General features: G+C 40.9%; 2 protein-coding genes across 5 annotated transcripts; one reads left to right on the forward strand and one right to left on the reverse strand.

Moving 5' to 3' along the window:
* Window positions 1-277: 277 nt before the first annotated feature.
* MEGF9 (multiple EGF like domains 9) lies at window positions 278-90,074 on the reverse strand. The gene is made up of 6 exons (XM_042964854.1): window positions 89,317-90,074; window positions 44,261-44,462; window positions 17,211-17,350; window positions 7,609-7,752; window positions 6,849-7,118; window positions 278-5,058 (listed from the first exon to the last, which is right to left on the reverse strand). Exons 1-6 carry the CDS (start codon window positions 89,912-89,914, stop codon window positions 4,607-4,609), a joined length of 1,806 nt encoding a protein of 601 aa, XP_042820788.1. The 5' UTR covers window positions 89,915-90,074; the 3' UTR covers window positions 278-4,606.
* Window positions 90,075-103,046: 12,972 nt separating this feature from the next.
* LOC122233029 lies at window positions 103,047-110,687 on the forward strand. 4 transcript variants are annotated; one of them, XM_042964027.1, is made up of 2 exons: window positions 103,047-103,721; window positions 110,464-110,687. In XM_042964027.1, the coding sequence occupies exons 1-2, from the start codon at window positions 103,290-103,292 to the stop codon at window positions 110,482-110,484; spliced, it is 453 nt and encodes a 150-aa protein (XP_042819961.1). In that variant the 5' UTR covers window positions 103,047-103,289; the 3' UTR covers window positions 110,485-110,687. The 4 variants fall into 4 exon arrangements, with proteins under 4 accessions (XP_042819961.1, XP_042819958.1, XP_042819959.1 ...); XM_042964024.1 differs by lacking the exon at window positions 110,464-110,687 and adding an exon at window positions 105,530-107,550; XM_042964025.1 differs by lacking the exon at window positions 110,464-110,687 and adding an exon at window positions 104,847-105,405.
* The last annotated feature ends 1,354 nt before the right edge of the window (window positions 110,688-112,041 follow it).

Here is a 112,041-nt window from a genome sequence, read left to right on the forward strand (position 1 = left end):
GGGTAGAGGCAAAAGTACAAATAAGAATATCTGTTAATATATGCTTTCCCCCCCCTCAGGTTGTTTTGTTTTGTTCCAAGAGGGGGAATCTCGTGGCATGTTTGTTCCTAAGTGGAAAACATGATTTAAAGGAACTTAAAACAAAAAGCATAGTAAATCAACAAAGGGTTCAAAGATTTTCATGAAGTGGTTTGAAAATAGATGCTCTGTGACATATATTAAAAGACTTCCAACAACACTGACCACACACACAAAAAAGGAAAACAACAAATCTACAATAGGTACAAATTATATACATTTATTTTTTTAATAATTTTAAATAACACTCTTGTATAAATTCTTTCATATATTCAAATCATACACAAATTTAGAAATGCATCATGAAGCCTAGTACAGCATCTGTAGGAGACACGTTTTTAGAATTTGTGTTAGAATTTTAGTGACACACATAGGAGTTTAATGTTTTAGGAACATCCCCTAATAGCCCGGGCTAAGATGTAACCTATGGCAGAGTGCAAGTGCCTAGCATTAAAACTCAGCTGTGAATCACTGGGCTTTGGGCTAAGTTGGCTCAGAAGCCCTGGGCTCATGTGCTCACCACCGTCACAACTCTTGCCTGTGTGTAAGTTACGAGTAACAGGGGTTCCCAACTGCCTTTGAAAAAGCATCATTCAACCACTGCCATTTTAACGATCCATAACCTTCAGTCCATTTGACGTGATCTGATGTCTTCGGATGAATCGGTGTGTTCTTCCTGCTTTTTCCCTCGGCATGGTCACTGGCTCAGGGTTAAAGAGGAAAATTGTGCTAACCTTTCATCACTCCCCCACACACGCCAAACTCATGTTAGTTCCCAAGCCCCATGCCGTCAAGATCACAACGGACCAAAAGTCTTTGTGGATGAGGCCAGAAATGCTTTCCTTGCTCTAACAGGTTACACTGGGTTGCTCTGTACTTCTCTCAACTTTTTATCAGAGAGATTTCTTTCCTTGAGATGTGCAGATTCAACTCCTACCCACACACTTCAAAGCATAAGAACCAGGGAATGTTCATTACAAGTGGTGTTATGTTTACCATAAGTCCTACAAAAAATATAGGACCGTGGTGAATGATCTGATAACCCCGTCCCGACTGAAGCTCTTAGGAAGACATTCTATTGCTTTAGTTCTCTGCCTCCAAAACAGCACGAGAAGGGCTAAACGTCCGGAAGGCACTCTCTGACCAAAATGAACTAGTGGGATCATGAGTATTGCTTTAATGATCCGTTTTCTGGGGAATGTTAGGGCTAGAGAGTAGCCATATAATTTGACACCTCTACAAATCCTCTCCCCCAAAATCTCTCTCCTCCCACGTCACATCTGCTCTGTTCTCTCTTAAAATGCAGGTTATTCCGAAGAGTGGTAACACATTAAATCCATAGGACCTTAGTATAAATGAGCGTTCGTTTCTGTCACCATTTTTCTCTATCACTGGAGAAATTCCATTCATAAGAGATATCTAGGAGCTAGCCAGTGCAGGGAGGGAGGGGACAATAAGGGAGGACAGACATATTTTACAACACTACCTAGGATTTCTGTCAGAAATACGTCAGGGCTTATGAACATGAATGAATGAAGACAAAATGATCACTTAATAGCAGTATCTGTCATTTACCAGTAAGGGTCACATTAGTCTTAATCAAAAATAAACACATTTCTAACACTTATTCAAAAGGTCTTCCAATATGATCTTTCTAGAAGACCGACGGGATCCTGGTGTGAAACGTCATAGCTCAGGGAGACCCTGCCTTCAGAGGAACGAACGTGTGCAATGCATTCCATAGTAGTTTCCTAGTCTGATTTTGCCGGTAGATCACTTCATGATTGATTTATATTCTAGAGCAAAATTATTTCCGCCAGCAAAAAGCAGGGGACGCTAAAGAATATTACTTAAAACCAGTTTTAAGACCTCAATTTTTTTTTCCACTCGGAAAAATTGAGAACCTGACGTAGGAGCTGTCAGTAATTCCTTAGCGATTAATGTTCCTTGTGATTCAATGTTTGCAATGCCTTTCAGGCTCTCTTTCAAGCAACCTCTCTATGGCCAGAATCTGGACTATTTGGCTTTGGCTCTCAGACCCCGACCAACACTCACGCTTGCTCTACTGGGGTAACTTCTGTGTAACCAGTGCTTATTTCCCACCACGCTCAACCCCTCACCTTGAGGGGTGCAGTCTGGGAGACAGGCCCCCTTCCTTGGAACTGTGCAGTGCTCAGTCTGCCCGTGCGTTAGTGGGGGCTGCTGGGGAAAACACATTTCCCTCCCTGCTCACGAGGGTCAGTTCTCTTTGAGGAAGCACAAAAACCGGTAGATTTGTTTTCTTGTTGCCAACACTGGCCGCAGGCAGTCATTCTCCAGGGTCCTTTCCACAAAGCCCTTCCCAGCGGTATGGCCCTGGACTGTACCTTGTACTCACGAAGTTGGAAACATTCACAGACGGGACAGTCCCTCCCAGCCTCTCTGTCCATGGCTAGCAGTTTCTACATTGGCCTAGATTTGGAAGAATATATATGTGCTTCAGAGTCAGGAGGCCTGATTCCAAGCCTGATAATGACATATTGTGCAGCCTTGAGTGAGACATTTAACCTCATCTGTAAAATGGGGACAACAACTACTTCCTCAAGGGGCTAGGGTGAGGAACGGAGGACATACGTGTGGAAATGGGCTTTGCGAACTGCAAAGGCCTATAGGAATATCCACTGATTTTTAAAATACAATGCAATGTAATGTATCCTCTCCTCTCATGAGCAATGGCCAAATATTCAGAGCACCTCAGGTTACAGAACTGGACTATCTATCTGTCCATCCTCCAGAACGTCATCTCTAAAACCTGAGAAAGCTTAGGGGTCTCCTACAGAGGGATGAACAAATTCCAGGTGTTTCTCCCGGGAAGGCAGGCAAGGTTGTCAACTTGGATGTTCTAGGTCTAATCTAACAAACCTTTGCTTCTTTTCTCGCCACCTGACAGTTTGCGGTTCCTCCTAATAAATATCTATATTTGACTTCTGGCTGCTTTTCCTGGCTTGCTGCACCCACAACCTGTCGCTATCATAACAGACGAGGGCGACAGTAGGTGGCCTCGAGGGAACAACCGGGTCCAAAAGCAAGGACTAACTGTACCCACCGAACCACAGAGCTACCTCTAACGGCAAAACTGTAGCCCTGCAGGAAGATAGCAGACACCTCGCGGCCTACGGGTGACAAACTACGTTCAAATGTGGAAGGTATTTTTTCGAGTGGGGAGGAAGAATATAATAAATATTTCACAGGCATGAAAAACAGGGGATCCCAAGTGATATGATGGCTTTTCTTTTGGAACTAAAATATTTCTAATTCCTCTGGAAGACTGTCTTTTACACTTAAAAACATTTTTTTTTTTCATGAGGATGTGTTCTACATTGATCTATGTAAAATATATAGACTGGCTAATGTCTAATCAGGTGAGTACTTTAGAGAGTGCAGCCTGCATCCCAGCTTAACAATCACGGCCTTAAAAATCTATTGCTTGAATGTCTAGTAAGTCAAAGAACGTGTAACTCTACTTTGAGACCGAGAAAGGGAAAGAAAGGTTGGAAACACTCAACCTCTTACAAATTTCAACAGTGTCCAAAGAGGGACCAAAAATGACTGACGTTCACCAGAGTCCCAGCTCCAGCAATATTGCCACCTATGTCATATTTTAACCAATCCCCATATGTTCTTTTTACAACGCCATTAACTGCTGTACAAATAGTTTCTAGATGATAAAATATGACATGATTTTTTTTTTTTTTTTACAAATAGATACAAATAACAATGTTGACCAGATATGCTACATTCACTATATACACCTTACTTCTCTAGAGGCAGGAGCAGTCCTTATTTTTAGACAATTCATCATCTACACTGAGACCCTAAGGAGGACCATCAGCTTCCTGCTACCAGATGTCACCTTCCTGTTTCCTGTTTCTACCATTAGAAGCTTATCCCGTGCTTGGATCCTATCATTGAGCAAGAATTTGGGAAGGAAAAATCAAGCTTTTCTAAAGATCCTCTTGAGACTTTTCCGCCCCTATTCTGGAAACAATCGGGATTGTTTATTGTGAGACCGCCCAGACATTAAGCTTTTCTGCAGTGATGTCTTTTAGCACAGTTAAAGGAGTATCATCCCTGACCTTCCTTTAAAAAAAGGTGTTTCAGGAATGGAGATGAAGTCTTCCTGGAGTCCTCCCCCTCCACTTCCATCACCGTGTTTCCGCTGGTTTGGTGAGCACTTCCCCAGGAGTCTATTCGGAGGTCAAAGTAGATGTGGGCTGCACTGTGGGGTTCGGCCTTTCTATACTCCCATGTCGTTGGGTACAAAAATATACTTTACTACAAGTCCTTATTGACAGTGACTGCTTCGGAGCTTCATGGGGAAACTAAGAGTAATAGGCCAGTGCATTACACATTTGTACCTGAAACTTCCAGATGCACTATACGCCTCTGCTTTCTCAGCAAACTCTGCCCAGGCCTCATGTGGCCCAGGAGCCGATGCTGTCTTAGTAAGCCCTGTGCTCTACCGATCCAGGGTGACAGTTCTAGCTCCTCAGGCTTTGTAGTTATGTATGGGTGTCGTCAGGGTCAGCTGCCCGTTGGGAGCCACTTCATTGCCATCATCTTCCAACAGTCCTGACACATCTGCATTGGGAATGCTGTCGTGGTAGCTGCTGAAACTGATATTGTCTTCTTTGAGCTCGATGGTCCAAAAGGGGGCATTGAGTTTCCGGTTCTGGTACTCCCGGTACATATAGACGGCCCCCACAAATCCCATCAGCAGCACCACCACAATGATGATGACTGTCAAAATGATGATGTTAAACTGGGTCCATGAAACATCAGCTAAAGCTGACGTGCTGTTTTCAGCAGAGCTTACGGAAAAGATAGTCTGCAGGGTTGTGGGGGTAAATGTACTATTTATAACAGGGGTGGGCACTGATGTGGTCAAAGAGGCATTGGAAACCAAAATGGTAGAACCTTCAGGTGTTGGAACAATAACTTCTGAAAATAAAAACAGAGAATGAAATGTAAAAGACAAAATTATCTAGTTTTGAGAAACAATAAAAGAAATACACATGGGAGTGGAAGTTGATGTGGGATGTGGACATGAGAGTCTGCTTTAAGGTAATGCAAGTTAAAAATAATTTTTAAAGAAATATAGTGAAAAGAATCAAGGTCTAGAAAGCTAGATTATGACACCCATGGCTGTTCTCCAAAATGTATAATATTAAAATCTTGGGGAAAATCCTAATGTTGGAGCTTCCTATCCTTCTTGACTCTTGGATAGATTCATACAAATTCCTGCAAAGGCAGTAAATATCTCACTGCTGAGTCCTAAATCACTTGGTTAAAAGTGACAGGAATAAAAAGACAATCATTTGAACTAAAATAAGTACAACAAATCTGATGGCATTTCATAAGGGCAAAATTCTCCTCAAAAGAGGCAAAAACAGAGTAAGAAAAATTGTATTTCTGGCTACTTCTGAAAAACACAATTTAAGTGTCCAAAGTTGATGTCAGGCAAGATAAAAAAAAACAAAAAACAGCCTTCTTTTAATTGTATGTGTAGTAATTCTCCCGTCATGGAGATCGTGGCTATCTTATAATTAAAGTGCTAATGCGGCACAGCTCAGTAGAAATACCGCAGGCTTTGGAATCAAGTAGAACTGTGTGGCTACAGATAAGTAAGTGAATCTTTTTAACACTGAGGCTCCTCATCTGTAAAATGGGAATGATCATATCTACTTTGCGGAGTCCCTGGGGAAGGTTACATGAGCTAGAGTTACCGCACGTAATGTTCCCAGAGCTTGGCACGTCATAGGCGCTCGGTAAAATGACTGCTATTGTCATTATAATTCGTCGCCACAGCCAGACACATTAATCTACCCCCAGAAGAGGCATGTTTTATATTACACAGTGAATAATAAGAAAAATCATCACAGTCCTGTCAGCTAAGTATGGACAAAGCATGCCTGCAAATGGGAAGGAGAACCGAGAGGCAGGATCTCCAGGCTAGTGACAGGGTTCGGTCTCGGTCTTTGAGCCTTGATCACAACAGAATAAGGATATTAAGAAAATGGCAGAGGTGACGACACTTGCCACAGACCAACTGTCCATCAGCCTAGGATTCAGTATCTGCCAGATTATCAGAGAGCGGTTTCTAGGAGGGTGTGGTCTAATCACTCTGTGACCCAATGAAGCCAGAATATCCGTAACTCATCCTGAATTTCTAGTCATTAATTTTTATCTAAATCTTTACTGACTTTTCCTGCAAGAAACATTTTTTGCCATACGAACGACTTCTTCTTTTAAAAATCAAAAAGAATATAATTACTATTTCCTCCATCACACATGGGAAAACTCAGGCCCAAAGTTAGGACAGATGCTACCGTGGACTCCGGTTTCTCAGCCAGAACTTCGAACAAGATTACAGGTCCCTGCTTCCAAAGACCTTTGATGGTCACTGGAAGTGATGAGAATATAGAAGCAAAGGATAAAACACATGAGAGGACTTTTAAATTATCAACATAAAAATGAAAATAGATGAAGAGAAAATGTGGGAACCCTGCAATGCCTTTGTCGCGGGCCTCAGATTTCTGGAGTTGACTTTGGAGCATCAGGAGAGCAGCAGGAATAGAAGGAGATCCCTTTAGGCAAATACCTATCAAAATCTATTTCCAGAAAATTCCTCTCGTGGGATTGGAAGGTTTTTTTAAAGCTAAAGGTAGCTGTCCTGAAATTTTCACTGCTAGGCTTAGACACTACATTTACAACCTTAGGTGAGGTTTTACCTTTCTTGACGCAATTTCCCTCGAGGTCTCTGACATAGCCTTCCAGACAGTTCTCACACCAAAACCCAGTGGTGTTATGGAGGCAGCTGATGCATTCACCACTCTCGGGCTTGCAAACCTTTGGAGTTTTAATTGGGTCCACGTGGCCATGACATTGGCACTTGGTACAGATGCTGTCAGAATTGTAATAGCCGTTTTCACAGGTGTTGCAGTTCCGGCCTGTGTAACCGTCTTTGCACTGGACACACGTAGGCTCCAAGTCATCCAGTTCTGAGAGAGAGAGGGCAGGAACGTAACTTAGTACGGTCTTGAGCTGCAATTACAAATGCAAGACAACTGCTGTCCCCTCCCTACTATCTGCTCTCGAGCGTAAAGAGACTAAAGATCTACACCTTATTTCTTAACCCTTAATTGTCCAGCTTATTGTGAAAACGATGGGGGCCCTCCAGAGAATCTATTCAGGTAGAGGACAAAAGAAAGATGCTTACATAGGAATATGAATAATTGTAATAGCTAGGCGCTCTTACAACTTTCACATTCCTTCTTCTTTAGTCCCAACAGACAAGATAAAATAAGATTTTAACAAAAATTTCCTCCCCTCTCCCTCAAGTCTCATTTCATATTAGGTATTTGGACTTGGTTGCAAAACCCTTCCCCTACAGCACCCTACAGAACTTCATTTATCAGCACACTTCATATCAATTGATAACTGACTGCCTGATTTTTCCTCTCGAGATGAAGATTTAGAGAAAGGCCTTACTTATGATACAGCTGCCTGTAGATGTCACTGCTGAACAAGGGCAGCGAAGACATTCTTTTGTGGCGTCAGGACTCTGATAAAATCCTTCTCTGCATTCTTCACAGTGATCCCCTTTGCTATTTTCCTGGCAGTTTAAACAAGCACCTAAAAGAAGCAAATTATTTGAAGATTTATCCTGAAAGTGCAACAACTTTAAATAAATCACATCTGCAACCAAGAGACCTTAAGACTTAGCCAGAAGAACTTATCCGACAGGAATTAACAGGGTTCGGTTTCCATCCCGTCTTTTCCTACACTGGCCAGGTCTGTAAATTCTGTGTCCCCTGCTTGACTAGAAACTCTAGGGAAAGGCTGGTACATGAGTCGAGTAGCAATAAGGCCATGTTGATTGCTGACTACATACAGAAAGCAGGTCAACTATTTTTTCAAAGAAAAAATAAAATCAATCTAAAGACCTCTTTAAAAAAGAATGACTTTTCATAGTTGGGATACTGTAATTAGAAAAGTGAACTAAAACTATATGTATGAACATGCATGACACCTTAAAAATAATGTTGGTTGAAAAAAGCAATCTGCAGAATGATAGAGAACAGGTGGAGAGTACTTACCTATCTTGTAAAATTTTAAAAACTGTACTAAGCAGTTGGATACATACATAATATTGGTAGTAAAAATCGAACGTGGACTAAGAGAGCACAGTCAAATTTTATGCTCTGTTTGTCTTTATGGAGTGAAGGAGGAAAACGAGTCTAGGGGAAAAAAACCAGAGAGGGCTCCCAACCTTATTTGTAATTTCTATTTCAAATATATAACTATATATATATATTACGCAAAATACCAAAATGTTAATATTTATTAATTTTAGGTGTAGGTACATGGGTATTTGCCATATTATTTTCCATACATTTTTATATTTTAAAAACTCAAGATCAAAGGAAAGACAATGAATTAATAGGGGCATCTGACTGGCTCAGTTGGTAGAGCATGTGATTCTTGATCTTAGGGTCATGAGTTTGAGCCTCATGTTGGGTGTAGAAATCACTATAAATAAATAAATAAGAATGAATGAATGAGTGAATGAATGAATGAATAAATAAATACTTTTAAAAGCTGAGCTGACAGCACAGAGCCCGAGACGAGGCTCAAACCCACAAACCGTGAGATCATGACCTGAGGCAAAGTCAGACGCCTAACCGATTGAGCCACTCAGGTTCCCCATAAATAAATACTTTAAAAAATACACAGTTGGTTAGCAGAAAAAATCAAAAGGAAAGAGGAAAGCCAAGTTATGTGTTTTGTAATACTATTCCTTTGGTGCCCTATTAGAGAAGATGTTCTATAGACACTGAAGCAGCATAATGTCTGAAAACAGAAAATGGAAAAGTGCGATGCAATTTACTTCTCCTTTTTTTTTCCAGTTTATTTATTTATTTGGAGAGAGAGAGTGTGAGAGAGTGGGGGAAGGGGAGAGAGAAGGAGGGAGAGAGACTCCCAAGCAGGCTCCACACTGTCCACACAGAGCCCAATGTGAGACTCCAACTCATGTACCATGAGATCATGATGAAACCCAGAGTCAGCCACTTAACCAATGGAGCCACTCAGGCACCCCCACATCCCTTCTTCAGGAGGCCACATATACGCACAGGACCTCTTCGAACTGCTATTACAGGAGTGACAACATGTGACAGAAACCTAGGAAGTTTTACCCGATAAGCTAAACACAATTAAATGCTCAAGCTATTCATAAACAGTTACATTGATTTCTTTTCGTTACAAGTGAAATATTTATGAAAAAGGGGAGAGAGACTGAGGTTGCAAAATAAAATAATCTGACAACTGGGGCAAGATTTGGAAAACCAAAATAATGACAAAGGTATTAACCCACATGGCACATCTCAATTCTTAAGTGATTATGGGACGATTCCCCCAAACTTCATGAACTGACGGGGAAAGACAGCTTCAAAAATTTATTATCTGAACACTGAACTTTGAACTAAATCAAATTTGCATGGAAATGTCACTTTTAATCATATAATTTTTTTAAATATTTTATTTTTAAGCGATCTACTAACTCATCACAGGGCTTGAACCCACAGCCTCATGGTCAAAAGTCACATGCTCTACCAACTGAGCCAGCCAGATGTCCCTAATCATATAATTTTTTTAAGGCCCATTAGTGTTAATGATGCTTATCACACATATAACAAAGTAGGAGTATATCCTCATACAGTGATAAACATGTTGGGTACTGACTTCTTTCCAGATCTTATATCCTGATCCCTCTTTAGCTATGTATCTTTGTGACAATAAAAATAGCTGAAAAAAATACATATGAAGAAACTGCAGATTTTGGCCCTACAAATAAGATCATCTTAAATGTCAAAGTGTTCTGCAAGTTGGAAAAGTCAAAACCTGCATCATGTGTAATATCTGGCCATATGCTCTCCCCCTATTAAAAATGTGCAATGGAAATACTTTCTGATAAAGTCCTGAACTTTAAAAATGCCTCAAAAAAGTTAATAATTCTGTAACAGAATATGGATGTTTGGGGCAAGATGTGTTCCAATAACATGCCATTTGCACATGACTAATGTGGCAAGAAAAGGTCACAGTGCTATTCTTTTTTCTTTCTTTTTTTTTTTTTTTAACATTTATTTATTTTTGAGAGACAGAGTGTGAACGGGGGAGGGGCAGAGAGAGAGGGAGACACAGAATCCAAAGCAGGCTTCAGGCTTTGAGCTGTCAGCACAGAGCCCGACACAGGGCTCGAACCCACGGACCGTGAGATCATGACCTGAGCTGAAGTTGGATGTTTAAATTACTGTGCCACCCAGGTGCCCCCACAGTGCTACTCTTATTAAAAAATGGTAAATATATACACTATTAATACTTTGCTTCTACAATGCTACTGGACCTACATGCTTAGTGTTTTGGGGCCTTTGACCATTTTAGATAAGGTCTCAAGCCTTTGTGTTTATCACAATATAATTGCATTCTCTTACACCCTTTATATTAGAATACAAATTTATTTAATCATACAATTCATAACAATTAAAATTTTTTTCTGGAAAAATTTATTTCTATTTGTTTTATGCCATACCCTGCAATAAGTCAATGAGGAAAAAAATAACCTTATGTGGCAAATATGTTGTCTCAAAAGGAAAGATGAAAATAAGTATAATAACAAGACTCATTACACTGCTTCAAAAATAGCATGTACCTGGAACAGTGCTACAGAGAAAGAAAATTAATAAATTAAGTACAGACAGACATAGACACAACAGAATGCTAACAAGAGCTATGGGGGCAAGGGCAATAGTCCTTTTGGGTCTTTCTCCTTTGATTTTCATGTGTCTCTGGTATGCATGTATCCCTTTTATTTTTACTGTCTTGATGTTTTTCTTTAAAAAAAAAAAGTTTGTGTATTTATTTTGAGAGAGAGAGAGAGAACACACATGTGCACGAGCCAGGAAGGAGCAGAAAGATAGAGAGGGAGAGAGAGAATCCCAAGCAGGCTCCACGCTATCAGCACAGAGCCGTATGTGAGGCTCAATCCCATGAACCATGAGATCATGACCTGAGCTGAAATCAAGAGTCGGATGCTTAATGGAGCCACCCAGGAGCCCCTTGTCTTTATTTTTTCCTGACTACAAAATTAACACATTATAAACTATATCACATGTGTATTATAAAAATATTTCAAGAACCCAAGCAAGTTTAAAACATTCCACGAGAAGCTTGGAAGAAATTCTTTTATCATAAATAACCATAAATATCATAACCTTCCAAATCCATATCCAGGAGGTACTGATAGTATGAATTTGCTTTTCTAACAGCTTATAACTCCTCTCTGGGAGGCAACAGAGCATAAGAAAACTGGAGCAGTATTTAGTGTCAGACCTGAGTTCCACTCCCAGCTGAACCTCTTCCCAGTTGTGTAACCCTCCATAAAGAGCTTCTCTGAACATCACTTTTCTAAGCTGTAAAATGGGGTAATTCTTGAGCTAATGATTTCATGTAATGTGAATATTACAAAGGGCAAAAAACCATTCCATAAGACAAACGTTTTCTCTTTATGCTTCAGTTTCCTCATCTATAAATTAAGAAAGCTGCACTAGATGAAATCTAAATTCCCTTTAAAATCTAAAAGCTAAGGATCTTTCTTTTAGGATAAATGATATATGAAAAATAAGCTGAAGTTTAACTTTGCTTATTATACTCTGCCTGGAACCTCCCAAAATACAACAATTCTGCCTTAAAATTCACATTCTCTTTGCTGAAAGATGGCCAAAGGAGTGGATTACCATTGAAAAAAAAGAAAAGAAAAGAAAAAAGAAAAGGGAATGAGAGTTTCCTGAAGATGATCTCATGCTCGCTGGCTAGGCAGCAAACAAATCTGGTAAGGGTAACCAAGAAAACAACCAGTCAAAGAAAAGAATGTGGGGCTCCTTTCCAATGAAATTCAGTGACAATGCTTTGAAAACATAAATCGCCACCTGTAAAAAGCTTTGTCCTTATTTATTTTACCATTTCGTAGTTTATATACAAACGTGTCAGAAGTACGGTAATGTGCTTTGTTGTGGGAAGAAATGCCTGATCCTCTCTATAGACAGAAGGTCCACTTCCAACCTGTCCAGAAGAAAGAAGGCCAAGCCCAAGTGAACAAGGGAGACTGACAGAAGTTAAGGTCAGAGAGAAAGGCAGAGGTCCAAAAATGTACAGTCATGTCAGCCCTAGAAAGAAGTTTGAATTTTATTCCAAGAGGGAGGGGAAGCCATTCGAGGATTCAAGCAGGGGGATGGCATGGATCTGGTCTTACATTTTAAAAAGATCACTCCGGTTGTTATGTGGTGGGGTGAGGATCTGGGGTGAGAGGGCAAGAGAGAAGGCAGAGAGATAAGATGAGATCAGAGAATGTCACGGTAGTTCAGAGAGATGACGGGGCCTTGCACAAGGATGACAATAACAAAGGTCAGAAACAGTTGTCAGGTCCATGGTGTATTCTGAATGCTGGGCTGATAGACCTTGCTGACGGATTTGATGTTTGCTGCAAGGAAAAGAAAGGAACCAAATATGACCCCCAGGCTTTTGGAGTGAGCAACCGGCTGAATGGTGTCAAATGAAGCACACTAGGGGTAAGGCAGGCTTGGCTTCCAGGGTAGAGGAAAGAGTTGTTTCGGATGTCTTAGGGTTCTGATGTCAATTAAGGCATTCCAGTGAAGATGACGAGTGTACTGTTGGATCTTTGAGTGTAAAGATCGGGGGAGAAATGTAAATCTGGTCGGTGGCACCAGGTAGATGGCATTTTAAATTAAGTCTAGAGGACTGAATGAGACCAGTCGAGGAGAGTACAAATGGAGGAGGCAAACAAGGCAAGGACTGAGCCCTGAGGCACTCCAGCCCTTTTCTTGAACAAAGGAAGATCCAGCAGAGCTGACTGAGAAAGAAAAGAAAAGAAAAGAGAAGAGAAGAGAAGAGAAGAGAAGAGAAGAGAAGAGAAGAGAAGAGAAGGAAGAGAAGAGAAGAGAAGGAAGAGAAGAGAAGGAAGAGAAGAGAGAAGAGAAGAGAAGAGAAGAGAAGAGAAGAGAAGAGAGAAGAGAAGAGAAGAGAAAAGAAAAGAAAAGAAAAGAAAAGAAAAGAAAAGAAAAGAAAAGAAAAGAAAAAGGAAAAGAAGGAACCTGTGATACCCTAAAGAGAGGACAGTTATCAAGGAGTGATGGAGTGGTCAACTCAGCCAGGCTGAGGCAAGTTGCTCACCATGAGACACTATGAATCCATGAAAGCGCCTTGAAGTCTTAAAAAGGGCACCACATGGACATAAAGTTCTAGTTTAAAAAATAATAGTCCTTCCACCTCCATTTCAATGTAAATATATGCTCAATAAAGAAAATCCAGAAAATACAGGAGAGTACAAAGAAGAAAAAAAGTCATAAGAAATCTGTCATTAAGATTTTGAATACTTTTCCTTAAAATCTTTTTTTATGTATAGGAGTTTAACTTTTGCTCTTTAAATAGTCTAAATATGTGGCTATGTCATTCATGCCCCGCTTTCTTCAGTCTCTCATGTTGTTATACACAGTTCTTTTTCTTTTTTTTTTAATGTCTATTTATTTTTGAAGGGGTGGGGGGAGGGGCAGGGAGAGAGGGAGACACAGAATCTGAAGCAGGCTCCAGACTCCAAGCTGTCAGCACACAGCCCGACGCGGGGCTCGAACCCACAAACTGCAAGATCATGACCCGAGCCGAAGTCGGACCCTTAACCACTGAGCCACCCAGGTGCCCCTGTACCATTCTTTAAAACGTTTTAATGACAACTTCATAGTTGCCTTTTATTGATTGCTTATAATGGGGCAGACACTGTATTAAAGGCTCTATAAATATATTGCACCAAATCACCACAACAACCCATTAGACTGTTACTGTTATTATCCTGCACTTCTAGGAGAAAAAACAGGCTAAGTAATTTGGCCAAGGTAAAGTCAAGATTGCACTTGCTGTGCTCTTAACCACGTATTGCCAAGACAACATAATCTGCTTCATTCCTTGTTGATAGAAATGGGGTTGTCTGATTTTTTTTGGAACATAACTACCACTTTGGTAAGCATCTTTGAACACAACATCTTTTTATTAATTTAGAATTATTTCTTCAGAATAGACTTCTGGAAACAGAATTTCTGGATCAAGGAGGTATTTTTAAGACTCTTAAACACATTGTGAAACTGTTTTCCAAAATGTTTTTCCCCAGTATATTTTATCACAAAAAGGTTACCTTAAAATCTGCTTTATCTAAATCACAAGGTATAGAAAAAGACTACAAAGGGGGAAAGTAAGGACAGTGAAAACATAGTAAGTGGCCACCAGAGGGCAGCCGTATCCCAGCGCTGTTGAAAAAAATCTTTGAGACAAAAGCAAAGACTGTATGTTAAGCTTGCAGTTTTAAACCAAGTATTTGCATCCCTTCACGTTGAATTCCACTTTTATTATATTTATAAACAGAGAAGCCATTTATTTCTCTTATTACTAACTGATTTTGGAAATCGCAATCATGGGAAGGATTTCTTTTGCCTTCAATTATCTCTAGCAAGGACAGGTTGGGATTTACTTGCCATTAAAGACAGGTATCTCATTGCTGCAAAGAAAACCAGACATGAGATCAGCAGTGTAGACTGCTTCCTTACTGTACAAGACCTGAGGAGAAATTTACATCAACTCAGTAGGATGGAGCATTCCTGTCGTTAACCAGGACTGAAATGTATCTTTCCTCTGCGTTTTTCCATTCATTTCTTCATTTACCCAACAAACACTTAGTACGTATACGTGCCAAGCTCCATGCTAGAGACTGTGTACAATGATGAACAAAACTAGGGTCGCCCCTACCATCAGGGAACTTACAGTGGAGTAAGTAAGCCATGCATGACTCATAATCACAAATAAACACATAATTATAGACTATAAATACTATGACAAAAAATACAAGTGCATATGACAGTGCATAACTGGGAGCCATCATTCAGCCTGGAGTGTCAGGAACCACTTTCTAATGTGGTAAACTACATGGAAGTTGGAAGGCCTGAAGGAACAATATGGTTTAATAAGGCAAAGGGCTAGCAGTGGGGTAGAGGTGTATTAGAAAGACCATTCTAGGCAGAGGTAAGATCACAAATGAGAACCTTGGAGAAAGGGAACACGGCTTGTTTTAGGAACAGAAGGCGGTATGACTGGATCACAGGCAGTAGAGAAAAAGAAAAGCACGAGAGAGAACCAGTAAGTAGCCAGGGACCAGATCACGTAACAGAAAAAAAAAAAAAAATAATAATGATAAAACTATTTCTGCTAAATCAGTTTGTTTCACCATGGACAGAGGACTAAAATGAAGAATAAACTTTCAAGGCGCCTGGGTGGCTCAGTCAGTTAAGTGTCCGACTTCGGCTCAGGTCATGATCTCACGGTCTGTGAGTTCAAGCCCTGTGTCGGGCTCTGTGCTGACGGCTCACAGCCTGGAGCTTGCTTCGGATTCTGTGTCTCCCTCTCTCTCTGACCCTGCCCCATTCATGCTCTGCCTCTCTCTGTCTCAAAAATAAATAAACATTAAGAAAAAAAATTTTTTTAAAGAATAAACTTTCAATACAGGTTTTTCCAGAGTACTTTCAATTTCAAATATTCTGCAACCTTACTTTCATAAAAACACTTGTACTTGTCTGGCTGGTTTGTCCTGATTTTTCTGTTGGGGAAAAAAAGGTTTCCAAGGAAACATTTCTAGTCCTTACATTTAGGAAAACTGACCATCGGAAGAGTTCGTTGTCTTTAGTTTTTAATAGTTTGCCTCAATGTGGTTTTCTTTGCTTTATACCACCTGGGGTTTGCAGAGCTTTCTGAATCTGTGGGCTGATGTCTTCTACCGGTTTGGAAAATTCTTGGCCATTATCTCTTCAAATCTTGCTTCTGCCCCAATCTCTTTCTCCTTTCTTTCTGAATCTCCAATTACATTTATGCCAGTCTTTTTAGCTGTGTCTCACATGTCTTCCTGCTCTGTTCTTTCCATTGTATTTTTTTCCTCTGGGCTTCAGTTGGATATTTTTAGCTGAGCTGTATTCAAGTCTACAAACCTTGTCTTCACCGTGAACAAACGTTTGTTAAACCCATGCTATGAGTTGTTCATTTCAGATGTTGTATTTTTCAGTTCTAGTTCAGTTTTGTTTTTTTTAAATAGATTCCAATTCTCTTGAAATTTGCCTCTTTTTACCTATTTTCTGGGTTTCCCCTTATTTTCTTAAAACATTAACTTTAGTTATTTTAAAGGCATTCTCTGCTAACTCTAACATCTGGATTATCTGTGGGTCTGCTTCCATTGTTTATTTTTTCTCTTTATTTTTGGTCACATTTTCCCTCCTCAGCATTGTCAAGTATTTTTATTATATGCCAGATACAGCATATAGAAGAGCCATAGATGACCTGTTTTCTCTGTGAGGCAGATATAACGAGGGAATCATCTCGACCCAATTAGAAATTGAGATACGTTGAAGATGGGCTGCAATCTCAGTACGAGTAAGTTCACTTATGGTTCATCACTATATCTTGGTCATAGAGTGGGTGGGTCCTCGGTGGGTACAGCCCAGGTCTCACTCCACGCACTTCAGAATCTGCCAGTGTCTTGAGAGACAGAGGTTTGTGTATGGTAATAGGGCCTCTCTTTCTAAAGGGATTTTGTCTCCACAGCACAGTAAGACTTAGAGACTTCTTAATACTTTTTGGGCCAGCCTCTTGTCTCTTGAACAATCAGCTAACGTCCTGGGAGGAAACTGGCCCAGTCTTTAGGGCTCCTCTAGTTTCCAATCCATCACACAAGTCCCAAACAACTGCCAAAAACTCTTCTTCTGTCTCTTTCCTCAAGAAGAATTTCTGCTCCTTTGCCTATGACCCGAATCAGCAAATGTCCCCTGGGAATAAAGTGGCTGGTGATCATCCCCTTACTTAGGACGAGGTCTACCCCTTCCGGAATTGTAGTTCATATTGTCTTCTTTGCTTCCCAACCAACATGATTCGTGAAATTTATGAAAAGAACAATGGACTAATTACACAACCAACTTAAGGAAAGCACGTACCTGTGAGGGCATCACAAGTGGCAGACCGATTATTACATTGGCAGGGCAAGCAGCCACTCTTACTAAAGTCATAATATCCATCTTGGCATCGATCACATGTAGAGCCGGTGACGCCCGCTTTGCACTGGCATTTCCCAGAACTGCAAATAAAAGCAAAGACAACGAGCAAAAGTAAAGTAAATCAATTTGAAAGTTTTGTTGCCCAACATCCCAGCATAGATGATCTTAACGTAGAAATATTTCAACTGGATTCTAATTACTAGAATTATTGTTTTCGTTTTTGTTTTGAATTGGAAGTTGAGCGACTTCATGGCTATAGAAATTCAGTTAACATAGTAACACTAGTCATTTGTGACAATTTAATCCTCTGCACTTAGGCAGGTTAGAATAATGATAAAGGAGTCATGGGAACATGCATCCCTAATGCTTAGAAATCTTTGTTTGGCAAGCACTGGGGCATAAAACTGGTACCACAGCTACATCTCATTCCTGGATCATTCCACAGTTCCATCGGCCTCTACCCTACCCAATATGGAGAAGGGAAGAACCACCACCTGGTCTTCATCCAGCCTAGCCTCTGGCTGAAAAACATGGAGACTACAATCTTAATGAATGCATCAGTTAATATCCATTGAGATGCTAGAAATAATGTAATTTTCTACTTTAGGTCTAGGCTATCTTAAAATCATATTTCTGATAACTAAACCGGAATTCACAATTAAGTAAACAGGATTATAATGGGGACCCCCATTGCTTTCTGGATTAAATCCATATAAAAATTCTAGATTGTCAACCCCAAAAAGAAAACTAAAATCTAAAGTAAGAAACATAGGGGTGCCTGGCTGGCTCAATTGGTAGAGCACGTGACTCTTGATCTCGGGTTTGTAGGTTTGAGCCCCACATTGGGTACAGAGGTTACTTAAAAATAAAATCTTTAAAAATAAATACGTAAAGTAAGAAAAATACCTTATTTAACAACGTGACTCTTCTTTATATGCTTATTCTGAACCTGAAACTTTTAGACTTTACCTGAGTATATTTTGGCACCAGTCACAATGGATGGGAGACAATTGAAGATAAAACTGCTTTTCAATATAATATTTTTAGAGATTCAGCTCCCAACAGTGAGCCCCCATGGGGTTATTACTTTTAGTTCAAGAGCCCAGGCTAAAATTGTTAGTACTTACACGGCTCTTACACATATCAGTTGAAGTAATCCCCTGATAATTCCCATATTCCTATTGCTATAATAAAAATAGAACTTCCAAATTTGAGAGTTCCTGGAATTCTCAGCTGAACTTTGCAGAATGGAGCTGAAGCGACTTCCAACCATGTGTATTCTACTTGTAGTATACAAACCTAAGGTGGTTTTTTTTGTTTGTTTGTTTGTTTTTGAGATATGCCTCTCTTTTTTGTCGGCATCCCCTGGGCTAAATAATGAGGCTTTCACCCTCCATCCCTAAAAAATTCTCTTGAGCAGCTAGAGTCAAAGTTTACTTCTCTCTCCTACTTACAGTTCTCTGCACTGTCCCAGGCTATGCCAAAAAGGAGTAGAAAAGCAGAAAAACAGTTCTACATGGAATATTTTTAGGGCTTTACTCAAACAAAATCAGTCCAGAAGGGAAAGGAAGCCAGGCTTATGTAAATAATGTATATTTTACATATTTCAAAGTCTTGTATCCTGAAAAGTTACCCACTGAACTCTGTATTCCTCTCCCAAAGCTGTCTAGTATATAGGTTATGCAATTGCTTGACTAACAAGTAATTTTACAAAAAACGTAAAATGGAGGCATCTAAAAGCAGGAGTCATGCTGCTGCTGAAGATGATGATAAAAATAATGAGCCATCATTTGTTGGTGGCCTATGTCAATAAACATACATATGTTCTCTAATCCTGAAAATAACCCTACTAGGTGGAAGTCATAATCCTCGTCTTACTACTGAGGGAAATCGGGGTGGGGGAGGGACTGAAGTATTGTCCACACCTAGTAAGTCAGGCTGATTTATACAAAGCTAGACTTTTCTTACTATACCATGCTACCTGCCACTCCCTAAGCCTGAATCTAAATTTGTCCAAGAAATTTGCCTGCCAAATAACTTGATACCTACTTGGGTATCAAGCTTCATTCTGCAGATTCCAGTCACCACAATTTACCATTTATTTAGGTTCTCACCCCAGTGAGCTGTTTCTGCCTTGCCCAGAATAAACTGTGGTCTTTTTCCTTACTTCCAGTAAATTTCAGGTCTTCCTCAACAGAAGCTAAGAGTTCCCACTGCTTGAAGAGAAATGGCAGCCTAGCAAAGTCCAAGGTTCCCAGAGATGCAAGCCCAAATATGTTGATGCTTAAATAAAATTTATACTGTTCATAGTGCAGAAGACCAGGCTTGATTTTAGACAAGCAACAGAAATGTACATTACCAAGCAACGTCTCTTAAGTAACTTCACAAAAAAAGAAAACAAGAGGAAAAACCCCACCGCATACACTTACACAGTCTTACCCAAGAATATCCCAAGGTACTTAAAGATCTAAAAAGTAAATCTGTATTCATCAAATATGAAGTGCAGGAATATCTTATTACTCAACAAGAAGGAACTAGTCGATTTAAGTCTCGCTCGACTGTCAGAAAATTATAAAGGAAATAATGTGCTTTCCAAAGAATTGCTAACAACAATTTATTAGCCAATTTCCAAGGCTTTTAGAAAGTTAATCAAAATATGTTTGTTCCTCATTTCTCTACATGATTAGATTATTCGGCATACGGAAGAATAAACAGTTACTCTTAATGACAGTGCTTGCCGAACTCACCAACCTACAAGAAAATGATATTATGTTGGAATACCTAATCACTTCATGATATCTCATAATCATAACATAGCCAGTGCTCTCAAAGTGGTTGCTATTCCTGTAAGTGGACTTTCCCGTCATAATTCTGCTCTGCGCACTCAAAAGACCGATTTAAGCAGTCATCTTTCTCCCTGGAGACGGTGCTCCTTAGTTGCTGATGTTAAAACAAACAAACAAAAATCCATGAGTGGCTTTATGGATCCTGATAAAGTGGTTGGCTAGTCTAGATACCATGCTTCACTTTTCCTGGGTAGATTTTAAAACAATGGGAAAGGAGCTGCTTTCTCTCTCTCTTTTTAAATATAGAAGGGAGTGGGAAAGTTTGGTTGTGAGACTGCACTAGGTGGTGCTTTCCATGTTACTCATGGCCCATCGCCAATTTCTGCATGTATAAGAATTAAATCACTCAGCAAATATAAAGCTTTCCCTGTGTGTGACTTCTTTTACAGAATAAAGCCTTTACAACACCCCCTTTCATGGTCTCCCTCTGTTAGAGGCTGTTGAATGCTTTTTGAAGCAAAGGTCAATGATATAAATGCAATGAAATCAAAGACAGGGGGAAAAAAAGTCCTGTTAACAGACCACTTATGTGTATCCAGAGATTTGAAATGAAAGGACCAAAGACTCATAGCTTCATATCTGGCAAATAAGGACACAGAACTAGATTTCGAACAGAAGTCAGAAATCTATACTTCTGAGATCAACTAACAAAGAATTTAAGATAGAATTTGCTCATCTGGTGTCGCTTTTACAGACATGAGTTAGTTACTAGTTAAGTACTAATAGAGTATGGAGAATTACATCAGAAAGACGAATATAGAATTATTTACAAAGAAAGCACAAGCATTGTGGAACTATGCTGTACAAGGTATAACTAAGTATATTCTATACATTTCTTAAATTATCCCAAACAGAATTCTCAGATTTTCTTATGGTTGTTAAGTACTTAGTTATAAAATTTATCACATTCGTAACTGTGAACAACTATTACAAGGCTTGAACACTGAGAAATGATCTCTTGCGGGGTGCTTGGCTGGCTCAGCCAGAAGAGCACACCATTCTTGATCTTGGGGTCATGACTTCTAGCTCCACTTTGGGTGTAGATTACTTAATTAAGTCAAACTTTAAAAAATTATCTAGATGAGTAAATGGAAAGTCTCCAGGATTTCCATTATTTTATAACACCATTGACTAGCACGGGAAGGGTGGACCATAAGAGGGGAAGTATCCGGGCCTATGGAAAATTCATCGCCTGAGGAGACCGAGAGCTTGGTTCATGTTCTAGCTGTGCTGGTCACTAGCTGGGACCAAGTGCATCTTCTTCCTTAGACGCAGGATTCTCATTTGCAAAATAAAGACGAGTATACCAAACTTTGTAGGGTTACCGTGGGAATGAAAGACAGCATGCCCAGGGCACTCAGCACAGTATCTGGCATATAATCGGTACTCTGGCATGAAAGCACTAGGAAGGTGATGACAGGAATTGTGGGTCTTGATTTTTTCCTGAGAATTCTAAGGAAAATGGGCTGGAGTCTCTAGACAAGGCTAAGTTATTTACTTTTAAAATTCCATTAACACGGGGCGCCTGGGTGGCTCAGTCGGTTGGGCGTCCGACTTCAGCTCAGGTCACGATCTCACGGTCCGTGAGTTCGAGCCCCGCGTCGGGCTCTGGGCTGATGGCTCGGAACCTGGAGCCTGCTTCCGATTCTGTGTCTCCCTCTCTCTCTGCCCCTCCCCTGTTCATGCTCTGTCTCTCTCTGTCTCAAAAATAAATAAATGTTAAAAAAAATTTTTTTAATTCCATTAACAAACCTGGAAAAACTGCAAGAATATAGGGTAATCGTTAGTATGGAGCAAAAAGGTGGCTATAGGAAAAGAGAGCACATTGTGAAAACCTGGGAGAAATGGTTTGGGGAAAGAAAATTTTTTTAATTGAGAAGGGAAAGGATCTGCAAAATCCTACATAAGGTGGGGCCAAAACCAGTGAGACCGGAGGAGTTTTTGTACACACTAGCTAATTGGTTTAATGTTTTTCTAAATTGTTAAATGTCTTGGCACCTTTTGTGCTGTTTATGTTCTTCCTGAGAGTTATAAAATATCAATTATATGTGCGTGGCATATCTTTAGATAACATGTGATCAATTTGGACTCAAGCAGTCACAAAATAACTAAAAAGATAACAGTTCTAATTGGGGGAAATTAATTTATTTGTGGTTTTCCACAAGCCTCGCTTTTCCTCCTTCCTTCCCCCTCAGCTCTCATGTTGGCACTCTGACATGGAAAGAACGAGAAACAGAAAAAAAATAGATGATCAGAGGTATCAATTTTCCTCTATCTTTTCTTTAATAGCTCAAAACAATTTAGTACACATAGAAGGAGACTGAAACTACTACTTAAAACATAGTATGAAAGGAACAGAAAATTGCTGATTATAAAGTCTCTCAATGTATTAAAGATATTAAAAGGAAGCTGGAGAAAGTTTTACTAACTAGAAAGTCTTTACATGGGAAAACACAGAAAATGAAAAGTTATTAGCAATTCTGAACTTCATGTTTGTGTCATGGTTTTGTAAAGGTAATAAAAAATTAGTTTCTCCTTTTGGTTATGAAAGAAACCCAGTAATTGGGCATTTTGGCAAAAAACCATATGCATTTTGTGTTCCTCTGTCTTTCTACAATCATGGAAAAGACCATTATGCAATGAGCAAAGCTCCTTTGCTGGAGAAAAAAAAAAGATAGCTTTATTGTTGAAAACATTGGGCCATTATACGAGACATTCCTTGTATTTTTGAGGGCAAATAGTCTAAAATATTCTTAGAGGAAATCCATATTCAGACAGAAATTCTTAACACTCAAAAAGGGTATTGCTTAAGTGCAAAAATATTTTCTGATAGCTGATCTTACCAGAATCAAATTTAAAAGCTTATTTGAAAAGTCAGAAATAAACCTTAATGGCAAAAAAATAGAAAGTGTAATATTTCCAGAGCCATAACTTGGAAGCCTTAACTTAATTCAACTAGTAAAGTTCTTTCTCATTGCCTTCACTTTGTTTAATGGAATAAATACAGCCATAAAATACTCAAGCCCACACAATTACTCCATTATTTGAAAGAGATTTCTGCATTTTAAAAGTCATTTTGAAAAGAGAAAAAGCATGAGGTTTCAGTATCATCTCAGTATCATCTCCTAGAAAAGAAGATGGTTCTCAAATATGTCAACATTGTATTCTTTTGTAACCATTGTAAAAGCTTTGCTCAATGAAAGGGTAATTTTTTTTGAAAAAAAAATTTTTTTTATTTCAATTCATCAGTTAACATACAGTGTAATATTAGTTTCAAGTATACAATATAGTGATTCAACACTTCCATACATCACCCTGTGCTCGTCACAACAAGTGCACTCCTTAAACCCCATCACCTATATAACTCATCTTCCCCACCCACCTCCCCTCTGGTAACCATCTCTATAGTTAAGACTCTGTTTCTTGGTTTACTGCCTGTCTCTGTCTCTCTCTCTCTCTCTCTCTCTCTCTCTCTCTCTCTCTCTCCCCCTCCCTCTCTCCCCCACCCCCTTTGTTGATTTGTTTTGTTTCTTAAATTCCTCATATGAGCAAAATTGTATGGTATTTGTCTTTCTCTGACTGACTTATTTCACTTAGCATGATACTCTCTAGCTCCATCCATGTCATTGCAAATGGCAAGATTTCATTCTTTTTTATGGCTGAGTAATATTCCATGGTGTGCCTACACCACGTCTTCCTTATCCATTAATCAATCAGTGGACACAAGGGCTCTTTCCATAATTTGGCTATTGTAGATAACACTGCTATAAATATCAGGGGGCATGTATCTCTTTGAGTTGGTATTTTTGTATTGTTTGGGTAAATACCTAAGCAATTATTGGATCATTGGGTAGTTCTATTTTTAACTTTTGTAGGGAACTCCGTATTTTTTTCTAGAGTGGCTGCACCAGTTTGCATTCCCACCAACAGTATAAGAGGTTCTCCTTTGTCCTTATCCTTGCCAACACCTACTGTTTCTTGTGTTGTTGATTTCAGCCATTCTGACAGGTGTGAGGTGATAGCTTATTGTAGTTTTGATTTGTGTTTCCCTGATGATGACTGATGTTTGAGCATCTTTTCATGTGTCTGCTGGCCATCTGTATGTCTTTGAAAAAAATGTCTAGCCATGTCTTCTGCCCATTTTTAATTGGATTATTTGTTTTTTGGGTGTTGTGTTTTAGAAGTTCTTTATATACCTTGGATACTAACCTGAAAGAGTAATTATTAATACTTGATTTGTGTACATGCTGTGTTCCAAAAATTAACTTGTAGTGCCTAGAATTTAGAACTCACGGAAATGACAGCATAAGTGGTGGCTTAGTTTCCAGACAAGCAAACAAAAACCTCTTTAACTCAAAAATACTGAGATTGACAGTGCTAAGGACCAAGTCCTTTAAACCCACGTCCTAAACTTTTGAGTTCTAAACCTGTTGGGGATGAGGTAGTCAGAGGAAATATTAACACTTACAATATTAACACACTGTGGGCTCATAAATGAAGTGCATAGCACAATACTTACATATGCATTAGTTATTTTAGTTCTTACAATAATTCTATGGCATTCATAAGTCTCAATTTTGCCACTTTCTAGCTACTTGATTATTGAGCAAGTTTTTACGTCTGAAAAATAAGAATAATAATCCCTGTTCCAAAAGATTGTGGAAATTAGTTAAAATTACATATTGAAGTGCCTTCCAAATATGAGTAGCTCTATACATGGCCAAATATTAATACTCAACATCCCTAATCAATAGAGTTTCAATGACATGAACTGACTCAATTTTCAAGGTCACACATCCAGAGGGCAATCAGAATTAGAACCCAGGTCTTCTGCCTTCTAATACCTGGCTTTTTTCTCTCTCCTTTATTTTATAGATTACCTCTGTGTATTTAATGAAAGCAAGACAGAAGGATTTAACGTGCTCATATTAATAGACTTGCAACGCTCCTGGAAAAGGTTTCTTATGTTAATCTTCTCCTGGCTCAACTGTCAGTTGTTTAAATAACTCCTCTGACGAATGGGATTTTAAAGTGATTGCCAAGGAAGTGAGACATTGCTTCTGATCTGTGTCAATCCAATTCTCTGACTTGGGAGCACTATTTTCCTACTTGCAGCTGGCACTGTTTTGCAAATGCCCCAATGCTGGCCAGTTTCCTTGCAAAGCTCCTCACCCCTAACAGCTTTATTGATAGAACCTTGCAATGCTTTTTTTTTTTTAAATTTTAATTTTTTAAAATTTACATCCAAATTAGCATATAGTGAAACAATGATTTCAGGAGTAGATTCCTTAATGCCCCTTCCCCATTTAGCCCATCCCCCCCTCCCACAACCCCTCCAGGAACCCTCAGTTTTTCTCCATATTTATGAGTCACTTAATGTTTTGTCCCCCTCCCTGTTTTTATACTATTTTTGTTTCTCTTTCCTTATGTTCATCTGTTTTGTCTCTTAAAGTCCTCATATGAGTGAAGTCAAATGATTTTTGTCTTTCTCTGACTGACGAATTTCACTTAGCCTAATACCCTCCAGTTCCATCCATGTAGTTGCAAATGGCAAGATTTCATTCTTTTTGATTGCCGAGTGATACTCCATTGTATATATATACCACATCTTCTTTATCCATTCATCCATCGATGCACATTTGGGCGCTTTCCATACTTTGGCTATTGTTGATGGTGCTGTTATAAACATGGGGGTGTGTGTGCCCCTTCGAAACAGCACACCTGTATCCCGTGGAGAAATGCCTAGTAGTGCAGTTGGGGTAGTTCTATTTTTAGTTTTTTGAGGAACCTCCATACTGTTTTCCAGAGTGGCTGCACCAGCTTGCATTGCCACCAACAATGCAAAAGAGATCCTCTTTCTCCGCATCCTTGCCAACATCTGTTGTTTGCAATGCTTTTTTAATCTTTATTTTTTAATTGTGAAATATATCATTCATTCAGAGGCAGATAAGTTTAAAGACAATAGAATGTAAGAAAGAACACCAAACTTAACAATTTCATATCCACTAGACAAGACATTTGAAGCTCCCCCTTCAACTTCATTCCCTTCTCTTGCCCCAGAAGCAGCTAAGTGTTTTAGTCAGTTCAGCTCTGTTAGAGGCTTAGCATTTCTATATGTATTATTAAATAATGTATCAGATAGTTTTGCCTGCTCTTAAACCTTATATTAATAAACATCATGTATTCTTTGATTTACTTTGTCCCATACAGTATTATGGTTTATCGATTTATTGATATACATTTGTACAGCTGTAGTCACTCTTTTTTCACTGCTGTATTGTATTTCATCATATGAATATAACCCTATTGTATTCATTCTTGTAGACATTTGGGTTGTTTTCATTAGGTAGTATAGATAACACCTGTATATCTTCTGGTACATATGAGCATGCTTTACTCTAGAGTATATACCAAGGAATAAAATTCCTAGGTAGTAGCTTGTACAGCACCAACATACAAGGCAATGCCTGTTTTCCAAAGTGGCGGTCACAATTTGCACCCCTATTAACAATGGAATCATGGTCCCATTGCTCTGTATCCTCACCAACACTTGATATCATCAGCGTTAAAAATTTTGCCAATCTGGCAGCTCGAAATGGTATCATACTGTGGTTTTTAAATACATTCTCCAGATTAATGAGATGGAACATGTTTTCAAGTTTATTGGCCATTTGCGTTTCCTCTTCTATGAAAAGTCTGCCCAAGTATTCTTTTTTTTTTTTTATAAAAGGATAATTGACACATAACATATTAGTTTCGGGTATACAACATAATGATTTGATATTTGTATACATTGAGAAACAATCACCATCATGAGTCTAGCTACCGTCTGTCACCACACAGAGTTACAAATTTTTTCCCACCTATTTCTGACGTTAATTTGTAGATGTTCTTTATATATTCTTGACAAATCTATCCCTTGTCAGTTTAATGTGCTACAATTATCTTCTCTCAGTTTGAGGCTTGTCTAGAAGTTGTATATTTTAACAAAGTAGTTAACATATAAACACTGGAGTTAGACTACCTGGGTTCAAATCCTGGCTTTATCACTTACTAGCCATATGACCGCAAATAAATTACTTAAACTCTTTGTGCTTTAGTTTCCTCACTTGTAAAATGGAGAAAATAATAGTCTCTCTCTCACAGGTTTGTGAAGATTAATTTAGTTAGGACGTGTTGAGCAGGCAGAACAGTGTCTGCCACATAGTAAAAACTATGCAAGTATTGCCACTACACGCCTAGTGTTGTTGAGGTGCATCACTAAACTTCAGTACCTACTCAGCCACATGTGAAATATCTTTATACACATGGGGTGTTTCTGGGCTTTCATTTCTGTTCTGTTTATCTGTTTGTCTCTGAACCAACTTTTCCCCTCAAGTTTTTCATATAAATGTTTTTAAAAACAGACATGTTGGAAGGACTGTATTCTCAGCATCCGCGTATAGATTTTGCTTTTACCTAGCGCTCCCCTAATCCCTTCTCCCATCTTCCAACGCTTCAGCTATGCTCACCTTGCTGTTGTTCAGACGCGTTGTGGATGTTTCTGTATCAGACACCCTGCACCCACTGTCCGTTCTGTTAGCAATAGCCTTCACCCAGGGGACCCATGAGGCATGCTCCCTTACTTCTTTTCATTATTGATTCAAATGTTATATTCTCAACAAGGCCTTGGCTAGCCACAACATCTAAAATTACAAGATCTCTTACTATTTAATATAATATATATTTCATTTCCATTGTTTATTAAATCTCTCCCCATCTAGAATGTCAGCTCTATGAAATCAGGGGGTTTTATCTGGTTTTCTTTTTTCTCCACCGTTATATAGCCAGGGCCTAGCACAGTGCCTGGCACATGATAGACACTCAAAATTTTTCCATTTAATGATCAGGTAATCTGGCTCCAAAATCTATGTATGCTTCCCTCATTAATTCATGATGCCTTCTGAGTACAATATTTGTCTTCAATTTAGTCCATTTAATATTTTCCAAGTACCTAATCTTGATACTTTATGTTCCATTGATTGATTGGTTAATTGATTGACTGAGAGTGCGAGTGGGGGAGAGGGGCAGAAGGAGAGAGAGAGAATCCCAAGCAGGCTCCATGCTAGCACAGAGCCTGGTGTGGAGCTTGACTGCACAACCCTGAGATCATGACCTGAGCCAAAAATCAAGAGTCAGACTCAAATGACTGAGCCACTCAGGTGCCCCACTTTATGTTACATTTAAGTAAACCTCTAAGAATCCTTGAAATAGGATATTTATTTCAGGTGAGCAAAATGAGACATTTAATGACTGGTACGTGATGGGCCAGTCAACATTGTAAGACATTGATCCTGATCCCTTGGATTTGTCCTTTGAAGGACAAAAAAGAGCAGAAAGGAAAGAAATAATTTACTAGCCCTCAAAGAAAAGTCTATTTTGCTTAAGCCCAAGCCTCTTTAGCTTGTATGGTCCTCATACAAACAAAGAACAGAGACTGGAATGCCTCAAACAGCCTCCTCGTTATTAGTCCTGGTTTTCTTCTGGGTAGAAGTTGACCTCAGGTTTTTGTGGGCAACATATTGTCCACTAGATCAGTGGTTCTGATTGCTAGGCCCTATCTCAGAATTTCTGATTCAATAGGTCTGGGGTTGGACCCAAGAATTTGCACTTCTAACCAATTCCCGGGTTATGCTGATATTGGCCTGAGGACCATACCTGAAGAAGCACTGCAGTAGATTAACTGGAAAAATATCATTATACTTGTCTCACTCTACTTTTTACATTCCTAGCCCCTGACTGGTAAAGCTGCTTGATTTCCATCTCTGAGCTTACTGCTTAACTCTTAATTCGGTGTTAGTTCTGACGTAAGAAGAGGGTACTTAAGGCAATCAACCTCAGTGAATTGTCATTAAGTCCCATTCGCTACTGGTTCCTTTGACCTTAGTTCTCTATAGTTTAGATGGCTGAATTATAACTACTGTCCCTAATTTCTCAATGCTTGGCTCCTGGTCCCAGTGGTCCTATCTTCCCACTTCCCACCCCGATGACTAGGTTCACAACACTTACTTCCAGATCTCCCATATGTCAAATGCCTGTCATTTAAGCCATTTAAGCGCCAGCAAGTCAAGTGGACTCAACTTTGATATTTATAATATCCTAATTCCTGACTTTCAAATGATTCTCTATGGATGCTCTCGATACTCATGTTGCCTTCTTCTATACAATATTTAATTTCATTGTAGCCCAGCTCTGATTTACAGATTTATGTCTCTATTGGCCACTCCTTAGGTTGATGAATCATGTTCACCCATACCTACACCTACACTTACACTGAGACTCACAATGCCATATCTAATCTTGCCCATTCCATTTTAGGGTACAGTGGGGAGAGTCTTGGAGTCAGATAGACATGGGCTCAAATCTAAGCTCTACCATTTATTAATTATGCCATATTGCTTAGTAACTCAGTTTCTAAGAGCGAGACATCTAAGTTGTTCTACGAAGTCAGAGAGGTTATATGTGTAAAGCATCAAAAACAGAGGTTTAACAGATTTATCAAATGTTAGTTTCCTTCTGTTCCTCCTGCTGCCTCTCCTGGATTATGCAGCTTCCTTGGGTGAACAGTTTAGTTGAAAAAACTAATATATTTTTCTGTAAAAACTTTTCTTTCAAATATCTATAATATCTTTTACTGGGCATTTTATTCAATCATAGAACTCTTTTAAAAAACCAAATCAGGATCAGCAAATTTAATTTTATTTTTAATTTTTTGTGTGTTTATTCATTTTTGAAAGACAGAGAGAGACAGACCACAAGCAGGGGTGGGGCAGAGAGAGAGGGGGACACAGAATCCAAAGCAGGCTCCAGGCTCCAAGCTGTCAGTGCAGAGCCCAACGCGGGGCTCGAACTCACGAACGGTGAGATCATGACCTGAGCCAAAGTCGGACGCTCAACCGACTCAGCCACCCAGGCGCCCCAGGATCAGCAAATTTAAAACTTAATTAAGGAAATGGTCATAGTGTATGTGTTAGGAATTGGCAGATGAGGAGGAAGTGATTCTGTTATTGACAATATAAGCCATATTTTCATTACTGCTTCTGGCAGTGTGAGAAGAATGTCTATGTCCTTCCTGATAGTATTTAGGATAAAGCTTCTTAAACTTGATGGCATCTCAGATCTCTTTGAGAATCTATTAAATCTTATAGACCTTTTCCACAGAAAAACGTACATATCCACCATTACGTTTCATGTGCTTTTCTCCTTGTAGGTTAAGAACTTGTGACCTTGAGCATAGGGGCATATACTAGCCCAGAACTGCATGCCATGGGAGTTTAAGGTAACAGAAAGAACATGGAATAGGTGTCAGAAGATCTGGAGTTAACTGCTCTTGCTCTGGAATTTAATAGACATCCAAGCTTGGGCTTATCATGTAACCTTTCGATTATTACTTCTCATCTGTAATTTGGTAGGAAATCATCCTTAACTACTTCAACCTCACCTTACCTACAGGGTTGTTGTTAGAATCAAATGATTAAATGTACAGGCTAAGAAAATACTATTAATTGTAACTGACTTTACAGACGTTAGTTATTAACATTACCTGGAAACCTACTGAATTTATAACCACAGGAGCAAGCCCGAAATACCCAAATTGTTGAAACACACTGAATATATCATACCAGAGAATTCATCTAATATATAAAGGATGATAATAATGGAATTGATAATTTTCTAAACTAGTCCTATACACTTCAAATATTAAAATAATCACAGCTAAAGTACTTGTGTCCCTTTTCATAGGAACTTTGGAGAAACTTCAAATCAAGATCTCTCTCTGGGATTGACAAATTTAGATATTTTGAGTGGAGATCAAATCCAAGGAGAAAAAAGATGAACAGTCCCGTATTTCCCTCTACCCTCTAGGAAACATATTTCTTGCTATAAAAAAAAAAACCATCTGAGATGGAACAAGTCATGCTGATTTAATTTTCTTTCAGGGGACACAGGGGAAGACAAAGCCTTCTGTGTGGGAACAAGAGTCCTATTGTAGCCTAAGTCTACTAATACAAGGTTTAGACGCTCTTTTAAAACTTTAGAGAAAAAAGAGATATTAAAACCAGTAAAGTAGGCTATGAATTTGATTGTATATTCTAACCACAATGTCATACATCTAAAGTGGCAGCTCTTCATGCCAGCAAAGTTAATTTCCTTATCCTGATTCCTCTTCCAGACCCAAGGCTGAGAATTATCAGTAGAACCAACTACACTGTCATCAGAAAACACTAATACCATCCATATTCCCTTGACTGACTGCCCTAACAATCATGTTAATTTTTTATTTCTAAATAATATTGGATTTAAAGAAAAGTGTAAAGATAGTACAGACAGTTCTTGTATATTCGTCACCCAAATTCCCCTAAGGTTAACTTCTTATACAACTACGGTATATTCGTCAAAATTGACAATTAACGTTGCTATAGTACTATTAAATATAGACCTTATCATATTTCCCTAATTTTTACACTAATGTCCTTTTTCTGTTCCAGGATCCAATCCACGATAACACCTTACGTTTACTGGTCATGACTCTTTGGCCTCCTCCAATCTGACAGTTTCTTGGTCTTTCCTTGTCTTTTAGAACCTTGAAGCTTTTGAAGAGTACTAGTTATTTTAAAAAATGTTCCTCAATTTGGGTTTGTCTGATGTCTTGTCATAATTAGACCGAGAGTATGGGTTTTAGTGAAGACAATCGCAGAGGTAACATGACGTTCTCATTGCCTCATATGAGGGGGTACATGATACTACCACAGGACTTATTACTGATGATGTTGTCTTGATCACTCAAATGATGAGTTTTCATGCTGGGGATCTGTCTGTATGGTAGCTTAACTTAGGATGGTTATTAGGTTTATTTAGAAAATAAGCAGAGGTTCAGCCACTCAATTAAGAAACACTGGGGCCTACTAAAGGCAGGATAGTCAGACAGGTATTGGTTTGAGCCTGTTTCTGGCACTGACTGTTTTGGAGCAAATCACTCAAGTCTCAGTTTCCCCACCTGTGAAATGAGACTAATACCACTTCAGTCAGTTGTTGTTTTATCCTTACAAGTTAGTACATATAAAGCATTTAGCCTGGCACATGGCAAACATTCAATAAATGTTAATGTTGTTCCTTCTGGGGTTGACGGTGAGAGTAATAATCTAATGTTATTCGCCAGCTTGTGTGGTGTTTTCATCTGAGAGAGAAGTCAAACTTCATGTCAGAGAACCACTATATGTTTATAAGATTTTTAACCTTTTTAAGTGTAGTAAAATGTCCTATCCAAGAGATGCTTAACTAGAGATTAAATCTGTGGTTTCTTTCTTCTTTAGCAAGAGAAGTTTACAAACGCTTTGCCATTTGGGCAGGCATCGAAAGTCGTTGCGAAGCAAATTCTCTTGACCGGGTGAAGAATCACTTGTTCCAGTTTCTCTTAGCTGTGTGGTACAGAGCGAGTAGGCACCGCTGTCCTGGGGGAAAGGTTTGGCAAGACCTGTTTTATCGGGGAGGGAGGGAGATTTGGGGTTGTTAGGTGAAAGATTCTACAAAATGTCCTCCACTGGTACTCTTGGAGCTGGCTTGCGCGCTGGAATAGGGCTGCATGGATAGACTGAAGGGGCTGATTGTTGAGATCTATGACTCTGGAGCCCTAGTTTAGAGCGTCCTGAAAGAACTTGGCACTGACGCATGGGCTCATCCTCCTCAAAGACTTGTTGCTGCCTCTGCAAGGATCTGGGCCAGTAAAAGCATCACTACAGTAGTGAGCAAGCACAATCTGTCAGGCTGTTCAGGGCCAGGCTTCAGCCCAGCCTTTCTACATAGGAGTGAAAAACAGTAATGTCAGTGACCTGTTTAGAATTGCATTCCCTTGATACTCAGCATCAGAGAAGGGCTGAACCCTAGAGATATTGGAAAATGAGTAATTAATTGTTGGAGAATGGGTTGCCTCAAAAGGAAATTGGGCTGCTACTGAGGCAATATGAGTGTCAGAGTAATTAATTGGCAAAATAACAGAGGTATGCCTATATTTGCACCTTGTTTGTGGAAAAGTTTGTCAATTATATAACCACTCAACTTACCCATATCTTTTATATTCGCTACCCCTACAAACCTCTCTACAACGATTAATCGTTTTTTAGAACTCTCGAAAGGTAAAGGGCCCTTGGATTTATTTTTAGCAACACAGAAAGAACATGCATGTGGGGACCCTGCTGACACTCAGCAGCAAGGCTGCATTGGGAATAAAAATCCCCTGGGACACAGTGGGCGGCCGCAACCGCTGAAGCATATAGGAAAGCAGATTCGATCCCTGCGGCCATCAACAAAGGAAGAATGGGAACTCGGGGAGAGAGTATGGGCCTGAGAAGGAAACCTGAGACTGAGCAATTCCTTAAATTCAACTTAGAAATACAAACTACCTTTAGATTTGTGTGTATGTAGTAATGCAAGAATCACAAACACGACAGAGTATTAGGCACAGAACTCTTGCTATCATGGGGCATATCGCCATTTTTGCTATTGTCCACAATTTATTCTGTTTGATTTATTCTCTCTGATTTATTTATTCTCTCTGTTCTTACTGTTATTATCCTAATTTGGGCCCTCACTAGTTTTCATTCTGCCTCTAATCTCCCCTTACTTATATCCACCCATCCTACTACTGCAAGGACACAATGCGGATCTTTCTTCCGCTTAAAGACTACTTCATGAATAAAATCCAGATCATTTGTCTGGCCTTGAGGCCCTCCATGACCTGACCCCAGCAGGACTTGACAGATTTATCTCCTCTGCCCCCACTTCCCTTCCACCTTACATCCTATATAGGCACATCTCTGAGTCATTAATCTTGATCTTTCCTGTTCTATAATAACATCCTTTCCCACCTTGTCCACTTCTATATGCCTAATCCTTTCCTATCTTCAAAACTGAAGTCAAAAGCTATCTCTTCAATGAAATCATCTCTGATTTTTTTCAGCTATAAGTGAGATCTCCCAGATTCTTAATCCCCTTAACATTTTATCTTTTTAGTTTATGATGTCAATTTTTACTTCATATTATAATTATTTATATACTTTTTTTTTTTTTTTTGGTGTCCTTACTAAGCTGGAAGCTCCTTTGGAGTAAGACCCACTGTCTTATTAATCTTTTATTTCCCACAGGATCTATTAAAGTATCTTGCACATAATTTGTTAAATAAACACCTTGATGCCAAATACTGCATTTGTACAAACTTGATTATTTGTAGTGTTAGCACATATACATTTACATATTTGTGGAAGTCTTTCAGAAGAAGCAAAATAAATTACCATTTAATATTATCAATAACAAAACTTTAACTTTAAAATATTTCTTTAAAAAATCCCAGGGGTACCTGGATGGCTCAGTTGGTTAAGCGTCCGACTTCAGCTCACGTCACAATCTCACAGTTCATGGGTTTGAGCCCTATGTCGGGCTCTGTGCTGACAGCTCAGAGCCAGGATCCTGCTTCGGATTCTGTGTCCCCCTCTCTCTTTGCCCCTCCCCCACTCACACTCTGTCTCTCTTTCCTTCAAAAATCAATAAACATTAAAAAAAAATTTTTTTTAATCCCAAACTGGCCTAAAAGTAGGCTAATAAAATAAACAAGTAGAAGAGTCTGCAGCATGGGTTAGGAAAGTACCATGTTTGGTCAACAGCAACTATATCAATTCACTGTGACATGTTATGTTAATGTTCTCAAAGGTCATCAGTAGCTGGAAGAAAGATGTGTTGGGTTTTTTTTTAATTATTTGACTACAGCTGTTCTTCTAGTTAATAATTAGAAGACCAGGAGGGTAGAGCATGCACTGTATTGAATGGAGGACGTAAGCTAGAAGTGTGCTGAAAAACATACAGAGCTATCTAAACCGTAACAGACACACATTATTTACACTTAAACTCAATGCACTCGGTGCCTTTTTCCGAATAAGCCTCTGTCTGGCCATTTATTAACATTCAAATTTTAGTCTAATTTGTTTTACCATGAACTTACCATGATACTTGGTGTAATATGCTTAAAATATCTTCTAAGACATAAACCATTGGCACTGTGCAAACATCTACTGGAACAAATTAATTACAATAGGAAACAGGCTGAGGTCAGTTACCTGCTTTTGACTAAGATGGCTGCCTTTTAAAATTCTACCTTCAAGGAAAAAATACAGAAGTGAATTTTAAAAAGATAATTTAAACTAGAGATTGGTACAATTGCAAGAAGAATAATTAGGGTATAAAATAAAATTATTTTTAAATAAAATTAAAGCTATGAGGCATTGTTCTGTTTTCCTAAGGAATAGCATAAGAATATGCTATAAGATTTCTTGAGTTTGGTACACAATATATATGCAAGTCTCTACCAGACATCTCTATCTGAATATACCACCATCACTTCAAAATGAACATGTTTAAAACCTAACATCATCATCTCCGTCTATCTTGCTTATATACCTGTATTCTTTATCTAATTAATGGAATATCTCTTCACTCATGCACCCAACCCAGAAAGAAACATGGGAGATTCATCTCTCTCTTTCCCTTTACTCTGTACATATGAACAACCACCTAGCCCTGTATATTTTACTGTCCAAATACCTCTTACATGGGTTCCCACCTCTCCAGCACCATTGCCAATGCCAGTGCCAATGTCTTACATCAGGTCTTTAGCTCTCTTGCTTGGATTGTTACAATATCCTCCTTACTGGTCTCCTTGCCCCAGCTCACTCTCTCTATCCACCAGACTTCTGATAGAGTGATTTTTCTTTTTTTTCTCTTTGAAAGTTAATTGTTGTTAAAAAAAAAAAAAAACACATACTTTTTACATTTTACACTCACCTCTCAGAACACTTAATGGTACCAGCTAATGACGATATATAAAAAGCCCACCAGTTGCTTGAAATGGCTGCAAATTTTTACCATGTTCTGGTGTTAAAGTGGTTTGAACTCTTTGGAAAAATTGGGGTAACATTAAGTACCAAGATTTTAAATTCCCAGATTAGAAACAAGATTTTTAAGTCAGGAGGAAATTTAGTAAAAATTCAAGGCTAAAAGGAAATGTTAATAGAAAAACAAAAACAAAAATATTGTAAAAAAAAAAAAAAAAAAAAAAAAAAAAGGATGTTCCCACTCCCCCAATGGCAGAGTGATTTTTCTTAAAAGCAAATCCAATATCCCCCCTTACGGTATTCTTCAATGGATAAAGTTTGCATATTAGGCCTTTTATGGTCTGGCCCTGTTTATTTTATTCTTCATTCATTCATTCTATTCATTCATCAGCATTTACGAATCTACCTTGTGCCAGGCACTGTTCTAGGTGTTAGAGATACAACAGTAAACAGACAGACAAAAGTCTCGTCTCTTATCATTTCCTACTCTCCTGCAACCCTTCCTCTCCACTGCTAACAAGTGTTCTTGCCTTCAAGAAATAGTAAGCCACCTGCACTCTACTAAAGATCCCTTGTTCTTTCATACAAATTGCTACTCATTTTTCAAGTCGCAACCTAAACACAGCTTCGTCTCTTAAGACTTCCCTGAATCTCCTGTGCACTTTATGAATACTCATAGCTTGTTTGCATTTCTATCTTTCCACTGAGAGTAAGCTCTGTGAGCACAGGGATAATGTCTTTGGACACGTAATTGCCAGACGCAATGCCTTTATTAAATGAAGTGAGTGAAGAAAATGATACAGCTTTCCTCAATTGTTAATTTTTTCTACTAATAAATCACTTTTTCTTGATCTCCCAGAATTATAGGCAAAGTAATAAAGAGTTTACACAAGTAGCTGTTACTCCCAATTATTACACAAGAGATGATTTTCAGAGCCCCATGTGAATAGGAGCCTCTGAGGTTTGCCATCTTTTTTTTTTTTTAATTTTTCTTAATGTTTATTTATTTCTGAGACAGAGAGAGACAGCGTGAGCAGGGGAGGGACACAGAGAGAAGGAGACACAGAATCCAAAGCAGGCTCCAGGCTCTGAGCTGTCAGCACAGAGCCAACACAGGGCTTGAACCCACGGACTATGAGGTCATGACCTGAGCCAAAGTCGGACGCTCAACCGACTGAGCCACCCAGGCGCCCCTGAGGCTTGTCATCTTTTTATTTGACATTTATCTCAGCATAAGTCTACTTCATGAATAAAATTCTGCCTTCTGTCCCGGGGCATATTCTCATGATTAAAATTCAAAATAGTAAACATTTCACAATATACTCACTGTACAGAAGCAACCACAGATTTTACGTAAAAGGATATTATACCACTACAGAACTTCTCTGTTGTCTTACAGAGACAGTCTAAAATCATGCACCTTGTATACTCGCCCGCTATAAATGCATTAAAAAAAATCTCAAATCAGTATATAACTGTCTACATATAAAGCCAGCCCTAACAATATTTTAAGGGCCATATTAAGAGACCCAGGCTCTCACTAGGCAAGAGGCGTGAGACAAAAATGCTATCTGATTTCTCCATTCACTTATTAGACATATGTCCAAATATAAATCAGGAAAACATTAGAAATGCATTGCAAAAGCAAAAATGGAAAGTTGAGATATTGTAGACCAACTCCTTCCCGATTAAACAGGTTGGAACACCAATGGTGCTGTGAGGGGGCGGCCATCTGTCAGTATATAAAGGACTCTGTGTTTGCACATAAAGACGTTGCTCAACCCACATCTGGCTCCTGTGGCCAAGTTCTACCCTCACTGGGGCAACTCCCGCTGAAAGTACAGGGGCATAAGGCACAGGGAGATGAATTTTTTGAAAGCCAGCCGTTTGTTCCATGGGCGTTAGATGTATGAGAGAATCAGGATGGAAACTGTGTCCACTTTTCTACTTCTATTTATTTTTAAAAAGAGAACAGGGAGGTGGAAACAGATAAGAATTTAAGTAGGTGTTAGGAGATCAGATTTCTCATTCCATTGTATAATCTCAGGAAATTCACTTAAATTTGCACAGGGTTTTTTTTTTTTTTTTTTTCTCCTGATAGGTCTCCTTTTTTTTTTTTTATTTTTTTTTTTATTTTTACCATTTATTCATTTATGAGAGACAGAGAGCACAAGCAGGGTAGGGGCAGAGAGAGAGGGAGACACAGAACTGAAGCAGGCTCCAGGCTCTGAGCCATCAGCACAGAGCCCAACGCGGGACTTGAACTCACAAGCTGTGAGATCATGACCTGAGCTGAAGTTGGACGCTTAACCGAGTGAGCCACCCAGGCGCCCCTGACAGGTCTCCTTCTCAGTCCTCTGCCTTCCCAAATCATAACTTGGAAGCATATCTCAGTTCCCACCTCCTCTGGAAAGCCTGTGTCCTTATTACTTCAGTTTATACCTTTCCTACTGTATTCTACTTGGAAATTCAGCATATATTTATAAGCTGTTTTATACTGGATTCTAGTTTTGTACACTTCAGTCTAGCATAGATTATAGGCTTCTAGACAAGAGCAAAAGCAATAGTTTTACTCCAAAATTTTTGCCCCTCTTTGTGAGTCACCAATTCTATAATCTAATATACAATTTTTGTAATTATATAATATATCCCAAACTCCAGATCCAAGTTGCAAATATTTCAACCCCAACACTTTTACTTATTGGCTATTACCTAGTAAGTTAGGCAAAGTACCTAACTTCTGATTGTTTTTTTCCTGTGCAAGTGAGAATTATAATAATAGTGCCTGCTGTGGCAATTAAATCAACTGTTACATGCAAAGGGCTTCGGACAGTGCCTAGCATGTGTTCAATTAACTTTAACTATTATTATTATTCTAGAATACAGATTGTCCGATTTTAGGAGGCTTAATATGTTTATGAAAATGGGAGGAAATAATTTAAACTTTTTTTCTGTTAGAATGAACAATTGCTTCCTTAGCCTACCAACAAAAACAAATATTCCAACACAGGTTGGATCCTCCTCTTTTGTGACTCACCAATTCTATTCTTCATGTTTCAAAAAGAAAAAATAGATTCAATTCCTGGGAGTTACTGAGCTGAATCTATGTGCCAGTCACAATGTAAGTGGACAAACACACACACAAGTTAAGTTTCACAAAAATCCTCATGTCACATACACTAATCCTATTTTACAGATGGAAACATTGAGGCTCAGAGAGATCAGATATCTTCATCAAGGTCATACAGTAAGAGGCTAAACCAAGAATAGAATCAAAGTCACAATTTTCAGATTCCACTTCCTTTTCACTACACACACACACACATACTACTTGCCTACAATTTGCTATTTCCTTAACTCATATATAATTTATAACAGAGCAGAATACAGAGGTTTTTCCTCATAGTTCACCCATATGCTCTTGCCAAAGTACACAGTCTTGTGACTTCCCATTTCTGTTCCTCTGGTCTTATGTCAATTTAACTTCCTTTCTGGTAGTAAGAAATGTCATGTATGGCTGGATTTAGAGCCCCTGGGCCTTCCTTTTAAAGACTTCCTCTAAGTACAGGTTTTTGAATGACTTTAGTGATACACCGCTTGTTCTGACAAGTTGCCTGAAATAACACTGTTAAAAAATTTTTAAATTAAATATTGCTCTGCAGTAACCCATAGAAAAGGATTACAGATTTACCACAAAAAAACGTAATACATCTATCATTGGGGCCATGGGCAATCAAGAGATAGGGCAAGTAAAACAAATAAAGATCAGTGGGAGCACAGAGGAAGGCTTGTTGGAAAAGAGGTCAAGAAGCTGAAAGGCCAAAGCATTGTTGGGATCATCTATAGATACTGAAATCGTCCAGAATTTTGACAGATGGAGCGATAGAGACAACAGTGAGCCATGTATGAGAAATAAGGGGTAGGACCTGGTAGAGGGAACTGCAACAAGGAGGTAGAACAGCATGCCATGTTGCTATGAGCTTCGGAGGTGGGGTTTTTAGGGGAAAAAAAGGACAAAAGGAGAGCATAAGGAAGAAAGGAGAGCACTCTGAAAGTGGCAAAGGGAAGCAAGGAAGATATCTATTCGAACTCCGGGTCCAGAGATAATAGTGAGAGAGAGAAACACATCACATTTAAGGGCTATGGGGGAAGCAAGGTCCTTCCAGATGCCAATTAGAAGATGACAGTAAAGGATATGAGAAATCAGCATACTTTGTATGCAGATAATATAAAATCGCACATTACTCATTAAAAAAAAGACCTACTAAGGATAATAGAACCCATTGGTTATATATGGAAAATAGTCCATGCAGATCAAGTAATAATAATAATAAAATACGGATATCTTCCACCTCCTGTTTAGCATCAATCATCCATCACCGAAAATCATATATTCTACATGAAATGCTAACAAAGAACCTATTTTCCAATATTTCAAATGAAAATAATTATAATTCGTTACATATCAACCCCAAACTACTAACAAACTTCCTAAAGTGTAACTAAAACACAGTAAAGCACCTACATATAAGTAACAGACTCCCTTGTTAGGATGTAAAATGCTCAAAACGTCACTTCCTGACCAAAAGGAACTGGTTGCTAACAGTTGTCTTATACACAGTAACATACTGCGCGTCTCTTTGTTGACCTGAGATACACTTTACAAACCATCTACATGTGATACTGACATTCTAGCAATTATGCTTGGAATTTTTTTTTCTTTAATTTTTATTTATTTTTGAGAGACAGAGCACAAGTGGGGGAGGGGCAGAGAGCGAGAGACACACAGAAGCCAAAGCAGGCTCCAGGCTCTGCGCTGTCAGCACGGAGCCTGACACGGGTCTCGAAACCACTAGCTGTGAGATCATGACCTGAGCCGAACTCAGACGCTTAACCGATCGAGCCACCCCAGGCACCCCTATGCTTGGAATTTAACGCAAGACTTGCCACATGTCACTTTGTTTAAAATGCTGTATATGGCATTATTGAGTTACTGGGATACAAATACAAATTTTTCTTATATAACCATCAGCCAAAACACATTGAATCAAGAGAAAAGAACATGCTAGGATATTTGAGTGTTAAATACCAAGACGTTTTCTACTAAGAAAAACAATTGTGTAATTGTGGAGTCATTCTGCCTCACAGAATAAGCACTTGCTTATTACATTTGTTCAACTGGATTGAATGGTAGCTGTCGTATACAAACTTACGCAAGTTAACAATCCCCCTAAACATCAAAATTTTCATATTCAAAGTGGGAGAATAATAGTGCTCTCCTCAAGGGAGTTTTTTGAAAATTAAATGAGATAATGCACATAAAGCAGGTAGCACAGTGCCCTAGCTCACAGTACATGCTCAATAAATGGCTTCTAGTACTATTTTTATTGTCTGTCTAGAATGTGTAGATTGTAAAAATTTACACATGCATTTTCTCGTTTGATCCTTAAGACAAAACAACTATATTCAGGAGAGAAATAGGACATAGATTATTACCACTGCTTCACAAATGAAAAGACAAATGCTTTTAAAAAAGTAGTGATTTTCCCAAAGCTCCATGGTTACCCAGAAATATCTACGAGGATTGGAACCCTAAACCAGGGCTTGGCAAACTTTTTCTTAAAGAGCCAGACAGTAAATATTTTAGGCTTGTAGGCCACATGGTCTCTTTTGTAACTAGTCACTGGAGCACAAAAGCAGTCATGGATAATGTGTAGACAAATGAAGGCACCTGTGTTCCAATGACACTTTATTTACGAAAATAGGCAGCCGACTGGATTTGGTTCATGGCTGCAGTTTACAGACCCCCCTGCCCTGGATCCTGGAGTTACTAGGCCAAAGCATTTTTCCACTACTCTCTAGTTACGACCTATTTTCAGAATAGTGTTTAGCCGATGTAAGCTAATGACCTGAACTGTCAGGGGAAAATAAAACAGAAAAAATTTATAAAAGATCAATGAAAAGAGTAAGATATTACATGAATTTTAGAATTTAGAATTTTAAAATTTTCCCCTCCTCTCCAGCTTTTAAAACTCTCTCTCAATCCTCCCCTTACTTCTTTCTCCTCTAAGACAGCAGTTTGGCCTAGAAGTAAACACGGTTTTCTCTCTCCAAAGTACTCAAGAAAAAATGTATTTGCAGAATCTTATTCTAAAGGAAGCAGCAGACATGCCATTGGATATCAGAATGAACTAACTTCTCCAAATCTCATCTTTTAAAATGGGGGCGCCTGGGTGGCTCAGTCGGTTGAGCGTCCGACTTCGGCTCAGGTCACGATCTCGCGGTCTGTGAGTTCGAGCCCCGCGTCAGGCTCTGGGCTGATGGCTCAGAGCCTGGAGCCTGCTTCCAATTCTGTGTCTCCCTCTCTCTCTGCCCCTCCCCCGTTCATGCTCTGTCTCTCTCTGTCTCAAAAATAAATAAATGTTAAAAAATAAAAATAAAAAATAAAAAAAAATAAAATAAAATAAAATAAAATGGTAAGAAAGGTGAGCCTTCTGAATGTGATGTGCAGGCATGCTTTTAGCGGACCGAAGGGAACAATGATAAGCGACTGCTGTATTCTCAGCTTCAAATAACAGAATGATTACCAGCTTTCTCATTATGGAAGCAGTATGGCATGGTGATAAGAACACTCACTGGGTTTGGAATCCTAACTGGGAATGCGTCCTCTGCCACTTAGTATCCTTATGATTTAATAACCTATGTAAAGAGTTGTGAAGATTAAAACAAACAACTATTTTAAAATACTAATGGTCATAAGCATCGATTATTGTTGCATTTGAAGTTATAAACTTCTTAATCAAGTTCACGTATTTTTTTTTAAATATTTTTTATGTTTGCGTATTTTTGACAGAGTATGTGAGGGGGAAGGAGCAGGGAGGGAGACACAGAATCCGAAGCAGGCCCCAGGCTCTGAGCTGGCAGCACAGAGCCCGACGCGGGGCTCGAACCCACAGACCGCGAGATCGTGACCTGAGCCGAAGTCGGACGCTCAACCGACTGAGCCACCCAGGCGCCCCCCTTTTTTTTTTTGAAGTAGGCTCCATGCCCAGTGTGGAGCCCAACATGGAGCCTGAACTCACAACCCTGAGATCAAGACCTGAGCTAAGGTCAAGAGTCAGACACCTAACCAACTGAGCCACCGAGGAGCCCCACATCTATATTTTTAGTAGAAGTACACTATGATACAATATTGCATAATAGTACAATATGATTTATAAAGCAAGATAGCTACTCCTAGCATAAAGAAACTTTTCTGCCAAGGAGATAAAAGTTCTTTAAAAATACTCTCTCATTTAAGCCAACAATATTCCCTTGAAATTAAAACAAAACAGAATGCATTGTGTGATGTGTGCTAGGCATTTTACATACATCTATTTATTTAACCTTCACAACAACCCTGAAAAGAAACTGAGGCTCAGAGAAATGAAATAACTTGCTGAAAGCACAAAGCTCCTAAGTGGCAACAGATCCTGGATCTACACCCAAGTCAGATTGATTTTAAAGATTGTGTTCTTTTCATTACATAACACTGTCTCTTCAGTGTTTTGACTTGGGGTCCACAAAAAGCTAGGTGCCTCATACTAGGTCAAAGAATAATTACATTCAATGTCAGAGAAGGCAAATCCTCAGATTATGGGACACTGTTCTACTGTATTAAGTCACTTCCAAATAACATACTATTTTAAAGGCAATTTCCAGACAATTCTTGTTTAATCAAGTTTCATCCCCAAAACGTGCGGGCGAAACCAGTCTTTTCCCCACTAGTTAGAGAAATTCGGATATGACCGACAGTAAGCCTTAGACGTGCAAAGAAACAGCTCCAGAATTTTGATAAGAGAAAAAATAAAGAGTAAGTTTCCTGAAACTCCAATGGCATGTGAATTAACATAACAAGAATATTTCCACTGGAAATGCCAGGAAGTTATCACTTCCAGAAAGGAGACTGCTTTCTCAATGATTTTTTTCTCCCCATGAAATTTAGAGAAATTATCACAAAGCAAAATTGGTGACCCAGGGGCTTTTGAAGAACTCTATCAGTGAATTAGAGGTTTCTTAATTCTGCTATTAAATATAATTTCCAAAGTGAGGAAATAAAAGTTTATTAAATGTTTTCTAAACCTATGCCCCCCTCCCTCTTTATTTAAACCAGTCTGGTCCTGGAGAGCCAGCGCCTTTTCTTTCTCTTGATGAAATAACTTCACCTCCCCCCTCTGCTGCTTACCTGCTGCAGACTATGCTGAGGGCTCCGTGTGGACTACAGCCACACGGCAGGCAGAGCCCAGACGTGTGATTCAGGTAAAAGCTGTCCCTGCAGATGTCGCAGTGAAGCCCTTGATAATGTGGCTGGCACTCACACTGCCCTGTGGTCTGGCTGCAGCGATTCACATCCAGACTTCCCACCACAGAGCAGTTACATACATATTCTGTAAGGACAGAAGGAAAGAGACATTATTAACTAAGATGTAACGCTTTCTTAATAAAATGAACTCTAGTTTATTTTTCCGGATAAATGTTCACGACAGTTGTGTTAGGGTGGATAAAATCGATTCTAGTTCAAATTCACTTTCTATCCCGTTTAGTCTGTTTAAAATGGGAAATAAGTAAAGTAGGTAAAACTATACATCATCCCTAATTATAAAGCTAACATTCTCAGTGTCCTTGCCGGTACTCTTCATCTTCTAGCCCTTTACCTTTCACCTTTTTACCTTTTACAGTGTGTGTATTGGATTGGGGGTGGTTCCTGTATACCGCTAAGTTTTTCTGGACTGGAAACCTCCAAAGGCAGGGCCTATGCTTACCTCCATGGCACAGACAGCACATGCTGGAAATGACAACATGTTGAATAATAAATAGCCCCATTGTACAGCCGCAAAAGCCTAAGGCTCAAATGGTTAACTGTGGTAACTTACACAGGTCAGACAAAATCGTGCTACAGCTGGAATCATAAACTAATGTGTTCTTTCGAGGAAGGAATTAATAGAGAATTGAAACTTTAAGGTAAGGAAGAGGACGAACAATAAATCCTAGACAAGGAAGTTTACACAGTCGTCCTGATCAGTGGGCTAAAACCAATCACAGTTTAAATCTCTTTCCTAAGTTACAAGATTTGGAAAATAAACTTTCCTTTAGCTACATTTCAAAGAGTTCTTTGGATGAAAATATTTAGAGGTCCTTGGCTTTAGCCTTTAAATGTAGATATAGTTAAAGGTCAGCTCAAATTTGGTTTTTGCTATTGTTTACACTCATTTAATCAAGAAAGTATTTTCAACATGGCTTGACACAGTATCAACACAGGACTTTGTAAGCATGTCAAAAACAAGTAAAGTCAACTGCAGATAAAATAAAACCTTGTACACAGTTTAGGAATAGCCCCAACTCCAAAACAGCTATAAATCTAGGTTTAACGGCCCCCCCAAAAAATCTATGGTACAAATTACACTTCTGAGTAGGTAAGGCACTGTATGAAATGGCATTATATGGACAAAAATTTAGCTTGGAAAAAATATTTAATGTCATTTGCGACAATTTTTTTTAAATTTTTTTTTAACCTTTATTTATTTTTGAGACAGAAAGAGACAGAGCATGAACGGGGAAGGGGCAGAGAGAGAGGGAGACACAGAATCCGAAGCAGGCTCCAGGCTCTGAGCCATCAGCCCAGAGCCCGACGCGGGGCTCGAACTCACGGACCGCGAGATCGTGACCTGAGCCGAAGTCGGCTGCTTAACCGACTGAGCCACCCAGGCGCCCCACAACAATTTTTTTTAAATGTTTATTTTTTTGAGAGAGAGTATGCACACAAGCAGAGGAGAGGCAGAGGGAGAGGGAGAGAGAGAATCCCAAGCAGGCTGTTGGCACAATGACCAATGCGGGCTCACAAACTGAGGAACAACCTGAGCCAATTTTTGATGGTTTTTTTTTAAAGGTTTATTCAGTTTTGAGAAAGAGAGAGAGACAGAGTGTGAGCGGGGGAGGGGCAGAGAGAGAGAGAGGGAGACACAGAATCCAAAGCAGGCTCCAGGTCCCACACTGTCAGCACAGAGCCTGACATGGGGCTCAAACTCACAAACCATGAGATCATGATCTGAGCTGAAGTCAGACGCTTAACCAACTGAGCAACCCAGGCGCCCCTGATGGTTTTTAAAAAGTTACTGAATAATTGCAAATCCGGGGTCTTAAACAGAATGTTATAAAGGAGTTTGCTCCTCTAGTCTAGAAGAGGAAATTAAAATTCTCCTTTTTTTTTTTAAGAGAGAAAGAGAAAGAAAGTGCATGTGGGGGGGGGGGGTTGCAGAGAGAGGGGGACAGAGAGAATCTTAAGTAGGCTCTACACTTAGAGGAGCCCAATACAGGGCTTAATCCCACAACCTGAGATTGTGACCTGAGCTGAAATCAAGTGTCAGATGCTTAACCAACCAAGCCATCCAGGAGTCTCGGAAATTAAAATTCTTAATGTCATCACAAGCAGCTTATCCACACAAGTCAAAGCAAAGGATTCCACAGAGAAACTCCCACTTGGCCACATCCATGCCAACTCTATACCTCCCACACTTCTTCAGTTCCTAACTTTTGGGGTCACCCAACCTCCCCGCTCTTTCCATCTCTTCTACTTTGTAAATAGGTCAAATGAATCAATATACATATATTGGTAAGTGATTTACCTTAATTCAAGGGTAGTAAATTAGTTACAAATCCCAGAGAGGAATTCAAGATTTCTTTAGCCCCAAACTTAGGAAAGGTATCAGCTTCCCATCTCAGTCAACTTTCTTATTTTCACTAGGCTACACTAGAATGACAATTCTTTGCCAGACTTACTTGTTTTCACATTATTTCTAGTTTCTGGTGTGTGTGTGTGTGTGTGTGTGTGTGTGTGTGTGTGTGTGTGTGTGATTTTTGTAAATAAGGAAGCCATGTCTAGTGGTCTGAAAACCTGCCAATGACAACTTCATGGTAAGACCTTCACTCCACCAAAAATGACCAGAACGCTTAAAATAACATTTTTCTTCCAAATGTGGCACACTTTCAATATACATCTAATTCCTCCTGCTGGACCAGTTTCATCACAAGTAAAACTAACCAAATTGTGCTGGCGTGGGCAGATCTAGCTCAAGAAAAATGAACAGGTTAAGTAAAAACTCTAAGACTGAGAGTTTTATTCTACTATTTCCTTACTAATGTACTTCCACCTGAAACCCGAATCAGTGTTCCCATTCAGTGGGGTAAGGTGAGTCGTATATTTTTATAGGAACGTAATAAATCTAAAACCTTTGAGGAAAAAACTGGTTGTTTGTTTGTTTTTCATTAAAGTTGTAATGGATAAACTTCAGTACTAACCGAGTTCACTGGGTAGTTAATACTCATATGGAACCAAGTCAATGTCTTCAATATCCTCTGAACATATTCTTCTTAGTTTCATCTTTGGACCTTTGTTCATTCTGTCCCCGTTGAAATGCTCTCTCCTCTCCACATACTCAAACCTCTCCCCTCTTTCAAGAATCAGCTGAAACTTACTCCTCCATAAACTCTAATTCTATTACCCCAGTGTGAATCTGTAACAACAGCTACTACCTATAGTATGCCAGTAATTTGAAGAGGCAGTAAAGTGTAGCAGTTATGAGCACAGACGTAGAGGCAGACAGCTACAGGCTTCCATTTACAGCTCTCTCACTTACTAACCTTATGACCTTAGACAAGTTAACTAACCCCTTATGCCTCCCTTTTCTTATCTGTAAACAGGGCATAATATAGTGCCTATAACACTTAGTCCCAACACCTAAGCTGGAGGTAGTATGGAGGGCTGCAGTAAGTAATACAATAGCGAGAAGAAAGAGACAGCAGATAAAGTAACCTAGGGAGAATTCAGATGTCAGATTCCTAGGCCACAGCTCTGTTTGTTATACCCTGTGGACAAGAAAGCCTAGAATCGGGTTTATTTCTATGGCGGTTTTTGACAACGTTTAAGAAATAGAATTAGTGTCCTGACATTCAGAACTCCAAGTTGTGGGTTATCTAGGAAGAAAATAAGATGGCATCCTATGTATTCTGGGCTTCATTACTAATACGGGTGCCTACAAATACAATGACGAAAACGGAAGTGTTGAGGCTATGGTTTCAAAGAGGAAGAAAAAGAGCATTTATTGGTTCTACACCTCTTGTATTAATCACCCTAACAGTAGCGGCATACAAGGCAAATATCTCAGCGAGAGAGACTGCATTCATGCCAGGAACGGGGTTGACTTATGAAGACAAAATGCACTGTCATGTTAACGTTCCTCCCCAAAGTAACCAAAGTAAAGGAAGTGAAGAGAAGCATACCGAGTGCCAGGAAGCGTGTATATCTTTCCTGTCTGGAGCTCAGAATCTGAGGCCTTATCCCAGGGATGGACCTCAGATGAAAGGACCCGAGTTAAATGACTAGCATGAGCAATAGCAATAAAGGCAAAGCACTATGAATATCCAATAAACTGCATCAGGATAACCTGTTAGCCTGTAAGTAGAGGAAAATCTCAGACCCTTCACAGTTCCTGGCATTTGTGTGGAACCAGACAGGAGTTAATGCAGAAATAATGCAATTTAGTAGAAGGCAGGCAGTATAAAAAAGAAGAAAGGAATGTCAATTGAGAGAAGCAGTGGGAAGGACTTACAGCCAAAAACAAGAGATGAAGTGGTGACTTTTTAATGAGGTAGCATCTTAGACAGCAGAGCAGCACAAAGGAGCCGGTGACGTGACTGATGTTAAGTCACCAGTATGAATGGTAATGGCAACGAAACAGTATGAAGACGACACAAAAGCTAATCACAGACAAGTCTGGACGAAATGCCAAAATCTCATTTGGTTGCCTAAGAGTAAACATGAAGTAAATTCTCCATCATTTGAGCTGTGGGTCTCCTTTCAATGCCCTGTGGTTCTCGGGAAAGCTCTATAGAGAAATAATTAGGAAAAAAGTAACATAAATGTTAGCAGAGAGATGGCAATCTTTGGCAATATCTTTTTCTTTTTGTTTGGCTTCTGAAGAGCAATGAAATACTTTGAAGAACAATGATCTGAACCCTAAAGAAGAATAAGGAGGTAAAATCTGGTCCACACTACTTGAAACTATAAATAAAGGCCAAAGGAAGAGACAGTAAGTAGCTTGGCATTTTTCTCTGAGAACTTGAACTCACAGGATGATTTTTTAGTAAAAGTATCCAAAGTAATCATTGCATTTAAATCAAACACTGCCCTTTTTCAAACATTCCTTACCAAGGGCCAAGAGATGGACATTTTCAGCAATGGAAAATAAATATAGAGTAGCTTTGTTTAGAAGTCCCATAAACTCTCCCATCCCCTCTGTGCAAACACCTGTCCTGGTAAGAGATCATCTCCCTGAACCTACTAAAGATCTTTTCTTCTTTTTTTTTTTTAATATGAAACTTAGTGTCAAACTGGTTTCCATACAACACTCAGTGCTCCTCCCAACAGGTGCCCTCCTCAGTGCCTATCACCCACCCTCCCCCCCAACAAACCCTCAGTTTGTTCTCAGTTTTTAAGAGTCCTAAAGATCTTTTCTTATACACCTCATAGGCTTCTTTCTGCATCCAGCTTTTAACCACCTCATGTCGCTGCTCAGTAAAAATCCCCTCATATCTTCTAGAGAATTTTAATTGTGTTTTGGTATCTGCAACTCCTTTGATGGTAGATTTTAGAAAAAATATTAATTGTGATACTATGTCGCAATTAGTGTGTCCTCTCTCCGTCTCTTTTTGAAGTCCTTTCTTTTTTTTTTTTTTTTTTTTTTAAATTTTTTTTTTTTCAACGTTTTTAATTTATTTTTGGGACAGAGAGAGACAGAGCATGAACGGGGGAGGGGCAGAGAGAGAGGGAGACACAGAATCGGAAACAGGCTCCAGGCTCCGAGCCATCAGCCCAGAGCCTGACGCGGGGCTCGAACTCACAGACCGCGAGATCGTGACCTGGCTGAAGTCGGACGCTTAACCGACTGCGCCACCCAGGCGCCCCTGAAGTCCTTTCTGAGTGTCGTAATTAACTACGATGTCTGGAGACTCAAGCAATTTGGTACAATAGTGTGTTAGCCTTTTTCAGATAAAAAAGAACTATAAAAGCAGTAAATGAAAGATTTGGGTAAGAAAATGAAAAAACTGTGTCCCCAGTCAATTCATGATGTAAATGTCATAGAATAAATAAATGTTAATTGATAACAGCACTGCTGCTGAACTAAACTGATTACAAAACAAGTATTGCATTTATGCATAGATACTGGAAAATACTTGTAAATATAACTAACACAGTACTCACAGGAATCTGGTTCAGGAATATAGCCTGAAATTCTATCTATAGCCTCTTGCAAAATTGTGGGAAGACCTTTGCAAAACTCAGTTCCTGGAACCTTTTCATTCTTTCAACAATTATTTCACTCTTGCTTTCAATACCTTAGATATTGAAAAGAATTAAAAAATTATCTATTAAGAATATGAAAAACTGCTCTAGGCTATTCCAAAACTTTCCATTCTTCCCCATAGTCCAAAGACAAATAAAATGTACTATAATATTTATTTGCTGCATTTTCTGTTCACAGTTAAAGTAGCAAAAGCTAGAAGACATGTATTTAAAATGTATCAAGGCTCAGTGCTTAATCTTAGTACCAAAATTTAAAACATTAATAGAACTGAATATCATGAGTAAATTTTATTGGATGTATATTTTAAAATAAACAAAAACTTCTTTTAAAAGCAATGAGGTTTTACTAGACTACATTGTTAAATTTTTTTTTAATTTTTTTTTAACGTTTATTTATTTTTGAGACAGGGAGAGACAGCATGAACGGGGGAGGGTCAGAGAGAGAGGGAGACACAGAATCAGAAACAGGCTCCAGGCTCTGAGCTGTCAGCACAGAGCCTGATGCGGGGCTCGAACTCACAGACCGCGAGATCATGACCTGAGCCGAAGTCGGATGCTTAACTGACTGAGCCACCCAGGCGCCCATACATTGTTAAGTTTTGCAAGAAGAAACTGTGCCACAAGTAACTGATTTAGCTGGACTGTGGCACTAACATCACACGAGACCCAACTGATACTTCAAGTCTTTTTCAAAGTTAATGTTACAATTAAGATAGCAAGAATTGACTAATGCTTCAGTTGATTACTGCACAAAATGCTATGGAACATTTTAGGATTCAAAACGTTATAAGGGGTGCCTGGGTGGCTCAGGTGGCTAAAGCATCCGACTCTTGATCTCGACTCAGGTGCTGATCTCACAGTTCGTGAGGTCGAGCCCCATGACCAGCTCTGTGCTGACAGCACGGAGCCTGCTTGGGATTCTCCGTCTCCCCCTCTCTCTCTGCCCCTCCCCTGCTAGAGCACGTGTTTTCTCTCTCTCTCTTTCTCTCAAAATAAATAAATAAACTTTAAAATCGTATTTAACTAAAAGAAGTAGAATCTTTTTTTTCCCTTTGGCTCCAACTTAAGTCTTTGGTTATAATTGCTCCTGTGTACAATGAAGCAGAAGGAAAAAATAAAATACAAAGATATATAGGATTCTCATCCCTTTTTCATATACAATTATTTCTTTTCCTTTGAGACTCATCGTTAAAAACCTACTCTATTTAAACAAACACCAGGGAAATACATGCAAGTGTAACAGCTTTGAATCTACGCAGTCTATCCAACATAAAACTTCACTCTTTTCCACAAACCTAGGATAGTATCTACAAAAATAACACCTCTCCTGATTTTCAAATTGAAAAAAAAAATGGAAAAGTAATTGTCAGAATCAAGCAGGAAGACCTAATTCAAACCTCTGCTCATACATCAAAAGAATACAAAATGACAATAATATTGTCTGGACTACAGGCCTGACTTCCTAAGGGTCTGGTGTATTTCTTTCAAAATGTACTTTTTATTCGGCTCATATTCCATCTTTGTAGGTTTAGAGTAAAGGAATCTTGGAAAGGCCTCATTCTAGAGAAGAGGAATTATCAACACAGAATTTTTATTTTTATAAAAGGTCTTACCCTAGCATAACACTGATACTCAAATTACATTTCACATTTATGTTGTGCCAGGGTAGGGTCACAAATCTTTGCAAAACTGGGAAATTCAATATTAAAGTTGATGAGTTTCTTGCATTAAACCAGACTTCGCACAAACGTGGAAAGTTTTAAAGCCACTACTTTTAAAGAAAAGCTTTAAGCTTTACCTTTTAAAATAAAAATATACCCATTAAAATTCCCAGTCACAATTCACTGTCACAAAACATTTCTTCTACTTTATGGAAGACACATGAAAAAACATTGGGGGATGCGCCTGGGTGGCTCAGTAGGTTGGGCGTCTGACTTCGGCTCAGGTCGTGATTTCACGATTTATGGGTTCAAACCCCACATCGGGCTCTGTGCTGACAGCTCAGAGCCTGGAGCCTGCTTCCGATTCTATGTCTTCCTCTCTCTGCCCCTCCCCTGCTCCTGCTCGCACTCGCTCTCTCTCTCTCTCTCTCTCTCTCTCTCTCTCACACACACACACACACAAATAAATAAACATTAAAAAATATTTTTTAAAAAATTGGGTAACAACGACAGAGGTTTTGTAGAAAATTTTCTGTCTCACACTTAAGGACCATGTCGTTAGTGCTTTTCCCTGGCTCACTGCCAGTTTTCCACAATTCAAAGACAATTCATCTAATTAATGAGACAAAATGACAAGTTCTGGGAAAGGATGTAACGACCAGCTTTTACTACTAATTATAACCAGGCTGATATGACCAAGCTGATATGCAAGTTGAGCATGCATTGCATGTACATCCAATATGACACTAAAAACTTCACATGCTCACATCCTTTATCATCCCACAATCCTGTGTGGTAGGTGCCCTGAAGGAGGAGTGTGAGTCTTTACAGAAATGAATCACACAACTAACCAGTGCTGGAAAACAGATTGTAACCCAAACTGAATAACTCCAAAATTCAAGTCTTTTCGCTACAAGAAACTATTGACTATATAAACAAGTAAAAAGGAGCATCTGGCTGGCTCAGTCAGTTAAGCATCCGACTCAATTTTGGCTCAAGTCTTGATCTCACAGTTGGTGAGACTGAGCCCCACATTGGGCTCTGTGCTGTCAGCTTGGGATTCTCTCTCTCCCTCTCTCTCTGCCCATCCCCTGCACTCTATCTCTCTCTCAAAATAAACTTTTAAAAATAATAATAAAAAAATAAAAACAAGAAAAAAAAAACACTTAGAAAGACCCAGGGTATCTTAAGACCAGAATTTGCTGCTAATTAGCCAGCTCTGTGAATTTCAGTAAGTCTGGAGTTTCAGTGCCTCAATTTATAAGATGTAGATAATTCTTGCCATCTGCCTATATGAAATACTTAGGGATAAAGCTAACATAATACATGCATGATATTTATGCTAAAAACTATAAGACACTAAAGGAAAAAAAAAAAAGGCAAAAAGACCTAAATAAATAGACAGACATAGCATAACAATTAGATCTATAGATTCAGTGAACCCCAGTCAAAATCCCAGCAGGATTTTTTGGTAGGTATTCACGAGCTCACTCTAAAATAAATATTAAAAAGCAAAGAAACAAATAGCCAAAGAATAAAGTTGGAAGACTTTCAGTAACTGATTTCAAGACTTACTTTAAAGCTATAGTAATCAAGACAATGGGTTATTGGTGAAAGAACAGACACAAAGGTCAGTGGAACAATTAGCTCAGTAATAAGCCTTATAAATATCCTCAACCAATTTTTGACAAAGTGCAAAAGAAACTCAATGGGGAAAGGATAATTTTTTCAATAAATGGTGTTGGAACAGAAGTGCGTCCATAAACAAAAAACTGAACTTTGATCTAAACTCACACCTTGTTCAAAAATTGACTCAAAACAGATCGCAGCCCCAAAAGTAAAATGTAAAACTATAAGACCTCTAGAAGAAAACAGCACAAAATGTGATTGATTTTGAGCAGGCAAAGAACTTTTAGAATCAACACCAAAAGCAAGATCCATAAGAGGAAAATTTATAAATTGCACTTCATTAAAATTTAAAACTTTTGCTTTTTATAAAACTACTAAGAGAATGAAAACACGGCCACCAACTGGGAGAATATTTGCAAACCACATTTCCGTCAAAGGACTTGTATCAAGATATATAGGGGCACCTGGCTGGCTTAGTCAGTACAGCATACAAGTCCTGATCTCAGAGTTGTAGGTTCGAGTCCCATGTTGGACATAGAGATTACTTAAAAACAACATCTTTAGGGGCACCTGGGTGGCTCAGTTGGTTGAGTGTCTGACTCTTGGTTTCGGTTCAGGTCATGATCTCGTGGTTCATCAGTTCGAGCCCCACACCAGGCTCTGCACTGACAGTGCAAGGCCTACTTGGGATTCTCTCTCCCTCTCTCTCTGCCACTCCCCTACTCATGCTGTCTCTGTCTCTCTTAAATAAATAAACTTAAAAAAATAAAATAGGGGCACCTGAGTGGCTCAGTTCGTTAAAGGTCCACTTCAGCTCAGGTCATGATCTCACAGTTCATGAGTTTGAGCCCCATGTTGGGCTCTGTGCTGACTCAGAGCCTGGAGCCTGCTTCAGATTCTGTGTCTCCCTCTCTCTCTGCCCTTCCCCTGCTCACGTTCTCATTCTCTCTCTCCCTGTCTCTCTCCCTGTCTCTCTCTCTCAAAAATAAATATTGAAAATAATAATGTAGTAAAATATTTAAATAAAAAAAGAATATACAAAGAACTCTCAAAATTTAACAGTAAGAAAATGACCCAATTTAAAAACTGTCTGAAAAGACACTTCAACAAAGAAGTTGTATGTATCACGAATAAGAAATTGAAAAGATGCTCCACATCTCTTATTGGGAAAATGCAAGTTGAAACCATAATGACATGCTACTACACACTGAATAGAAGGGCTAAATTTACAAAAACTGGCAGTGCCCTGTGCTGCGAGTGGTGCTGAGCCACTAGAACTCTTACGTGTTACTAATAGGAATGCTTAGAAAACAATCTGGCAGTTTCTTATAAACTTAAGTTTATACTTACCATATGAGCCGGCAGTTCTACTCCTAGATATTTATCCAAGAGGAATGAAAACTTATGTTCCCAGGTAAGTGTAAGTGAATGTTTACAGCAGGTTTCTTCATAATAACTAAAAACTGAAATTAACCTAAATGTATGGAGTCTCCTCAAAAAGTTAAAAATAGAACTACCCTATGATCCAGCAATCACACTACTAGGTATTTACCCAAAGGATACAAAAATACTAATTTGAAGGGATACAGGCACCCCAATGTTTATAGCAGCATTATCAACAACAGCCTAAGTATTCACTGACTGATAAATGGATAAAGAAGATGTGGGGTGTGGGTGTGTGTGTGTGTGCGTGTGTGTGTGTGTGTGATGGAATATTACTGAGTCATAAAAAAGAATGAAATCTTGCCATTTGCAATGCCATGGATAGAAGCAAATTAAGTCAGTCAGAGAAAGACAAACGCTTTCACTCATGTGCAATTTAAGAAACAAAACAAATAATCATAGGAGGAGAAAAGAGAGAAGGGTAAACCAAGAAACAAACTCTTAACTACAGAGAACAAACTGATGTTTACCAGAGGGGAGGTGGATGGGGGGATGGGTTAAATGAGTGACAGGCATGAAGGAGGGCACTTGTGATGAGCACTGGATGTTGCATGTAAGTGTTGAATCACTAAATTCTACACCTGAAACTAAGAAAGAATGAAAGAACAAAAGAAAGAAAGTAAAGAACCTAAATGGTGAATGGTTAAATAAACTGTGGTCCTTTTTATGTGATAGACTAATACATTTTTGACATCAGAATCTGATTCTGATCTATTAACTTGATCTGTCTATTCTCGTATGAGTACAGTAAAAAAAAATAAAAGTTTTAACAACTGCAGCTTTATAACGTGTTTTACTCCTTTGTCCTCTACCTTTTCTTTCAGTTGATAGCCATTCACATTTCTGTTTGAACTCTACTGTCACATTTCCTCCAAAAAAGATCCTATTGTGGTTTTCCCATTAATTCCATTTATTCTAAAAGTTACCATATCAAAAATTCCTTACAATATTCAATTTTTCTGTCAGCACAGGTAAGCCTCTCCACTTATTCAGTCTTCCTCTATATCTCTCAGCCAAATTTCATAATTTAAAATATGTGTATATGAGTTTCATACATATCTTGGTGAGATTATCCTAAACTTTTTATCACGAAGGGTAGTGGCAGCAGTAGTGGTTAGTGTGATTTTCCCCCCACTATCTCTTCTAATTATTATTAACTAGAAATATTTATTAAGTTCATTTTCTGGAGATGTCCACATAGTCATTTTAATGAACTCATGATTTCTAATGGTTTTTCCCTCGGTTCTTTTGAGTAAGACTTCTCTTTTTAAGTTAAATGGAGTGAGGTCTCCCACTGAAGGTCACATCTTACCTGGCTATCGGTAGATATAATTCTGAGTTTCCTCAACCACAACAGTTTGTTGTTAAAACAGAGCAAAGCATTTCACACAAGGCTTATCTTAATCGCCAGGTCAGCCTTATTATTAATCATAATAAAAGTAATTACTACTTACTATTACCTACAACGTCTCAGCCTTTGTCAGTCACACATTTTCCCTAAATGAGCACTCAGCTTCACAACAACCTTGCAAGAACAGGGATGAATCGGGAATAGGGAATATGAAGAGGGAGACTAGAACTTAAAGAAACCAAAGAGCTGCCCAAGACCACAGAGTTACTGTAAGCGGTGAGACAGCATTCAAACCCAGGTTCCTTTTACTCCAGTGCTCTTCCTCATCTGACTTCACCACCGAGCTGTCTTCCTTTTAAAAAGGGAAGGAGAGAAGGGGAAAAAGAACAAAAATACAAATTCCACCTACGACTGTTAAATGCCACTGGGCTTAGTGTGGCTTTTTTCCCCAGTCTGTTTTCTTTGTAAGCAGGTGACATCAAGTCAAATGATTACCAAACAGTAGGGTGGGGGAAACAGCTGCTGGAGACACAAAAATAATTCTCAGCAGGAGACTTAGAACACCTTGCCTTTGCTTTTGGTCACTGAGTCTTAATTTATTGTTCAGAGCCAAAAACACACGCATGATTTAATATTCAGGACCTCTTTATTTTATTTAAATGCATTCTCATAGCTAAAATAAAATGGCTAGGGATACCTGGGTGGCTCAGTTGGTTAAGCACCCAACTCCTGATGTGGGCTCAGGACATGATCTCACGGTTTGTGGGATCGAGCCCCAGGTTAGGCTCTGAGCTGACATCACTGAGCATGCTTGGATTCTCTCTCTCCCTCTCTCTCTGCCCCTCTCCCTCCAAAATAAATAAATATTTTTAAAAATAATAATTTTTAAATAAAATAATACTGCTAATTAGTATTTCCATTATCTCTCTAAATTCTGGATGCAGACGGTACTGAACTACAAAACAGCTACCTGAACACAGGCACAAAAATTTCTTTTCGTGCCACCATTTTCCTATTTGTTTGCATTTTTCAAGGCTTTTTTTTTTTTAATGTTTATTTATTTTTGAGACAGAGAGAGACAGAGCATGAACGGGGGAGGGTCAGAGAGACAGAGGGAGACACAGAATCTGAAACAGGCTCCAGGCTCTGAGCTGCCAGCACAGAGCCCCACGCAGGGCTCGAACTCACGGACCGTGAGATCATGACCTGAGCCGAAGTCGGACGCTTAACCGACTGAGCCACCCAGGCGCCCCTTCAAGGCTTTTTAAAAAAAACTAATTTGGGGCACGCCTGGGTGGCTGAGTCAGTTAAGCGTCCAACTCTTGGTTTCAGCTCAGGTCATGATTTCACAGTTCCTGGGATGGAGCCCCACGTTGGGCTCCGTGCCGACTGCACAGAGCCTGCTTGAGATTCTCTCTCCCTCTCTCTCTTTCCCTCTCCCATTCACTCTCTCTCTCTCAAAATAAATAAATAAATATTAAAAAAATAATTTTGCTATTTAGTAAAAGTTATTACTTACCTTTTTGAAGGACATTTTATTCTTTCTGGCTATTATCAAATTTAGAATGTATTGAAAGACATGACCAAATACAGCCTACATGGCTTGAAAGAATAATGATCAAACTTTGAATTTATATGAACCTTTTTATTTACAAAACGTTCACAATATCCTTCAGTTTGAGGGGAGGTGAAGAGGAGGGGGGAACAAATACAGCAAATGAATTTGAGCAGTGTAAAATATGGCTCCAGGCTAGAGCAGAAAGAGAGCAGTCTATGAGGTCAAGGGACCTGTGTTCAAATACTGAAACCATTGTTTATGATCTTAAATCTCATGCCCTTAGGGAGCCTGGGTGGCTCAGTCAGTTAAGAGTCTGACTCTTGATATCTGCCCAGGTCAGGATCTCAAGATTCCTGAGTTTGAGCCCCACATCCAGTTCTGTGCTAACAGCAGGGAGCCTGCTTGGGATTCTCTCTCTCCTGCTCTCTCTACTCCTCCCGAGCTCAAGCTCACACTCGTGCTCTCTCTCTCAAAATAAATAAATAAACTTAAAAAAAAATTTTAATCTATGCCCTCTCTGTAAATATTTTTAAACATTTAATGTTTTTATTGTATTTTACTTTCTAAAGATATTTTTTTGAGGGGGGAGGGGCAGAGGGAGAGGGAGAGAGAGGATCTTAAGCAGACTCGCCACTCAGCACAGAGCCTGATGCATGGCTCAGCCTCATGAAGCATAAGATCATGACCTGAGCAAAAATCAAGAGCCAGATGCTTAAGCAACTAAGCCACCCAGGCTCCCCTATAAAGATTTTTTATAAAATTGGGATAATGATACCTAATTTATGAGGATTTTCTAAGAATTACAGGAGACAAGGAAAAGAAAACACCCAGGACAGGGCTTTCTCTTTCCCTACATTTTAATTATAAGCCATTTTTTAGCAAAGTACCATCCTTCGATGGTCCTACAGATTGCATAATAGCGACCATCAGATATCTCTGAATGCACTCAAATTACCCTAAACAATGTCCTTAATGCCTTAATTTTGTAGCAATAGAACAGAAAGGCTAAGAAAAAGAGGAGAGCTTCATTTTCAAGTGTTGCCGATTGCTTATGAGGTTGATATTAGATTTGCCTTAGTGTGTCTATTTACAGAGCACAGGTGAGCAACTTAAAGGCTAGAACTATTTGCTCACTGTAATACCTGGAAAATTAGTTTGGAGAAAAGGAGCGTAAAGAGAGCAAGAGAAAAGGTCAACTTGAACATACTATCCTAAGGCACCCAGTGACTTAACCCAGGAATGGTTCCTAATTTTCTTTTTCTTTTAAGTTTGTTTATTTTGAGAACAAGAGAGTGGGAGCATGGGTGTACGTGTGCACGCAAGATCAGGGGAGAGGCAGAGAGTGGGGTAGAGACAGAATCCCGAGCAGGCTCCATGCTGTCAGCGCAGAGCCCGACATGAGGTTTGAACTCACAAACTGGGAGATCATGACCTGGGCCAAAATCATGACCTGGGCCAAAACCAACTAAGCCACTCAGGCACCCCATTGTTTCTAATTTTCTTTTTCTTTTTTTTTTTTTAAATTTTTTAACATTTATTTTTTTTTTTATTTTTTTTTAACGTTTATTTATTTTTGAGACAGAGAGAGACACAGCATGAACGGGGGAGGGGCAGAGAGAGAGGGAGACACAGAATCGGAAGCAAACTCCAGGCTCTGAGCCATCAGCCCAGAGCCCGACGCGGGGCTCGAACTCGCGGACCGCGAGATCGTGACCTGAGCCGAAGTCGGATGCTCAACCGACTGAGCCACCCAGGCGCCCCAACATTTATTTATTTTTGAGACAGAGAGAGACAGAGCATGAATGGGGGAGGGTCAGAGAGAGAGGGAGACACAGAATCCGAAGAAGGCTCCAGGCCATGAGCTGTCAGCACAGAGCCCGACGCGGGGCTTGAACCCACGGACCGCGAGATCATGACCTGAGCCGAAGTCGGACGCTCAACCGACTGAGCCACCCAGGCGCCCCTCTAATTTTCAATAAAAGAAGGTTGGTCCCATATATTATAGCTTAACATTCATCCCAGCCAATATATAAGCATATTATTAAATGGATGGCTTATAGATTATTAGGAATAAATATGTATTTGATTACAAAATTATGCCATACCATCTTGGGAAAATACATGAGGTACATAGGGATGTGTAAGTAGAGGGAAAATCTACTTACTATGGTTGCAACAAAGGCTGACGGGGAGGAATAGGAGGAGAAAATACATACTAGAAAGGTATACTTGAGGACTTTATCCTATGTGGAACAATTCTCCAAACCAGTACCACCTGCTTTCAGAATCACCTGGGGAGCATAGTGAAACACTAATTTCTGGGTCCCATCCTACACCCACTGAAATCTCTGGTGGGGGTCTCAGGAATATGCATTTTTAACAAGCTTTGAAAGTGATTCTGATGTACTTAAAAAGTTTGTTATAAGCAAAAGGGAAACATGGAAAATTCTTGAGCAGAGTACTGATGTGGCCAGAGACAGGCTTCAGAAGTAAAAGCGACAAAAACACAAATAACAACAACAACAGGAATGATCTCTACTACTTATTGTTTACTTTTTTATCTACTTATTACATGCCAGGCACTGTTTTATATACTTTACACACCTGAACATTTAAAACTTTCAAGGCACCTGTCTCTAAGGTAGGTCAGGTGATACAGGGGACAAAATAAGGAAATGGAGGAACAGAGAACGGAAGGAATTTCCCCAAAGTCAGATGTCCATAGATGTCCGGCTGAGATTAGCTTACCTTTAGTAGCAATGAGAAGGGAGGACCAGAGGGGAGGAGACCAGAGGTGACAGATTTACAGATAAACAACTGTAGCGGTCTAACAGAATCTAAATTTGGGCAAGGTCACTGGTAAAGATTGCTTCTGCGAACATACAGAGACCTGTCTGTATATCATACAGAGAAATTAAATCTGTTTACTTTTTAAATAAATAAATAAATACGGCGAGGCATAAAATCTACCTGTCTGCAGTGCTAAAAGTTTAACAGAGTTGGAGTTAAGAGCCAAGTGAAATAGCTGAGCCTTGAGTTACTGCAAAGGACACTTAAAAGAAGTGCTTTTTTCTTTTGGAACTGGAAGTGGGCTATCTTACTTTGTGTGCCCTCTCTAATCCTCTTACTCCTCAAAACATGTTGACAAATTCTTCCCACTCTCCCGCCACTCTTCACTATTATCAAACACTTATACAGCATAAACATTGTTCTACACTGCAAGCTGGGAAGTTCTTTGCTTTATCATCATGACTAAGCATTCGGGTAACACTTCAAATTCAAAAATAAGGGCAGGAGAGAGGAGAAACCCCTTTTCCAACTCCACTGCTCAGTCCTGCTCTTGTACAAGCTGTTAGAATCTAATCACACCCCTCTTTACACACACACACACACACACACACACACACTCTCTCTCTCTCTCTCTCTCTCTCATAGGATGCTCAAGTAGAAATGGTCAGAAGTCACACTAAAATAGATTAGGAGGCCTCTTTTTTTTTTTTTTTTTTTTTAATGAGAATCTGGGAACACCAACATGTTAATTTTGCAAACAAAACAAAACACAACTCTCAAACTTCCCCTAATTGCCAAGACACTAATGGAAGTTAAGAATCTCAGAAGTTCTCAGGTACCAGTGGTTAATAATAAATCAAAAAAGAAATAATTTGGCTCCCTCCTCCACTCCTAAAGTAATAGTCTTGGAGAAGCAAAAGATATTAGCTAAAATATCTCAGGAAAATAGAGGCTAAGTGAAATTTACCTCCACTGTAGTGGAATTTACCTCTTCTTCCTCCTTCACATCTGATTTCAAGTGTCCCATTCACTACCTTCTGTACCTTTAAAAGCCATCACCACACTGCTGACAGGATTGTAAAACGGTGCAATCACTGTGGGAAACAGCATAGTTTCCTGTAGAAATGAAGCTACTAGACCATCCAGCAACCCCACTTCTGGATATATATCCAAAAGGACTGAAAGCAGGGCCTTGAAGAGACATTTACACACCCTTGTTTAAAGCATTATTGGTAATAGTCAAGATGCGGAAGCAACCCTAAGGCCCATTGATGGATGAATGGATTTTAAAAAATGTGGGATATGCATACAATGGAATACTATTAAGCCTTAAAAAAAGCAAGGGCATCCTGTCAAGAGCTACAACCTGGATGAACCTCCAAGTCATTATGTTAAATGAAATCAGCCGGTCACAAAAAGACAAATACTACATGATTCCATTTATATGAGGCGTCTAAAGTAGTGAAAACCAGAAAAAAACAGAAAGTAGAATGGTGCCTACCAGGGATTAGGAAGTAGAAAGGAGAGAAGAGGGAGTTCTTCTTAATCGATAGAGTTTCAAATTTGCAAAAGGAAAAAGTTCTGGAGATCTGTTTCACAACAATGTAAATATACTCTACACTACAGAAATGTACACTTAAAGATGGTTACAATGGTAAATTTTATGTGTTCTTTAATCATAATCTAAAAAATAGGTGGGGTAGAAGCTAAAAGAGCTGGGACTTAGGAATCTGATTGTCTGGTCTACTCTCTTCGTACAGGTAACTGGGGCTAAGAGAAGTAAACTTAATTTCCCATATAAACTCTGAAATCAGACAGACCAGACTGCAAACACTGGTTCTACCACTTAGCTGTGAGCAAGTACAAACGTTGGGATCATATGAAACAATGTAGCACAGGGCCTGACACGCAGTTCTTCCCTTTCAGCAATTGGGGATAGATAGTTCATTCTAAAGTCAGAGCCCCATCTGGGTTGACAATGATAAATGGAGTGACTGTTTGAAAAGAGATAGGTGAATTTTTATAAAATATTTTTTATTAAAAAATATATATGTAATTTAGATCAATTCCTAAGAAATGTTGAAATTAAGCTATCTACTGAAGTCAATTTGCTTTATTTTTTAATGTTTTCCTTCCCCCAAATCAATCTAAATTTAAGGAGAGGGTGATTACAGATGAAAGCTAAAAGAGGCTACTCCTGGAACAACCAAATCTCTCATACACTCCTGATGGAAATATAAACTTATATAAGGTCTTCACAGAGCAATGTGACAATACCCAGAAAGATGACGATGTGCTACAACCTAGCAGAGCCTGGCAACTCAGTGTGTGTCCGTGAATCTGCATCACCTGGGAACTTGTGAGAAACACAGATTCTCAGGCCCACCTCAGACTGAGTCAGAATTTACGTTTTAACAAGATACTCAGGTGATTCCTACTCACATTGAGGAGCCTTGCCCTAGGGAAATCCTCCCACGTGGGAAGAAAGAGACATGTGCAAGGTTGTCCATTGTAACATTATTTGAAGTAGGAAAGAAATACATTATTTGAAGTAACTACCAATAAGAAAATGAATATATTGCAGTATATTTATATAGTGGAAAACTATACAGCAACTCAGATGATCTAGAGTTATGTGAACCAACAAAGATAAATCTCAAAAAAACGCTGAGTGAAAAAAGCATAAGATGCCATTATGCGGGGCGCCTGCGTGGCTCAGTCGGTTGAGCATCAGACTTCGGCTCAGGTCATGATCTCACAGTTCGTGAGTTCGAGCCCCGCGTTGGGCTCTGTGCTGACAGCTCATGGCCTGGAGCCTTCTTCGGATTCTGTGTCTCCCTCTCTCTCTGCTCCTCCCCTGCTCACACTCTGTCTCTCTCTCAAAAATAAATAAAGATCTAAAAAATTTTTTAAAAGATGCCATTATGCAAAATTTAAAACACTGAAACAACACGATATTTGTGTGTGTGTGTGTGTGTGTGTGTGTGTGTGTGTGTGTTGTGTATAAATGTTCTTAAATGCACAGGACCTCATTCAGAATATGGTTATGTCTGAGTAAGGAAGGAAGAAAATGGGATAAAGGAGGAACACTTGAGGCTTTAATCATATCTAGTATTGTATTTCAAAATGAAAAAAAAATCCAAGGTGAGTATGGGAAAAAACTCAAATATTATAAAGCTGAGAGGTAGGTATTCAGGGGATGTTCACTATATTACTTTCTATACTTTTCTGGAAGCTTAATATATTTCATAATTTTTTATGAGACATGTTTTCTTCCCCTTAATTAACATTTCTCATTAATAAATATTATCTTACTCAACCTTGTAGTATAATTATATATCTATTTGTCCTAGCTAGGTTCTAGAAGAACAGGTTTTACACCTGACTTATCCCTTAATGCATCCTCACCCTTCCCCAACACACACGCATGTGCACTCACACACACACACACACACACACACACACACACACGGCTCTTGGGTTTCAGAATCCAGGTTAGGAGATGTAGAGGTCAGATGTGAGTGGGGTGATGGTTACCTAAGGCAATAAAATCAATAAATAGAATCTTTGTCTGGGGTAGCCAAAATTATGGTCTCAAAACAGGACTAAATGTAAAGTCCAAGAAATGAAACAGAGAAAACAAGTAGCATAGTACTGTAAGCAAGGCTGCATCAGGTGCATTGAAAGGGTAAAAAGGAAAAGAAATGTACATCCAAGGGCATGAATTTATTCATTCACTCAGCAAATATATATTGGCTTACTATGTGCCAGACAGGGTATTAGGTGCTGGGGATACAGCAGCAGATAAAATAGACCAAAATTCATGCCCTCATCAACCTTATATCTTAGCAGTGGGGAGACATACAAACAAGTTAAACATCTAGTATGTCAAAAAGTAATTAAATTGGGTGGCTCAGGGTGACTGGGTGGCTCAGTCAGTTAAGGGTCCACTTCAGCTCAGGTCATGATCTCGTGGGTTCGAGCCCCGCATCGGGCTCTGTGCTGACAGCTCGGAGCCTGCTTTGGATTCTGTGTCTCCCTCTCTCTCTCTGCCCCTCCCCAACTCCTGCTCTCTCTCTCTCTCTCTCTCCCTCTCTCTCTCTCAAAATTAAATAAACATTTTAAAAAAATGTTTAGAAGGTAGTTAAATGGTAAAGCAAAAATGCGATGTGGGGAAGGGAAACATGGCAGAGGTTGGGGAGAGGAGGAAGAACTGGAGGTATGTGTGTTGGGGAAATGCAATTTTAGGTAGAATGGACAAAGGAAGCATATGATAAATATATGCACTGGTTTTCCTTTCACATGTTCTTTACACATGCTTCTGGGAAAAGTTAGGAGGTTTAAAAGGGTCAAAGTAATGTTCTGTAAGTAACTGAATGAAAAAATGAATGAATGAATGAATGAATGAATGAATGAACAGGACTAAGAGATGGTAAGAAACATAAAGAACATGAAAACAGAGAACCCTAATTCTTCCCTGAGGTTGCTGGAGAGAAGATTCTTGGCAGGGCACAGGATGATTAATTCAATCATTCAACAAATTAGTATTGTACCAGAAATGAGGAACAGAATTTCCAGATGCCAGAGATACAACAAAGTAGAAGAAAGCTATGGTCCCTGACCTCATACAGCTTACAGACTTACAGCAGAGAGAAAAACAAAGGAGCAATATAGTCTGATAAGCACTAAACTGGAAATATGCACACAATGTTATGGGAAAACATGGTATATATGTTTGCACAGCGAAAAACACCTAATTAAGACTTTCCAGAGGAAGAAATCTAGACAGAGCATACTACCACAGAGACCTGAGAAAAATTCACTGCGGCATGGGTATAGGATAAGAGGCAGGAGTGGTGACAGGTGACAGGTGACAGGCTTTCACAAGGGCATGTGGGTAGCCATGGATGAATTTTACACAAGATAGAATGACATAATTCGATCTACATTTTAGAAACGTAACTTGGGCTGCAGTGTAAAGAATGGATTAGAAAAGAATAAAGGCAAACAGACCTTTTAGTAGCTGCTAAAATAATCCAGTTAGTTGATAAAGACAGCCAGAAAAACAAATGCCAAGAGCATGTGCATGTTGTTATGACCACAGGAAATTTATCATTACCTGGGCCCAAAGGTATGCTCATGTCCTAAAAACCTAGTTTTCTCCTGTAGCAAAAACAAATCATACTTGCCAATGAATTATCAATGTCTCTTACCCAGAAGGGAAGTCACAGAAAATCAAAGACCCTATTAAAACAGGCCCATAAAAATGTTATCAGGGTTGTACTTTATAACCACCTGAAATCATTATGTTCTTCCCTAAGACAGCACCTTCATTGCCCATTATGTCAATATCTGATAACAATTTTCATTCTTTCCCTTCCCCAAACAATTTTTCTACCCATTTTAAAAGTGTGTGAGACCTTGAGGTTCATGCCTGGCTGTGTAAGAGACAAGTACAGCTTTTCAGCTGAGTAAACAAAGACAGACAATGAGGGCAATGTGGCCAATGAGTCTGCCCACTCAGATATTTTCCAAAGTAGGAGTTCATGTGGGGCTCCCTCAGTTGGAAAGCCCAGGGGAATAAACATTCCAGATACATAACTGAACCAATATCAAAGCCCTGTTTCATCAGCACTATCATTTCTGCCAATTGTTGAGCGGACCTTATACAAAACTTTGGGGGGAAATTATGAGGCCCAAGGACTTAAAAATTAAAGAAGGGGAATAAAAAAGGTAGGTACACTGGGCTATTTTGTTGACACCACCAGATTTGACACATTAACACAATTTTACTCACCTACAGAGACCAGGAAAGGAAAGAGCTTTCATCAATGCCCATTTTATTTTTTTTTTAATTTTTTTTTAACATTTATTTATTTTTGAGACAGAGAGAGAGAGAGAGAGCACGAACAGGGGAGGGTCAGAGAAAGAGGGAGACACAGGATCTGAAACAGGCTCCAGGCTCTGAGCTGTCAGCACAGAGCCCGACGCGGGGCTTGAACCCACAGACCGCGAGATCATGACCTGAGCCGAAGTCGGATGCTCAACCGACTGAGCCACCCAGGCTCCCCCATCAATGCCCATTTTAATGTATATTAAAAGATTTGTGGCTGTAGTCAAAGATGGCACCACTCAAAATGAAAATTATTTGTATGTCAGGGCATATTCTAAAAGACTATGCTTTGTATCAGCTATATATCACATGTAGAACATTTGACTTAGGTGATGCAATGTTGGACGCAGCTTCTCTATCCTTTTTTCTCATTCAAAATGAGGAGTACATTCCTAACCAGGTCTGCTCAGACACCCAGGGTGCGAGTGAATGGTAGTACAGACTCTTCAGTGACCAAGCAACCAATATCCTGGAATTTGAAAAGAACTTTTTATAATGAAAAGTTCTGCTATCAATAGACCGTTTGCCTGAGCTGTTTTCATAGTTGCAACCGACCCCCTGCTGGAGACCAAATTTCCCCTCCATTTCCCCAGAAGTCACTCCCCCAGCTGAGAACTAGGGTACAACAGGGGAGGGAGGAAGTACTTTAAAATCTGAAGACAACAAAGGAGAGAAGAAATTAGGTAATCAAAGAGAAGAATGTCCTTGCTATAAAAATAATGTGGGTCATGGGCATTTATAAAGAAATATAAATAGCAAGTTTTTTGAACTCAATAAATATTTATGGAATAAGCATGGTTCAAATGACAGATTTCAGCACAAGGTGTTTGCAGTTTATATGACCACTGACACATCATTTCTTTGAGTCGGTTCACTCACGTGTAAAAACTGGACAATAATCTGTCCCCATTTCTACCCAAACAATTCAAGGAGTCCTCGTACTGTCAGTTTTCATCCTCAGTTGGGCTGTATGAATTATTTAGTGACGTCAGAAACGACAACCAAAAAAGCTACCAATTTTCATTACTTCTCCCCAAAAAATGATCAAGTCTCTACACTTAGCTGGAAAAAAAAAAAACAAAGATCTCCCTTCGATCATAAAGAAAGCCAACTATATTTGATGATATTAGGAAATTGTTCCGTTTCTTGCTGTTTAGGTATGATAACAGCATTGTGACTATTTAAGAAAGATAAGAGAACCCTTGTATTTTAGAAATACAAGCTGAAATATTCATGAATGAAATGATAAGATGTCTGGATTTTATTTTAAAATAATACAGGAGCAAAGTAAGTGGATGCAGGCATGGAGTCGACAGGACTGGCCCAGATGGTTGTCTGGGTGGGTGACAGGTATGAGAGAGGTCATTTCACTGTTCTGTTAACTTTTGTATATTTTCAAATTTTTCCATAATAAAAAAAAGTTTTAAAGTGTCTTGATGCTACTTTTACAGGCATATTTTCTTAGGTTTCTGTTTATGACAGCAAGGCCACTCATTGATCCCCTGAACAGGAGGTCAGATTTCAAGTATGCATGCCAGGCAAAATTTCTTCACTCAGATTAATCTGAATAAGGTAGGTTGATTTAAATGCATTTTAATAAAATTTCCCAAATGTTGGGAAAATAGATGAGTTGCTATTCCAAAGACGATTTTTTTTAATTTTTTTAATGTTTATTTATTTCTGAGACAGAGAGAGACAGAGCATGAGTGGGGGGAGGGGCAGAGAGAGAAGGACACAGAATCTGAAGCAGGCTCCAGGCCCTGAGCTGTCAGCACAGAGCCCGACATGCGGCTCGAACTCACAAACCACGAGATCATGACCTGAGCCGAAGCCGGACTCTCAACCAACTGAGCCACCCAGGCGCCCCTCCAAAGACGATTTTAACAACTACCAGAAGTCTTTATTCAAGTCCTTCCCTGTGCTTTCACTGCTTTAAGTGCTTTAGCAACCTTATCTCCTATAAGTACTCACGGCTCTATGAAGTGAGCTTCTATTAATTAATGTTGGGCTGGGATTTAAACCCAGATATTAAGACTTTAAAGCCTGCACTTTTAACCAACAGCAACTGGATCCTTCAAGGCTTGGCAATATTGGTTTTGGTATATTGGTAGCACTGGAAAGAATTAACAGAAGGGAAGAAAACAACTTCAGGCTCAAAAATATATATATGTTGCCTTGTCAGGAAGCAGTATATATGATGGGGAGAAAATGGAACAAATTTGGGAGTTAGGTAGATTGAACATTGAATTGTAACTATTACTGTTCATTATTGCATGACCTCGACTAAGTTAAACACTTCTCTTAGTAGAACTTTAATATTCTCACCATAACACCACCACCCAAATGGTACTTATGTGAGGTGAAGGATGTGTCAACTAACCTTACTGTGGTAAACATTTTGCAATATTTGTGTATCAGATCATAACATTGTACACCTTAAACTCACCCAATGTTATAGGTCAATTATAGCTCGACAAAGTTGGGGAAAAAATACCTCTCTTACCCTCATCCACACTTTGAAGGTATGAGGTAAGAAGGGAAGTGAAAATGTATGTAAAGAAGGCTAATACATAAGTGCCCTAAAGCCTTTGCATGCAAGCCTGTCCCTCCACCAGACTGCAGATGCCGAAGTCACTCACCAGCCCACCCTCAGCTCCTAGCACAGTGCCTGGCATACAGGAGTCACTTGGGTTTGTCCTCCCCAACACCCGCTCCCTTAAGACGCCCGGCACCAATTGTTGACTTTAATTTTAGTCCCTAATTTTAGTCATCTAAGTCTATGTGTTATGCCAACAAGCAGAATGTTTTCTTAATAAGAGAGGACAGAAAAACTAATTTGTGTCCCCTTCCTATTATTACATTATCTTATCATGTAAACCCTTTAATCCAAAACTAATGCTGGAAAAGATTTAGAGAGACAGTTGGTGGCCTCTAATGATCTATGCTGGAGATCACTTAGTCTTTTAGGAGGACACTGCGGTTTCCAGGCTGATCCAAAACACAAAAACACAAACCTTACCATGTCACCTCTTGGCTTACACTTCTTCGTTGCCTTTAGAATTAATTTCTGAGCATAACACATAAAAAACTTGTTTATTTGACGGCTGCCAACCATTCCAGCCTCGACCCTCACCGATGTCTCCTCCACCTTCACATACCCTGGCCTCCCCTAATAGAGCCACTCAGGACTGTGGTCTCTCGAATAGGCCATGCGTGTGCTTTCTTACTTACCCCTGTGCTTTTTCACACGCTGCTCCCTCTTCTGAGAGGGTCCTCCTCCTCCACCTTACTAATTCCTATTTCAGCTCAGAGAAAACTTCCTCCAGAAAGGCTTCTCTGACGATATCCTCTGCCCCCACCCCATCAAAAGTCTGGGTGAAGAGTTCCTCTTTGCTCCTGTAGTATTCGTATACCACTGTGGATGGGAGTTATCACTCTGCGCTCTGATTTTCTGTATCCTCCACCAGGGTCTCAAGGACAGGAACCAGGTGTTATGTCTCTCTAGCATTTATCTAGCCCAGCACTAGGGGCCCAGCAGGTGATTAACAATGATCTGATAAATGACTAAAAGAATCTTACTTTGTTAACATGAAAAACCCAATGTAAACTTAATTGACAAGAGCAAACTCTCTTCCCTATTACTTAAGTAAAAATGAACGCAAAGTCTTAAGCTGAGCCATCCTAGTGAAACACAGTTGAACTCCAGTTGAGCATCATGAGACAAGAAAAAAAACTCAGGTGAAAAGAGGATCTGAAATCCTTTCTAGTTAACAAAGGGGGGGGGGGGGCAGAGAGAAGGCGAGAAAAGGAGGAGGGAGAAGGAGAGAAGGAAAAACAAGAGGAAGGTACCACTGCAGATTGGTTAAGCAACAAGGAAATAGAAAGCAAAAGCTTCCTGACACTTGTGGCTTTAGTCCCTGATGAGTACTTAATCACTGATTTTAAATGTATTTCTAAATAAGGGACCTATTACATGAGATTATCAACTAAAATAAACTTAGCAAGAGAAATCCTTCCAATAAACTGTTAAAAGGCTTGAGTGGTTTTTTTTAAGTTTATTTATTTATTTTGGGGGGGGGGCACATGAGTGGGGGGAGGGGCAGAGAGAGATAGAAAGAGAGAGAATCCCAAGCAGGCTCCACACTGTCACCCCGACGAAGGGTTCCAATTCACGAACCGTGAGATCATGATCTGAGCCAAAAACAAGAGTCGAACGTTGAGCAGAATGAGCCATCCAGGTACCCCAAAAGGCTTCTTATTAACAAAAAAGATCATATACTAAGCAAAATAACTCTCTAAAACAGACTGAAGTAAACATACTTTTTCCCCCCAAACGTGTGGAGACCATTTGGAATTTTTCAACAGAAGTTTTAGGCACAAGTTAAACAATGATTAATAGACTTTTATAAAAGTAACTTACTAAGTGGAAAACTTTTGTAGCAACTCAGTATCATTTGATATTGTCTCTACATCTGAAAAACTTTCACACTGTCTGAAATGGCCCTTAGTTTTTGGATGCATGCCATTTGCCCTTAAATGATATCCTAGCTAATGTATAAAATTACATACCTGACTCATAACAGATATCTAACTTGTCTCTTCTGGAAACCAATCCACTGAGCAGATCAATTAGGCTAACAAAAAATAAGTAAATAAATAAATAAAAGTGAAATTTAAATGGACAGTCAGTATGTAAGGCTATGCTTTGGTCTTCTAGGTACAGTGCACAATTTTCTGCTAAAAATCCAAAGAATCATGTGGAAAACCAATGAGGGTGGCAAACATATATGATACGGAGAGAAAAACAATGACTACAAACCAGAAGAGAGTGAAGGTGGCAGGGGGAAAAAGGTGAGTTAAAGCTAAAACAGTGGTTGGGAGAACACAATAGAGCACATTAAACTCAATCTCCTTTTAGATTCTTACTTTGTCCTAATAGAAAGAGCTTGAAAAATAAGACAGATTTGGGTTTAAATCCCAACTAACAAGTACTTCCCAGCTATGTGAATACCGGGCAAGCAACCTCATTTCAGACACAGGTTCTCTGTTAAACAGGGTAATACTACTAATTCAGAATGGAAAGGATTAGAGGCAGTGAAGAATTAAACTGATTGAAAGTAGTGAAAGCAGGTATTCAATAATAATAATTTATTAATAATAATATATAATAATAAATCATACATATAATATAATAAATTACTATTATTCTTCTTAATTTAGCTTGAACACAAGTTCTCTTTCAGCTTGACTTAATTGTCCTTTTGTTCCCTCCAAAAAGCTAATGTCTAAAAGCCACAGAACTCTGGTCTGGAGTACCTCTCTGCTACTCCACTGCCCTTGTCCAAATCATTTCACAATTCCAAGCCTTCATTCCCTCGTTTCTTCCGAGTGAAATGCTACCTGCCCTAGGTTATTATGCTTTTTAATACAAGATACAAGACAGTATGCCCAACAGCCCTATCTTCCCAGAATAGATGCAATCTCAGAATATAACTGGTTATACAAAGGGGGATAAAAAAAGGCTTCATGTCAAGTAGGCATGGTACTTTAGGCCCTTTTTGTGGCTAGTGACTATTGTGGTAGGTCTGGGAAAGAATCCCAAATTGCCCTTTTCAGGTTATACTTCTTTTTTTTTTTTTTTTTTAACGTTTATTTATTTTTGAGACAGAGAAAGACAGAGCATGAACGGGGGAGGGGCAGAGAGAGAGGGAGACACAGAATCTGAAACGGGCTCCAGGCTCTGAGCCATCAGCCCAGAGCCCGACGCAGGGCTCGAACTCACGGACCGCGAGATCGTGACCCGGGCTGAAGTCGGACACTTGACTGACTGAGCCACCCAGGCGCCCCTCAGGTTATACTTCTAAATAGGATGAAGAGGTAACCAGAGATGAACAAGACAGTTTCTGGCTTAACATTGTATGTGGTCTAACTGGAAATTATGACAGAGTGCTTTGAGTCTGCCATTTACATTCACTGGTCTTTCTGACAGTGTCATTCCCAGAAATAAATGATTTACTATTTGGGAGTACTTGTTTATTGTATAAATATTTGCTGAGGGCCTACCACATGCTAGGAATCCATCTAGGTTCAGGGGATACAGTGGTGAAAAAGAAAAGAAAGAGAGAGAGACAAAGACAAAAATCCCTGCGCTTATGCAACCTACATCATTGTGGTGGTGGACAGGAGGGCTTCTACTTCAATTCAGTTCAGATTATTTATGGAGCACCTACTATGTGCTAAACACTATCCTAGATACATGTTAGAGACTACAGACATCAATGAGACAGCCTCTAAGCTACTTGAGGACGAGGTGTAACGGAGTCATTTACATAAACAAGTATTTAAGTATGAAGTATTTAAGTATTATTTAAAACTTAGAGCAAGCATGTTTAAAAAGTAACTGAAAGTTATGATATTTATAGTAACATTAGAATGTTTAAGGTGCAACAGTATAGCAGGCCGCACGGATGATATTTTTCAAGGACAAGTAAATTTCTCAGGTGAAAGAAAGGGATGCGACAGACAGCATCACGTTTTTGGCAGCCTAGTATCATTGTATAATTCCCCCACTGTTTTAGAATCTCTTCCTGTTTGGGGAAAGAAGCCTGGCTATCCCACCACAAAGGTTCCTAGTGCCAGATGATTCTCTTCCCTGCCCCCAACCCCTACTTGCCTGAGCAAGTGTCTGAGGCTCCAACAATCACACCCACCCCTGGCTTGGAATTACCAACTAAAGACTCAAGGGAATGAGCATGAGGTCCTCTCTCTGGCAGTAGATAAGACAGTTACAGCATGACAAGTGGCAGCAGCACTTGCTCTTGCCACACACCCAGTGCCGAGTGCTAGTGGTGCGAAGGACAGCACCCAACTCGGTGGCCGTGGCCGTGGCATATCCAGTGGACCGCTCTGTGGCACAATTGAGCATTAGCTCTAGTCCCACGTCCTAAATTGGGTTCCCCAGGGAGTCTGTGACATCTTCAATATCCTTTCAAGAAATTCCACTTCTGGGGGCGCCTGGGTGGCTCGGTCGGTTAAGCGTCCAACTTTGGCTCAGGTCATGATCTCACAGTCCGTGGGTTCGAGCCCCGCGTCGGGCTCTGTGCTGACAGCTCAGAGCCTGGAGCCTGTTTCGGATTCTGTGTCTCCCTCTCTCTGTGACCCTCCCCCGTTCATGCTCTCTCTCTGTCTCAAAAATAAATAAACGTTAAAAAAAAAAAATTAAGAAATTCCACTTCTGATTAACTCAGCAAACATTGTTTTTTTGTTGCTTATAATTAAAGCCTTTATTAAAACTGAACAGAAGGGGATTCCAGGCAGAAGGAAAAGTATACGCAAAATAACAAGAGTCAGTTAGTTAGCTTACTGATGAAGAGAGGAGGCTCTCGGGGCGCCTGGGTGGCTCAATTGGTTAAGTGTATGACTCTGGCTTCAGGTCGTGATCTCACGGTTCATGAGTTCAAGCCCCACATTGGGCTCTGCCCTGACAGTGCAGAGCCTACTTGGGTTTCTCTCTCCCCTACTCTCTGCCCCTCCCCTGCTCTCTCTCTCTCTCTCTCTCTCTCTCTCTCTCTCTCTCAAAATAAATAAGAGAGAGAGAGAGGAGGCTCTGAGGCTAGACAAATCTGAATCAATGTTTTACATTTTACTAGCTATGACACCTTGCTCACTGTATTGAAACTCTCAAAGCCTCAATTCCTGCTTAGTAAAGTGTGGATAATAGTGCATATTTCTTATTAGGTTCTTTTGAGAATTAAACAAGGCCGTGATAATTCACTTAAAGCTCTTAGTATCTGACACAGAATAAGACTTCCACAGATGATTGCTTTATTAATAATAATGATGATGATGATAAGCATGGTATTTGGGAGGAAATACAAGCAATTTGATTCTGCTGGAGTTTAAACACAAGGAGGGGGTGGTAGGAAACGAGGACAAAGACAGATTATGGAGAAGTTATAAGTCCCATTAAGAAACTTGGGCTATGGGCTGGGATCACTTATGGTGACTAAATAGGAGAAGTATACTGGAGTATAAATATCATATGAAATTAACTCGGAGAATGATATAACCAGGTTTTGCATTGTGTATGTATCTTCCACAGCGACTTGTATAGCTCAGTCTGGCCACTGTACTCACACACTGCAGGACATAATAATATACATTGCTACTATTGAGTCTTGATGTCCTACAAACGGAAGCTATTTCTTTCTAATAAATACAAACTGTCGGAAACTGTGCATATCATTTGTTAATATGCCTTGCAACCGGATCAGAAGGGGCTGGGTCGATACTTGAAATAAGAGCTTCTCCTGTGTCTGATCCAAGAGACAACTAACCTTTGGATGAGGAGGGAAGTTTATAAAATGAAGAGGAGGAACACATCCTCAGGTGACTGGCAGAACTATGAACCATATTTGCAAGTCTGAGATTCTTCTCTGACTTTTATATAATCAAGTATCACCTGCTACTTTTTACAACACATTGTTTTGCACCAGCATCTTGATCTAGAGTCCATATTAACTTAAAGATGAAAGGCTTTATTGTCAGGTCAAGAACAATCAATACTACCATTTTGCAGTGTGTGGTATTTCTTGCCAAATGCTAATAAGCATTACATTGTCTCTGTTAGCACTAATCCTTCTGGTGCTGATTAGACAGTCTCACAGCTAAGTTACTGTTCGGTTCTGCTTTACATTTATCATGGTTGCCGACCCGCTTAGTTTCATCTAATTTCCACCATTATTTCCTGTCCCCGCCCTTACTCCACACCCATATCTACCTCAGAGAAACACTATTTGATCTAATTTTGATTTTTACAGTAACTACTGAAATCAAACCTGAGTCACTGTGTAACTCAGAACGAGTGCTGAGAAGGACAATGTATGGGCTTGCTGGGTGATGCTAGGGAAAGCGACAAAAACAGAACTCAAAATGTGTTCTGTATCCACTGAATGCTTTATTTCATTTCTGCTACTCCCATCTGCTTTGGCAATGCTGCATAGTTTAGTCAAAAGAAAAAAAGAGCACAGACTTTTAAGTCAGACAGAGCTGAGTTTAAATTCTAGGTCATCACTCAAGAACCCTATTAGGTTGGCACTGTTATACTCATGTTTACAGACAAAGATACAGAAGCCCAGGGAGATTATGTGACTTGCACTGTGGATGTGCATGTTGCATTTGGCATGCTCTCAAATATATTTCAATGTGCAACCAATGTAAAATTGAGTGGTCATGTCTTCCTATAGGACCCCGTCTTATTTCACTTTACTGGGTCATTTGTGGCTAGGGCTCAATACCTACAAAAGATCCCAGAGGATCATACATCTGCCAGAACGGGACAATGGTTGTTTCAGGGATTCCCTAGAGTCCCATCGTTGCATCTGCTTTTTGAAAATAGCTTCCATTCAGCCCAGTTCCGAGCAGTACCATTACTGTTGTATCTGGCAACAGAGCACAGGATAATTCTGGCTTGACATAGGCCACTCTGACCTAGGACAGGAAGTAGCCTTTTGTTTCAGCATATTGGTCCTACCTGTACCTTAGAACCACCCGTTAGGAAAGCTTGGTCTGTGACAATGTGCAAGTCTTCCTGATTACCAATAGGTTGCCTGCCACTCTACAGACTGTGTCAGGGAAACTGGTAAATCTATTAGTCTAGAAGTGACAAAATTCTCTCTGCTGTTTTTTAAACATTGCGAATAGGGAATAAAAACAGTATTAATAATAATGATAGCTAACTTTGTTTACTACGTGCTGATTATTAAGCACTGCTAAATCAAGTTTTTTACACGCATTAGTTTAATCCTCTCTTAAGAATGCTGTATAGGGGGCGCCTGGGTGGTGCAGTCGGCTAAGCGTCCGACTTCAGCCAGGTCATGATCTCGCAGTCTGTGAGTTCGAGCCCCGCGTCAGGCTCTGGGCTGATGGCTCGGAGCCTGGAGCCTGTTTCCGATTCTGTGTCTCCCTCTCTCTCTGCCCTTCCCCCGTTCATGCTCTGTCTCTCTCTGTCCCAAAAATAGATAAAAAACGAAAAAAAAAATTTTAAAAAAGAATGCTGTATAGTTCACTAATGCTTTGACTTAAAAGTTACAGCCTTTTCTTCACAAAATTCAGAGACTAGAGATCAATTTCCTGGATGCCAGAGCCTTTTTTTTTTTTTTTCTGGAATATTCTTTAGCACAGCACCTAAGCCATTTTTGGCAATATCTGACCAGGCAGATGGGCACTTTGACTTCCTTCATCAGTGAATTGAAAATATCAAATGCCTGGCTTGGTTCCAGACTACTTTGGGCTTTCGGGGACCACTTGAACCCAAGAAAAATCACGCTTGTACTGGAAAAAAACACATGAAAAAGAGTCGCCAGTTTGGTTTTGTCAAGGAGTACCAAGTATCAAGCATCATATGGAATGTGAGATCTCTATTCAAAATAGATTCACATTCTTTTTGGTGCTATGACAAATAATTTAAATGTGATGAATTATTTCTCATTTTGAATTATTTGTCGTATACTTGACTTCAGAAGAGTACTAAACCCAACTTACGCATCTGTTTTCATAACCAATAAGTGATCTCATTTGTGAAAAATGGGGCAATGCATACAGAAATAAAATATTAAATTGAGCCAATGACATAAAGCTTTATGGTTTAGTTATTTTTTTCTGTAACTATTAGGAAGCATCTACTACAGTAACTTAGCACACAGATGGAGGTGACTTGTCTGCATATGCCAAAGGGGGGATAAACCTTTCGTGATTAACAGGATCTTCCTTTACAATTTTTAAATGTCTTTTATGAGTTTATAATAAAATATTCAAATTAAAAGAATTAAAACTCATCATTTAGATTATAAATATCATCAACACTACTACTTTCAATTTCGTTTGAAAGATGTCTCACTTTAAAATGTTAAAATATTTGAAATATATTGTTAATAGTTTAAGAATAGTATCAAAGCAATATATTCATATAGAATTATCCCAATGGCAGAGAGGGCGATAAAGTAAATATAGGTATAAAAAATTCTGTAGCTATCACTAAAATGTTAACTGTTATCTCTGGGTTCATTTTTTGTTTTACCCTTCTTTACATTTTGTAAAATGAACATATATATTTTTATAATCATAAAAAATATTAAATGAATCCCTTCTAAACAGCTCAATCAAAAGTAATATTAAGATCTACAAAAGAACAGCTTATTTATTTTATAAGTTTAATATGAGAGAGAGATTATTATATTTTCTCAAGCCTGTATGGGAAGAAAAATAATACTGAAGCATCCCAAGCTTTGGAAAATACCACTACAGTCCATTAATTACACAAATATGTTAACTACAAAATAGTATAAAAATATATTTTGTGTAAAGAAGCCACATGTAAATACCTCTGTTATTTTCTTTATTGTGTTTAGTCAAAAGCTACCTTGTTCACATTACATTATAAGCTAATATGAACCATGTAATCAGGAGAGAATACCAGAAAACAGTTTGAATTTGTAAAGTCACTGCATTTATGAAAAGCCCACAAGAATCTGTATGTGTGACTTCTCAAAAACCTTGGAAGACTGAAAGTAAGAAACAGGCTTCATTTTATAGTTAGAGAAACTAAGTCACAGAGCCATTTTTAAAAATGTGCTCAGGAACCTACAAAGTGAATAGAAAGACGACTGGAATTTAGTTCTTCTGAACTGCTATTCTCCTGATTAGCTAAACCATTCAGCCCTGCCTTTGTGGACAAGTCAAAGCAACAAACTAACTTAAAAACTAAAACCAGTTCAACAGGATAGGTTTGCAGGCAATACACCAACGATACCTAACAGCTAGATTGCTTTGTGTTTTTGGTATACTTTATAACTATTCATTAACCCACACAACATCAATGGATCATGGGGCTATATTGTTAATGCGATTCATATAGAATGAATAAGTGAAAACATACTGTAGGATTATAAGGACTATAATCTACAGCAGAAAAAAAGTCTAACACCTTCCTCTAATCAAACTTCCATCTACAAATAAATCAGGATAAACTCATTGAAATACCAAGCATCCCTTCTTTTCCTTATTATTTCCATTAATGCTTCCCAAACTATTATTACATCCCTATAAATGAGAGATGGGACAAAGAGAACCTAAAAGCTACTCAGTTCATCCACTTTCCTTCAGAGACAGCATCTAAACTTTCCCTAGAATATTTTTTAAGGATCACACCTTTAAAAACCATTTCCAAAATTAAAAGGAACTAGAGAATATGATGCTCTCCTTCAAATTAACAGAGCTACTCTTAATCTCCTGTTTGTGCTCACATACCTCAAGTAAAAGCGCTCCATTTTTAAAAATAAATAATAAAAACCTAATAAGATTCCTGGTAATATGCCAGTTTCTAGGAAGTGTCTAAGACTGAAACAAAAGTTACGAAAATCAGTTATCTAAAGAGTCCAAAATTTACTAAGTAACATTTTCCAGCCAGGTTAAAAACACTCATACTTCTTATCATTCTTCCTATGACTAGGCAGAACACAATCCTTTTCCAATTGAATAAATTTTCCCTTCCCTCAGAGCTTAGCTGTCTCCCTGGCAAGGATATCCTATAGAACAGCTGTTATATTACCAGTATAAAAGCAATCCCATCTGATCTAATTGCAAAACATATGGACAGACCGAAACCAAATTTTGGGGGCTCTGTATCTTTAAAGGAAGAAATAATCAAAGCTCTTCTATTGGTAAAAGCTGTGAGCAATACCATGATTCAAATTCTGCACAATTTAAACAAGATATATTTCACTAAACTACTTTAATTAATTTTAAGTGCATGTTTTAAAGCCCCCAAACAGAATGATATGGATAAAGAACCAGTTCTGTTTTCAGCCTCTGCTAAGATCTCAGCTAAACCTCCCCTGTAGGTCCCAAATCTTAGATAGGTCAATCCTACCCTATGATTAAGATTCATCAGACCTCAAGAATAGTTTCCTTTCTTGGGGATTGTCTTCTGTATTCTATTTTCTTCAGAACCACGACTCACTGAGACTAAGCAAATATCTCTGCTACAGATCAAAACTGCTGAGTCAATGTCAGGAATTAAAAATTAAAGTAGCCCTGGTAATATCACCTGACTTGATCTCACATAAGTAAAAGCTTACCAAGCTTATCACGGCTTTTTACTCACTTTCACATTTTATTCATTTTTTATAACTATAAAATTAGAAGTGGATATAGTGATTGACAAAAAGACTTGGAAAATTCAGAAAAACACAGAGGGTGATTCAAATGACCCATAATCCCATTACTTAGCTTTAGCCACTTCACATTTTGTATATTGCTCTCTTCCTACGTGTATTGCTACTAAACGTAACGTAAGCATTTTAATGGCCATATAATAGCTCAGAGATTACCATAATTTCTTTATCATAAAAGTTTAGACTAGAAGAATGCCTGTTTCAAAAATCTTTACTGAAAGAACAAACCCAGTATATAAACCAAATGAGAGCGGAGCTGACTGCGGAGTGGGTGGTGATGTAGGGTGAGAGGACTGGCAGGAGGGCCCAGAAGTAGACCCACTTGGTCTCCTCAGTCCCTATCCTGGCTCCCAAACACATCTGAGGGACCGCAGGTTCCCGAACAATACAGTTTAAAAACCACAAATCTAGTCTACCTCTCTCATTTTACCGATGAAATTCCTTGCCCAAGATCACAGAACTGGTGAGGGAACTGAGAAAGAACGCAGGGTCCGTTGTCTTACAGACAAATGCTCAGCTTTCCCAACGTGGCTATTCTTTCTACAAAAGTTATCAGATGTTCATTTGCCTACTGTTGTTTTTCCTTTATTAAGATAAATAGAAGGAACAAAGTTAGGAAACAAAAACTCAGTAATTGATGTAATTTGCTAGATCTCAAAGAACTCCGCTTGTCCTAAGTAAGTTCTCATGCTATCCCTGTGAGTGAAGAATGGTAAAAGAAGGAAAAAAATTCATTTCTTTTTTTTAAGTTTATTTATTTATTTTGAGAGAGAGAGAGAGAGAGAGAGAGAGCAGGGGAGGACAGAGAGAGTGAGAGAGGATCCCAAGCGGGCTCCACATTGTCAGTGCAGAGCCTGATGCAGAGTTCAATCTCACAAAATGTGAGATCATGAACTAAGCCAAAATCAAGAGTCGGACGTTTAAGCAACCGAGCCACCCAGGTGCCCCAAGAATTAATTTCTTTCTTTTTTTTTAATTTGTTTAATGTTTATTTTTGAGAGAGAGAGAAAAAGAGCACAAGTGGGAGAAGGGCACAGAGTGAGGGAGACACAGAATCCAAAACAGGCTCCAGGCTCTGAGCTGTCAGCACAGAGCCTGAGGCAGGGCTTGAACTCGGGAACAGCAAGATCATGACCTGAGCTGAAGTCAGACGCTTAATCAACTGAACCACCCAGGTTCCCCCCAAAAAATCAATTTCTAAACTAAGAGAAAAGGCCATGAGATTACATTATTTTCCTCAAGAATATACTGCAAGTATAGTGTAGCTAGCAACAACTTCTTCATTCATTCAATCATTCAATATTTATTGGGGATCTATTTTGGGCTGGACACTGTGGCCATAATTGTGAACAAGACAAACAGAAGTCCCTGACCTCATGGTCTTTATTAGCTGGATGTGGTCAAACAAGCTACTTTACCTTTCTGGATCTCAGTATTGGCCATCCGTTAAGTAAGGATAATAATATTTAACTATTACATTGTTGAAGAATTAAATGACATGATGTATGTAAAAGAAAAAAAAATCCTGAGAAGTAACTAGGCATACAATAATATGTCAGTTAATATTCTGTTCCAGCCAAAGTGTAAAATATTAGACTGGAAATGAGAAGTGAGGGTATTAAGTCTCTTTGCTACTAATACACTGATTTGAGGCAATATGCCTGAAATAGTATATTAAGATATTTCCAAACAGATTTCGACACTAGAAAAAAAGTGAATAATATATCAATCTGAAAAAAATTGAAATTTACATGAGCCTTCCCAATCAAGTTCTATAGTTCACCTGTGAACTATATTGTGAGGTCATCTCCATCACATTTACTTTTAGTGACTAGTGGGCTCTTTCTTTAACTGCCCCACAGGATGCCTAGCAAAGAAAATATAAAGCAAGCATTCGTCTTCTTCAAATGCCATTTTCCATTCTGTAATTAAGGGTAGTAAAAGATTTACATTCAACAAAGTAAACCCAAAAGACAACAGTTTGAAATACAAAATATCAAATGTGAAACCATCCAAAAACCTGTAAAAGTTTGGTCAATATTCACCAATAAAAGTACCAACAGAGGAAAGAAGTTAAGGCTTTATTCACTCATATAATACCCAGAAGCCAACAAAATATGAATGCCAAAGTCTTGGAGACTCTAAAAGTACCTTGTAACTGTGACGTACTGCATACTTGTTAATTATTAGAAGCACTCTGTTCACTATTAACTCTAATTAGATTTCTAGAGGAAATTCTGTCATTCAAAAGATCAAACATTTGTTTCTCAACCAAACTAAACCTTTTACATTGGTATGTGGCCCAAATCCACCTACCCAACAAACACAACTCATATTATTTATAATAGAAAAATAAATTTGCTACTTATTCAAAGTACCTGATTTTTTTTTTTTTGAGGCAGATAACTTCTGTTATGACAATTTTTTCTGTATTGTTCCCCACAAAAAGAATGGGAGAAAAATCTGAGCAATAAAAAAGAGGCCGGAGTGAAAACAAACAAACTTTTCTCTCATTTTTTTCATAAAGAATTAATACCATGAAACCATGTCCTGAATTATGACACTTTCTTCTCAAATGGGCTTAATAACCTAAATTAAATAGACTAAAAACAAATCTTTATGAAAAAAGTCAAAGTCACAGAGAAAGACAGTCAAGTTTTGTTCAGAGTGCAAAGTGTTCAACCCTGTGTACCCTGTTACCAGGACATCTTCAAGGACATCTTTTGTTCCTCCAGAAAGACTTCTTGGAAGAATTGGGCTTTGAGGAGGCACTGAAGGAGGACAAAGTGGTAAATTGTTAAATAGAGAGGATAATTTGATTCCTTAAAGAACATGAAAGAATGGATGGGGCTAAGAATAAAAGACAAGAGTGAGAGGGACATATAGAGGAATTCAAAATGAAAAATAAGCAAGGAGAAAAGAGGAAAGTTTTTTTTTTTTCATAATGAATAAAAAGTAATAGGAAAGATTTCTTTTGACAAGAATACTTATCTGTGAAACAGTAGCATTACCAGAAGGATTATTTTGACACAAATTTATCAAGTGTGCTTAAAAGAGATATCTACAAGGATAATTATTTTGAATAAACGTTTACTGTGATCCAAACACGTAGGTGTCCAAGTATTATCTTTTTATCACAATTTTTAAAAATCTCCCTTCAAAGTTACTAGTGTAGTTTGGGTAGCTGTTTCCAGTGAAAAACAGATAAACCAAAATGCATACTTAAAAAGAGACTAAGTGACCACAGTTGCCTGTAACCTAACCTCAACATTGGTCATAAATATTTTTATATCACATCTACAGTAAATAAATAAAAATCAAGATCAAGGCAAAAAGCATGAATTAAAGCTATTTATAACTAAAAATATCATCTAACACTGTCTTTCAGCTAAACAAGATCTTATATTTCTATTCTCTTCTGATCTATTAAGTGCCCTAGAGCAGTAATCTCTCTACCCATAATTTACCCATCAGTAAAAACAGTACTGTGATACTTTTCTTCCATTCTTTTTATAAGGGTGCCAGGATGTCTGGAAGTTAATATATACATGTTTAGAAATGCTGAGATGAAAAGTAAAACACACTTTAAGCTTATGGGTCTTTTTTCAAAAATCAAGATAAAAAGACCTAGTTAGATTATTTCAATGTGTAAATTTTCAACTAGCCAAAAGGCTTCCTGGGGTCATAATAAAGAAGATTTGAAACTAATGTTTTAGAGTTTAACTATGCTATTCCAGAAATGAATCTGACTGAGGAATTTCTACAGAGAGCTAGGCACTTAAACCAGGAATAAGATACAGTAAATTTGAGAAGTCCCTGGGCCTGGGCCTGGCCCTAAAAAGACTACAGATAAATTTCTCTATCACAAACCATATTAAAATATAATCAAAGAAAGAATAAGAACTACATTTTAAAACCACAATTGTAAACAGTTGTAAAACAGAAAATTCAAAGAGGTGAACAGCATACAATGGAGTGAAGGGAGTAGATGCCAGTAGAACAGTAGAAATTTTTTCAGATTAGTATCCAAGACCAATAATTCTTAGCAAAATGGCTTCCTTCTCTTCTATGTAAACATCTCTTTAAATGCCAATAATATGGATTCTGGAACCAGAATGACTGAGTTTGAATCTAGGTTCTGCCACAGCTAGGCCTCTGTGAGCCCCAGTTTCCTTACCTATAAGACGAGGATAATAATAGTATCTAGCCCAATTGTACCTAACTGTTGTGAAGGTGAAGTAAGTTAATGTACGTAAGGCACTCAGAACACTGTCTGGAATATAGTGTGGACTGTATGTGTTTGCAATTACTGTTACAGTGGCCCGTAAGTCCTCAAACCTGATCCCAAATCCTAGAAGATCGAAAAACCAAAATTTTTTCTGTAACTTATTTGGCAGCAATGCCTGGCCCGAACAAATGCAAGGCTTTTTACGATCTTTATTTATCCCACTCACTGTAAATATACACGCACTTTGCAGCAAATATCTTTATGTTTGATTATAGGAGGCTGCCCTAGACTTCACTGGGGTATATTTATTGACGTCCTAAAATTCAGAAAAAAAAAAAAAAATCTAAATTCTGAAACACATCCAGCACCACGAGTTTTGGATAAAAGATAGTGAACCTACATTACCTTTGGAGCGTGAACAATTTGTATGTCCCTAAAATGAATGGTATCTTCATAAATAACCACAAGCAAATAATGCTGTTAACCTAGCAGCAGAGCATCTTAAGTTGAAGAAACCATTTCCCTATACAGTTAGGAGGGCCCTGCATTCCCAAAATGTTCCTTTCAAACAAAATCCATTCATGATCCTTTATTTACATGTCATACTGGTCAGAATTTTCAAGCTCTAAATTCTAAGGCTTGCTTAAATAAAGCTTATTCTCTTAACTTAGAGCATAAATAAATTATTAAGCAAGCCTCTTTGGGGGCCATTGATGTGCCCTGAATCACATATCCCAAATCATCACAGAACTTTAGAGCTAGAAGAGACCCTTGAGAACTAAATCATTACTCCTTCCCTTCCAAACTATTTTATCATCCATAAATTCACTCTCCCCTATGAGGTAAGAATCAGCCTGCTCTAACTTGTCCTTAGACTCTGTCTATTGGAACACCCTGTAGGTGAATGTGAATAAACTGGGTGGGGCGCACTGACAGACTTGGGATCTAAAAGGATGGCTTGAATCTAACACAATAAATCTACATGTTTGCCAAATGTCTCAGTTCCTACCTTAGAAAGTAATAAGAATTTCCAAGTCCAGAATGAAGAGACACTCAACTAGTATTTGTGTGTGGTTTTTTGTTTTTTGTTTTTTGTTTTTTGTTTTTTTTTTTTGAAGGCTCAGGTATCTTAATGGACTCAATGAGTCAACAACATAATGTGGCTGCCAAAAAAGCTACTGTGATTAGGAACTAACTACATCAACAGTAGCATAGCATCCAGAAGTAAAGAAGTAACCGCCCTCTCCACTGCAAGCTAGTTAGAGCACATCTGAAGTATTATGTTCGGCTCTGGGCTCCACACTTTGGGAGAGACGCAGAAAGACTGGAAAAGTCCAGGAGAGGGGTGACCAAGATGGTGAGGGAATCCGAAACCAAGTCACACAAAGAACAGTTGAGGGAGCTGAAGTTACTTAGTCCAGACCCAGAGACAACGTGATCACTGTCCCCAAATCCCTGAAGAACTATCATGGCACCGAGAGAGCAAACTTGTCCCGCACGGCCCCACAGGGCAGAACCAGAACCAGCCGGTGTTGACCACAGAGACCAATGTTTCAGCTAACTCTTAAAAGTATTTCTTGAGATGTACTCAGGCAGTTGAGCCTCCAACTCTTGGTTTTGGCTCAGGTCGCGATCCCACGGTTGCGGGACGGAGCTCTGCATCAGCTCTGTGCTGCGCACGGAGCCTGCTCGAGATTCTCTCTCTCCACACCTCTGCGCTCTTCCTCACTCGCACATACTGTCTCTCTAAAATAATACAAATAAAAATAAAAGTTTTTAAAATGTAGAGCCATGCTAGGCGGCAGTGGCTTCTAAACTCCTATCTAGCCCTAAAGGTCCATAATTTTAAAAATCAAACGTCTGTCACCACCTCCGTCTCTTAGTGCTGATAACTACCATCCTCCGGCATCACAGCCTCTCCCTTAACCCTTCTCAGAATGTCCTACCCAGCCAACCAATCAGCCAAATGTTTTGCCAAGTCTGTGGGAGGAAAATGCCTGTTTGCTGGGCAATTAGTTTCAGTTTGCAGATCAGTGTCCTTATAAACAAAAGAGGGCCCTAATTGAGGGGCAGGCAAGAGCTCTCAGCCAGACCCCTATGAAAGAAATTCTTATTAAATCAAACAGCAGCTAGAAGACCCATCTAATCACATAATATATTATCAATAGCATTCAGTCCTCACAGGAACGTTAAAATAAAATACCCAGTACAACCAACCATCTTCCCGAATGCCAGAGAATCCAACTTTGCAAGCCAAACTAGGTCTCTCAAGATCAGTGAGAACTTTTCTCTCTGTCAAAGAGACGTGTGCCCTGTTTGAAGTAGACTAGAACCCATGCTCAGATAAAAAGGCCATACTTGATTGTAAAGCCAAAAACTACCTATCGGTCGGTAGGCCTGCAAAGCTCAGTTCAGCTGCTGAGAACAAGACACAAACAATGTAAAAAGTATGAACAATGTTAAATTTAAAACACAGAAGAAAAAAAAAAAAAGAACACTGAAAAAAAAAAAAAAAACCCAGAAGAGCTACTGAAGTTGGACATCCTTCTAAAACTTTTGTCACCCAAAGACCACTAGAGACGTAGGTATACGTAAGTCCATGGAAGTTGCTCAAGCCTTGAACAGTGCACATGGCACATATTCATCAATCCGGCTTTACTTCCTTTGAAATTGGATTCTTTGAAACTAAAGCCGAAGTGTTGGAGAATAATGCACATGATGGACTTAACAAGGAAGGACACGTTCTTGTCTGTGCTTTTTAAAGTGAATCCCAGACAACCTAAGTGAACATAAGTAGATTAGTTTAAAAAATTATATTATTCTTATGCCAAAAAATGTAACTGTTAAGAATAAGGTAGACTTTAACTATGGACATGGGGGAAAAAAAAGTCCATGATACATAGTTAAGTGAATATAGCAAGTTGCAAAACAATATGTGTAGAATTATTTTGAGTTTTTGAAAACTATTTTTAAAAACCCTCTGTGTATGGGGAAAAAAAAAAAAAACCCTTCTGTATATGTATGCTCCAAAATGCCCAGAAAAATGTCTGAAAAGAGATCAAACTGTTAACAGTAGTAACCTCTAGGGACTGACTGGAAATAGGAAACAGTAAAGGAGTGACTGTCACTTTTTTCCTTTGCAGACTTCTGGTGATTTGGATTGTTTGGAACTAAAGGTTAACTTTGTGATTTAAAAATAACGATATGAAAATAATAAAGGTAAAATAACATCGAATGCACAGACTTATTTAACTTATACACACCATTCAAAATAAGTGATCTTGCAACTACCTAAATGCTACCTAAATGGGTGCTTCAAACTCTGGAACATCTAATTCATCCTTTTTCTATAATATTTTACTACAACAACAACAACAACAACAACAACAACAAATCACCACATTACTATTAGGTCTCAACTGCTTTCTATCACACACACACACACACACACACACACACACACACACACAAATTGTAATCATAAGGCTAACTAACACACATGGTGCTTACTCTGCACCAGGAACTGTTCTAAGCACCATAAATGTATTAACGTAGTTAATCGTCACAGCAATCCTATGAAGTAGGTACGATTATTATCTTCACTTCCCAGTTGAAGAGAGGTTAAATGACCTGCCCAAGATTACACGGCTAATGAGGGGCAGAGCGAGGATTCAAACCTGCGAATGGACTCCAGAGTCCACACTCGCAACCACTATGCTTCCTGTCTCTCAGCAATATGTCAATCTCTCTATACCAAAGCCAAAAAAGGGTACAGTCAAAATCCAGCCAGTTCATATACTCCTTCAAGCTAGAAGAGATGCAAACTTAGCTTTTTATGGTTGAATAATCTGCATTCCTACGGATGTCAATGCCAAGCTCCAACCCAAAATTCAAGACTGTATTAAGACTCGTAATCATGTGGGAAAATTCTCTACAAATTCGTTTATAGTCCAAAGTCCATACCTGACTCTACAGTAAATCGCTGAGCCTAAGAATTAGGTCAGAGATCCATTAATGTAAGTACAGCTTGGCAAATAGTTTGGACAAATCCCCACCCTGACTCAGGCAAAGGAATTCAGAAGCTCTTGTCTAATGTCTTGACAAGGCAGGTCTTATTTGTTTAGTCCCAGCCCACTTCGGATTCAAAGGAGACAAGAATAGGAGTTGTCTCTAACTTTGCTTGGAGACTTCAACCAGCAGGAAGAAGAGCCTATTTTCTCTGTGGACTCAAACAGATACTGGCTTTTATCAGCATCTTCCAAACTGAACATTCTAACTTCAGGCGGGGGGTGGGGGTGGGGGGTGGGGGAGAGGCAATGGGCATCTCTGTTTAAATCGTGTATTTGTGCAAACATATTGACCTTGTAATTGAGGAAGAAAAAATGGTGCAAGGAAGGGATTTAACCTAATTTATGGGCATGCTCAACCTAGATGCACACCTGTCCCAAATGACCTACTGAATCCAGTCATTTGCAGGGAACACATGGATTACACTGCCTTTTTTTTTTTTCTTCTTCTTCTTTTTTGGCCTCGAGTGGTCTGTCCTACCGTTGTAAACAAAATCCTTAGTATCTCTTCCACCTGCCACATGCACATCATACATATATATATATACACACACACACAAGGAGAAATGAGCAAGGAAACGGAAGCTCTGGAAGGAATCCCTTACACTCAGTTTTCGACCCGTTGGTTGAAGGAGGTACCGTGCTGGCTTTCAAACTTCCCGAAATAACCCCGGCGGAGAGGCAGGGCGAGCGAACCGAACCCAAAAGTTTGCGCCCATTCGGGGGTCTCCGACAGAGGCCAGGAAGCCCCGTTTGGAAGGGAGATGCGATGCCTTCCGCACCGCAGCCGCCCCCCTCCCTGGGAAGCACAGCCCAGGGGGGGACAAAAGACTTTCCAGATTGGGGAGGGGGGGGGGCGGGCGAGCTGGAGCTCGGACCTCCCCCCCTCCGGGAGTCGAGATCTGGGGAAACTTTGGGGCGAGGGACGGTCAATCGCGGGCACCCAGCCCAACCCTGGAGGCCCCGGGGCTGGGAGCCGGGTGGGCAGCCGCGGGGCTGGGTGCAGCCGGCGAGGGGCGCGGGGACTCACCTGGGGGAGGGGGAGAGGGCGCCTCGGTGGCAGGTGGGGTGGGCGGGACGCCGCTGCCGCCGGGGAGCACGGGGGTCGGGGTGAGCGGAGTGGTGGGCGCCGGAATGGTGGTCGCTACAGGGGTGGTCGGCGCCGGGCCAGTGCTCGTCGAGAGGGTGGTCGGCTCGGGTCCGGTGGTCGCGCGAGGGGCGGTCGGCGTACGGTCCACCGCCGGGGGGGCGGTGGGCGAGGGGCTGAGCGGCGCCTGGAAGGTGGTCGCGGCGGGTCCGGCCGTCGCCCGAGGAGGGGTGGTCTCCGGGGACTGGGCTGAGGAGGACGCAGCCAGTGGCCGGTGGACAGTAGTGCGCGGCGCTCCGGTCCGCGGGGCCTGGGCCGTGGGAGGCGTCGCCTTAGAGAAAGGGCGACTGGGCTCGCCCCCTAGCCCCGGGCCCGGCGACGCGTCCACCTGCCCCGCGGCCCCGCCGCCACCGGTGACATTCCCCGCCGGGGTTGTCGAGGCGGCGGCGGCGGCGGCGGCGGCGGCGGCGGCGCAGCACAACAGGGCGACGGCGCCCAGGCTCGGCAGGCTCCTCATGGCGCGCTCGGCTCCTCCATTCATTCATTCAGTCATTCAGTCGGTCGGTCAGTCATCTTCTCCTCCCTGCGCTCGGACCAGGGAAGCCGCCGCAGCCGCCACCGCCACCGGGCGCACCATCGCCACCTCCCTCTGACAGGCGGCCGGCCCCGCGGGCGGGCCCCAGCGCGGAGGGAGCGACCGGGCCGAGCGCGGACAGCCCGCCCTCTCCGATTGGCAGCCTCGCCCGGCCAATGGGCGGTCACGCTGGCCCACGTGACACACCCGCTTCCCGGCCTCTTTGTAGCCCCGCGGGCCAATCAGATGGCGTCGAGGGGAGGGGGCGGAGTTAAGGCGGGAGGAGGGTGGTACGAGCCCCGCTCCAGCCCTTCGGGCTCGCGGCAGCCCCGGCTTTGTCTGCCCAAGGAGCGGGGCGCGGGCCGCGGGCATCGGGCGCCGCGGAGCAGACAAAGGACGCGCCCCGCGCGGCAGACGCCGGGCCAAGTCGTCTGCTCCACTGGGCGGCGAGAGCGACCCGGGGCGGGGAATCCGCTCTCGGGAGCTTCCCCGCCCTCTTGAACAATGGGGCGCCGGCGACGCACCCGGGCTCGGGTGGAGACAGGGCTGGAACCCCCGCCGTGGGCGAGGGCGACAGCAGCGACGACGTAGAGCTCAGCATTGCTTGTGCTGCCCGAGATAAGCCTGGTCTCGACCCCGCGAGGTCTGCGGTGCCATTCCCATTTCAGGGATGGGGAAACTGAGGCCCATGCTGAGAGTTCCACTGACCCAAGACCCACGCCCCGATCAGACACCTGCTGCGGGCCGGACGCTGTGCCAGGCAGGACGGGGTGGGGTGGGGTACTAGAGACTCATCCGGAGCCGAAGGTACAAGCTTCCTGCGTAGGGGAGACAGACTCACGTGCACACTTTAACCTAACCCCACCCCCCCACCCCGGGAGAGAATGGGCTCCGACCCGACTGAACCTCAGCGTCCTGTTTCCTGCTGAGTGGTTTTGCGGCCTGAGCGCAGTTTTTCTCACCTCTAAAATGGGCATGATAGACACGTAACACCCCCACACCACCTGTCACGGAGACGAGAATTAAGTAACGTACTGAAAAGGGCTTAACCTAGTCCCCGGCCCGCAGTAAACCCTCATTAATGCTAACTAATCTCCGCGTGCTGTGTTCGGACAAGCCCCACGCCACAGCCCTGATGTGTCCCCTAGCCGCCTGCCTACTGCAGGGATTGGGGTGCGGCTGCTAGCCGAGCTTGGCCCTGGGTGACACCGAACCCCCTATAAAGCTGGAACTCCGACGCGCAGCCTCGCACCATCTGCCCAGGATCCAGAGCTTGCTCAGGCGATGCAGCTTCTGGGGAGAGCCAGGCGGGGCGGGTTTGTCATCTGACAGGACTTAATCCCAACCCCGACGCCAACCCATTCCTGGCCTCTCCTACGTGATGCTTGCCTTTGTGCATGCTTTTCCATTAGTCACTGGCCTCCAACCAGAAAGGCGGGATGAGATTTGTATGTGAACTTGGGTATATGTTAATTTAAAAATGCATTTATTCACCTGCATGAGTAGTAGGTGGGGAGAGGATATGTATGTGCTTGTGGATGAGAGCGTAAACATCTTTGTGAGTCTTTGTGTACAAAGATTTCATGGATTTGTGTGAGCGTATGGGGGCTAGTGTCTATTTCTGTGTATTATGTATTTTAAGTATCTGCACATGTGCTGATGTATGTGTTATGTATGTTTTCTATAGGGTTTGTTTCTTTTTATGTGTATATGGGTGTGTGTTGGTAGGTCTGCCTATGTAAGTAAGAGTGGGGGCAAAATGAGAGGGGGGTGCGTAGGTGTTCTGGTTTCAGACCAGTATTTAGCAAGTGCAAATCAGGATTCTGTTTTTACTTCTCTTGCGGAAGGAGGTAGACAGGTCAGCCCCTTCCCCATATTCTCTTGCTGATTCTTTCTGCTTTTCAAACCCCAATCAAAACACCATATCCTCTGAGAGATTTCCTTGGATCTCTGAGGAGGAATTAAACTCCCCCTTCCCATTTGCCAACTGCCCTTTGTTTATTCATTGGTTATAGTCCTAATCTATCAATCTAAACTCCCCCCTGCCTCCTCCTAAAGGGATTAAGGATGGCTTTCAGAAATATATACAACAGGGTAAATTGAACTGCCCACCTGGTTTTTTTACTTCTCACAGGCATGCATCAGCCATAATACTAGAACTTAGAATTTATGTGTCTGTCTCTCCCATTAGGCTGTTCTCTGTGTTCTTAGTGCCTAGCAGGGGTAATATGTGTAAGCACTAATCCATGCTGATAGAATTGTATTAAATTGAAAAGAGATCCTGTGGTGCCATGGAAAGAGCTTGTATCTTGAGAGTCAGACAGATCTGGCTCATGACTGCCAGCTCTGTGACCTTGGAAGAAACCTTTTACCTCTCTGGGCCTCAGTGTTCTCATCTATAGTGTGGGATCAATAAATTCTGTCTCACTTAGAGGAGCTAAGGATTGAAGAGAACGTTTCCCCTGAGCCTGGTATACAGAAGGCACTCGATCTGTGTAGTTCATTTTTCATTTACACCTGAGCTAACTTTGAGCCTTGTTGGCTTAAGGACCACAAAAAAAAAAAAAAAAAAAAAAAAAAAAAAAAAAAAACCCTCTGTGTCATAACTTCCCCATTAGGTGACATGGCCTGACAGTTGCCTTACCACCTATCTGCAAGATATAGCTGGAAAATGCTGGTTTGGCCCTAAGATGTGCTAGATCAGAGATTCTCTGGCAGTAGGGGAGAAAAGCTGATACAGCTTCTTTGCCTGGAGAATCACAACGACAAGAAATCCTTACCAATGTGCTCTAGGCCAGCACTTGGCCTCATACAAGGATATGCCCAGGCTTCTAAGATGGGCTAATTACCCTGTAACGTGTATAGAAAATGTTGAACTATTTTGAAAGGTAATTTAAGTGTATTCATTTTGGTTCGTTCAGTATTTAATCCTTTAAATTTTTTGCTCTGCCTTTATCTCTAAACAACAAGATAACTTTTTTTTTTATTTCTTAGGAATAATATTTTATGTTTAAAAACCAGAAACACCTTAAGAATCCAATGTGAGACAGAAGCGTTATTATGAACGTTCCGTTTAATCATATAAAGTCATTGTCAGGGTTGCTATGAAGAAAGCATAGTAAATATTAATAATAGATCATTGAGCTCTTACCGTGTGCTAGATATTACACTAAAGGCTATGCATGAAATATTTTGTTTAATCTTAAAAAAAAAAAAGGAAGTAGGCACTATTATTATTCTTATTTTATAGATAAGGAAACTAGGGCACAGAGAGGTTAAGTAACTTGCCCAAGGTCACTAAGTAAGTGATAGAGCTAGAAATCAAACTGAGGTTGGCTGGCTCTAGTAGTTCCCTTAACAACTATGCTGTAAAGGGAAAATGCTTATGATACAGTGTTAAAAAGAAACTGGGAAAAATTCTAGCTGTGACTCTGTGTGCAACAATGTTGACTGGCACTTTTCCTGTTGCTCCAGGACTGTGGCTAAGACCCAGGGCTGTCAACCCACCCCTGACACGTAGGGCCACTAGACTTAATGAGGGGGGCCACAGAACAGCAGGGGTCAGAGAGGACCTTGTCAGAGCAGATGAGCAGCCCGAACTTTCTCCTGTAGGCAGGAGATTCCTCTTTGTATGCTCAGTACCTAGCATGACGTCATATACACAGAAGTAGCTCAAGAATTGTTTGTTGAGCCAAATGGAGTCTTACAAGTGACAGACACTGTTCTAGGAGTTTGGCATTCATAACATATTTATTCCCCAAAGGTAGGGCTGTCCCGGTACTTGAAAGAACAGGAAATTGAGCCTCTGAGTCGTTAAGGGATTTGCCCAAGGTCTGCTCAGCTCCAAAGCCCTGGCTCTACTTGAGACTCCAAAATCCATTAATGTGGCCACTATGTGTTGCACACAGTAGGGAGTCAATGAACACATACTGAAAAAAAAAAAAAAAAAAAAGAAAAAGGAGACACACACACCAAATCTTATTCTCCTGCGAGAGAGAATTTAAGAAAAGAGAAGCTTTGGGAGTACGAATAGAAGAGAAAGCATAATAATATAATAGATGTGGCTCAGCAAAATAACCTCATCTCCCAGATTCCAATAAAACAGGAAAACTTTCCCCTTTCTGGTTTCATTGAAACAGTAATGCTGACATGGACGATTTCTAATCCTGCTGGAGCCTGGCCTCCTATCAGATGTGGCTTAAATGCAAGATTTGGCATCATCTGCAGGCAACTTTAGGATTATTGGGGCCACTATCAACAAGCCTGCCCAGCAAAGGACAGTTAACAGAGAGCTCACAGAGAGGGAAGTACAAATGGCTAAAAAACATGAAACGCTATATATTCAACTTAAGGATCAAAGATTTGCCCATTGAAACAATGAGTTACCTTTTTTTTTTTTTTTTATACCTGATTTGGCAAGAATGTTTAAAAACTGGTGATACTTGCTGATGAGGCAGTGCCTCGATCTGTTGATAGGAATGTAAAGTGATAGAACTTTTCCAGGAAATCCTAAAAACGTCTGCCCTCTTTGGCTAATTATTTCCACGTTTAAGAATATATTCAAGGGATATAAACATCCAGATGTAACTAAAGATTTACGTACCTGAATGTTCATCAAAATGTTATCGATAATAGTGAAAATTAGAAAAATCTAAACAGGTTACAGTTAGCGATAGGTTAAGTACTTTGTGCTATATGACCTCCCTGTGTTGGGCCACTATACATCTATAAAAATGATGTTCATGAAGGCAATTCTTACAATATAAAGCAGTGGAAAAAATAGGTTGCCAGTACACATCTCATAGAATGGCCAAAATCTGGACACTGACAACACCAAATGCTGGTGAGGGTGTGGGGCAACAGGAACTCTCACTCACTGTTGGTGGGAATGCAAAATGGCCCGGCCACTTTGGAAGACAGTTTGGTGGTTTCTTACAAAACTAAAAATATTCTTACATACGATCCAACAATTGTGCTCCTTGGTATTTACCCAAAGGAACTGAGAGCATATGTCCAGACAAAAACCTGCCCACAGATCTTTATAGCAGCCTTGTTCATAATCGCCAAAACTTGGGAGCAGCCACAATATCCTCCAGTCGGTGAATGTACATCCAGACAACAGAATAGTATTCAGCGCTAGAAAAACAATGAGTTATCCAGCCATGAACAGATATGAAGGAAACTGAAATGCATATTACTGAGTGAAAGAAACAAATCTGAGAGGACGACATACTGTATGATCCCAGCTATATGACATTCTGGAAAAGGCACAATTGTGGAGACAATTATATATTATAATGAAGGATACGTGTTCATTACACATTTGTCCCAACCCATAAAATGTTAATACCAGAATGAACCACAATGTAAACTATGGACTTAGGGTGACTATGATGTGTCAGTGTAGGTTTGTTAATTGTAACAAACGTACCACTCCGGTGGGGGATGTTGACAGTAGGGGAGGCTGTGCATATGTTGGGGCAGAGGGTATATGGGAAACTTCTGTATCTTTCTCTCAATTTTGCTGCGAACCTAAAACTGCTCTAAAAATACAGTCTTATTGGGCGCCTGGGTGGCGCAGTCGGTTAAGCGTCCGACTTCAGCCAGGTCACGATCTCGCGGTCCGTGAGTTCGAGCCCCGCGTCAGGCTCTGGGCTGATGGCCTGATGGCTCGGAGCCTGGAGCCTGTTTCCGATTCTGTGTCTCCCTCTCTCTCTGCCCCTCCCCCGTTCATGCTCTGTCTCTCTCTGTCCCAAAAATAAATAAAAAACGTTGAAAAAAAAATTAAAAAAAAATACAGTCTTATTTAAAAAAAAAAAGGTGACTATACTAGGATCCCAATTACATAAAAGAATATATGCATAAAATAAATGACCAAAAGGAAATACACCAATATAGAAATAATCTTTGTCTCTGAATGATTGCTTTGCTAGTGTCTAAAGCTTTTCACCTCATGCTTTTTTGCATTGTCCACATTTTTTATTTACAACGAGCACATGTTACTTCAATCAGGAATAGCCAGCAATAGAATTCATTTGGATCTGGGGATATACCCACCAAGCACATCATTGATCTGCCTCCATGGTATCCCTTAGGATAGTAAGAGGGAGAAAGTCCTAAGTCATAAACTCACAGTAACTGCAAAGCACCTTCTCCAAACAATGAATTTAAATTTTGAAATCCTACTTCAAAGCCCTTCCAGAAGATGCTAAAAATAAGCTCAGAAAAGCATTTGCTGCAGTTCTTGGAGATCTATTGAAGGACGTCATTCAGAGTGGGCACCAAGTCAAACCCTCGCTCGTCATCAGTGTTGGCTGTAGAGCAAAGAATGTGAACCATTTCGGGGAGGAATGGGGCCAAAGCTTCATAAATAACTTCTTCCCTTAGATTGCTATAATTGTAATAAAGGGGATTATTGACAGGTGCCCAGAGCTTTTGCAATCATTGTCTTACTGGAGCTTTGCAAACACTCTGGAGGGAAGATGGTGGTAGTAACAGTGTGATGACAATAATAATGACTAACATTTACCGAGCACCTTCTTATATGCCAGGCATCAGTGTTAACCACTTCGTGTACATCACCCCCTTTTTTAGTCTTATACTGTAACGTAGAAGAAGTGATCATCTCCAATTTATAGGTCAGTATATTGTCACTTAAAGAAGTCAAGTGGCAGGGCACCTGGGTGGCTCAGTCGGTTAAGCATTCGACTTCGGCTCAGGTCATGATCTCGTGGTTTGTTACGTTTGGACCCCACACCGGGCTCTCTGCTGTCAGCATGGAGCCCGCTTTGGATCCACTGTCCCCCTCTTTCTGCCCCTCGCCCCTCAAATAAATCAACATTAAAAAAAAAAAAAAGTCAAATGTCTTGTCCAAGGTCACCAAACCAATAAACGGAAGAACTGGGATTTAGAGCCATTTAGTCAATCCTCAAGTCCAGAGTGATTCCCAATGCTTTACTGAACTTCCTCAACTTTGATTGCTTTTATTGTTATTATTAGGAGAGAAATTAGTATAGCAGTAGAGTGCTGAGTTCAATGCCAGTCTTACGAGCTGTGTAACCTTGGACAAGTCACTTTAGCTCTGTGTCTCAACTTCCTCCTCTGTAGAATGAAGATCATCATATCCATCTTATAGGGCTCAAGGTCAAACAATGTATAGGAAAGTGTTGAGCCAAAGCCTGCCCCAGAGTAAACACTCAAATAACACTGGAACATATTTGATTTTCCTAAACCTTGTCTTCTCACATAGTGGGTCAAGTGCAGGAGAGTACAATGTCCTTGGGGTTCAGTGTTCAGAACTTCTAAACTCTCAGAGGAATCATACTCCCTGATCTACCTCTATGACCTCACCCTTCTTGAAGACCCCTCCTTCGTTAGAGTGGGCACCTATACTGGAGGTGTACCTAGCATCTAGGACTGGCAGAGGGGCAGGAGTGGGCAGTTGACTCCTCAGGCACCCCTGACAAATCCAGGCAACCCTGACAAATCCTTGTTGAACTGTTCTGAAGTAGCTGTGTCAATTTCATGCTGGTTTCTGAAGGCTGTTTGATAAGGAAACCCAGTCCTGGAGGAGCAAATGTTTCCCTGAAAAAGCCACAGAAAGAGCAAATATCAGAGTGGGAGGGGCTTATGAATCAGGCCCTCTAAACCTGTCCCTGTACAGAAAATAAACCAAGATCCAGAGAAAGAAAGGGCTTTGAGAGGTCCTTCACTGCACATGAGTAACCAAGCTGGGGTCAGATCCACACCCTCTGACCCTCAGGCCACCATCAGAACCACATCATTCCTTACAGAGGGGCAGCTAAGGGCCAGCAAGGGACCTAGAGTTCGCTGGCTGCAAAGTCCATGGCCTTCCCACCCACAGCACTGCCCTTCTGGCTTCTGGTCCAGGATTCTTTGTGTCACCAGGGTCTCTCTCCAGGCACTTTCCTCCTGGAATCACAGAAATCACAGCTGGTGCCCTGCTGCCAGCTTTATATCAATGCTCAAGACAGTACGTTAAGCGATGACAATAATCGGGGTCTGCTCTCAGGCAGCAGTCAGGAACGGCAAAATCTTCCAAATTAGGCCACATTGTTGTAAGGGAGCTAGAAACAACATCTTTGCCATTCCATCAGGCCTAAATTAGAACAGCACTGAAGAGGGTCCTGGGACATCCAGCCTGCTGCCGGGCCTGTGGCTCTGATTTCCTTTCTCAAACAATCACTGCACTTTTCTTACAATCGTTCGGTGTTTACTGGGTGTGCGTGATGCCTGAAGTGCAGCCCAGAATTTGGAATTGGATGTAATCCTTAGCCACATGCTGGCAGTGCTACTTGTTTAGAAATAGGAACCTTGGAATCTCTGCCATCCAGTCCCATGTTAAGAGAATTAGTCTATGAATCAGCCCAGCTGGGTTCCCAGGGCAGAGTCTATCTCCCTACACTGAGAAATGATCTAGCGGGAAAAGTCCATGACCTAGAGGACCTGGCCACACTACTTCCAGCCTATGTTACCTAGGGCACACATCAACCTGTCTACACTTTGGTTTTGCCATTGTCAAGTGAGCATGTAATGCATGGCACGGTCTACCCATTGTGTTGCTAGAAGGATTCCGTCATTCATTCAGCAGATTCAGCAGAAATATACTGAACACTGATCTAGAGATACCTTAGTGAACAAGCCAAACACACACACACACACACACACACACACACACACACACAGTACCCTGCACCGTGATGCATACGGTATCGCGAGTCAGAGAGTCAGTTAACAAATAAATGAATAATAGCAAGATATTCACAGATAAATAATAGGCAGTCCAAAGGAGAGCAACAGGGTGCTGGGACACAGAATGACTGGGAGACATCCCCTCAGCTTGGTCAGGGGAAGTCTCTCTGAGATGTGACATTCAACCTGAAATCTAAAGAAGTGACTCTGCAGAAAGCAGAAGTAACAGCAAGTGCAGGTCTATGAGGTGGGGAAGGATCTGGAAGGAGACCAGAACAGTGAAGCCTACAGAGTGAAGGGGAAGGGATGGGGTAGGAGGTGACTATGCAGAGCTCTATAGCCATGCCAGTGCATGGGATTCTCCTCTAAGAGCAATGGGAAGTCCAGGGAGAGTGTGAAGGAGCGGGGGTGAAGGCAGATCGCAGGGCGGCAAGGGCAGGAGCCCTGGAAGCAGTGAGAAGGCTGAGTCGCCCAGGGGTGAGAAGACGGTGGCCTGGGACTGGCCTAGAGGCACATGCAGGATCGATTTTGGATGCGGACTTGTCAAGACTTGCTATTGGATTGGGTGTGGCGGGAGGGAAAGAAAGAAATCAAGAATGACTTCTAGATCGCGGAATCAATGGGTCACTCATACGTTCACCAAACATCCAGCAAGCAGATAGATTCTCCTGCCCCCCAGGCTTGGTGTTGCAGCTAAAAGGCCATGAAGATCTCAGCTTAGGGAGATGGACCAGAAAATGGGAAGTGTACGCATTTAAATAAGTGCAGTACATGTTAGACAACCCCTAACTCTGCTGAGGGAAAAGGATCAAAGAAGTCCTCCAAAGGGAGGGAAATTTGAGCTGAGTCTGGGAGGAGAACTGGAATGAGGAGGAAAAGGGTTTTGGGGTCACAGATCACAATAACAGTAGTCGTGGTAGGTGCTAATATTTGTGAAATCCTAACAACGTGCTGGGTACTGTTACAAGCACAAATTACCTCCCTTACTCCTCACATAAGAACTCTATGAGTAGAGGGGCACCTGGGTGGCTCGTCGGGTGAGCGTCCGCCTTCAGCTCAGGTCATGATCTTGCAGTTCGTGCGTTCAAGCCCAGCGTCAGGCTCTCTGCTGTCAGTGCAGAGCCCACGTTGGATCCTCTGTTCCCCATTCTCTCTCTTCCCCTTCTCCTCCCCCACTCTCTCTCTCTCTCTCTCAAATAAAAAAGAACTCTATGAGTAGATACCCTCGTCATCATCTCTGCTTTATGGAGGAGGCAACTGAGCCACGGTTAACCGCTGCTGTAGAACTCACCGCCCCACAAACCGCCTCTCTGGGAGGGAACCGTGCGTTAAGGTTTGACAAGCGCAGAAAGTAGAGGGCGTAGGAAGGCAGAAGTCAAGGGAAGGTGAGATCAATGACACAGAAGTATTTTGCAAACTATAAAGCACTGCCCCCAAGCAGATTACCATGACTGTTATTAAATAACGGGCCTCCCCTCCGAGAGAAACAAAGATTTCTCAGCAGTGCCTCTGGAGTATCGGAAGACAGTGGCTGCTTGGAGGGCCTGTCCAAACAGAAGGAATCTCAGGGGATGGGGGGATGTGGCCCTGACCGTGAGTTGGGAAGCGGCAGGTGCGGGCTCCAGTCCTAATGCTGCCCCTAGCTTACTACGCGGCTTTGGATGAGTCACTTCTCCAGCCTCGTCTTCCCCATCTGGAGGATGGACGGAAGGAGGGAGGAGTGGGGGGATTCTAAGGGCTTTTCCAGCCTTTGCATTTTGAACAATCGTTCCTGCTATTGGTGTTCTGCTACTCATACGGACAACAGAGGAACTTCTGCGTCCGCGAGAGGCCCTTTACCAAAGCAAGATGCCATGTAGGACGGGAGGGGCACCTTCCAGAAACCAGGACCCACGCTGCAAGGGAAGCCTATGGCTTATGTCCCCTGAGTCCACAGATGTCCAAGTCAAACACACCTGGATCCTCCTGGAAGGAGGACACTGGTTTCCAGGCCCCGTAAGTCCCGCCCATTCCCATCCCTTTAAATCCTTCAGGGGAGTCTAAGCAGCACAGACAGTATTTCAGACACCACTTCTGAGGATACCAGAAGATGCTGATTACATCCAGTGGGGTCCTGTTTGGGGTTTTCTGTGAATCAAAGCCCTCAGGGCTTTCTCACACGTGCCGCTACAGGCTCAATCTTGTGCCACTGGTTTTGGATCCGTTGCCCTGGAATAAAAAGTGTGCACTTGGGATGCAGCAATTGAATCCTTCTCCTCGTAGTGATCTTTCTCCATAGTGAGAAAAGACTCAGAGGCCTGCAAGAGACCCTTTTCCATCCAAGTAATGCAATCCGAACCCTTCTTGCTGACACAGAACTTTGCAAACTGTAACGCACTTTCATGCATTATTAATTCACATATTATTCCTTTTGTACCTCAAACAATTCCTGAACTGGTTTGCATGGGGTAGGCTTGCCAGATAAAGTACAAGATGCCAGTTACGTTTGAATTTCAGATAAACGATGAATAATTTTGTAGGTTAAGTATGTCCCAAATATTGCATGGGATGTACTCAGGCTAAAATGTTATTCACTATTTATCAGAAATTCACATTTCACGAGGTATCCGTTCATTTACTAAATCTACATTTAACGAGGTATCCGTTCATTTACTAAATCTAGCAACCTTGGACAGGGATCATTCGCCCCATTTTGCAGAACTGGGGCTCGGAGGAGTAAAAGGGTCTATCTAAACTCCTTGGGAGAAGGGACTGTGTCTGATTCGTTTTTTTAATTTTAGTATTTGTTTATTTTTTAAACATGAAAAATATATTCCCCTAAGCCAGTGTATCAATCCCTTTGGTGATGATCTAAAAGATTTATGCCTCGTGAAAACCCTACTCCTCTGGGAATCTACGTGTAGATAAGTATGTTTGTGGTTGTATAGATAAGTATGTTGCATAGAGCATTAAGAAGTTAATGATTCATTTTTAATCCCTAGATCCCAACCTGCAGTTAGCTCAGAGAAGATTGCTAGGGAAATGCTTACTCAGCTTTTGGGCTTTCTGAGCCTCTCATTCCTTCAGGAACCCCCCATGGGGTAAAAGAAAGGGCTGGCTCAGGACAGAGAATAGTCGCAGGAACTCAGAGTTAGGCTTCCCTGTTCTTCCTAGGGGGTTGTACTGACGATTAATTCAGATGTGTTTCAGGAAAGCAGAGTGAAACTATAGAACATCATGCATTTAGCATAGGGCATCATGAGAATGCTCTTCTGCAGAATACTCATCTCCCAATCCTGTTTTAGGATCGAAGGGAGGGCTGCCCGGGGCTGCCACAGCCAGGGCGGTCATGGCATAAAAGCTACCAAAGGCGCTACCAAAGACAGAGCACAAAGTCCCTCTCCTGCCCTCTGGATGAGCAGACCAGTCAGTGGCGCGACAGGCGGGGTGTAGGGGGGGGCGGGGGCTGGCAGCCTCCAGGGTGACTTTGGACTAGCTTCAGCTCATCTGTCTCATGATGGACACCTCAGGCCCTGCCCACTGACGGAGCACATACTGATGGCATCTGCCCAGCCAGAGCTGTGAATAAACACAGACACTCTGCGAAGGTTTGAGCAGCTGATGCTGGAGGTCAGGGGTCTTGGCTCCTTGCCAGGCCGTCAACTAAAACACGTGAACTGCTGAAGAGTCGGAGCCTGGGTGAGCCTGTTTTTCACATCCGAGGCTCAGTGGCAAAGTCCCAGGGTTAGGAGAGCAAATGTTAGGGTTAGGAGAGAGGGCCTTAGAAGCATCTAGGTCAAATCCAAACATTCTCACTTTTTCCAGAAAGAAACACCAAGGCTCAGAGAAGAAAAGGACCCAGTCGAGCTCACCTGACAGCAGAACCGGGTCTGAGACTCCTGTTTCTTCTAGATGCTGCATCCCTGATTCAGATGATCAGCCTTTGGTGCAGAGCAAGCAGCAGGTGGGATGGACGTGAGCAGTGAGCAGTGTGCTGGTGCTGTGGGTTGCCGACCTTTAACCCCGGCACACCATCAGCGTCTTAACTCAGCCTGTCACCTTCTCCCTCCTGAAGACCCGTGGCTTAGAAATAACAGCTCTCAGGGGCGCCTGGGTGGCTCAGTCAGTTGAGCATCCGGCTTTGGCTCAGGTCACAATTTCACGGTTGCTGAGTTCAAGCCCCGAGTTGGGCTCTGTGCTGACAGCTTGGAGCCTGCTTCGGATTCTGTGCCTCCCTCTCTCTCTCTGCCCCTTCCCCACTCGCGCTCTTTTTCTCTCTTTTAAAAATAACGAAAAACATCAAAAAATTTTTTTTACAAAGAAACTGAATGGGACTGAGTGAGGAAAAACAAGGGAAGCTCTGTTGGAGATTCTTGCACGGATACCCTCACGTGTGGGCACACGGTTCTCTGCCCCGAGCAGAGAGCACAACAGCCTTTGCTGCTGCCTTCTCAGAGCTTATTTTCTGGGTAGGGGGTCAGCGATCGGCGCATCAGGTGATTTTAGGAAACGGCATTGCTAAGGAGAAAACACACTAGTAGTGGGATAGAAAGTGACCCAGGGGCAGCCTGACCTCTTGGAAAAGGTGCCCATCGAGCTGAGGCCCGAATGAGGACGAGAAGGCAAGCGTGGGAAGATCCAAGGAGGGAGAATGGCCCATGCAAAGCTGTCTCTGGGACAGGAACAAGCTTGCCGTTTGAGGAAGAGAAAAGCCAGCAGGGTTAGAGCACAGTCAGTGAGGGGAAGAGGGAAGGAGATAAGATCTGAGAGGAGGCTGTGTGGTCTGCACCTGAAGCTACCGCACTGTGTTTGGCTGAAGAATAGGTCACGGCATGATTCCACTTCCCAAGGAGCAGAGCCACAACAAAGCAGAAATCACAGCATCGTTGTGATGATCGAGGGCCAGGCGCTCACAGGCACGTGGCTGGGATGGGGTCACTGGGGCAGCTCCCTGGAACCTGCTACTGAGTTCTCAAATTCAACAGGAGACATTCATCCGGGGTCCCTGCCTACGCCAGACAACCTCAGGAAGGCTTGTCCGCCGCTCCCCCAGGGAACTTGCACTCCCGGGGGAGCTGCACAGGTAAGAGGCAGCTAAAGAACCCTGTGTTAACTTTTTTTTCAATGTTTTATTTATTTATTTTTGAGAGAGAGGAGAGAGAGAGAGAGCAGGTGCAAGCAGGGGAGGGGGAGAAAGAGAGGGAGACAGAGAATCCCAAGCAGGCTCCAGGCTCTGAGCTGTCAGTACAGAGCCCTATGCCGGGCTCAAATCCACAAACCGAGAGATCATGACCTGAGCCGAGGTCAGACATTTAACCCCAGGCGTCCCAAGAACCCCATTTTAAAAGTTTTTGTGAAAGGCGAGACTGAGCGCTCCTTCCCTGGCTTTCAGAGTCTTCTCGGGGATTCTTCTCCAGCCTGACCTGTTCTCAGAGTCAGCGATGACAAAAGAGTTCACTGCCAGGTGTAAATGGCACTGCACCTTCTCCCAAGAGTCCTGTATTTCATCGAAAGTCAAAGTCCTGGGGCGCCTGGGTGGCTCAGTCGGTTGAGCATTCAACTTCGGCTCAGGTCATGATCTCACAGTCTGTGGGTTCGAGCCCCGCATCGGGCTCTGTGTTGACAGCTCAGAGCCTGGAGCCTGCTTCCGATTCTGAGTCTCCCTCTCTCTCTGCCCCTCCCCTGCTCATGCTCTGTCTCTCTCTGTCGCAAAAATAAATAAAAACATTAAAAAAAAATTAAAAAAAAAAAAAGAAAGTCAAAGTCCTGAGTCAGAGGGATATATGAAAACTTGTGTCATTTCAGTAATCTGCCATCCAGGTGGGTGTGGGAGGGAGCGTGTACGGCAGGGCCCTGTCTGCAGCCGGCTCTTCTAGCGCCAGGGTCCCGCCAGTGCTCACATCACCAGGCTCCGTTGCCTTGTTTTTGTAAAACATGTATTCCATCCACCACGGGCATTTGACCCTTGGGAATTCACAGGAGATTTGCAGAGCCCCTGGCTCTTCACTACCGGCCAGTGTACATTTCCTGTAGAGGTAGTTGAGGAAGCATGGGGATGGCCCCGAATCAGCAGACAGTCAGAGGAGTGGCATAGCAGTTGAGGATATTCTCATGGAAAAGCCCAGCACCTTCCAGAAAATTCTGCATGGCTCAGCAAATTGTCTTGTCATCTTGTTGGCACTGCTTCTGTATTTCTTTCCCGTTTCAGGCCAGGAGAGAACACATGGGCAATCTCTAGGGTTTGGTGTTATCTTCTCTCAGGAATGATCTAACCTTCAGTAAACAAGGCCAAGGAAACCTCTTCCTGCCCTTTGGTCCCTCAGTCTGCTTCTAGGAATTTGTCCTAAGGAAATACTTCCCAAAGATTGTTTTTAAAAGCTTGTCTTAATAAAGGTTGATAGTATTATATATAAGAGCGGAAGGTTGGAACTACCCCAGCTCCAAATGGCAGCCAGAAGGGCAAACTCTGGTCCATCCAGCTGAAGGAATATTATGACAAGTTTACCAGCGACAAATATAAATCTCACCAAGACATGGAAAAGCTGTCCACTGAAAATGTTAGAAATCAACACTGCACAGGCCTATCCATTCCTTCTCTGGAGGCCTGTACCTGAAAACAGGAAGCGCTCGAGGAAACCTTAAACACAATGTAAATAAAGCACATCTTTTCTGTGGGCATTTGTGTGCTTGGATATGCAAATAAAATCATCCTTGTGAAAATGGATTGCTAACTTTGAAATATTATTATTCATATTCTTCAAAACATAGCCCATGATTCTAATAGCTGCTAATTGCTCAATCCCGAGGTAAGTGGTTGGGACAGAAAAAAGATGGCTGCCTGGGAATCACAAGAAGGGTGATCAGGTCTCCACTGGGCCTCTCCCTTCTCAGGTTACTCCAGGAGGTGGGATCCAGGAAGAACCACACATGCTCAGCCCAATGGACGGGAACATCACTTTCTCTGTCACCTCTTGTCCTGGACCAGGGGAAACCACCCATCTGGGTCCAGTGGCCTGTCCTTCTAGAAAACTGCTCTGCTCCCCTACTAATAACATTAACTAGATCAGACAGGATTCTTAGCTGCAAACAACAAAAGTCTATTATGGATTTTTCCGTAATAACAATTCTTTTTATTGTTATTACCATCATTAGCATCCCGGCCTTGGTGCGAAGGCACTGTATCGGGCTTGGCGGGAAGCGTTTTGTATGCATTATCTCTTTTTATCCGTAACTTTAAAAAGGAGGCAATTACTTCCTGGTAAATACAAGTAATTGAGGTTTAGAAAGGTTAAGAAACGTGCTCCAAGGCCACCGATTTGGTAAGCAGTGGAGATGGTTTTCAGAGCCAGACTAACTGCGAAGCTGGAGGTCCCAACCCCCAGGTCCTGCTGTCTCCACAATGAAGCCTCTTTGGGGCTTTAGCAAAACTCCAGCAAGCTGGGGATGGGGCCTCTGTCCTCGATGGGCCCCTGCTGGCCTTAATATTTCAGCTCGATGTCCCGAGGGCTGCTAGAATTGTTAACATTCACACTAACAGAGCCATGAAGCTGGCTTTTCTAGAAGCTCATGTGGACTGGCAAGAAACAGAAATGGCTCTCACAGCTTCAGGAAACATCTGCAAGTCCTCAAGGAGGCAAGACCTGCCCCTTTATCGCCTTTCCAGGAGAGATAGCAAGGCCGTCCCACCGCAGGGATAGGACAGACAGACTACGTTTACTTTCCAGGCTGGGTCCCTGCCACTGTCAGGATCAGCCACTAGGGAACAGACCCCATAATGGGTCACAGTCCTGAAATCAGAGTCACCACTTGCCTTCTAGGCCTCCCAGGGCAATGGTGAAAACAGGAACAAACAGCATTTGCAATTCAAGGTGACCAGGGTAGGGAAGAGGATGTGGGGTTAGGCGAAGGTATGAACTTTGGAGCTGGAAAGATCTGTTTCTTCACATCCTGGTTGTGTGATTCTGGGCAAATTTCCTAACCTTGCTGGGTTGTTTCTTCATCTGAAAGAGAGGTAAATAATTATAGTCCTATTGCATAATTCCCATAAGAATTAAAGGGAACACACATGTCGATAGTTAAAACTGCCCAGCACATAGTGGGGCTCTCTAAATGAGAACTACTATGAATATTACTGGTATTATTATAAAGATGCTAGTAAGGGCATCTATAAATGTTGTTGATAAGAAGAAAACAGAAGGGACATACGAGCTGGGTTTTGACAGGTAAGTAGGAGTTTGTTGAGTGGCTAATGGACAGGACGGGTTTTCTGGTTAGAAACAACAGCACGGGCAGCTTTGTGAAGGAGCATGGAATGTTTCGGCAGCATGAGCGGACCAGTTGGGAACTCCTGAAACATTCCCATCAAGCAATAATGGACCAGCCTGGGGCAAGATAAGCCTCTGCAATCCCCTTCCCACAGCCCTCAAATAAAGGAGAATAAATGACCTCTCTGGGTAAATACAGAAACCAACATTCTTGTAAGCTATGTTCTCTGAAGCGAAGCAGCCTCCACACCCCTGGCTGGCCAGTCCACAGGGAACAAATAAACCAGCTCCCAGCACCCAAGCCTCTGATTCACCTCCTCTGGAGTTATATAGACTTGGGTTTGGTTCCTGCTGGAGCCACATCCCTTGCTGCATAACCTTGTAAAGCCTTTTGTCTCTCTTGCTGCTCAGGTCTGTTATCTGGAATAATGGGAATAATTATGTATCACATGGAGGTTATTGTACACTGTCTCAGCTCCTAGCACACAATGGGTGTGCTCTATGGCCCAGAGAAAGAGGCTGTTCTCATGCCTGAGCTCATGGCAGAGAGGGCAGGACTGACACTTCCTGGGGAAGCCTCACATTCTCAGACACCAAAGATAGAAAACAAGACTTCCACTGGGGCACCTGGGTGGCTTAGTTGGTTAAGCGTCCCACTTCGGCTCAGGTCACGATCTCACGGTTGTGGGTTCAAGCCCCGCATCAGGATCTGTGCTGACAGTGCAGAGCCTGGAGCCTGCTTCAGATTCTGTGTCTCCCTCTCTCTCTCTGTCCCTCTCCTGCTCACACTCTGTCTCTGTCTCTCTGTCTCTCTCAAAAATGAATAAACACACACACACACAAAGAAAACAAATGCTATGCTTTAGATGTTGCTCTGCACTTTGCTGTTTTCAATGAATAATAGATCACATCAATACACATCTTCCTCATTCTTTTTTCTATTGAGATAAAACTCACATACCATAAAGTTCACTCTTTTATTTTGTTTAATGTTTATTTATTTTTGAGAGAGACGGGGTGGCAGAGCATGAGCGGGGGAAGGGCAGAAAGAGAGGGAGACAAAGAATCCGAAGCAGGCTCCAGGCTCTGGGCTGTCAGCACAGAGCCCGACGCGGGGCTCAGACTCCTGAGCCGTGAAATCATGACCTGAGCCAAAGTCAGATGCTTAACTGATTGAGCCACCCAGGCACCCCAAGTTCATTCTTTTAAAGTGCACAATTCAGTGGGTTCTGTATATTCACAAGGGTGTGTACCCATCACTGCTATCTATTCCAGAATAATTTCATCATCCCCCAAAGAAACCTCATACCTGTTAGCAATCATTTCCCATTCCCTCCCCAACCCCTGGTAACTACTTATCTTTTTTTCTGTCTCCATGGATTTACCTATTCTAGACATTTCCTATAAACGGAATCATATTCTACGAGGCCCCCCGTGTCTGACTTCTTTCACTCGGCATAATGTTTCCAAGGTTCATCCATGTGATAGCGTGTCTCAGAACTTCATTGCTTTTATGGCCGAATCATATCCCATTGTAGCATAACCTACCACATTTTGCTTATTCGCTAGTTGAAGGACATTTTAGATGGTTTCTACTTTTTGGCGATAGTGAATAACCCTTGTTCTTTGTAATGGTTGCACAGCATCTTATTGAACAGTTGGCTCACAGTTTAAGCACTTCCTACTGAAGGTGAGTTCTGATCTTTCCCATTTTTGGCCGATGCAAAATGTTAGTGCAGAAAATGTTGCCACAACCTCATTCTAGTCTTCCATAAGAGGCGGTCAAAATTACCTCGCTTCCTGAGGAAATGATCCAACCGAAGCAAAAAGTTATGTTGACAAAGATGTTAATTGCGGCAATTTTCACAGTAGCATAAAATTGGAACTACTGAAAGAGTCCACATAGAGGAGATGTTTAGATAAATTCTGTTATTCAACAAAATAATGTATAGTCAGTAAAAATGATAATTATGAAGGCAATGTAGCAACGAGTGAGTTGCTAATGATGATCTGCAATGAAAACCAACAACAAAATACAAAATGACATCACCTGCATAGGCTGGTTCCCACAATTAGATGTACAGAATCCCAGGGGCGCCTGGGTGGCTCAGTCGGTTAAGCGTCCAACCGACTCTTGGTTTCAGCCCAGGTCATGATCTCAGTTAGTGGGTTCAAGCCCTGCATCGGGCTCTGTGCTGACAGCACGGAGCCTACTTGGGTTCTCTTTCTCCCTCTTTCTCTACCCCGCCCCCCCCCCCACTCTCTCTCCCTCTCTCGAAATAAATAAACTCAAAAAAAATTAGATGTACAGAATCCTAACGCATCACAACAGAACCGTCCTTGGCAACAACTTCCTCATGTCCCAAATGGGGAAACTGAAACTCAGAGAGGGTGTGTGATTTGACCAAAGTAGGACTGGTCAGATCTGGGATTTGAACCAAGCCCTCCTTCAAGGCTTGTATTCTTTTCATGGCGCCACAATCAAAAAAACGCTTCTGAAAACAACTTGACCCCTGGCAGCTTAGTCAGTATTGACGTGTACACAAAGCAAACCGTGTCTGGAAGTCCTTAAATGACATAAAATAACTACACACACGCATACACATGCATGCGCACGCACACACACACACACACACACACACACACACCCCTGGGACAACCAGTGAACACATTCGCACTGGTAGAGATAGGATATGAGAACTTCATTCATTCATTGAAAAGCTATTTGTTGATTTCACTCAGATGTGGAATTTAAGAAACAAAACAGATGAACATATGGGAAGGGGAAAAAACAGAGAGAGGGAGGGAAACAAACCATAAGAGACTCTTAAATACAGAGAACAAACTGAGGGTTGCTGGATGGGAGCTGAGTAGGGGGATGGGCTAAATGGGTGATGGGCCTTAGGGAGGACACTTGTTGGGATGAGCAGTGGGTATTATATATAAGTAGAATCACTAAATTCTACTCCTGAAACCACTATGACACTACATGTTGACTAAGTAGAATTTGAATAAAAATTTTGAAAAAGAAAAAAAATTATAAAAAGGAAAAACTACTTGTTAAACACCTGCTGTAAGATATTTTTGATGCCCTGGAATCTGGCAATCAACAGTGATTAAAAAAGATATGATTCTTGCTCTTCTAGTCTTATGGTATTTAAATTTGGCTAATGGTTGCTGAACATCTATTATACACTGTATGTCTGTAGTATTAAGCCTGCTCATTGAGTCAGAGCATGTTATGCACCATAACGAGGCACTATTTCTAAATTTTTTTTAAATATTTTTTTAAATATTTATGTATTTATTTTTGAGAGACAGAGAGAGACAGCGTGAGCAGGGGAGGGGCAGAGAGAGAGGGAGACACAGAACCCGAAGCAGGCTCCAGGCTCCGAGCTGTCAGCACAGAGCCCGACGCGGGGCTCGAACCCACAAACCGTGAGATCATGACCTGAGCCGAAGTCGGATGCTTAACCGACTGAGCCACCCAGGTGCCCCAATGAGGCACTGTTTCTAATCTCATAACAAGCCTCTAAGATGGCTGTCAACCCCATTTTACAGATGAGAAAACCGAGAATCTGAGAGTGAGTGGATCTCCTGGGATGACCGAGAGAGGAGCAGCGCTGTTTTCACGTCTCCTTGCTCTTAAACCTAGGGCCCTGTTCCCTCCAGGGCAGCATCACCCCCAACACCCACTCATCACAAAGCCCTCATAAAAGCCTAGGACTCAGTGAATTTGGGCCTATCCAAGAAGCTTCTGCTTTTTTGTTTTTGTTTTGAATCAGTTGTCAGACTGTCAGATTTATTTTGAAAATGGATGTCAGGGGTGCCTGGGTGGCTCAGTCGGTTAAGCATCCATCCGACTTTGGCTCAGGTCATGATCTCACGGTCTGTGAGTTCGAGCCCCCGTCGGGCTCTGTGCTGACAGCTCAGAGCTTGGAGCCCATTTCAGATTCTGTGTCTCCCTCTCTCTCTGACCCTCCCCTGTTCATGCTCTGTCTCTCTCTGTCTCAAAAATAAATAAACATTAAAAAAAAAATTTTTTTTTTTTAAAGAAAATGGATGTCAGAATCTTCTGGTTGTTGTTGTTGTTGTTGTTGTTTTGATGGTGGGGGGCATGAGCTGGGGAGGGGCAGAGGAAAAGAGACAGAGAATCCTAAGCAGGTTTCATGCTCAGCACGGAGCCCAACGTGGGACTTGACCCCAACGATCCTGGGATCAGGAGCTGAGCCAAAATCGAGAGTCCGACACTTAACCAACTGGGCCACGCTGGGGTCCCAGAATCTTCTGTTCTTAATAAGATCTCTATACGTTTCATACCTATGCTAAAGTTTAGAAACCCCTGTCCTAACCTGTAAACTGGAATCTTACAGTTCAATCTTTCAAGAAAGGAATTACCCTGGCCTCAATCCTCAAATTCCACTCGGGGGCAATATCGGCCAATGTGTCCCAAGAAGCAGTCCATTTTTGAAGGGAATGGAACCAGCCATGACATTCTTTCATTCACTGGACCAACAGTGAGGGCTTCCCAGGTGCCAGGCACTAAGCTGGCCAACGGTGGACAATTCCGATTATTCTTCCTCTGTTTACAAACTTTGGAACAATGTGGCAGAAGAAAAGGCAGGATCATACTGTTTTGCAGCCTTTCCCATCAAGGGGTGGAGTCTCTTTCTTCACACCTTGAATTCCAGGCGGGCCTCATGACTTGCTTTAACCAGAAGAACATGGTGGAAGTGACTTGTGGGGTTCCAGATCCCAGATTTCAAGGCCTCGATGCTTCTACCTTTGCCCTTTGGAAAGCTTCTGCATCGGGAACAGAAGCCCTGGGTGAGAAACCATGTAGAGAGGCCCAGCTGGCCCAGCTAAGGCCTAGATGTGTGGGTGAGGCATCCCCACACGGGCCACCAGGGGAGCCCAAAAGGCCCAGTCCACCCACTGGATGGTAAGAAATAACAAATCGCCATTGTTTTAGGCTACTAAGTTTCAAAGCAGAATATCACATAGCTACAGATAGAAATAGCAATTTCTTTAGCAATTATTTACGAGGGCCTCCTCTGCACCAACTTTTATCTTATCCTAGGTGTCGGGGATCTGGCCCTTGTTGAACAAGACAGGAGAAGCCCCAGCCTCATCTGGGAA

Source organism: Panthera tigris, chromosome D4 (genome assembly GCF_018350195.1).
Source record: "Panthera tigris isolate Pti1 chromosome D4, P.tigris_Pti1_mat1.1, whole genome shotgun sequence".
NCBI classification, from domain to species: domain Eukaryota; kingdom Metazoa; phylum Chordata; class Mammalia; order Carnivora; family Felidae; genus Panthera; species Panthera tigris.

What these genes read in the sequence shown, in the direction of transcription:
- MEGF9 (XM_042964854.1), bottom strand. Translation starts at nt 89,914, where the DNA reads ATGAATGGAGGAGCCGAGCGCGCCATGAGGAGCCTGCCGAGCCTGGGC. An exon ending in CTCAGCATAGTCTGCAGCAG is followed by an intron (nt 17,351 to 44,260) that starts GTAAGCAGCAGA and finishes TTTTATTTGCAG; the next exon opens with TTCTGGGAAATGCCAGTGCA. An exon ending in GGGAAATTGCGTCAAGAAAG is followed by an intron (nt 5,059 to 6,848) that starts GTAAAACCTCAC and finishes TTTTATTTTCAG; the next exon opens with AAGTTATTGTTCCAACACCT.
- LOC122233029 (XM_042964024.1), top strand. Translation starts at nt 103,290, where the DNA reads ATGGCCCATGCAAAGCTGTCTCTGGGACAGGAACAAGCTTGCCGTTTG. An exon ending in CTCCCGGGGGAGCTGCACAG is followed by an intron (nt 103,722 to 105,529) that starts GTAAGAGGCAGC and finishes CTCCCTTCTCAG; the next exon opens with GTTACTCCAGGAGGTGGGAT.